Source organism: Lampris incognitus, chromosome 10, assembly GCF_029633865.1.
Source record: "Lampris incognitus isolate fLamInc1 chromosome 10, fLamInc1.hap2, whole genome shotgun sequence".
NCBI classification, from domain to species: Eukaryota; Metazoa; Chordata; class Actinopteri; order Lampriformes; family Lampridae; genus Lampris; species Lampris incognitus.
In genome coordinates, this window is record NC_079220.1 from 51554339 (window position 1) to 51662212 (window position 107874).

At 42.8% G+C, this 107874-nt stretch overlaps 5 protein-coding genes across 7 annotated transcripts in view; 1 reads left to right on the forward strand and 4 right to left on the reverse strand.

Moving 5' to 3' along the window:
• The window catches only part of LOC130119928 (RNA-binding protein with serine-rich domain 1-like), a 12834-nt gene extending 9408 nt beyond the window's left edge, over positions 1-3426 (reverse strand). The window contains exon 1 of the mRNA XM_056288526.1: positions 3371-3426. Coding sequence (XP_056144501.1) covers positions 3371-3372 — 2 coding nt within the window. The 5' untranslated portion in view covers positions 3373-3426. The remainder of the gene's footprint in view (positions 1-3370) is intronic.
• Positions 3427-3525: 99 nt separating this feature from the next.
• On the forward strand, positions 3526-11442 carry LOC130119914 (uncharacterized). 2 transcript variants are annotated; one of them, XM_056288507.1, is made up of 4 exons: positions 3526-3690; positions 8042-8747; positions 9258-9371; positions 9633-11442. In XM_056288507.1, exons 2-4 carry the CDS (start codon positions 8106-8108, stop codon positions 10596-10598), a joined length of 1722 nt encoding a protein of 573 aa, XP_056144482.1. In that variant the 5' UTR covers positions 3526-3690; positions 8042-8105; the 3' UTR covers positions 10599-11442. The 2 variants fall into 2 exon arrangements, with proteins under 2 accessions (XP_056144482.1, XP_056144483.1); XM_056288508.1 differs by having other exon boundaries at positions 8042-8681.
• Positions 11443-25776: 14334 nt separating this feature from the next.
• LOC130119519 (cytochrome P450 2K1-like) lies at positions 25777-36335 on the reverse strand. 2 transcript variants are annotated; one of them, XM_056288039.1, is made up of 11 exons: positions 36310-36335; positions 35535-35630; positions 33507-33669; positions 32864-33026; positions 32584-32733; positions 32332-32492; positions 31724-31903; positions 31488-31629; positions 26486-26670; positions 26165-26306; positions 25777-26045 (listed from the first exon to the last, which is right to left on the reverse strand). In XM_056288039.1, the coding sequence occupies exons 2-11, from the start codon at positions 35624-35626 to the stop codon at positions 25858-25860; spliced, it is 1566 nt and encodes a 521-aa protein (XP_056144014.1). In that variant the 5' UTR covers positions 35627-35630; positions 36310-36335; the 3' UTR covers positions 25777-25857. The 2 variants fall into 2 exon arrangements, with proteins under 2 accessions (XP_056144014.1, XP_056144015.1); XM_056288040.1 differs by lacking the exons at positions 33507-33669; positions 36310-36335 and having other exon boundaries at positions 35535-35735.
• A 6622-nt stretch (positions 36336-42957) lies between these two features.
• On the reverse strand, positions 42958-60284 carry LOC130119857 (cytochrome P450 2K1-like; the record flags this gene model as incomplete). The annotated part of the gene is made up of 10 exons (XM_056288448.1): positions 42958-43312; positions 43432-43573; positions 43754-43938; positions 48750-48891; positions 48986-49165; positions 49594-49754; positions 49846-49995; positions 50127-50289; positions 52621-52884; positions 60243-60284. Coding segments are annotated over 10 exons (1617 nt in total), but the record flags the coding sequence as incomplete, so codon positions are not given.
• Positions 60285-70346: 10062 nt separating this feature from the next.
• LOC130119173 (cytochrome P450 2K1-like) lies at positions 70347-83963 on the reverse strand. The gene is made up of 9 exons (XM_056287599.1): positions 83763-83963; positions 83134-83296; positions 82849-82998; positions 82598-82758; positions 82058-82237; positions 81822-81963; positions 70960-71144; positions 70632-70773; positions 70347-70534 (listed from the first exon to the last, which is right to left on the reverse strand). The coding sequence occupies exons 1-9, from the start codon at positions 83961-83963 to the stop codon at positions 70347-70349; spliced, it is 1512 nt and encodes a 503-aa protein (XP_056143574.1).
• Positions 83964-107874: the final 23911 nt, after the last annotated feature.

A 107874-nucleotide genomic window follows, 5' to 3' on the forward strand; every position in this document is an offset into this window, starting at 1 on the left:
AAAGCGGTAATTTTTGCACTGGTTCCAAACAAGAAGCATTCTTATCATTTAACACGGCGATGACAAGGCGTTCACGGCGTATCCTCGGGAGAAATTAACGCCTTCAAGAGGAAGAAACTGTTGATTTCCTCAACAAGGAATACCTTGTGTTAACCCGCTTCCCTGGGTTAACACAGTAAATGACGTGTTGGTGAAATTTCATAGATAAACTCTGACATCCCGCAAAGAGAGTCGTTGCTATGGAAACGAGACACCATCTTGTCTAGCCGCATTGGTGTATAAACTGGCAGGTTTTAGAAGGTTCCAGACCAAATTCGTTTCCAAATAATTGCAAGTTTCAACTCGTCTCATCATGAATCTTTGGTGCAAACCCGCCTTAGATAAATGTCACTTATACTAATAATAATAATCAATTTTATTTAAAGACGCCTTTCATGACACTCAATGGACTTTAGCTTTTTTTTTAACTTTAACCTTTTTAGGGAGTTGTTCCTTATCCGATGCGAGGGTCTAAGGGCAGGATGTTGTGTTGCTGTAAAGCCCCTTGAGGCAAATTTGTAATTTGTGACATTGAGCTATACAAATAAAATCGACGACTTGATTTGACTCAAGGTTGCCTTACAATAAAACAAAGCAGTAAAACGGTCCAATCAACACACAATAAGCTATAGCACATACATCATCCATCCATCCATTACCCAAACTGCTTATCCTTACCCAGGGTAACGGGGATGCTGGAGCCTATCCCAGCAGTCTTTGGCAGCAGGCGGGGAGACACCCTGGACAGGCCACCAGTCCATCACAGGGCTGACACATTCACACCTAGGGACAATTTAGTACAGCTGATTCACCTGACCTACAGGTCTTTGGACTGTGGGAGGAAACCGGCGCACCCGGAGGAAACCCATGCAGACACGGGGAGAATATGCAAACACCACACAGAGCATGACCCACACAGAGGACGACCGGTCTACCATTTGGCCATTTTGTTAGATCATCGTGTCTCATTGGTCAACGTCCCTACCAATCATAATATTTGCATGGTGGCCATTTCCTGTTGTGAGCCACAACAGTGACAATTGCATATGGCATATCGGGCACGGTAAAACAGTGGTTAGCGCGGTCACCTCAAAGCAAGAAGGTCCTGGTTTCGAGCCCCGGGGTAGTCCAACCTTGGGGGTTGTCCCAGGTCGTCCTCTGTGTGGAGTTTGCGCATACATCAGCAGGAGTTAAAAAAAGGATTAATTTGATGCTGTTAGTGCTGTTAAATAGAGTATGCTAGTTTAAAAAGGTGGGTTTTAAGAGCCGTGTTGAATTCTGTAATGGAGTCCAGTAAACGGATCTGACGGGGAATGGCATTCCAGAGTTTTGGTGCAGCGAAGGAGAAAGCCCTGCCACCCATTGTGCTGAGGTTGAAGGCTGGTAGTGTCAATAGACCTGCAGCTGAAGACACAGGGAGCGAGATGGTGTGTAAGTCTGAAGGAGGTCTGTGAGATAAGCAGGGGACAGATATGAAGAGCTTTGAATGTTAATAATTAAAATGTTTAAATTAATCCGCTGTGACACAGGAAGCCAGTTTAACTGAATCAGCAGGGGAGAGACATGGTCAGTGGACTGAACGTGTAATAATCCGTGCTGCAGAATTTGGGATGACTTGAAGTTGGTGAAAAGAACAAAAGAACACCTCAATGCCCCCCATTTCTTCAAATATTACTTCTAGCGCCCGCTAATATTCTCTGAACGCCCCCGTTGAGAAACACTATTTTAAAGTAATAATTCCCCAAATCTCAATGCAGAGTTGCAGTGAAACGACAGACATGACATACACGTGCTGTGTTTCACTCTGAAGTGCAATGATTCGTTGATTATGCAAAAAAAAAAAAGCCTCTCGCCTGGCAGCTCCATATTCAGCATCCTTCTCCTAACATATCCACCATCTCCTCAATTTTTTTTGTGAGCTTTGTTCTCCTCACTACATGTTGTATTTTTTGTATTTATTTGCCTTATGTGTTCTGTGGCGTGTTTGTGTGTTTAAATGTTGCCGCTGTTGCACAACAATTGCCCCTTTAGGGACAAAATAAACCTGCTTGACGTGATCTCTCCTCCACATATGTCCAAACCATCTCGATTTCGCCTCTCTTGCTTTGTCTCCAAAAAAATCCAACCTGAACTGTTGCTCTAATATACTCATTCCTAATCCTGTCCTTCATCACTCCCAACAAAAATCTTAGCATCTTCAACCCTACCACCTCCAGGTCTGCCTCCTGTCTTCGCATCAGTGCTACTGTCTCCAGACCATACAACATAGCTGGTCTCACTATCATCTCTTTAACTCTTCTGGTACCATCATATGCTTTCTCTAAATCCACAAAGACACAACGTAACTCCTTCTGACCGTCTCGATACTTCTCAATCAACACTGTCAAAGCAAACATCACATCTGTGTTGCTTTCATGGCATGAAACCATTCTGCTGCTTGTTAATCATCACTTCTCCTCTTAACCTAGCTTCCACTACTCTAGCCCATATCTTCATGTTGTGGCTGATTAACTGTATACCTCTGTAGTTACTACAGCTCTACACGTCACCCTTATTCTTTAAAATCGGTACCAGTATGATTCTTCTCCACTCCTCAGGCATCCTCTCACTTTCCAAGATTGTGCTAAACAATCTAGTCAAAAACTCCACTGCAATCTCGCCAAAACATCTCCATGTCTCCAGTTATGTACATTTCCCCAGGCAATAAAACTACTAAATAAATCTCTCTCTCTCACACACACACACACACACAAAGTGCAATCTAAACTCTGCAATATTCGGTGCAATATTCTCTGTGCAATATTCTACAATATTCTGAATGATTGTATGCAACCTTTTATTGCCCTTTATATTTTGGTCATCTTATTTTTATATTATCTTGGATGTTTTTGTTTTTATATTTATGTTTTTACATACACCTTTTTTTTCGTAACGGAGCCTCCCATGCCAACGTATTTCACACGACTGTACTAGTATATCCGGAGTGACAATGAACATCTTAAATGACTTCTAGCGAACAGGCTTCCAGCGCCATTGATTCACCACTTTTATTGGTGGTGGTTGAGGTGAGCTACCCGCTTCAATGTGAAGCGCTTTGGGTGCCTAGAAAAGCGCTATATAATTCCTATTATTAATTAGCTTTATTGTTATTACTTTGGGGGCTAACTTGCAAGTTCATCTGCATCGACTTGGTATATTGGCGACTGAGGGCTGCACGTATAAACTAACTGGAAAACAGGTCAGCGGTTCATTGAAACACCGAATTTACGTCACCAAACCACCACCACTTTACAAACTTAAATTAAAAAACTGAAATTAAAAAACAACTTACATCTCTCTGCACCTTCTGCGACCCGAGGCCACCGATCCGCGCCGCGGTGTGGAGTCGCGGGATGATGACGCAAAGAGTCGATGTCGCGGGATTATGACGTCTGGGGGGCGGCGTTACGGGGTGATGACGCCAGAAGGTTGTTCGACGTTCGATGATGTCGAGCGCCACTTACAACTCATTTTGTTTACGTTGTTTTGGCATTGGAATCGAAAGGTTTCTGAACTACGTTGCACACAAGTGTGAGGAATACGGACCAGGGTCCGGTTTTAAGGCCTAGCTCAACCGTTTGCCTCTTCTCCAAAGTAACTACCCCTCTAACGGTAAGTGCTATAAATGGGAAGTGTAACTACCTTCGACGTCCCTTTTGCTAGCTCCTGTCCTCACCTATACCGAGAGCTAACAGCAAGACAATGCGCACTTTACTGTAGCCCGTAATGAAGTTAGGTTGTGCATAATTAAACAGAATTAAGATGGCGTATACTACGTACACAAATAACGGCGCTAGGGACAAGTTGATTACGGGTGCTCTTCGAAAAGAACGTCCCCCTTAATCAGAGGAATGGACAGACGGGGCACTAGTATCGAACTGTCACAATGAATCTGACAAATTAAAATGGTTGCAGAACCCTTTCAAAAAGCAATAGGATAACCTATTGGTTTAACGTTCCCTTGCATTTTTGTTGAAGAAGTGCTTTGTATAGAACCCCTGTTCATGTGTGAGTTTGAAATGACTCAAATGAACTTGTTTCATTAGCTTCATTTCCTTAACAATAAAATATAGGCAACGAATTTATAAGCATAATTTACACACCGCAAATATTCCAATATTGAATAACAGATATTTTCTGAAAAAGATGAAGTTAACCATATTACGGACGACAGAGGAAATATTTTGGAATATGAAGACTTTATCAGGGAATTTAACATGCACAAAAGAAAAACAATGTGAGAGTCGTTAAAGCAATTCCTCAGGCATTTATTGAGAGGCCGGGATCCTCCTAGTGGCATTGGCAGGAAGTGGCACCACAGTGGCAGCCTGTAGCACCTCAGTGGCAGCCTGTGGCACTTGAAAAACTCGCTGTCAACTAGGGTGGGGCCATATTTGCTGGTTTCTTTACAGGTCTTTTTTAGGATGGTTTTTGAGCAACCACATTCAAATGTTTTGTTTTTCATTAATTTCATTGCGCATATATACACTTTTTACTAATCCTCGTTATTATTGCAGGAGTGAAATCGTGGTATGTAAACGTAATCCTCCGTGTTATTATTGTAAGAATGAATTTGTGTTATGTAAACATAATCACGTAAACACAGGTTTAAACATAATTGAGCAAACACAAGTTTAGTAACATGTAGGCCCCTTAATAAAAAGTAAATTGTTATAAATTGTAATAAATTACTATAAAAGTAACTATTAGTAGAGTGTGGCATCTAGTGGCACTCCTGTGACATCTAGTGCACTCTTGTGGCAGCTAGCGGCACTCCTGAGGCATCTAGTGGCATTCCAGTGGTAACTAGGGGCACTCCTGTGGCATCTAGTGATCTGACACTGACATAATTGGAGTAAATATTGCAATATTTCCAGAATTGTATGTTTATATTTTTTGGGGGCCTTTATGCCTTTATTATAGAGACAGTGTAGATATGACAGGAAAAATAAAGGGAGCGGTAGATGGAAGGGTGGTGACAATAAACAAAAGTCCTCTGCCAGATTCAGACAGCAGACATTGTGTTTATGAAGTATGCATCTTAACCAGCAGGCTACCAGAGTAAAAATTTACTTTTCCTTTAATATTTTTATATTTACACCACTTAACTATGTCCTTGTCAGTTGTCACCCTGCTGCTGCTTAGATTGCACAAAATGTTTAAAATCAAAAAGACAAAAAAGTGAAAAAATAAAAGAGTTTGTAAATAAAAATGAAAATATTTAGCCTACTTATTTCAGAAATTTTTGTTTTATTTATTAAGTGGCCTACATTTTACTAAATTTATGTTTGCTCAATTATGTTTAAACCTGGTTATGCAGTTATGTGTACTTAACACAATTTCACTCTTACAATAATGAAACGGAGGATTGTTTACATACCACAATTTCACTCTTGCACAGAGGATTAATAAAGTGTATTTTTGTTCCTTTTTATTCAAAAACGGGTGAAATCATAACCTCCTTGGTGAAAGTAATTACATAAAATGAATGAAAAACAAAAAAGTAGAACATGGTTGCTCAACAACCATCCTAAAACAGACTTACGGCTGCTGACCTGTCATGAAAACAAACAAGGAAATTTGGCCCCACTCTAGTTGTCAGTGAGTCTTTCAAATGCAGTGCTGCAGGCTGCAACTGTGGTGCCACCGGCTGCGACTGAGGTGCCACTACCTGCCAGTGCCACTAGGAGGATCCTGGCCTTACTGCATTTATTCTGTTCTATATATAGGAGAATATATATATTCTCTTATATTCGATATTGTTTGTTGAATGTTAGGCATGAATGTAAGGCAATGTCGTCCCACAACAAAAGCATCATGAACAAATCAAAGACACCTTCATCACAAATGGACACCCCCAACTGCCGTGTGAATGACTCGTGCACCCTCGAAAGAAAATGCCAGACGAAAGTGAAAAAGGTTTTGTAGAAATTTTTGCAAACTGAAATATTGCATGTACATAAGTATTCACACCCTTTGCTATGACACTCAAAATTGAGCTCGGGTTCATCCTGTTTCCACTGATCATCCTTGAGATGTTTCTACATCTTGATTGGAGTCCACCTGTAGTAAATTCAATGGATTAGACATGATTTGGAAAGGCACACATCTGTCTATATAAGGTCCCACTGTTGACAGTGCATGTCAGAGCAGAAACCAAGCCATGAAGTCAAAGGAATCGTCTGTGGACCTCCGAGACAGGATTGTATTGAGGCACAGATCTGGGGAAGGGTACAAAAAAAATTCTACAGCTTTGAAGGTCCCGAAGAGCACAGTGGTCTCCATCATTCGTAAATGGAAGAAGTTTAGATCCACCAGGACTCTTCCTAGAGCTGGCCGCCCAATCAAACTGAGTAATCGGGGGAGAAGGGCCTTGGTAAGGGAGGTGACCAAGAACCCGATGGTCACTCTGACAGAGCTCCAGCGTTCCTCTGTGGAGATGGGAGAACCTTCCAGAAGGACAACCATCTCTGCAGCACTCCACCAATCAGGCCTTTATGGTAGAGTGGACAGACGGAAGCCTCTGCTCAGTGAAAGGCACATGACAGCCCGCTTGGAGTTTGCCAGAAAGCACCTAAAGGACTCTCAGACCATGAGAAACAAGATTCTCTGGTCTGATGAAACCAAGATTGAACTCTTTGGCCTGAATGCCAAACGTCACATCTGGAGGAAACCAGGCACCTCTCATCACCTTGCTAATACCATCCCTACAGTGAAGCATGGTGGTGGCGGCATCATGCTGTGGGGATGTTTTTCAGCAGCAGGAACTGGGAGACTAGTCAGGATCGAGGGAAAGTTGAATGGCGCAAAGTACAGAGAGATCCTTGATGAAAACCTGCTCCAAAGCGCTCAGGACCTCAGACTGGGGCGAAGGTTTACCTTTCAACACGACAACGACCCTAAGCACAAAGCCAAGACAACGAAGGAGTGGCTCCGGGACAAGTCTGTGAACGTCCTTGAGTGGCCCAGCCAGAGCCCAGACTTGAACCCCATTGAACATCTCTGGAAAGACCTGAAAATAGCTGTGCAGCGATGCTCCCCATCTAACCTTACAGAGCTCGAGAGGCTCTGCAGAGAAGAATGGGAGAAAAACCCCAAATATAGGTGTGCCAAGCTTGTAGCTTCATACCCAAGAAGACTTGAGGCTGTAATCGCTGCCAAGGGTGCCTCAACCAAGTACTGAGTAAAGGGTGTGAATCCTTATATACATGCAATATTTCAGTTTTTTATTTTTTAATAAATTTGCAAAAATTTCTACAAAACCTTTTCACTTTGTCATCATGGGGTATTGTATGTAGATTGATGAGAAAAAAAAGGAATTTAATCCATTTTGGAATAAGGCTGTAACTTAACAAAATGTGGGGAAAGTGAAGGGGTGTGAATACTTTCCGGATGCACTGTATATATATAGTGGGGGGGGGGGGGTTCCAGAAACCATTAATGGTGTAGATAAAAGTGCTCAACAAATGAGGAGTGGAATATTAAGATAAATAAGATGAGTGTGACGCACGAAACAAGCTTGTACTGAAATGCATTAATGTTTTTTTTCCTACATCTATCCTATAACTTTGTTAAAAGAAACACTCAAAGATAGGAAAAGTGCTCAACAAATAAGGAGCAAATAAGTAAGTAAATTCTTTATGATACAGCACAAGCCTGTTTCATGCCATAAGCAATCATCAGCTGTTCAACAGCTGATTATATTTATATAAACTAGGAATATATAGGAGAATATGAACTACCGAATAAACTAACAGCAAATTTACCTCAGAATTGTTCCCTGCTCCTGTAAAACATGTATACATGCTAAAAGTAATTTAAGTCAGGTCAGTTTTATTTGTATAGCCCAATATCACAAATGACAAATTTGCCTCAAGTGGCATTACAGCAACACAACATCCTGTCCTTAGACCCTCGCATCGGATAAGGAACAACTTCCTAAAAAAAATGTCTCAAATTGCAGGTACCAAGAGAAAAGCCACCCAGAGAAATTTCACGCCAGGAAGTTAAGTACTGGATGAGACACCATGGGCCGTCTCGATGAAGCTGCCAAGCGCAAAGTGGTGGAGCTGCGGAAGGCTGGTTTGAGTTTCCGTAAGATTAAGGCAGTGCTGGAGCTGGAGAACATCAAGGTCTCTGCTCAAGCCATTTACTTGTTCCTGAGAGAGTTTCAGGGAAGACCGCCAGGTAGAGTCGCACCTGAGGAGGCTGGGAGCAGTACAACCCTAACACAAGTGCTTCAGAGAGCTGGGGGAAGTCACAGGGGAAGAGGAGAGGGCTGGAGTAATATTCAGCTACAGAGCCTCCTACATGAGGCATCACTTCATGCAGGCTTTTCTGCAGCAGCAGAATTAGCCAAACAAACCACCTATACTCCAGAGACTTGTGCAAAGCAATCTGGGACAGTGGAGAGAAGTATGGGTAGCAGACCAGAGCAGCAACATGAAGAAAACAAGGAAGAGAATGACATCCAGATTGTTAGTGTTACCTCTCTTGCACAGAGGACCCAACAAAGGGACCTCCAATCCTCTTTAACAGCAGCAGGGTCAACTACAATGACAATAACGGGGGCGACCATGAGGAGAAGAGTTACACCTTCTCCGGCAAGTAACCCCATCTTGGCAGCTCGTAAGAGGCTTTTGGATAAGGCCCTGTCACAGAGGACAAAGGTAGCTATATAAATAGTTTTGTCCCTCATTATGACTTGTCTGAACTGAGAAAATGTATTTGTTCATTTTGATATGTATCAGGCAGCATGGTGGCACAGTGGTTAGCACGGTGGCCTCACAGCAAGAAGGTCCTGAGTTCGAGCCCTGGGGTAGTCCAACCTTGGTGGGTCATCCCGGGTCGTCCTCTGTGTGGAGTTTGCATGTTCTCCCCGTGTCTGCGTGGGTTTCCTCCGGGTGCTCCGGTTTCCTCCCACAGTCCAAAGACATGTAGGTCAGGTGAATCGGTCATACTAAATTGTCCCTATGTGAATGTGTGTGTGTCAGCCCTGTGATGGTCTGGCAGCCTGTCCAGGGTGTCTCCCCGCCTGCTGCCCAATGACTGCTGGGATAGGCTCCAGCTTCCCCGGAGCCCTGAAAGCAGGATAAGCTGTTTGGATAATGGATGGATGATATATATCACAACCATGCTGTCGTCTTTTGGTCTTCATTTCAATGTTGTTGTTTTTCCAGTCATTCCAGCAGGTGGCATCAATGCTGCGAAGAGATCAGTCCAGTGTCCAAGGTGCTAATTTTAGAAGTGCAATTCCAAGACAGCCTGAAAGATATGACCTGACCTCTGATAAGGTGAGGAAAAAAGGACAACAAAACTGAGGTGATAAAAAAAACATTGAATGCTTGTCATTAGGGACACTCTTCATTAATTTCTTGTCAATTGCAAAGTCATCAACAGTACAACTCTGTCGGTGAACACTGTAGTATGGACCCACTAACTCCACAGTATCTATTGTGCAAGTTTGCATAATAAATATGTATACATTCTTACTTTTAGAATGTTGTATTTCATCCCCTGTATTCTTTACGAGTAATTCTAACAATGTTTTGCAGTCAGTTACGGAGGGACAAGCTGGAGCAGCCAGCACTACCAGACGTTTTCTCACCCAGAGACCGGGTCTGTCCGTCCGCTCCTATCAAGCGCCACCTCGGATTGGCATCCGTCTCCCTAACACGACACCAGCACCACTAACATCCTCTGCTCCTGTGGCTGCTGTCATCCAGACCACCGGAGCTCAGGGTGTTCCCCGGAGAGATGGGAATCCCAGCCCCCAGCAAGGAGTCCAGGACACAGGGAGGAAGGGTGTTGGTGGAGATAATAATGGGCTGCAGGATCAGATCCAGACCCTAGGTACAGAGGTGCGCAGCCTGGGCCTGTCATTGAAGATGATGGTGGAGCAGCAGTGCCGCATGGAGAGAGAGCAGGTACAGCAGACACAAGTTCAGAGGCAGATACTCAGCACCCTTCAGAGTTTAGCCTCCAGACTGGGCACCTGTAACAGCCAGCAACAGCATAATAAAGCTCCAACACCGCCATCTTTGCCGACTGCCTCTGTGTCGAACTCCTTCAACCAAGATACCTTTTCGTACAGTCAAGACACTTACACTCGCTGTACCCAAACACAGCCCAGCTACAATTCTATAGATGGTCTGGAGACAATAGAGCGCTTCAAAATGCCTGAATTAAATCCTACAAACATTAATGGGTTCCCACCATGCAGCAGTGCCGAGAGCCTCCTACTTAACCACATCACCCCACAAACACAACCTCACACAACGGTGTACACACAGCAGCACAATCAAACACAAATAGCATCCTACACACAGCCCTACGTTCCCGTGTATACCCAGTCACATTCTCAGTCATTCAGAGGGCCAGATGGCAAAGCGCCCGATTTCCCCAGCGGTTGTTCTGCAGGAGCTCTCCAGAACTGTGGGGTCTCCAACCAGCCAGTGATGAACACCAACCACTCTCCACAGGAGCATCAGCTAAATATTATTAAAGTGGAAGGACCTTAGAATGCTCATACTTCCACATACGCATAAGCTAGAGGTTAACCAATGATCAACGTCGTCCGAGGACACTCGTTCAAATGGCTTAATTATAAATCCCATAATTAAATTATATGAAAGGTAACACATGCCAAGCATTAGGGGATGGTGTGCAAAGTAAATAGACTTAAGAGTGATAGTTTTTTATTATGGGTGTGCAGCAGCATTAAGAATTTAATTTATGGAGGGTGTGTGTGTGTGTGTTTCCCCTTAGCTGAACATTGGCATATCGTGAGCGAATCTTTCAAACAAGTGTCCTACGACTGAACTTTTGTTACCACAGCTATTTTCAACTTATTTAATTTTCAACCTCAGTACTCTAATAAAACTGTCATTACTGTGCGTTCTACTCGCTACTAAAGGCTACTTCCTCTCCTCTCCTTTCTTGAACTTCAGTCAGTGAAACGAGAAGCTGAAGGAAGAGGGAGTATGTCCCTCAGCTTTGCCCAGGGTGTGGTAGAGCGTGATTTGTTTGCCTCTTGTCGTTGTTTGTTCTGTGTATATAATGTGATACTGCATAGGAGTACACAACTGTGCTGCATTGAATCGGATAAAAAAAACGTTACGTAGTCGAGGTAACAATCCATGTGGCGATGTGTGGAAGCAACTGAAAGACTCGTTTTTCTTTCATCCCTTGGCTAAACAATGTTTAATTCAAGCCTTATAATGGGGGCAGTTTTGTTAGATAGCTCTAGCAACATATTTGTCTCGTGAGAGTCCCGTGATTGGATTTTATGTAAGTAACTGCACAAGTCTGTGTCGCCCCCCCCCTTCAAGACTGTTATAAGGGAATTATAAAGATCTCTTTCATCAAAAGAAAAGGTGTTTTTGTCATATCTACATGAAAACAAACTTACTGAATTTGCAGAAAGGGAAATGACATGTTTGCATCATGTGTATATCATCTATGCATATATATATATGCACAGATGATAGATGCATATTATATATAGACAGATGCATGTTTTATATATATATATATATATATATATACCCTGCTCAAAAAAATAAAGGGAACACATAAGCAATGCGATGTAGCTCCAAGTCAATCACACTTTTGAGATATCAACCTGTCCAGTTAGGAAGCAACACTGATTTGTGACTCAATTTCACCTGTTGGTAAATTGTCTAATTTCCACCAGGTTTAAATTAGACAATTTGCAAGACAACCCCTATAAAAGGAATGGATTTGCAGGTGGTGGCCACAGACCATTTGCCTGTCCTCATCTTTTCTGGCCGATCTTTGGTTAGTTTTTCATTTTGCTAGTGCCCTCACCACTAGAGGTGGCATGAGGCGGTATCTGCAACCTACAGAAGTTGCTCAGGTAGTGCAGCTCATCCAGGATGGCACATCAATGCGTGCTGTGGCAAGAAGATTTGATGTGTCTCCCAGCACAGTGTCCAGAGCATGGAGGAGGTACCAGGAGACAGGCCAGTACACCAGGAGACGTGGAGGGGGCCGCAGGAGGACAACAACCCCGCAGCAGGACCGCTATCTGGTCCTTTGTGCAAGGAGGAACAGGAGGAGCACTGCCGGAGCCCTACAAAACGACCTTCAACAGGCCACTAATGTGCAGGTTTCTGCTCAAACAGTGAGAAACAGAATGCATGAGGATGGTATGAGGGCCCGACGTCCACAATTGGGGCCTGTGCTCACAGCCCAACACCGTGCAGCCCGATTGACCTTTGCCAGAGAACATCTTGGTTGGCGCCCTGTGCTCTTCACAGATGAGAGCAGGTTCACACTGAACACATGTGACAGACGTGAGAGAGTCTGGAGACGCTGTGGAGAACGTTCTGCTGCCTGCAACATCCTCCAGCATGACCGGTTTGGTGGTGGGTCAGTGATGGTCTGGGGAGGCATATCCTTGGAGGGCCGCACAGACCTCTACGTGCTAGCCAGAGGTACCATGACTGCCATTAGGTACCGGGATGAGATCCTCAGACCCATTGTCAGACCATATGCTGGTGCAGTGGGCCCTGGGTTCCTGCTCATGCATGACAATGCTCGTCCTCATGTGGCCAGAGTGTGTCAGCAGTTCCTGTATGTCGAGGACATTGATGCTATGGACTGGCCTGCACGTTCCCCAGACCTGAATCCAATCGAGCACCTCTGAGACATCATGTCTCGTACCATCCGCCAACGCGATGTCGCACCACAGACTGTCCAGGAGTTGACCGATGCCCTGATCCAGGTCTGGGAGGAGATCCCTCAGGAGACCATCCGTCGTCTCATCAGGAGCATGCCCAGACATTGTAGGGAGTGCATACAGGCACGTGGAGGCCACACACACTACTGAGCCTCATTTTGAATCGTATTGAAGAATTTCCACAGAAGTTGGATCAGCCTATGTTCTCATTTTCCACTTTGATTTTGAGTATGATTCTGAATCCAGACCTTAATGGGCTAAGGATTTTGATTTCCATTGATCATTCTTAGGTTATTTTGCTCTAAACACATTCCTCTGTCTAATAAATAAAGATTTTCAGCTGAAATATTTCATTCATCGAGGTCTATATTGTGTTTTTTAGGTGTTCCCTTTATTTTTTTGAGCAGTATATATATGCGTTAAATGATAAGCCAACTCATTGTATCTTTAGTATTAAACTAGATAATCTCATTTCTATGAGACTTAAAGAGGCACTCAAGAAAGAGTTGAGGGAAAGGTTTCACAACTCCGTTGAGACTTGACAAAGCACCCCGTGTGTCAGAGACCGAACTGATACCCAGATAGCGTCCGGGTGCGGGCCACTTCGGGCAATGATGCGGCGCTGGTGGCCTTCTTCTGGCCCTGACAAAACGGATGTGAGCCTGAAGTGGCTCACAAGTATAATAGCAAATATGGCCCAAATATACCAAATCAAATGTGGGCTTTTTTTGGCAAAGATGCGGCGCTCTCGGCAACATGTAATCTGGATGTGACCCTGAAGTGGCCCGTGTGGTAAATGGTGAATATGGCCCAAATATCACAAAACAAATATGGGCCACCTTTGGCAAATATGTGGCAAATATGGCATTGCTATGGCTTGGTTCTGGCAAACAGGAGCGGACCGCCCAAGTGCCATCATTCCACGCGGTATGTGGGCCGGATGAAAGTGTCGGTGTGGGACGGGTCCAGGCCACAGCAAGTTTGCTGTCTGGGTAACAAGCCCTAATGAGGGTGTGTTTTTTATTAGCCTCGTTATAATCGATATTAACCTTCATTTCTTAAAAATGGAAACTCTTCCAAAAGATTTCCTGTGTGATTTGTTTGGCAGAAAAATGAGCTGTTAAGACTTCTTCGCCATGTGGTTCCCGGAGACAGACAGGACAGAGCAAGAGCCCACTTCACATCCCTAACCAGGGAGGTCTGAGACATCAAGGAAGAGCCATTTACTGCCCTGGTATTTCCCCTTGAAAACCAGGCAATTAAGTATTTAGCACCAAACCATTCCATCCATCCCTCCATTATCTGAACCGCTTATCCTGCTGTCAGGGTCGCAGGGATGCTGGAGCCTATCCCAGCAGTCACTGGGCGGCAGGCAGGGAGACACCCTGGACAGGCCACCAGGCCATCACACAGGGCCCACACACACACACACACACACACACCCTTTCATACTTGGGGGCAATTTAGTATGGCCAAGTCACCTGACTTACATGTCTTTCGACTGTGGGAGGAAACCCACGCAAGACACGGGGAGAACATGCAAACTCCACACAGAGGACGACCCACCAAGGCTGAACCACCCCAGGGCTCGAACCCAGGACCTTCTTGCGGTGAAGCAACCGCGCTAAATACTGCGCCACCGTGCCGCCCCAACACACCATTGTGTTATTCAAAATAATTCAGTTTTTAAATATTTAAATTCCTTTTTTAAGTGTTTTATACAAATCCCCATGAAATAGGTGTTGTGATCTTACTGAAATTATTATAGCCAACGCCAAGGCCAACAATTGTTGGTCATAAGCCTGGTGTCAAATGGATTTCCCAAAGTCTGCTCTTGTGCCAACTAGAGCCTCCAGTCATTTAGAAATCGCAACGATAACCAACAACCAGTGGCGTATACAGCAGGATTTTAGGAATTTTGTGTTTGCAGTTGTAAAAAACTGAACCACAAGCGGTTATGAAGAGCAAGGCTTATGTCTTTCATACATGATCTAATTTAAAATGTAAACATTATCCTGGCCTCCTGGCCATGAAACGCATGCATACCGGATCTGATCCAACAATTCGGCAGAAAAAAAAAGCTGTAATTTAATTAATGACAGGCAATAAGTAATCATTTAAAATGCAAACAGCCATGAAACATAAAATAAATCATGACACATTGTTACATAAATCCAAACACGCCAAGGAACAGTTGTACTTGGGGTAAATCCTTTAGTGTAATCTAGTAATAGCCAGGTTATACCAGAAGGGGGAATGATTGTAACGTAACACAAAGAAATAAGATGGAGCACGTTAACGTTATTCCCTTGGGAATATAAATGGAATATTTTGACACACGTCATACAAAGGAAGGCAGGTATTTTCATTCCTGCTACATATACACATTTATTTCCAGTTTTTGTACATGTATGAGGTTACATTTTCAGCTGTGAGTGTGAGAAGTTTAATTTCCAGTTGTGAGTTTGAGAGGTTATATTTTCAGTTGTGAACGAGAGAGGTTACAGTTTCAATTATGAATGTGAGTGGTGTTCACTGTGGTATATGAGAGGTTCTTACTAATGAGTATGAGAGGTTTTCAGTTGTCTGTGTGAGGTTTCATTTTCACTAGTACGTGTGAGAGGTGTTCAGTAGTGAATGTGAGTGTATTTCTGCAGTGTTTGTGAGAGGCAAAAGGTTTTCAATGGTGTGTATGAGAGGTGAGTATGAATTCTGGCCTACACGGCTCCCCATTCCCAGCAGCCCAGAGTAATAATAATAATAATAATTACATTTATACATTGAAGGGGGTAACTCACTTCAGCCACCACCAATGCATAGCACCCACCTGGGTGATGCACGGCAGCCATTTTGCACCAGAACGCTCACCACACAACAGCTTGAGGTGGAGAGGGAGGATTCATTGAGCCAATTGCATGGGGGGATGATTAGGTGGCCAGATGGAGAGAGTCAGGCTGGGTATTTTGCCAGGCCACAGGGGGACCCCCGACTCTTTGTGCCATGGGATCTTTAATGACCACAGTGAGTCGGGGACCTCGGTTTAGCGTCTCATCCGAAGGACGGCAATTCCTACAGCACAGTGTCCCCGTCACTGCACTGGGGCATTGGGATTTGATCTTCTGGTTTATTCCCCGTTTCTTTGGGGTCACCACAGCAGATTTTACAGTTTCCATCCGTACCATGTGAAGGCACAACACCAATGGCAGCCGTTGTCCGCCTAGGCCTCGACTGATCTGGTAAGGTCTTCTCAATCCGCATACTGACTTGGCAAAATTTTACGTCAGATACCCTTCCTGACACAGCTACTAAATCTATGGATGGGGGCACAGGATGCCATCCCAGGAAGACTGCCCCCTACTGGCCCACCAACGCGTCTGGCGGCAACTCAGTTTTCCCGGGAGGTCTCCGATCCAGGTACTAGCCAAGCCCATATCTGCTTAGCTTCCGTCATTTGGCAGAGCCAGGGTACATGTTGGTATGGCTGCTGGCTACAGACGCAAGTCGGCCCTGCAGGCCCACGGGCCTGATGCAAGCTGCGAGCTGACAGCAGCACAGAGGGGAGCTTAAAGAGGGGGTTTAACGGTGTTGAGAAGTGAGGATAAGCAGCTGCAGCATGAGTGTCATATATCATTTGTATTGGTACAAGGGTAGGGTGAAAGTGCAGCAAAGTGTCACACAGGATATACAAGTTTCAATGTGTTTGACAGTGAAGCTTTCGTATTTTTAGGGGTCCAAGCAGTGAAGCTGCTGGAACCCTATTGTATTTGTTAGGATTATTATTATTTTTCTCCGCTAAAAGTGTGTGAGGCTCAGCAACCGTAAGTCCTGGACCAACCAACTTTGGTACGTGGATTCCTATGGTCCCCCACTACTCAGGTACCACAAATCACCTGTCAGCCAGATGGCGGCGCTATAACAAAGGGTCATGCGTAAAAGGCTATAATTCCCACACCATAAGTCATCTGAATGTGCTCTACAACTTTGTCATTGGGACCACATATGTCAGCCATATAGTTTGCCCGCCATTTTGACTTGTATTAGTTTGGGCGCGGTTTCTCAGCTAAAAGTGTCTGAGGCTCAGCAACCATAAGTCCTAGACCAACCAAATTTGGTAGGTGGATTCATACGGCTCCCCACTACTCTGGCACTACAAATCACCCATGTCAGCCAGATGGCGGCGCCATAACAAAGGGTCATGCTTAAAAGGCCATAACTCCCACAGCATAAGTCAGATCAACACAAAACTTAATCGACCCATGCATCTCAATGTGCTCAACAACTTTACTATGGGGACCACCTATGTCAGTCATATAGTTTGCCCGCTATTTTGACTTATTTGGTGTGGAAGCACTGCAGCTCTACATACCACACGCCAGTACACACTTTTTCTTTTTACGGCAGTCGGCTAGGACGCAAGAAATCAGACACCGTCTGGTCCAGTTTTGGAAACTCTGGCACATGTTTCTGAATCAATGGAAGTGTTACGACATTTTAAAAAATTACGGTAATCGTCTAGGACACAGGCGACCCAAGTAATCCGACATTGTCATATCTAGTTGGAAACTTGGGTAGGCTACTGTTTCTGAAGCAAGATTCTTCAATCTTTATTACATTACCAACAGCGGTTTAGTTTCACGTTGAAACGGTAGTCTATTACAGGCTAGGTGTGTAAAAGGCCCCTACGTATCATAGCGTTAATTATTTACGTTGGGGGAAGGTATATGATTATGAGGCCAAACCATTCAAATTGCTCCATAGGGGGCGCAACAGTGCCAATGCTTGGACCCCTCCCAACGCCGCTTGTGGCTTTAATTTTCTTTTTTTTGGGGTAATTGTTCTAATCTAGCAAAAATATATAAATGTCAAATAAAGCATTGCCAATGTGTAGACACCTCAAATCAAATAATGTAGATAGGCAAGTTAAAATTGTTTATATTGAACAAAAGTGTTGTTTAAAAATTAACCGTTAATTTATGGAAATAATGTTTGGTGGTTGTACAGTATTCATGTGGTTTAAGTTTGTTATAAAAGGTAAACTGGATCAGTGGAATCCAAAAAACAAAAACAAAAACGTTTGGTAAATAAGAACATAGTTGATGTAATTTCCATTACTTCCAGCCTGGGCTGGCACAATGTATCAATTTGAAGGCTTAACTTTAGACAAAGCAGTGGTGTCATTTAAAAAAAAAAAAATCTCAGCTAACAAAGAATATGCAGCCTGAAGTCGAGTGAAATCTTTAGAAAACCTTGTTATTCAAGATTTTAAAGCCACTGCCATATATTAAAAAAATATATTGAACGTTACATACAGAGAATGGAAACATATATTGAGGCACCATTAAAGAGATAAAACTCTATTCTAAAGGTTTGTTTACATGGCAGCACGGTGGCGCAGTGGTTAGCGCGGTCGCCTCACAGCAAGAAGGTCCTGGGTTCGAGCCCCAGGGTAGTCCAACCTAGGGGGTCATCCCGGGTCGTCCTCTGTGTGGTGTTTGCATGTTCTCCCCGTGTCTGCGTGGGTTTCCTCTGGGGGCTCCGGTTTCCTCCCACAGTCGAAAGACATGTAGGTCAGGTGAATCGGCCGTACTAAATTGTCCCTAGGTATGAATAAGTGTGTGTTTGTGTATGTGTGTGTGTGTGTGTGTGTGTGTCAGCCCTGTGTGATAACCTGGCGGCCTGTCCAGGGTGTCTCCCCGCCTGCCACCCAATGACTGCTGGGAAAGGCTCCAGCATCCCCGAGAGCAGGATAAGCGGTTCAGATAATGGATTGGAATGGATGGTTTGTTTACATAACATTCATGGTCCAGATGTACACATAACAGACCTAAAACTGGAAATAAAAAATGAACACCGCTTTATTTGACATTGTATTCTTACAATGAATTTGTTTTCTGCGTTTAACCCATCCTATTGTATAGGAGCAGTGGGCAGCTGCAGCGCCCAGGTGCCAACTCCTTGTCTGTGCTCCTGACCAAGGCAATGGAAAGAAGAACTGGAGTGTTAACCCTAACATTCATGTCTTTTTGATGGTGGGAGGAAACCGGAGCACCCGGAGGAAACCCACACAGACACAGGGAGAACATGCAAACTCCGCACAGAAAGGACCTACCTGGGACGGCCTGGGGTTCAAACCTACGACCTTCCTCTTGTGAGGCAACAGTGCTAACCACTGGGCCACCGTGCTGCAGTGACCACAGGATATCGGAAGCTGACAACATTTGTATTACAGAAACAGGGTTGCAACACAATGCACCAAATAATATTGCAATGCCAGGATGGACATTTCATTATAAAGCCAGGTCTCAATCATACAGTCTCAATCGCACATGGCAATTTCCTCAGGTTTACAGAAAGAACAACATGGTGGTGTAGGCTTCTATCGCAAAAACCACATCATCTGTATCATTCTAGATGTGCCATGTAGTGACTTGGAAGCTATAATATTTTATGTTCAGCTATGAACCACAATTTCATAGTGCTGTTAAGACTGCCATAATAAAAAACGGGCCGGTTAAAAAAAAAACTACTGCAGTTTGTCATTTTAATCAACTTTCAGGAGGCAACATAAGAATGGGTGATTTTAATGACAACGCACTTGTTTCGGAATCAATAGAAAACTTCAGGCAACAAGGTTATCGTCAAATTGTAACCACACCAACAACAGAAAATAGGACCTTAATTGATCACATTCACATAAAAGACATTGATCCTAAAATGTTTAATGTGAAAATAATGTCCACATCCTACCATGAATGTATTTCTATGGATTTCTTACGAGATAACTAGGGCATGTAACATTCATCGCAAAAGTAGGTTTTGTATGTTTTGCAATTGTGTGTGACAGCGCCACCTAGTGGCAAAATGGCGCAATTTTGCACAGCGCCTCGGGGAGACATGGGAAACTACTGAGCAGGATTTCGTGTTAATAGGACTGATTGTTGCGGAGATATGCTGCACTTTCTGTTTTGACTGCAACCTAGAGGAAGTTGTTCCTTTATAACTTAAACATTTTTTGGATCATCAAAAATTGTAATAACCTGATCATAAGGGTCCATAGATTCTGGTGATAAAGTTTCATGCAGCTCGGACTTAGAGCCTAGGAGAGTTCGAAAAAGTAGGTTTCACATATTTCTCAATTTTATGGGGGGGGGGGGAGAAACAACTGTCAGCTAGTTACCAATTGCTCCAAATCTTGCACAGGGCCTCGGTGGGTTATGGGAACCAAGTGAGCCGAGTTTCGTGCCAATAGGACTGACTGTTGCCGAGATATGCTGCACTTCCTGTTTTGACTGCAACATAGAGGAAGTTGCGCCTTCATAACTTGAACATTTTTTTTGGATTTAAACATTCTTTTAATAGCTTTTTATGATGAGAGTCCGTAGATTCTAGGTGCAAACTGTTGTGCAGATCGGACTTACAGCCTAGGCCCTAGGAGGAGTTCAAACAAGTAGGTTTCGAAAAATTTTGTAGACAGAAATGGGCGTGGCCTATATCTCGAGATTCAGCTCAATTCGGGGAGCGTACATTAGATTTCCAATTAATGCCAAAACTTGTAGCCAAATCATTACTAATCTTATTTTACTAATTTAGAATAATAGGGAACACGGAACGTGTGTAAAAGAAGTGACAGAACTCAGAACGCAATATAGTTTCTGTGAATCCCATTACATTATGCATGGGGCATCATACGAAATATATATACAACGTAGCCTTTAACAATATTAAGATTCATAGCAATGATTTGATTCACAGAAACTGTATTGATTTGGCGAACAGGAACCTGTCTCATGGACTAGTCTGCACTTTCCCTTACGCTCAAACTGTGAGGCTTTTGGCTTTTCCTCATGGATCTATGGCACTCAGCCCTGATGGATAGTTCTCCTGTTGAATCCTGGCTTGAAACTGAGATTGGCAACGACGTTAGGAAAACTGTAACAGCGATTGGCACAGAGAAACATAGCGTTAGCAGTAACTTATCACCACGCTAGTACAAAAACATGCTAGGTGCTAACATTACACGTCCCGATCTTACCTTCGTAAGTGTGGATGTAGCTTGAAACGTAAAGTTTGAAGCCCTTCTCCTCGTTAGTAACTGACGTATGGCACGCTTCTTGGATAATGCGACGAACGTCGTTAACCGTGACTTTAGGTAGATCTTGAAGAGACCGAGTGGAAAAACGCCATTGCTTCGCTGTTGTTGTCAGTTGTCAGCATCGCATCCGGCGCTGCCCGGAAATGATCGGCCTGTCCGAGTCGGAATGCGGAAGAGAGTGTGCTTATAGCTCTGTAGTCCATTAGCCTACTCTTCCGGGCTGTCCTGGTCGCTGCTCCACCCCCACTGCCGATACCGGGACGGCTGCGGACTACGTGCGTCTCGGAGGAGACACGTGGAGTCACCGGCCGCTTCTTTTCACCTGACAGTGAGGAGTTTCGCCAGGGTGACAATTCATCCCCCACTAATACGTCAAAAACAGCCCTGAAAGTTGTCAACCATTTTGAAGTTTACAGATTTGTGCAAGTCCTCTCAGTTTGTCTTCCATTTCTACAAATCAGAGCAATTACTCATTTACTTACACAATTTTTGTGATTATGTGGATTCACTTTTTAAAGTTGTCATATTATGTAGTTGAACTAGACGGGGATCTAACTGCACAGGAGAAGCCTTAATGATGGGATACATGCTATTTATTCTGTGTTTACCTTCTCACCATTTGTCACTTAATATGCTGATGCCACTTTTATCTTATAAGTTTGCCTCTAAATCGTTTTGGGTAAAAGCATCCCCTAAGTGACTAACTGCTATTTTCACACGTATTGCCCCAAAAATTAGTGTTTTTAATGGATCTGTAGATGACCTCAATACATAGGATCTCGGCGTTCTGTCAGCTCAATACTCAGTTTATTTGCATGAATTTACTCTCAGTTCCGCTATGTCATTTTATTATATACATCATAATACTGGAAATGAATCAATGAAATGGTAGGTAACTTATATGCATTTGTCCATCCATCCATTATCAAAGCCGCTTATCCCAATCGGGGTCGCGGGATGCTAGAGCTTGTCCCAGCAGTCATTGGGCTGCAGGCGGGGAGCCTGTTCGAGACACCTTGGACAGGCTGCCAGGCCATCACAAGGCCAAAATACACACACAGAGACAATTTCATACGGCCAATTCACCTGACCTACATGTCTTTGGGAGGAAACCGGAGCACCCGGAGGAAACCCACACAGACACGGGGAGCACATACAAACTCCACACAGGATAACCCCCAGGGTTGGACTACCCCGGGGTTCGAACCCAGGACCTTCTTGCTGTAAGGTAACCGTGCTAACCATTGTACCATCATATGTATTTGTATATTTTACATATATTAAATTACATATTTTGTGTTGTATTTGTGTTCTTCTTTTTTTTAAATCATGTATAATTTTCTTTGTACTTCACAATTGTGTGCCACTTTGTGTTGGTCTTTCACATAAAATTCCAATAAAATATATTTATGTTTGTGGTCGAAACGTGACAAAATGTGGAAAAGTTCAAGGGGTATGAATACTTTTGCAAGCCACTGTATACCAAGTCCAGCTGCACTTGATTCAACTCCTTTAGATAACCCACATCTATAACATGTCTTTTCAATCTAGTAAAGTTCCAAGCACAATGAAAATCACAAAAGCCATACCATTATATAAAACTGGAGATAGACACCAATTTACAAACTACAGACCAATTTCATTATTGTCACTTTAATTCAGCCGTTATCCACTTCCATGGTCAGTGACTGGATGTGACAGCAAGGTTGAATACAGAGATTCCTGTTCAAAAATAGACGCGGCACAACAAAAGCTGTTAATTACAGTCCTTGATAAAGGGCTAGTAAAACATGACACTGCAGGTGAAGGGACACTTCACACAGACAATCACGCATTAAAGATAACTGGCAAGAAGCCCACCTGTCGCTAAAGTATTTGGAAGGAATTGCGGAGATGTGAAACGTGACCTTATGGATCAAAATGTCTTGATACATGCTCAATAATCCAGGTAAGAAAATCAAAGAAGGTTGAATCAGTTCATCTGAACACAACGTTTATTGACAGATACGTTTCATCACTCAACAGTGGAGTGATGAAACGTATCTGTCAATAAACGTTGTATATAAACGTCAATAAACTTTGATGACCTTATGGAGTACAGAGATCAGCCCGGTTAATTTAGGAAAGCCTATTTGGGTACATGTTAGCCAGTTAAAACAATCAGAAAGTCAGGGACACTGTCAACATACAACTCGTCGGTGGCCTTTCACATAGTCACATCTCGCTACCAAGAGATTTCCCAGAGCTTTAGAGGGAAGTTCTGTAAACACACTGATAATTTAACTTTGTTTAGTGATGGTCTTACTGATCTCATTCTCCAGTCCCCCAGTTCAGTCACACTACTGGGGCTGTTCTGTTCCTGATGATCCTCTACATCGTCTCTAGTTCACAGGAACTGGGTAAAGAGCTTCCAAGACTCAGACCATTGCCCCTGTTGGGTAATCTGTTGTAGCTAAATTTCAAGAAACACAATTACTCACTGATGAGGGTAAGCAAATGGCAAAATAGCTGTCTAGCTGCACCTGTGGCTACACCCACAATTTCACTCACAATTAGTTTTTCTGTCTGATCATAGTCTTAACCATTTTAATGTAATATAGCTTCATTATTATGATATCTGTGGGGACAGCTTTCTAGGAAATACGGATCAGTTTTCAAAGTCTATCTTGGACCTGAGAAAGTGGTGTTCTGGGCAGGGTATAAGACAGTGAAGCAGGCTCTGGTCAACCATGCGAGCTGATGCCTATACTCAGTGAAACAACTGAAGGTCATGTGAAGCAAGGAAAGAAAGATATCCACTTTTTGAAGTTATATTAAATTTTTCCTGCCATTTTGGAACTATATATTTATCATTAATATATTAAATCCAGGAATTTAATTTGCCAGTGGGATTCATGGAATGAGATGAGGCATTTTTATCCCTAGCTACCCTGAGAGACTTTGGGATGGGCAAGAGGGCAGCAGAGGAGAAAATCATACTACTACTACTACTACTACTACTACTACTACTACTACTTTTGGCTGCTCCCGTTAGGGGTCGCCACAGCGGATCATCCGTTCCCATTTCTTCCTGTCTTCTGCATCTTACTCTGTCACACCAGCCACCTGCATGCAGTAGTGGATCTAGAGATTTTTTCCTGGGGTGGCAAAGGGGTGGCAAGACTGTGTCCCAGAGGTGGCAGCTGCCACCCCTTGCCACCCTGTAGATCCGCGCCTGTGAAGGGGAGGGGGATTCTAAATCGGTGACTTCTGTTTGAGATGAGTTTGGTGCGGGTCTCATTGACCTTCACCATGCATGTACATAAAATATACTTTAAAAACATATTATCTGATTCATAAATGGGGTGGCAACAGGGGTGGCAAGACTGTGTCCCAGAGGTGGCAGCTGCCACCCCTTGCCACCCTGTAGATCCGCCCCTGCCTGCATGTCTTCCCTCACCACATCCATAAACCTCCTCTTTGGCCTTCCTCTTTTCCTCTTCCCTGGCAGCTCCATATTCAGCATCCTTCTCCCAATATACCCAGCATCTCTCCTCCACACATGTCCCAACCATCTCAATCTTGCCTCTCTTGCTTTGAGAGGAGAAAATCATAGGAGATTCAAAATCTGACTTAAGTGTTCAAGAGACACAAAGAGACACAAAGTCCTTTGTGATCCATTTGGTTTAGCATACCTATTTGACAATGATTAATATACCCCTCTGGGACATGCTTTTTTCCCCCCTCCTGGATATGCTTATTGTATGCTTCTCCATATGCCTGTGTATGTACCAACAATCAGCGATCACAATTCTTTCCCATGTCACGCGGAACACGCAAAGGTTGCCTGACCCCCCCCCCCCTTTTGCCATTGTTATTGAACCTCTATCAATTACTCTTAAAGTTAATAATTTGTTTTCAGGTATTAAAAAAGGTGGAGTGAAGCACAAAGTACCCTTGTACACAGATGACCTGCTCCTTTGTTTCTGATCTGGGAGCTTGTCCCAGCAGTCATTGGGCCGCAGGCGGGGAGCCCGTTCGAGACACCTTGGACAGGCTGCCAGGCCATCACAAGGCCAAAACACACACACAGGGACAATTTCATATGGCCGATTCACCTGACCTACATGTCTTTGGGAGGAAACCGGAGCACCCGGAGGAAACCCACACAGACACGGGGAGCACATACAAACTCCACACAGGATGACCCCCAGGGTTGGACTACCCCGGGGTTCGAACCCAGGACCTTCTTGCTGTAAGGTAACCGTGCTAACCACTGTACCATCATATGTATTTGTATATTTTACATATATTAAATTACATATTTTGTGTTGTATTTGTGTTCTTCTTTTCTGGTAATGTTTCAACAATATTTACAAACAGTATCTCATAGCTGCCGTTTGTAGTGACCGCAATGAAATCCATACTGGTTTGGGAGCTCTAAGGAAAGGCAATGGCGTTACTTAGTCATTTCACAGCTATCAGAAACCATGTATAACAAGAAAAAAAGAACTTTGACAATATTTTTGTTTAGGGTTTCATTTGGAATGTAGTTCAGCCAAGGGGGGCACAATATTCTAGAATTCTGTGGCAGTTGGGAGAATGAAGACGGATCAGATTGTTATAAAACATTAGAGCGCACAAAAGGACGTAATTTGGATTTGTGAATGCCCACTGCCTACCCAGCCACTGACCTCTCCGCACGCCAGTGACTCGCACTAATTGCATTCAGAATGGCATGCATGCTTGGCTGTGGTATGACTGCTATTTAGTGCTCTATAATGCCTCCAGGTTGACTTACAAGTCTATCTGTTAATTGCTGATGCTCTTGTAAGTCACTCTAGATAAAAGTGTCTGCGAAATGACAAAAAAAATTGACATGTAAAACAATTTTCCATATTTACAGAAAACCAGACACTTCAAGTTTTTAGAATCAGCGTTCGTTCTCTGTTTATTTAATTATCTATTTATTTTTGTCTAGAAACAAATGCTCCAGCACTTTCCCCTAAAACTGTTTGACAGCGCACAGCTGGTGAGGTGCAGGGCAGAGGTTGAAGCCCTCTGCTGGAGTCAGATCCAGTTCTTCCTCTGTCACCCCAGGTGGAGGGGTGAAACGAAAGCGCTGCAGGAGGGAGGTGAAGAAGAGGAAGAGCTCCATCCTGGCCAGGCTCTCCCCTACACATACCCTGCGACCTTAGAGAGACAAGACAGGTTTTAAGAAGCTTCAGAACCATTCAAAATGCACTTGGATGGATTTAGAAAAGATTTCGTCAATGTCCCATGTCCAGCAGATAGGAACTGATATACTGTACCGGCAGAGAAGGGCATGAATCCATTATTTCTCACAAATTTTCCATTCTCATCTAAGAAATGTGCTGGGTTGAATGTGTGAGGGCTCTCCCATTCACTTTCATCGTTAAGGACAGATATCAGCAAAGGATATACAGTTGTCCCCTGCCATTACAAATAGAAGAGGTTGGTTATGTACAAAGACTAGTCAGTTTATATAAGATATTCTGGTACGGTAAAGGGATTAAAAAAAATCCCTCTAACAGAAGTGTCAATTTAATTTCATCATCAATTCTTGGGAAACATTATTCAGCATTTATTGTATTAGGGTCACAGTAGCTGACCTTCTTGATAAAGTAACCCTGGAAGGTGACATCTTGGCTGGTGATGTGAGGAATCGCGATGGGGGTGACACTGGCCAGTCTCTGGGTCTCATGGATGACGGCATCAGTAAAGGGCAGGTTCTTCCTGTCCTCTACCACAACCTGACGATTTCCTATTACCCTGCTCAGCTCCTCCTGGACCTGGTCTGGTGACACAATTCAGGTGTCTTTCGAGAACATCGTCAGTAGAGATTTTTTTTATAAATCAAAACGTGCTGTTGATATTCTGATTTGAGATAATGCTACCATATCTGTAACAATCATACAATTTAAAAATTAAATGGTAAATTGAGATTTGATTTACATAAACCTACTTCTTATCTATTGAGTAACCTGAGGGTAGCGTGTTGAGAAGTTAAAGTGCATATTGCAGGTTAATTTGTTTTTACAAAATTTAACATGAAAATGACCATTTGTAAACTTCTCCCAGCCTACAGGCAGAAACTTAAAATCTGCAAAGCCTGATGCTAAAACTGTGAGGAAATGGACCCATGAGACAAAACTGGAGGTCCAGGCCTGCCGCAAATGCACTGATTGGAGTGTTTTTGAGGCTGCATCTACAGACCTGGACGAACTCACTGACACTGTGACACCTTATATCAGCTTTTGTGAGGACATGTGTGTGCCCACCAAAACCTTCTGTACCTTTAACAACAATGAGCCCTGGTTCTCAGCTAAACTCAGGCAGCTTCGTCAGGCCAAAGAGGGAGTCCAAAGGGGTGGATATAGGATCCGGTGTAACAAAGCCAGAAATACACTCAAAGGAGATCAGAGTGGCAAAAAGGGTGCTACTCTGAAAAGTTGAAAAACAGGTTTTCTGCCAACAACGCACCATCAGTCTGGAGCAGTTTGAAAGACATTAATTACAGGAGACCATCCTCCCACACTGCAGGGAACCTCAACTGACTGATGACCTAAATGGGTTTTACTGCAGGTTTGAAAAGCAAACTCTCACACCCCTCCCCCTCTCCAGCCACAACATAAGACCAACTGCACCCCCTGCTAGCCACTCTTCCCTCCCCACCGAACCCCCACCCACACTCAGGATCTGTGTTGAGGACTTGCGCCAGCTCTTCCAGACACAGAAGACCAGGAAGACACCAGGTCCGGATGGCATGTCACCCTCCCGTCTTAAAGTCTGGGCTGACCAGCTGGCCCCCATTTTCACACTGATCTTCAACAGATCACTGGAGCTGTGTCAAGTCCCCTCCTGCTTAAAGAGCTCCACTATCATCCCGGTCCTCAACAAACCCCGTATCACAAAATTAAATAACTACAGGCCCACTGCCCTAACATCTGTGGTTATGAAATCCTTCGAGACTGGTGTTGTCCCACCTGAAGGAAATCACAGGCCCCCTTCTTGACCCCCTGCAGTTTGCCTACCGAGCAAACAGGTCAGTAGATGATGCAGTCAACATGGGATTGCACTGCATCTTCCAACACCTAGATTCCCCAGGGACACACACAAGGGTCTTGTTTGTGGACTTCAGCTTAGCGTTCAACACCATCATCCCAGATATCTCTACTCCAAACTCACCCAGCCCCCATCTGCCAGTGGATGAAAAACTTCCTGACAGAGAGGAGGCAGCTGTTGAGGCTGGGGAAAATCACATCCAGCACCTGGACAATCAGCACTGGCACCCCCCAGGGATGTGTGCTCTCCCCTCTATTCTTCTCCCTCTACACAAATGACTGCACCTGAGGTGACCTGTCTGTTAAACTCCTGAAGTTTGTGGATGACACAACCATTATTGGTCTTATGAGTCTGCTATGAGTCTGCATATAGATGGGAGGTTTATCAGCAGGCCCTCTGGTGCGGCCATAACAACCTGGAGCTGAACATGCTCAAAACAATGGAGATGACAGTGGACTTCAGGAGGAGCCCCCCCCCTCCCCAACACTGCGACCCGCCCCCCTCACCATACTCAACAGCATGGTCCCCCAGGACCTAAGGTGGGTATCCAACATAGACACAATCATCCAAAAGGCCCAGCAGTGGATGTACTTTCTCCGCCATTTCAAGAAATTCAACCTGCTTCAGGAACTGGTGATTCAGTTCTACACTGCAATAATCCATTCTGTCCTCTGCACATCCATCAGTGTCTGGTTTGGTTCAGCCATCAAACAGGACAGGGACTGACTAAAACAGATAGTTAAATTTGCAGAGAAAATCATTGGTGCCAACCTTCCCTCCATTCAGGACTTATACACCTCCAGACTCAGGAAACAGGCAAGCAACATCACTACAGACCCATCACCCCCTGGTCACAACCTGTTCCAACTTCTTTCCTCTGGCAGGTGCTAGAGAGCACTGTACCTCAAAACATCCATCCATTATCTGAACCGCTTATCCTGCTCTCGGGGATGCTGAAGCCTATTCTAGCAGTCATTGGGCGGCAGGGCGGGGAGATACCCTGGACAGGCCGTCAGGCCATCACAACCCCCCCCCCCCAGACACACACACACACACACACACACTTATTCATACCTAGGGACAATTTAGTATGGCCAATTCACCTGATTTAAATGTCTTTGGACTGTGGGAGGAAACCCACGCAGACACGGGGAGAACATGCAAACTCCACACAGAGGATGACCCGGGACAACCCCCAAAGTTGGAGTACCCCGGGGCTCGAACCCAGGACCTTCTTGCTGTGGGGCAACCGCGCTAACCACTGTGCCCCCGTGCCGCCTACCTCAAAACAACAACCACATATAAAAACACTTTCTCTGCAGGCTGTCATTCAAATGAATGCTTAACGCTGTCAATAAAGCCAACAATTTTGTATGTACTGTACTGTACATTGTACATATACTGGTATCCTTTGTCATGTCCATCTACCTCAGGTATGTACGTAACCTACTAACATCTATTTCAGCATCTCTGATATATTCTCTGCACCACTGCACCTGATCACCTCTTATTTCGCCTATATATAGTCAATCCTTTTGTATATATCAGAAAATTGTTGTGTTGTTATTCTATGTTAAGTACACTAAGAGAGCCATGAAACCAAAGTCACATTCCATGTTTGTGCAAACCTACATGGCCAATAAACATGATTCTGATTCTGATTATACTTCCAGTGTTTGTCAATAGCATGGCTGTGTGCTTGATTTTATACATCTACCAGCAATGGAAGTGGCTGAAATAGTTAAATCCACTCATTAGACTGGCTGTGTCCACATACTTTTGGCCATATAGTGTATATCTAAAACTGTCTGCTCTCAGGCAGGAGTTGTACTATAGAATGTATACTATATACTAACTATAGACCAGTGTCTGCTTTCATAATTTTCCAAGGTGCTTGAAAAACTTTGTACAAAAATTAGATGCTTTTCTTGAAAAGAACAAATTGCTGAGTGAGAGTCAGTATGGCTTTCAGACAAATTGATCTACAGCTTTAGTATTAATGAAAATAATGGAAGCGGTTACAATAGCAGTAGATTGTAAGAAATACACAATAGGTGTATTTATTGATTTAAAAAAGCACTCGACACAATAGATCATCACATATTAATTTCTAAATTACATACATATGGTGTGAGAGGAGTAGTTTTAAATTGGTTAAGCAGTTATTTAGATAACAGAAAACAAATTGTACAGTTTGCTGGCAATACATCCGAGTGCATGAAGATTGAATGTGGAGTCCCACAAGGCTCGGTGTTGGGGCCGAAACTTTTCATTTTATATATCAATGACATATGTGAAGTGTCAAAGATACTGCAGTTTGTTTTGTTTGCAGATGACACTAATTGCTTTAGTTGCAGGAAATGATTTGAAAAGTTTAGCAGAAAACATTGTAAATGAAATGGTCAAACTGAAAAGATGGTTTGATGAAAATAAGTTATCATTAAATCTGAACAAAACTACGTTTATGGTTTTTGCTAAACAGAAAAAGGATGAAAACGTTTTACTGTCTATAGATTGAGTTGATATTGAAAGCGTATCTGAGTTTAGATTTTTGGGTGTAATAATGGATGACAAACTGACATGGAAATCTCATTTAGCATATGTAAAAACAAAGGTGTCTAAGAATACTTCTGTTTTGAACAAGCAAAGTACGTGTTAAGATTACAAGGTAATGCGAATTCTGTACTGTTCACTTATTTTGCCATATTTTAATTACTGTGTGGAAGAGTGGGGCAACACGTATATGAGCAACATGAAGCCATTGGTTATATTACAGAAAAGAGCAGTAAGAATTATTCATAAAGTGGATCCAAGAGAACACACCAACGGACTGTTTATTAAGCCAGGAGTAATGAAACTTAAAGATTTAGTTGAGTTACAGACATTGTTAGTTATGTACAGGGCAAAAAGCAGAGTATTACCAGAAGAGCTACAAAAATTATTTGTTCTTAGTTCAGAGGACGAGGTCCATAGAAGGAAATTTAATTTTAAACATCAGTGTGCACGTACTACTTTAAAGCAGATGTGTATTTCAGTATGTGGCATCAAACTGTGGAATTCTTTAGAGAAAGATCTAAAGGGTTGTATATATATATCTTTCAGTTCAAGAAAATGTATAAGGAAAGAATAATTAGACAATATGGAGCAGTTAGGTAATGGGTTTTCAGTTGATGGTGAATTATTGTGTATGGCTTTTTGATGTTTTTTTTTCATATCTCATGTTGCTGTATTAGTTGTTGAGTAACTGGCTGACAGACCATCTATTCTGTTATGTATTTATGTTTGAGTAAGGGGCAGGCAAAATAAGGTTTTCTTCTCCCTGCTCCTTTTCAATCATGGAATGTGTAAACTGAGTTGTGTTTGATCAGGAATTGCTTGTTTCTTTCTGGAGCCGTGCGTTACCATGAGCAGAATAAATACTAATGAAATGAAAATGAAATTTTAGAGCATCCCTGCTCTCATCTCTGTTACAAATGGGTCCCAGGACCATTTAATGTTCTTCCATCTTAAGAAATGCACATTTTTCCAACAATATGACAAATTCCTTACCTTGTATATGTGGATATTTGGCCATCAGCAGCAGACTCCATCTCAACGTAGTTCCTGTTGTATCAGTGCCAGCAGCAAACAGGTTGTTAACTGTGACTATCAGGTTCTCCTCATGGTAGTGAGAGTCCAGGACTCCTGAATTCTAAATGGAAGTACACGCATATTGTTGTCAACAGACAAAGTATGACGCATAGTTTTACTTTTAGTATTAGAGACAATAAAGGAGGTTGTCGTACCTCCTCTTTTTGTTTACGGATCAGAAAGGAATCCACAATTCCCCTGCACATGTGGGGATTCAGTGTCTCTTTCAGATGCCTGATTACATCCCTAGTTTCTCTTACATTCATTTTGATATTCTTCATCAGCATCCTCCAGCTCTTTATCCAGCTGCCCAGCCAGGGAAACATATTGTACAGCTGTTACACAAAAGTAAAGATAACAAAAAGCTCATGATCAATAATAAAGCAAGCATAATATTATCATGATGTAAATTACTGTAATATCTACTTTTGTGATTCTTATTATCAATGGACGATCTCACAATCATATTGCAGAGTCCATGTGTTAAAATTCCTTGTATATAAAAAGCAGAAAAAAAGTACAATGCAACAGAAATGTTTCTCAGATTTCCAAACGATAGCTGTTGAGAAAGCACGCAACTCATTCAGCATTAGATAAAGTAGTCTTAAAGTAGTTATACCAATGATAATAGAAAATGTTTTGCTTGAAACACAACAAATCGTGTCAATTTCGATATCGAAACCTCCAATGGAATCTCTGTGTAAGAAGAAATTCATATTTTTCCTTTCCCTTAATCAAGTCGATATGCAAGCATTAAGCTTACCTGGATTGGTGCTGTGCCCGCTAGATGTATATTCTCATTGATCCTGTCCACCATGGCTTGGAATTGCGGGTCATTGTATTCAAATCTGATACCGTATACGATGGATGAGATCATATTGGAAGCAGCATAATTCAGCAGATGTTTGGTGTCAAATGCTTTGCCTGTTAGAAGAGGCAGTGATAATGAATAAATGTATAAAGAATTACAACATACACACAAAACAAAAGACTGTCGAATTCAAATACACCATACCCTCATATTTCTCAAATTCTTGGATCAGATATTGGCATTCTTGTATGATTTTCTCCTCAGCTGCCTTCTTGCCCATCCCAAAGTCTCTCAGGTTAGTCAGGGCAAAATGTCTCATCTCCTTCCATGAATCTCCATTGGCAAATAGAATTCCTGTTAAATTCAATGCACATGTAAAAAGAAGTATTAATTCTAATATTTTTTATTTATTGATGTTGTGATTACACATTTCTTCATCACTCCTCCTTATATGGTCTTAAATACACGCGATTTTTTTTGATACCATGTCCTTGATTGATGTCCATAAAAACCGGGGCAATTTCTCTCTCCCCAAACTCTTGTGCTTGGTTGATTAGTGCCTGCTTGACTGTCGTGTATCCTGCTAGGACCACCACTTTCTTCGGTCCAAAGTACACAGTGAATACAGATCCATATTTCTTTGAGAGCTGTTAGAGTCAGATAAGCAACAATGTACATATCAGTATAGAGTAGGGCTATATATATATTTGACAAATGATTTAAATATAAAAGTTGGAATAAAGTAATGCACATGGGTTATATGGACATTACATGTTTAAATACAACATTTTGAAGAGGTGTCCATCTTTCCATACCCAATTCAAGGGTTATTTCAACAAACATAATTTCTCCTAGGCTATGAACTACATTGTACATGACAAAAAACACTCAAAAAAAATGAAAACTTGCCAGAATAACACAAAGCACTTGATGGTAAACAATGATCCTGTATCACAGCCTTTGTAAATATCTACCAGCTTAAAACAGCATGTTGGTAATAATAATAAAAGTAATAATAATAACAATAAGTGCAACTTTTCTTAACCAAGGTCTGTTTCATGCTATATTGCAACATTTTGCATAGTCCATCAAACAGACATGCCCAGCACATCAACAATTAAACTTACCTTGCAAAGGGTGTTATGGGGCTTGTGGGGATCCAGCTGCAGGATGTTACCAAGCAGGGGCAGTGGCCTGGGTCCTGGAGGCTCCTTCCCACAGTCTTGATCGAGGGAAGAAAAGAAGTAAACAAGCAGCAGAACCAGAGCTGTCCCCAACATGGTGGTGGGACTTGGGGAGAGGAGAAAGAAAAAGTCGTTTGCAGACATTCTTCTCTTAGTTTATTCCTCTGGTTGAGTTTAATTAATGAATGGAGAATTTTGTTGGCGCCCACAGGCTCATCACCATCGCACATCACATGCCACAGTAAAGAGTTGTACACAGCCTGTGGGAATTATATGTGGGCAACAGTGCAAACACAGACTCAAAGGTGGGGCATAGTACAGCTTGTGTTGAAAGGCTTTAAAGAAAGAAGAACAACAAAAGTATATGGAATGTGTTGAATGGTATTAGAAATGGATCTAGTCGCCCAAGCTGCCCTCAATATTTTACAGATAATGATAAGACTATAAATAACATTCAATTTATTGTCATTAAAAACAATACGCAGACACATGTTAAAAATGAAATAAGAGCTGCGACTTTACGTGACAGAAAACACTAAAAAAAGAAAGAAAACTGGCTAGAACAACACAAAGTATTTGATGTTAAACACTGATCTTATATCACATTCTTTGTAAATATCTACCAGCTTAAAACAGCATGCTGGTAATAATAATAAGTGCAATCTTTCTTAACCAAGATCTGTTTCATGACATATTGCAACATTTTGAATAGTCCATCGAAGACAGACATGCCCATCCATCCATTATCCAAACTGCTTATCCTGCTCTCAGAGTCGCGGGATGCTGGAGCCTATCCCAGCAGTCATTGGACAGCACCCCGGGGCTCAAACCCAGGACCTTCTTGCTGTGAGACGACCGCGCTAACCATTGCGCCACCGTACCGCATATATATATATATAATTGTGATCTGAAGTTTTGAATTTGTATTATTTGTATAGGGCTTTGAGTGGCTGTTGCAGCTAGAAAGGCACTATATAAAATGCAACTTGATTGATTGATTGATTGATTGATTGATTGATTGATTGATTGATTTATTGATATATAAACGGTTTCAGGCCCTGGAGTGGATTAGGAATGGCGTTTCTCTCATGCGTGAGCAAGGAGAGGAGCATAGGAGACCTGGAGTGGATTCGGAGCACAGTGACCACAGAATGCTCTGAGCAAGGAGTGAAAATTGATGCCGCTCCACTCCACTCCACTGTTGTTATGTACACATAAATAGTTTTTTAATCATTCAACACTTGAACAGCACGATCTTAGAATGTTATTTATCGGCACGCACAGATAATTTCATAATGACTGGTTTATATTTGCTATGACTCATATTTGAGGCGGTTTGTGTGACAAGAAGCCTGGAATGACAAATAACCCTTGGCACAAATGGGTTTGTGCAAAGTACAAGTTTTCCTTTTTCAGTGTCACAACTGTGTTATGTACTGCTGTTGTACGGGTATGGCAATGCAGTTTTAGAAAACATGCTATTTTACCAAAACTTTTAAGCATTAAGGTGTCAAACTTTTATTATATGTTTTACAGTCATTTCACAGCGATCATAAAAAAGAAACGAAAAGTGCCCGTGCACTATACAAAGACATTTATATTACCAGTCATAAACTATCGATCCATCCATCCATTCGTTGTGCATGTCATCTAAAATCCAACTCAGTCACGGGCAAACAATAACTACTTCATATTAAGTTCTCATCCCAAGTCAAACCAATGACCCAGTAGTGCTTGCTTTAAGTCAATATATCAATTAAAGATTTTACACATTTTGAAATATTTTGATTTCTCTAACATCCTGGTATCCATTTAACTTTTTAAATAATTGATCGGTGGTACATCAGCTGCACAATTGTTTTATGTCCGATCATTTTTTCCACCTGTCTTGATATCCTGACATCTTATTATTCTATCTTATCTCATTGATGTCTTCAGAGACATGCCCAGCATATCAAAAATTAAACTTACCTTGCAAAGGGTAATATAGGGCTTGTGGGGATCCAGCTGCAGGATGTTACCAAGCAGGGGCAGTGGTCTGGGTCCTGGAGGCTCCTTCCCATGTTTCTGATTGCGGGGAAAAAAGAAGTAAACAAGCAGCAGGACCAGAGCTGTCCCCCACATGGTGGTGGGACTAGGGGAGAGGAGAAAGACAAAGTCCTTTGCAGACATTCTTCTCTTAATTTACTCCTCTGGTTGAACTTGTAATGAATGGAGAATTTTGTTGGTGCTCACAGGCTCATCGCCCCTGCACATCCCATGCCACAATAAAGAACTGTACCCACCCTGTGGGAAGTATGTTGTGGGCAACAGCACAAGCATGGACTCAAAGGTGGGGCATAGTACAGCTTGTGTTGAAAGGCTTTAAATAAAGAAAAGCTACACCAAAGGTATGTGGAATGTGCTGAATAGTATTATTAGAAATGGATCTTTGTAAATGTGGGTCCAAAACTGGCAGAAAAAAATTAATGACACGCAAACAATCACAGTGGGGACTGATAGTGATTATGATTATGGGGCCAGAGATCCAAGTTCCATTTTTTTAGAGCAGTAGAAGAGAAGGTAATAGTGGACAGTGTAAACATATGTGAGAACAACAAATCTACTGACCGGAATGATATTAATATGACAATAGTTAAGCAAGTGATCAAAGGTATTGCAAAACCAATAACCCACATCGGTCACGTACAACATTGCCAAACATATAGCCAACATCTTGGCCGCTTTAGTGGGTGAAACACCTCACCATATCCAAAACTCCATTGCCTTCATGGACAAGGTCCAAGGTGTAAAACTGGAACCGGATGAAACCATGGCATCCTATGACGTGACCTCGTTATTCACCTGCATCCCAACCATGGAGGCTTTGGAAACTGTGAGGCAACGTTTGCTACGGGATGACACCCTCCACAATAGGACCAACGTCAGCGCAGACCAGATTTGCCAACTACTGGACCTTTGCCTGAACACTACATATTTCCAATTCAGGGGCCAGTTTTACAGACAGAAACACGGCTGCGCAATGGGCTCACCAGTATCGCCCATTGTGGCCAACTTATATATGGAAGAGGTAGAACACAGGGCCCCGAACTCCTTCAGAGGAACACCTCCGAGCCACTGGTTCAGATATGTGGACGACACATGGGTCAAAATCCAAACACAAGAGGTGCAAGCGTTTACCAAACACATCAACTCAGTGGACAAGAACATTAAGTTCACAAGGGAAGACGTTAAGAACAACAGTTTGCCCTTCTTGGACTGTGACGTCCACATTGGGGAAGACAGGAGCCTCCACATTAGGGTTTACAGGAAACCTACACACACAGACCAATATCTACTTTTCAACTCACACCACCCACTGGAACACAAACTGAGCATCATCAGAATTCTGCAACACAGAGCTGACAATGTGCCCAGCAGCACTCGGGCCCAACGGTAAGAACACGAATACCTGAGGGGAGCTTTAAAAACCTACGGCTCCCCCAGTTGGACCTTTGGGAAAACTGCAACACGTTCCAAAAAGACCAACCAGGTGAGTGACGAGGAGAAAAGGAACAGAAGGAATAGTACAGTCACCCCGTATGTTTCTGGGGTCTCCGAGAAACTCAGGAGAATCTTCAACAAACACCGCATCCCGGTATACTTCAAACCCAGCAACACACTCCGACAAAGACTGGTTCTTCCCAAAGACCGTGTACCACACACCCGGAAAAGCAATCTGGTGTATGCTGTACAATGCAATGAGGATTGCACTGACCTATACATAGGAGAAACCAAACAACCACTACACAAACGGATGGCCCAACACAGAAGGCCAAACTCCTCAGGACAAGACTCAGCAGTCTATCTACACCTAAAGGAGAAGACACACTCCTTCGAGGACAGCAACGTACACATTTTGGACAGAGAAGATAGATGGTTTGAAATAGGGGTGAAGGAAGCCATCTATGCGAAACTGGAAAAACCATCCCTCAACAGAGGAGGAGGTCTGCGACACCAACTATCTCCCACTTACAATGCCGTCCTTTCATCTCTACCCAGGAGACTCAAGAAGCCTAGCCTCCAAGAACAACAGTCGGTCACTAACGGCTCCAACCACTCTCATGACCACTGAACGATGAAGTCGAAACTAACGCCCCCCAACGACCGTCGCTACTAAACAAATGCAAATCAATAGCTCTGATAACGACGGGTGCGGCCAAACATCGGTACTCAAAAGAGCCACTCATATCTATGGCTGTTAGCGACGGGCGTTGGTAAACACCGGGACACAAAGAGCCACGCATATCATTAGCTCTGACAACGACTCCAAAGAGGATAAATATCTGAGTCTCATCACCAGCCAGTTAGACTAGCTTGGTCTAGTCAAAGGCACGAACTGAGGAAGCCTCTTGGATGAGAGGCGAAACGTCTTCATGGATATACAGTGGCTTGCAAAAGTATTCATACCCCTTGAACTTTTCCGCATTTTGTCATGTTACGACCACAAACATGAATATATTTTATTGGAATTTTATGTGAAAGACCAACACAAAGTGGCACACAATTGTGAAGTACAAAGAAAATTACACATGATTTAAAAAAAATTTTACAAATAAAAAACTGAAAAGTGCAGTGTGCAAAAGTATTCAGCCCCCTTTTCTCTGAGTGCAACCAATTGCCTTCAGAAGTTGCCTGATGATTGCTGAATGATCGAATGTTGACCTAATGATTAAATAGAGTCAACCTGTGTGTAATCTAATCTCAGTACAAATACAGCTGTTCTGTGACGGCCTCAGAGGTTTGTTAAGAGAATATTGGGGAGCAAACAGCATCATGAAGTCCAAGGAACACACCAGACAGGTCAGAGATAAAGTTGTGGAGAAGTTTAAAGCAGGGTTAGGCTATAAAAAGATTTCCCAAGCTTTGAACATCTCACGGAGCACTGTTCAATCCATCATCCGGAAATGGAAAGAGTATGGCACAACTGCAAACCTACCAAGACACGGCCGTCCACCTAAATTTAGAGGCCGAACAATGAGAGCACTGATCAGAGATGCAGCCAAGAGGCTCATGGTGACTCTGGGCGAACTGCAGAGATCCACAGCTCAGGTGGGGGAATCTGTCCACAGGACAACTATTGGTCATGCACTGCACAAATCTGGCCTTTATGGAAGAGTGGCAAGAAGAAAGCCATTGTTAAAAGAAAACCATAAGAAGACCCGTTTGCAGTTTGCCAGAAGCCATGTGGGGGACACAGCAAACATGTGGAAGAAGGTGCTCTGGTCAGATGAGACCAAAATTGAACTTTTTGGCCTAAACGCAAAACGTTATGTGTGGCGGGAAAACTAACACTGCACATCACTCTGAACACACCATCATCCCCACTGTCAAACATGGTGGAGGCAGCGTCATGCTCTGGGGGTGCTTCTCTTCAGCAGGGACAGGGAAGATGGTCAGAGGTGATGGGAAGATGGATGGAGCCAAATACAGGGCAATCTTGGAAGAAAACCTGTTGGAGTCTGCAAAAGACTTGAGACTGGGGCGGAGGTTCACCTTTCAGCAGGACAACGACCCTAAACATAAAGCCAGGGCTACAATGGAATGGTTTAAAACAAAACATATTCATGTGTTCGAATGGCCCAGTCAAAGTCCAGACCTAAATCCAATTGAGAATCTGTGGCAAGATCTGAAAACGGCCATTCACAAACGCTCTCCATCTAATCTGACTGAGCTTGAGCTGTTTTGCAAAGAAGAATGGGCAAAAATTTCAGTCTCTAGATGTGCAAAGCTGGTAGAGACATACCCCAAAAGACTTGCAGCTGTAATTGCAACAAAAGGCGGTTCCACAAAGTATTGACTCAGGGGGCTGAATACTTTTGCACACCGCACTTTTCAGTTTTTTATTTGTAAAAAATTTTTTAAATCATGTATAATTTTCTTTGTACTTCACAATTGTGTGCCACTTTGTGTTGGTCTTTCACATAAAATTCCAATAAAATATATTTATGTTTGTGGTCGAAACGTGACAAAATGTGGAAAAGTTCAAGGAGTATGAATACTTTTGCAAGCCACTGTATACCAAGTCCAGCTGCACTTGATTCAACTCCTTTGGATAACCCACATCTATAACATGTCTTTTCAATCTAGTAAAGTTCCAAGCACAATGAAAATCACAAAAGCCATACCATTATATAAAACTGGAGATAGACACCAATTTACAAACTACAGACCAATTTCATTATTGTCACTTTAATTCAGCCGTTATCCACTTCCATGGTCTGTGACTGGATGTGACAGCAAGGTTGAATACAGAGATTCCTGTTCAAAAATAGACGCGGCACAACAAAAGCTGTTAATTACAGTCCTTGATAAAGGGCTAGTAAAACATGTCACTGCAGGTGAAGGGACACTTCACACAGACAATCACGCATTAAAGATAACTGGCAAGAAGCCCACCTGTCGCTTAAGTATTTGGAAGGAATTGCGGAGATGTGAAACATGACCTTATGGATCAAAATGTCTTGATGCATGCTCAATAATCCAGGTAAGAAAATCAAAGAAGGTTGAATCAGTTCATCTGGACACAACGTTTATTGACAGATACGTTTCATCACTCAACAGTGGAGTGATGAAACGTATCTGTCAATAAACGTTGTATATAAACGTCAATAAACTTTGATGACCTTATGGAGTACAGAGATCAGCCCGGTTAATTTAGGAAAGCCTATTTGGGTACATGTTAGCCAGTTAAAACAATCAGAAAGTCAGGGACACTGTCAACATACAACTCGTCGGTGGCCTTTCACATAGTCACATCTCGCTACCAAGAGATTTCCCAGAGCTTTAGAGGGAAGTTCTGTAAACACACTGATAATTTAACTTTGTTTAGTGATGGTCTTACTGATCTCATTCTCCAGTCCCCCAGTTCAGTCACACTACTGGGGCTGTTCTGTTCCTGATGATCCTCTACATCGTCTCTAGTTCACAGGAACTGGGTAAAGAGCTTCCAAGACCCAGACCATTGCCCCTGTTGGGTAATCTGTTGTAGCTAAATTTCAAGAAACACAATTACTCACTGATGAGGGTAAGCAAATGGCAAAATAGCTGTCTAGCTGCACCTGTGGCTACACCCACAATTTCACTCACAATTAGTTTTTCTGTCTGATCATAGTCTTAACCATTTTAATGTAATATAGCTTCATTATTATGATATCCGTGGGGACAGCTTTCTAGGAAATACGGATCAGTTTTCAAAGTCTATCTTGGACCTGAGAAAGTGGTGTTCTGGGCAGAGTATAAGACAGTGAAGCAGGCTCTGGTCAACTATGCGAGCTGATGCCTATACTCAGTGAAACAACTGAAGGTCATGTGAAGCAAGGAAAGAAAGATATCCACTTTTTGAAGTTATATTAATTTTTTCCTGCCATTTTGGAACTATATATTTATCATTAATATATTAAATCCAGGAATTTAATTTGCCAGTGGGATTCATGGAATGAGATGAGGCATTTTTATCCCTAGCTACCCTGAGAGACTTTGGGATGGGCAAGAGGGCAGCAGAGGAGAAAATCATACTACTACTACTACTACTACTACTACTACTACTACTACTACTACTACTACTTTTGGCTGCTCCCGTTAGGGGTCGCCACAGCGGATCATCCGTTCCCATTTCTTCCTGTCTTCTGCATCTTCCTCTGTCACACCAGCCACCTGCATGCAGTAGTGGATCTAGAGATTTTTTCCTGGGGTGGCAAGACTGTGTCCCAGAGGTGGCAGCTGCCACCCCTTGCCACCCTGTAGATGCGCGCCTGTGAAGGGGAGGGGGATTCTAAATCGGCGACTTCTGTTTGAGATGAGTTTGGTGCGGGTCTCATTGACCTTCACCATGCATGTACATAAAATATACTTTAAACACATATTATCTGATTTATAAATGGGGTGGCAACAGGGGTGGCAAGACTGTGTCCCAGAGGTGGCAGCTGCCACCCCTTGCCACCCTGTAGATCCGCCCCTGCCTGCATGTCTTCCCTCACCACATCCATAAACCTCCTCTTTGGCCTTCCTCTTTTCCTCTTCCCTGGCAGCTCCATATTCAGCATCCTTCTCCCAATATACCCAGCATCTCTCCTCCACACATGTCCCAACCATCTCAATCTTGCCTCTCTTGCTTTGAGAGGAGAAAATCATAGGAGATTCAAAATCTGACTTAAGTGTTCAAGAGACACAAAGAGACACAAAGTCCTTTGTGATCCATTTGGTTTAGCATACCTATTTGACAATGATTAATATACCCCTCTGGGACATGCTTTTTTCCCCCCTCCTGGATATGCTTATTGTATGCTTCTCCATATGCCTGTGTATGTACCAACAATCAGCGATCACAATTCTTTCCCATGTCACGCGGAACACGCAAAGGTTGCCTGACCCCCCCCCCTTTTGCCATTGTTATTGAACCTCTATCAATTACTCTTAAAGTTAATAATTTGTTTTCAGGTATTAAAAAAGGTGGAGTGAAGCACAAAGTACCCTTGTACACAGATGACCTGCTCCTTTGTTTCTGATCTGGGAGCTTGTCCCAGCAGTCATTGGGCCGCAGGCGGGGAGCCCGTTCGAGACACCTTGGACAGGCTGCCAGGCCATCACAAGGCCAAAACACACACACAGGGACAATTTCATATGGCCGATTCACCTGACCTACATGTCTTTGGGAGGAAACCGGAGCACCCGGAGGAAACCCACACAGACACGGGGAGCACATACAAACTCCACACAGGATGACCCCCAGGGTTGGACTACCCCGGGGTTCGAACCCAGGACCTTCTTGCTGTAAGGTAACCGTGCTAACCACTGTACCATCATATGTATTTGTATATTTTACATATATTAAATTACATATTTTGTGTTGTATTTGTGTTCTTCTTTTCTGGTAATGTTTCAACAATATTTACAAACAGTATCTCATAGCTGCTGTTTGTAGTGACCGCAATGAAATCCATACTGGTTTGGGAGCTCTAAGGAAAGGCAATGGCGTTACTTAGTCATTTCACAGCTATCAGAAACCATGTATAACAAGAAAAAAAGTACTTTGACAATATTTTTGTTTAGGGTTTCATTTGGAATGTAGTTCAGCCAAGGGGGGCACAATATTCTAGAATTCTGTGGCAGTTGGGAGAATGAAGACGGATCAGATTGTTATAAAACATTAGAGAGCACAAAAGGACGTAATTTGGATTTGTGAATGCCCACTGCCTACCCAGCCACTGACCTCTCCGCACGCCAGTGACTCGCACTAACTGCATTCAGAATGGCATGCACGCTTGGCTGTGGTATGACTGCTATTTAGTGCTCTATAATGCCTCCAGGTTGACTTACAAGTCTATCTGTTAATTGCTGATGCTCTTGTAAGTCACTCTAGATGAAAGGGTCTGCGAAATGACAAAAAAAATTGACATGTAAAACAATTTTCCATATTTACAGAAAACCAGACACTTCACGTTTTTAGAATCAGCGTTCGTTCTCTGTTTATTTAATTATCTATTTATCTTTGTCTAGAAACAAATGCTCCAGCACTTTCCCCTAAAACTGTTTGACAGCGCACAGCTGGTGAGGTGCAGGGCAGAGGTTGAAGCCCTCTGCTGGAGTCAGATCCAGTTCTTCCTCTGTCACCCCAGGTGGAGGGGTGAAACGAAAGCGCTGCAGGAGGGAGGTGAAGAAGAGGAAGAGCTCCATCCTGGCCAGGCTCTCCCCTACACATACCCTGCGACCTTAGAGAGACAAGAGAGGTTTTAAGAAGCTTCAGAACCATTCAAAATGCACTTGGATGGATTTAGAAAAGATTTCGTCAATGTCCCAAGTCCAGCAGATAGGAACTGATATACTGTACCGGCAGAGAAGGGCATGAATCCATTATTTCTCACAAATTTTCCATTCTCATCTAAGAAATGTGCTGGGTTGAATGTGTGAGGGCTCTCCCATTCACTTTCATCGTTAAGGACAGATATCAGCAAAGGATATGCAGTTGTCCCCTGCCATTACAAATAGAAGAGGTTGGTTATGTACAAAGACTAGTCAGTTTATATAAGATATTCTGGTACAGTAAAGGCATTAAAAAAAAATCCCTCTAACAAAAATGTCAATTTAATTTCATCATCAATTCTTGGGAAACATTATTCAGCGTTTAATGTATTAGGGTCACAGTAGCTGACCTTCTTGATAAAGTAACCCTGGAAGGTGACATCTTGGCTGGTGATGTGAGGAATCGCGATGGGGGTGACACTGGCCAGTCTCTGGGTCTCATGGATGACGGCATCAGTAAAGGGCAGGTTCTTCCTGTCCTCTACCACAACCTGACGATTTCCTATTACCCTGCTCAGCTCCTCCTGGACCTGGTCTGGTGACACAATTCAGGTGTCTTTCGAGAACATCGTCAGTAGAGATTTTTTTTATAAATCAAAACGTGCTGTTGATATTCTGATTTGAGATAATGCTACCATATCTGTAACAATCATAAAATTTAAAAATTAAATGGTAAATTGAGATTTGATTTACATAAACCTACTTCTTATCTATTGAGTAACCTGAGGGTGGCGTGTTGAGAAGTTAAAGTGCATATTGCAGGTTAATTTGTTTTTACAAAATTTAACATGAAAATGACCATTTGTAAACTTCTCCCAGCCTACAGGCAGAAACTTAAAATCTGCAAAGCCTGATGCTAAAACTGTGAGGAAATGGACCCATGAGACAAAACTGGAGGTCCAGGCCTGCCGCAAATGCACTGATTGGAGTGTTTTTGAGGCTGCATCTACAGACCTGGACGAACTCACTGACACTGTGACACCTTACATCAGCTTTTGTGAGGACATGTGTGTGCCCACCAAAACCTTCTGTACTTTTAACAACAATGAGCCCTGGTTCTCAGCTAAACTAAGGCAGCTTCGTCAGGCCAAAGAGGGAGTCCACAGGGGTGGATATAGGATCCGGTGTAACAAAGCCAGAAATACACTCAAAGGAGATCAGAGTGGCAAAAAGGGTGCTACTCTGAAAAGTTGAAAAACAGGTTTTCTGCCAACAACGCACCATCAGTCTGGAGCAGTTTGAAAGACATTAATTACAGGAGACCATCCTCCCACACTGCAGGGAACCTCAACTGACTGATGACCTAAATGGGTTTTACTGCAGGTTTGAAAAGCAAACTCTCACACCCCTCCCCCTCTCCAGCCACAACATACGACCAACTGCACCCCCTGCTAGCCACTCTTCCCTCCCCACCGAACCCCCACCCACACTCAGGATCTGTGTTGAGGACTTGCGCCAGCTCTTCCAGACACAGAAGACCAGGAAGACACCAGGTCCGGATGGCATGTCACCCTCCCGTCTTAAAGTCTGGGCTGACCAGCTGGCCCCCATTTTCACACTGATCTTCAACAGATCACTGGAGCTGTGTCAAGTCCCCTCCTGCTTAAAGAGCTCCACTATCATCCCGGTCCTCAACAAACCCCGTATCACAAAATTAAATAACTACAGGCCCACTGCCCTAACATCTGTGGTTATGAAATCCTTCGAGACTGGTGTTGTCCCACCTGAAGGAAATCACAGGCCCCCTTCTTGACCCCCTGCAGTTTGCCTACCGAGCAAACAGGTCAGTAGATGATGCAGTCAACATGGGATTGCACTGCATCTTCCAACACCTAGATTCCCCAGGGACACACACAAGGGTCTTGTTTGTGGACTTCAGCTTAGCGTTCAACACCATCGTCCCAGATATCTCTACTCCAAACTCACCCAGCCCCCATCTGCCAGTGGATGAAAAACTTCCTGACAGAGAGGAGGCAGCTGTTGAGGCTGGGGAAAATCACATCCAGCACCTGGACAATCAGCACTGGCACCCCCCAGGGATGTGTGCTCTCCCCTCTATTCTTCTCCCTCTACACAAATGACTGCACCTGAGGTGACCTGTCTGTTAAACTCCTGAAGTTTGTGGATGACACAACCATTATTGGTCTTATGAGTCTGCTATGAGATGGGAGGTTTATCAGCAGGCCCTCTGGTGCGGCCATAACAACCTGGAGCTGAACATGCTGAAAACAATGGAGATGACAGTGGACTTCAGGAGGAGCCCCCCCCCTCCCCAACACTGCACCCCGCCCCCCTCACCATACTCAACAGCATGGTCCCCCAGGACCTAAGGTGGGTATCCAACATAGACACAATCATCCAAAAGGCCCAGCAGTGGATGTACTTTCTCCACCATTTCAAGAAATTCAACCTGCTTCAGGAACTGGTGATTCAGTTCTACACTGCAATAATCCATTCTGTCCTTTGCACATCCATCAGTGTCTGGTTTGGTTCAGCCATCAAACAGGACAGGGACTGACTAAAACAGATAGTTAAATTTGCACAGAAAATCATTGGTGCCAACCTTCCCTCCATTCAGGACTTATACACCTCCAGACTCAGGAAACAGGCAAGCAACATCACTACAGACCCATCACCCCCTGGTCACAACCTGTTCCAACTTCTTTCCTCTGGCAGGTGCTACAGAGCACTGTACCTCAAAACATCCATCCATTATCTGAACCGCTTATCCTGCTCTCGGGGATGCTGAAGCCTATTCTAGCAGTCATTGGGCGGCAGGGCGGGGAGATACCCTGGACAGGCCGTCAGGCCATCACAACCCCCCCCCCCCAGACACACACACACCCACACACACACACACACACTTATTCATACCTAGGGACAATTTAGTATGGCCAATTCACATGATTTAAATGTCTTTGGACTGTGGGAGGAAACCCACGCAGACACGGGGAGAACATGCAAACTCCACACAGAGGATGACCCGGGACAACCCCCAAAGTTGGAGTACCCCGGGGCTCGAACCCAGGACCTTCTTGCTGTGGGGCAACCGCGCTAACCACTGTGCCCCCGTGCCGCCTACCTCAAAACAACAACCACATATAAAAACACTTTCTCTGCAGGCTGTCATTCAAATGAATGCTTAACGCTGTCAATAAAGCCAACAATTTTGTATGTACTGTACTGTACATTGTACATATACTGGTATCCTTTGTCCTGTCCATCTACCTCAGGTATGTATGTAACCTACTAACATCTATTTCAGCATCTCTGATATATTCTCTGCACCACTGCACCTGATCACCTCTTATTTCGCCTATATATAGTCAATCCTTTTGTATATATCAGAAAATTGTTGTGTTGTTATTCTATGTTAAGTACACTAAGAGAGCCATGAAACCAAAGTCACATTCCATGTTTGTGCAAACCTACATGGCCAATAAACATGATTCTGATTCTGATTATACTTCCAATGTTTGTCAATAGCATGGCTGTGTGCTTGATTTTATACATCTACCAGCAATGGAAGTGGCTGAAATAGTTAAATCCACTCATTAGACTGGCTGTGTCCACATACTTTTGGCCATATAGTGTATATCTAAAACTGTCTGCTCTCAGGCAGGAGTTGTACTATAGAATGTATACTATATACTAACTATAGACCAGTGTCTGCTTTCATAATTTTCCAAGGTGCTTGAAAAACTTTGTACAAAAATTAGATGCTTTTCTTGAAAAGAACAAATTGCTGAGTGAGAGTCAGTATGGCTTTCAGACAAATTGATCTACAGCTTTAGTATTAATGAAAATAATGGAAGCGGTTACAATAGCAATAGATTGTAAGAAATACACAATAGGTGTATTTATTGATTTAAAAAAGCACTCGACACAATAGATCATCACATATTAATTTCTAAATTACATACATATGGTGTGAGAGGAGTAGTTTTAAATTGGTTAAGCAGTTATTTAGATAACAGAAAACAAATTGTACAGTTTGCTGGCAATACATCCGAGTGCATGAAGATTGAATGTGGAGTCCCACAAGGCTCGGTGTTGGGGCCGAAACTTTTCATTTTATATATCAATGACATATGTGAAGTGTCAAAGATACTGCAGTTTGTTTTGTTTGCAGATGACACTAATTGCTTTAGTTGCAGGAAATGATTTGAAAAGTTTAGCAGAAAACATTGTAAATGAAATGGTCAAACTGAAAAGATGGTTTGATGAAAATAAGTTATCATTAAATCTGAACAAAACTACGTTTATGGTTTTTGCTAAACAGAAAAAGGATGAAAACGTTTTACTGTCTATAGATTGAGTTGATATTGAAAGCGTATCTGAGTTTAGATTTTTGGGTGTAATAATGGATGACAAACTGACATGGAAATCTCATTTAGCATATGTAAAAACAAAGGTGTCTAAGAATACTTCTGTTTTGAACAAGCAAAGTACGTGTTAAGATTACAAGGTAATGCGAATTCTGTACTGTTCACTTATTTTGCCATATTTTAATTACTGTGTGGAAGAGTGGGGCAACACGTATATGAGCAACATGAAGCCATTGGTTATATTACAGAAAAGAGCAGTAAGAATTATTCATAAAGTGGATCCAAGAGAACACACCAACGGACTGTTTATTAAGCCAGGAGTAATGAAACTTAAAGATTTAGTTGAGTTACAGACATTGTTAGTTATGTACAGGGCAAAAAGCAGAGTATTACCAGAAGAGCTACAAAAATTATTTGTTCTTAGTTCAGAGGACGAGGTCCATAGAAGGAAATTTAATTTTAAACATCAGTGTGCACGTACTACTTTAAAGCAGATGTGTATTTCAGTATGTGGCATCAAACTGTGGAATTCTTTAGAGAAAGATCTAAAGGGTTGTATATATATCTTTCAGTTCAAGAAAATGTATAAGGAAAGAATAATTAGACAATATGGAGCAGTTAGGTAATGGGTTTTCAGTTGATGGTGAATTATTGTGTATGGCTTTTTGATGTTTTTTTTCATATCTCATGTTGCTGTATTAGTTGTTGAGTAACTGGCTGACAGACCATCTATTCTGTTATGTATTTATGTTTGAGTAAGGGGCAGGCAAAATAAGGTTTTCTTCTCCCTGCTCCTTTTCAATCATGGAATGTGTAAACTGAGTTGTGTTTGATCAGGAATTGCTTGTTTCTTTCTGGAGCCGTGCGTTACCATGAGCAGAATAAATACTAATGAAATGAAAATGAAATTTTAGAGCATCCCTGCTCTCATCTCTGTTACAAATGGGTCCCAGGACCATTTAATGTTCTTCCATCTTAAGAAATGCACATTTTTCCAACAATATGACAAATTCCTTACCTTGTATATGTGGATATTTGGCCATCAGCAGCAGACTCCATCTCAACGTAGTTCCTGTTGTATCAGTGCCAGCAGCAAACAGGTTGTTAACTGTGACTATCAGGTTCTCCTCATGGTAGTGAGAGTCCAGGACTCCTGAATTCTAAATGGAAGTACACGCATATTGTTGTCAACAGACAAAGTATGACGCATAGTTTTACTTTTAGTATTAGAGACAATAAAGGAGGTTGTCATACCTCCTCTTTTTGTTTACGGATCAGAAAGGAATCCACAATTCCCCTGCACATGTGGGGATTCAGTGTCTCTTTCAGATGCCTGATTACATCCCTAGTTTCTCTTACATTCATTTTGATATTCTTCATCAGCATCCTCCAGCTCTTTATCCAGCTGCCCAGCCAGGGAAACATATTGTACAGCTGTTACACAAAAGTAAAGATAACAAAAAGCTCATGATCAATAATAAAGCAAGCATAATATTATCATGATGTAAATTACTGTAATATCTACTTTTGTGATTCTTATTATCAATGGACGATCTCACAATCATATTGCAGAGTCCATGTGTTAAAATTCCTTGTATATAAAAAGCAGAAAAAAAGTACAATGCAACAGAAATGTTTCTCAGATTTCCAAACGATAGCTGTTGAGAAAGCACGCAACTCATTCAGCATTAGATAAAGTAGTCTTAAAGTAGTTATACCAATGATAATAGAAAATGTTTTGCTTGAAACACAACAAATCGTGTCAATTTCGATATCGAAACCTCCAATGGAATCTCTGTGTAAGAAGAAATTCATATTTTTCCTTTCCCTTAATCAAGTCGATATACAAGCATTAAGCTTACCTGGATTGGTGCTGTGCCCGCTAGACGTATATTCTCATTGATCCTGTCCACCATGGCTTGGAATTGCGGGTCATTGTATTCAAATCTGCTACCGTATACGATGGATGAGATCATATTGGAAGCAGCATAATTCAGCAGATGTTTGGTGTCAAATGCTTTGCCTGTTAGAAGAGGCAGTGATAATGAATAAATGTATAAAGAATTACAACATACACACAAAACAAAAGACTGTCGAATTCAAATACACCATACCCTCATATTTCTCAAATTCTTGGATCAGATATTGGCATTCTTGCATGATTTTCTCCTCAGCTGCCTTCTTGCCCATTCCAAAGTCTCTCAGGTTAGTCAGGGCAAAACGTCTCATTTCTTTCCATGAATCTCCATTGGCAAATAGAATTCCTGTTAAATTCAATGCACATGTAAAAAAGAAGTATTAATTCTAATATTTTTTATTTATTGATGTTGTGATTACACATTTCTTCATCACTCCTCCTTATATGGTCTTAAATACACGCGATTTTTTTTTATACCATGTCCTTGATTGATGTCCATAAAAACCGGGGCAATTTCTCTCTCCCCAAACTCTTGTGCTTGGTTGATTAGTGCCTGCTTGACTGTCGTGTATCCTGCTGGGACCACCACTTTCTTCGGTCCAAAGTACACAGTGAATACAGATCCATATTTCTTTGAGAGCTGTTAGAGTCAGATAAGCAACAATGTACATATCAGTATAGAGTAGGGCTATATATATATTTGACAAATAATTTAAATATAAAAGTTGGAATAAAGTAATGCACATGGGTTGCGCCTTCTCTGGTCGGTCGGAGCGCCCCCCCCCCCCGGATCGGCAGAGGGGGTGGGGCAGCGATCGGGGCAGCTCAAAAGAGAGGGGTAATTGACCCTTCGCTAAGCCCCGCCCCCCTTGGTTACTGTTGCTACGCCTGGCAAGCTATCGTCCGTCCGCGAAATTTAAACATGGCGTTTACTGTCATGTCAGTGAGAGATATTCCAGGTGAATGGACATCCAATTTCTGGAAAAGCAAGGCGATATCAGAGAGAAGTAGACAGAAAGGCTTGCCATATGCATTTGAAAGCTACATCCATGATATAATTTGTCAGCGTGTGAATGAAGGGGAAATTAAAATCGAGGCTAAAGCCTACAGGTCCCAATATAAGACCCAGGCACCCCACGTCTTAACTATTCACGTTAAGGACAAGTTGATAAATGAACAACAATGCTCATGTACAGCAGGGTAAAACAATATTGGTAGTTGTATCTGAAGTTGTATTTTAAGCTGACATTTAGTTATGAGTCCATATAGCCTACTAGCTAGCGTTCAGATCTAGCTAACATTAGGCTATGTTTTAGCTAGCCAGGCTAGCCAGCTGGATCAGGGGAGCTCACATGCACTTTCCCGTTTGTTTAAAGTGCACCAGGATATTGCTCATACATCGTGGGCTTGATTCATACTCTGGATCTTATAAAGGCAAGAACAGAAGAGTCAGCTAAGTCCTGCACAAGTTTGCCACAACAATGGCACAAACAAAGAGGTGGTAAAATAAAGGCTGTGCCCGTATCATCGGTGGTGGTCGCAAAGGCTAGACAGGATGGAAAGCGGCGACCAGTTGACTGTCACTACACCGGGAGCAGTTAAGTTAACTTAATTGTCACTGACTACCTGGACTGACCTGTCATATTCCCCCCAAAATGACATACTTTACATATTCAGCAGCAGTCCATATTGATATTAATAATGTTTTGATATTATTTTCCAAGGACCCCCTCCATAACGGACGAGGACTTGGCACTACTGAGACGGCAGACGGGAGCACCCATCAGCTACTTGGCTAACAGACCGCCTATCGATATAACTATAGGGGAAAACAAGTACCCCCTTGGAAGTTGTTTGAGCCAACAGGTAAATGAAAAAGGATTTGACTGAGTCAGCATCAGTATTTATTTTGTATCCAAAAGTCACTTGTTACATAGGTAATAGTGTACAAGTAATTTCAAGTAGGTTAGTATCATACAATATTACATAGGACTAATATGACTAAAGAAACATGAAAAAGGATGTAATGGACATGTACCTGTATTATAGGACAGTAATACCTTGTAGACAGAAAGGTACGAGAGGAGGGGACCCTTAGCCACCAAGGCGCCTCCTGATCACTGGTCTTTGATGATGTGTGGTTGGAAGTTGGACAGCATGCTAACCACGTACCATATCTGATTTATGTTGGAAAGTCGGGACATTGGTGTTCTACCAGAAACAATCTTAAACTTTTTAATTTTGGCAATTGCCCTTTCCACATGAACTCTGTGTTTGTCGATTTTTTTGGTCATCTCAACATCTGCATGTGGCATCTGACGGTTAGATCTAGCAAAAGGTGGAATGTTCAGTCTGAGACCAATCTCTTCCACTTCTTTTTCAATCAGAAAACCTTTGTCGGTCATTAATCCATCTCCAACTTTAAGGTAGCCACACTGAATACAACCCTGCAGTAGCTCTATGATATTACACTGATTAAAGATCTCTTTGTCTGAAATAGATCCAGTGAATAGAGCAGACACATACTTGTACATAACTGCACCTCATGGGTCACAAGCAACTAGTGACTTCAGTGTGTTGGAGGACTTGTGGGTTGAACAGGTTTGACTCTGCAACAGTAATGAGCTGGGCATCTGTGTCTTCAGTTCTGTGCAGTCCAGAATTGCAAATGTATTTGGGAATTCCTCTTTAAAGTTAACAGGCATGTTCTGTGAAATCACATCTCTATGCGGCCAAATGGACAGTTGGCCAAGTCTGTCATACATGTAGTCTACCCAGGAGTTTATCAGTGTGCTGACACTCTGTACACGAATCTGAAATCTAAATGCTAAATCTTTGTGGTCAAAATGTTGTCTTAGTTTCATTAGTGTGAGTAAAACTGACTACGCACGGGAAGTTTTTGGATCTCGATGTCTGGCATTTTGTAAAAGAGAGGAATGTTTGTTTGTGGAGTGATGGGATCATTGGGTACTTTGAAAAATTCACATAAGCTGTTGAACTGATCATAGGTGAATTCAGTGCAGTAGTGGAAGTACTCAGGTACATGACTGTTGTTTAGACACTCTGGGGTTAATGCATCTGTAGTGTATGCATGAAGTTCCTTCCCAAGCAACTGGATTTGGCTGTCTTTGGCTTGAAGTTCCATCTTCAGGTTCAACATCTCCTGCTTCTGTTCTGCTAGTGTCTCCTTTAGAGTCTCCAATGCCTCTCCATGGTTGTCTGGGTCATGATGTGTCTCTGTAAATGACAAAATGATAAAACATTAGTTAATCATTTGTATACATTCCTTCCCTTTTACAGCTTCCTCTTGTCAGGCCAGCAAGACCAACACCACCTACAAACCAGCCTGGCGATTTCCCTGATTTCCCATTGCTGCCACAACCAACACATGTCTGTACGGTGCTCAATCGAAATGAAATGTGTAGCTACAGTAAAATGCCAGCCACTTTGGCAGAATCTGTAGCTCTAGAACGTGAGACCATACAACAGGACACAAGCAACTTTTGGCATCTTGAACGGTCTCCCCGACTCACATCAAGCTCCTTTCATAGAATATGCATAAGGAGAGCCAACCATGATATCCTTGCCGCTAGTATCAAAACCAAGGCCCCAAGACAGACCAAAGCAATGAAAAGAGGGGTAGATCTAGAACCTATAGCTACAATGCAGTACTCTGAGGTCACAGGCAATCTAGTGTTCCCATGTGGCTTTGTGGTTAATCCTCATGCTCCACACCTTCGCACTTCACCAGACAGGAAGGTGACAGAGAGGGGGGATAGTACAAGCTATAGACTTTTGGAGATCAAGTGCCCATCAAAAGACAGTTTCAAAGACTGTACCTATCTCGTGAGGCAGGCAGATGGTAGCTACAAGCTAAAGGAGAGCCACTCCTATCACTACCAAATAATGGGGCAGCTGGGACTTACGGGCGTGCCATGGTGTGACTTCTTGTAATGTGCACTGAAGATTATCACCTACAGCGTATATATTTTGATGCAGTAAAATGGGGTAACATGAAAAACAAATTAGATTTGTTTTTCTTTGACTACTTTCTCAGCAGATGCCATCAGTAGAACAAAAATAAATAGACACATAACTACATAGATGCACTTGAACACTTACCTGTATCACTGTCACAGGCTTGAGAAGCAATGTCTTCGGCAGGGTTTGGAGAAGTAGTGTCCTCAGTAGGGTTTGAGCTGCATCCTGTTCCTCACTTCTGGTTCTGTAAAAAAGTTCAGTTTGACAATCATTTGGTTAGAAACAAAAACACAAATTAATTAATAAATGCTGTATTTATCACTTTAAACAGACAGAAAGCGGGAATCCTGGGGTGGGTTTTGATACAAAATTAAATGCATTCATTCAGTGTAGCCTAGCAATCCAAATGCATTCATGTACATATTCCTCGATCAATCTATGAAATTAAAAGTTGTGTATAAACTGCGTGGTAGAAAGAAATGTCATGTCCTTTCAAACTCAATAAAATTGTTAATGTTACTTTGATTGCTCATCACCTTTTTGTTGGAGGCTTTCGGCAACCTCCATAATGTTCCTTCCTTTGGACAGTTGCAGGGATAGCAGCTATGGGATTCGGATATTCAGGTGTAGGCTGTCCATTCACAAAATGCTAAAAGATAACAGTTGATAGTTAAGAGCACGCATACCTTCGCAACCAACGTTACCAGCTAGTTTCCTTTATGTGCTAAATTTGCTATGATACTTCCCCTTTCTCTTAACTAGCTAGCTAGCAGCACTATCGGTGTCTGTATAAAAGACTAGGGTTGTCAGATGTAACGTTAGCTAGCAACTTCTCTACATTTGAAAATATGTTGCTGATTGAGATGATGGAAGCGTTTGGGGCACTGAGATGATAACATAACTCCTAACATACAAAGTTAGGTATAAGGTTTGGCGGGACCGGACTAAAATGTAACAAGCATTGTTAGTACTAGATAGCTAACCTGGCTAGCTAGGCTAGCTAATGTTAGCAAGCTTACCTTGGAGCAAACAAATGTGTTTTTGTTTATCCTCGATGGATTCAGCTGTGAGTGAGGTCTTCCACACTGTTTGATCCACATTCGACATTTTTCCTCTTGTGTTTTAGGCTTAGGAAAAGCCCAAAATACGACCCCACCCTCCAAACTTTTAGGATATCTGCTGTCTGATTTGCAGGTACCGTAAGCGCACCGCTTCGGGCATTTCCTCGATAGCTTGCCAGGCCTCCCCTGCTTAGTAACGGTTACTAACGTAGGATTGGACAGTGGCTGTTCTAGGGCGGGGCTTAGCGAAGGGTCAATTGGCCAGATACAATTGGAGAAAAAAAGAGCAGAAAATTTAAAAAAAAATCTCAACAGGAAGTGAAAGACGGATGTAGTGCCCTCTATTAGATGGACTGGCAGTGTATTTCGCTCCCCTTGGGAACAAGATGCAACTACACCTCTAGATGACATGGCTTAATAACCTTATTTTCCATATGGGTAACACCATGTAAGTAAAAAAAAGGCTGACTTGGTGATTTCTTTAATGTGCCTATCAAAGGAAAGGCTGGGATCCAACATAATGCCAAGATTTTTGGCTGCCACACTTTGTGAAATCACAGAATTTTTGATTGTTATTTTTACTTGATCAAATTGGTGTCTGTGTCTAGCAGGGCCAATGACCAGCATCTCATACGAATTTAATAGCAGGAAATTCAGTGACATCAAATTTTTCACAGCAGCCAAGCAGACCTCTAAATTAGTGTCATTTGAGTACAATCATCAGCTCTCATAGGCACATGCAGCTGAGTATCAATTGCATACAGCAGGTGAAATATGAAGAGAAAAAAGTAGACGGCCAAGAACCGAGCCCTGAGGTACGCCATATTTAACGTCAGAGAATTTCAATGTAATATTATTGTAGCACATACAATGTGTTCTTCCATATAAGTGGGACACAAGCCAAGAGAGAGCTAAGCCACAGACACCAAAACCTGTCTAATACTATACAGTGATCAATGGTGTCAAACGCTGCACTGAGGTCAAGCAGTAAAAGCACAGAGGTGGAATCAGAGTCCATAGCTAGTAGAAGAACGTTCACCACTCTGGTAAGAGCAGTTTCAGTGAAGTGACAGGCCCTGGAAACCGATTGAAAACGTTCATGTAGATAGTTTTCTTCGAGATGGGTCAAAAGTTGTTGATACACAACTCTCTCTAGTACTTTAGAAAGAATGGAGGATTACAGACTGGTCAATAGTTATCAAGAGACCGTGGATCCAGGTGTGCTTTCTGAAGTAAATGTTTGCCCAAAGCTGTCTTAAAACTACTGGGAACAGTGCCAGTAATAATTGATAAATTAACAATGTCTAGCATTGTAAGTCTTAGGAAAGGCCAGAGGTCTTTAAAAAGTTTTGCTCATAAAGGCTCAAGTAGGCAAGTAGTTGGTTTAGAAACTGACACAAGCTTAGTTAAAGATCAAGAGAGATAGTCTCAAAAGTTGTAATAACAGGGTGTATCAGTGACTCATTGTGTAAATATGAATTTGGTAAGACAGGATATGCAGGAGTAGCTGGAGTTGAATGACTAGTTTTGTTTATCATGCCATCAACCTTATTGCAGAAAAAGTCTAGAAACTCATGGGCCGTGAATGGTGAGCAGCTAATCAATGGCTACTTATTAGTAAATTTAGATACAGTGTCAAAGAGAAATCTGGGATTTTGTTTATTAATATTGATTGAACGAGAGATATGCTGCTTTTACAGCACCTAAAGCATGCTTGTATTTCAATAAACACTCGTGCCAAGATGGGAAAAAAAACTTCCTTTATTCTTCACTCTCCTGCAGGCCCGCTTAAGAGCATGTGTCACTTAGCTCTGGTAGAGAGAGGTGCAACAGAATCGAGGAGACTAGAGAGGGCCACATTTAAGTCACTAGTGACATTTTCAACAGAGTCAGTCTCTACAGTGGAAGCAGCCAAGACTTCCGGCAGCTGCTAGCCAAATACAGCTACGGTAAATGGACCACTGTGGCGAGTGGAAATTACATCTGTGCCAACATTAACAGGACAGGCTATTAGACTTAGAATAGACTTAGAATAAGAGCCTCAAAAGATTTGAATTTAGATTCAAGTTTATAAGTTAAATTGAAAATAGACTTAAATATTAAGGCAACACCCCCACCTTGTTATTTGCCCAAGCTACATGGGCATAAGTACAGTCGGGTGGGGAAGCTTCATTTAAGGCAAAGAAAACATTTGGTTTCAGCCATGTTTCACATAACCCAATCATATTGTAGCCGGGTGGTAAATCTGTTAAATATGTTAAATGATTTTCCACTTAAATTTAGTATAGTTTAACTGTTAATATATGTAATTGTTACACTGTCAAGCCATGTAAAATGTCATTTGATGTAGTTAAATTGTGAAGCAGATTGTGAGTGTATTTTTATAGTTTTGGTTGTCATTGCATGTTTTGACCAGTAAGTGGCAGTGTTGCGGACTTTTATTGTAACTCCGTGCAAGTTATCCAAGTGCATCTTGGGTATTCTTTCTTTTTTTCTTGTGTGGAGCACCTGAAGATTGCGGTGTAACGGTGCTCTGACTCCGTAGTAAGTAAAGGTAAATATCTTGTGAAATATACCTGTAACATTATTCCAAACAATATTGTATGTCGGTAATTTGACAAGATGGTTTGATTTAGACGCTACTGGAGTTGATGTTCGGTGATTTGGGCGCGAGCCGTCGACCACTGTTCGCCATTGCAGGCATGACAAGGTAATGTTGGCGTGAATAAAGCCACACCATGCCATTGTATCTGGGATGTAAAGGTTTTATATGCATTTTAATTCTGTTTAAAGGTAACTGACAGAGTGAGAAGTTGCGCGATCTTCAGGAAGTTCCACATGTCTTTGTTAAACCCTGTTTAACGTACATAGTCCACTGCCGTATTTTGCACCGTATGTTGTATGTTGTATTTATTTTCCTTTTAAAATCTTTTCTGTTAAACTTGCCACATCTGTGAACATTTATGAGCTGTTTGCTCGAAAGACACAGGAAGTTATGCACTCAGTAAAACGATCTGCATTCGAAGGTTCAAACAATAAAATTAAAGCTACAAGAACCCCGGAAGTAATTGTGTCCTGTGTTGTATCTAATTCCACGGGCTACATAATTTTGGTACCAGGAGTGGGGTGTAGCTAAAACATTTTTTTTTAAATTGGCAACAGAGTGGCTTATTTTTACTTAAAAAAAATAAAATACGGCAGTGGTGAAGATTGCTGGTGACGTCCGTTGGTGTTGAGTCTGAAGCCATCCTGCTGTGGAGGTGGTGACCAGCGAGAGACGACGTGAGGGGCTCTACGAGGTCCTGGTGCTTCCTGTGTCACACGACTCAGCCGTACCAGCGCAGAGGACTCCAGCGCTAACTTCAGCTACAAAGACCAAGATTCAGCAAGGCTCCAAGTTAAAGACTGTCCTTGTAGTATCCTTGAACCAGGTTTTGAACTAAATATCCTCATTTATACTGGACTGAGTAAAGATTAATATATCATTATGTCTAGTGATTCTGGTGATGAAGGGAGTTCACGTAATGATAATGGCCACACCTCAGGTGGCATAATGGGTATAGGTGAAGGTGCTACAAAAGAAATGCAGACCACCATGCAAGAGCTCGCCAGACTGCGAGATGAGCTCACCAGGTTAAATGGTGAAGCAAGGGCTCAGAGAGCAAGTGATAACAGTGCACCCACACGTTCATACATCTACGTTCCAAGAGAACGCCAGATCCAAGCATTTAGTGGGGAGTGTGGTACAGACAGGAGATCTGTCGAAGAGTTTATTGAAGAGGTTGAAAGGGTTTTAAGATACAGAGAGCAAACAACAGAAGAACAATGTGACTATATACTATCTCTATTGCGTGGCCCTGCATTGGAAGAGGTGCGACTATGCATGAGGGGTCAGTCAGTGGGGCCCAGTGATTTATACTCTTACCTGAGCAATGCATTTGGGGAAAAGCGCAGTTCCACACAGCTTTTGCAGACCTTTTACAACCGTAACCAAACTGATGGAGAAGACCTCCGTGACTACTCCCATGCACTATCCCAGATTTTGAGCTCTGTAGTGAAACAGTCCACAGATGTAATACCTAATGAGAAAACTGTGCTCAGAGACCGGTTTATTGGGGGTTTAAGAGAAGCAGCACTCAGGCGTGAACTCAGGAAAATGGTTAGGGACAAACCAGAGAGCAGTCTTCTAGATGTGAGGAACGAGGCCCTCCTGTGGGAGATGGAGGACAGCAGGTCTCATCGTCCCAGGGTCATAAAGAGCAACCAAGTTACATCAGAGGTTCCAGAAACCCAGTGCTCTATTATTAAAACAAACAATGACCAAGGTACTGCATTAAATGATGTTCGGAGAGCAGTAGCCCATCAGGAAAAACAGCTAGCAGAGTTAGGCAAAACACTTGCTGATCTTGCCTTTGCTGTAGGTGAACTGAGTAAGCGCAGCACTCAACAGACATTCCTAGAGCCCAAGCCACGACCTAGACCCCAGCCAAAGTTCACACCAGATGGTCAGCCTATCTGTTTCAAGTGTAGAGGCATAGGTCACATTGCAAGAAAATGCTCACAGGCCAGAGGGGGTCAAGGGGACGCAACACCTAGTTCTTATGTAGTGCAGGAAAACTCGCACCCTCAGTTGTCATGAGCCACACAACTCGAGGGGAGGAAGCTGGCTCACCAAAAGAGACTCCAGACAGAAGCAGGATCTTAGAGCGTGCAGTCGGAGAATGTAAAACTGTTGAGGTGAAACTACGAGGTGTTACAGTGTCCTGCTTACTTGACACTGGTAGCCAGGTCAGTACAATTTCTGAGAGTTTTTTCAGGGAACACCTGTCAGTGAAAGGTGAAGACATTCACCCGGCATTTGAGTGGTTAAAGATCACTGCAGCTAATGGATTAGACATACCCTATATGGGCTATGTGGAGCTTGATGTAGAAGCCATGGGTCTGACTATCCCAGAGCGAGGTTTTCTGATAGTTAAAGATTCTGAACACTCTTCCTCTGTTCCAGGTCTAATAGGGATGAACATTGTCAAAAAATGCAGAGAGCTAGTACACACTGAGTTTGACACCACACTGCAGGAGAGGTTTGACTCAAACTGGAGAGAGGCTTTTAATCATCTTCATGCAGTACATGCAACAGACAGACTCTCTTTCGCTAGGGTAGCTGGTAAGGATGTAGTCCATATACCTGCTTCATCTGCTGCTACAGTTATGGCCAGGGGACTCAGGACCGTGAGTGAGGATGGTTCTTTTTTGTTGCTGGAGTCTGTGGGTGTCCCCGTTCCTGGAGGTTTGGTTGTTGTGCCTACTTTGGTTTCATCGGGCAATTACATTTTTCCAGTCCGAGTCATGAACATGTCTGATGAAGATATCTGGCTAGGGCCACGGACTAGGCTAGGGGTTTTGACTCAGGTAGACTGTGTGAAAAGTGATGAGCTTTGTGAGGTACAGTTCCAGAGAATCTCAGCAGACACTGAACAAGTGAGTATCAGTGAACACCCCGAAACACCGACAGATGTGCAGGAAATTCTCGGCAAGCTCAATTTTTGTGGTAGCCCAGAACAGCAAGCACAGCTGACTTTGTTACTGGAGAAGTACTCTTTTGTGTTTGCAACAGAAGATGAAGATCTAGGCCACACTGACAAAGTACAACATGAGATCCATCTGACAGATGACATACCTGTAACACAGCCATACAGACGAATCCCACCCACACAGTACAGTGAAGTCAGGGAACATATTGGCAAGCTGCTTAAAAAAGGGGTCATTCAAGAAAGCTCTAGTACTTATGCTTCGCCCATAGTACTAGTGAGAAAGGCAGATGGTAGTCTGAGGCTATGTGTCGATTACAGGAAACTCAACTCAAAGACAAGACGTGATGCATTCCCGCTCCCGAGAATTGATGAGAGTTTTGATGCGCTGAGAGGGGCAAAGTTCTTTTCGACCATAGATCTGGCGAGCGGATACCACCAGGTGTAGCTATGCATGAGAGAGATCGGACTAAGACTGCATTTACTACACCGTTTGGTCTGTATGAGTACGTGAGAATGCCTTTTGGTGTTTGTAACGGTCCAGCTACATTTCAGAGACTTATGCAAGTTACTATGAATGATCTCATTTTTCAGATACTCCTGGTCTACCTAGATGACATCTTGGTTTTTTCAGAGACATTTGAGCAGCATTTGGAGAGACTTGAGACTGTGTTTAAGAGACTGGCAGAGACGGGCCTTAAGGTGAAGTTGCAGAAGTTTGCTTTTCTACAACAGTCAGTAAAGTTTTTGGGTCATCAGGTGTCAGCAGAAGGTATAGGAACTGACCCCTCCAAGGTCTCTGCTGTTAAGAACTGGAAGGTCCCAACCACTGCCAAAGAGCTGCAGTCGTTCTTGGGTTTCTGTAGTTACTACAGGAGATTCATTCGAGGCTTCTCACAGATTGCCGGGCCACTGCATGACCTAGTCAACAAATGTTCAGGTGTGAAAAAAACAGGGAAAGTAGGTCACCAGTTTTGTAATATGTGGACACCAGAGTGTGACTCTTCCTTTGAGCAGTTAAAGGAAAAACTTACCTCTGCTCCCATTTTGGGTTTTGCCGATTTCACACAACCATTTGTAGTTGAGACAGATGCTAGTCAGCATGGATTAGGCGCTGTATTGTGTCAGCAGCAAGGTGACACCAGACGTGTCCTAGCATATGCTAGCCGCAGACTACGCCAGGCTGAGAAGAATGACCGAAATTATAGTAGCATGAAGTTGGAGTTGCTTGCCTTAAAATGGGCAGTTGCTGAAAAATTCAGGGGTTACTTGCTTGGTTCAAAGTTTGTTGTCCTGACTGATAACAATCCCCTCTGCCACCTCAAGACAGCCAAGTTAGGTGCTATAGAGCAGAGGTGGGTAGCGCAACTGTCTGTTTTTGATTTCGAGGTTAAGTACCGTCCTGGTTGCAGTAATGCCGCCGCAGATGCTCTCTCTAGGCAGGAGTTTGCAGGGGAGCCTGAAACAGACCCTGACTCGGATTTTGACGACTGTATCACTGTGTGTAACCTGATTGTGCGAGGAACAGTTCTGGATCCTGGTCTTGTCTCTAGAGGTCTGGAGTGTTACAAAGTGAGACAGATCCGTGCTGGGGAGTCGAGGTCTGGTGAGACAGGTACTAAACAGGGCAACACCCCCACACTGCCAGGTTATACCAGAGAGGAGCTGGTAGGTTTTCAGGCCGGTGACCCCACCCTAAAAGAGTTTAGGGCATTTTGGGATCGGGGGAGGAGGCCATGTCCCAGAGAGAGAGCAGCCCTGTCTAGTCAAGTGAAAAGATTGTTGAAACAATGGAGATGCATACAACAACGAGAAGGGTTGTTGTACAGGGTTATCACAGACCCACGTCATGGAGAAGTGTGGCAGTTACTCGTGCCTAGTTGTTTGAGGGACCAAGTTCTAGAAAATGTACATAACAACATGGGGCATCAGGGTATAGAGCGCACTGTAAACTTGCTAAGAGGGAGGTGTTTTTGGGTAGAGCTATGCGAGGATGTTGAAAGCTGGGTTAAAAACTGCGAGCGGTGCATTTTGACCAAGATGCCTCAGCCAAAAATCCATGCTCCAGTTCAGGCATTCCTGGCCTCCCGACCTCTAGAAGTGGTGGCTGTTGATTTTACAGTGTTGGAGGCAGCTTCAGATGGCCGTGAAAATGTCCTTGTTGTGACCGATGTGTTTACAAAGTTCACACAAGCGTATGCTACCAAAGACCAGAAGGCTGACACTACAGCTAAAGTTTTGCTCAGGGAGTGGTTCATGAAATATGGGGTCCCAGAGAGACTGCACTCAGACCAAGGTCGAAATTTCGAGAGTGAAATTATAGCAGAGCTGTGCAAACTCTATGGGGTTAAAAAGACACGGACAACTCCCTACAGGCCACAGGGAAACGGTCAGTGTGAAAGATACAATCGCACACTCCATGACTTGTTAAGGACACTCCCACCAGAGAAAAAAAGCGTTGGCCAGAGCATCTGTCTGAAGTAGTATATTGTGGAGTTAGAAAACAACGAGACAGGAGACGTGAGAGTAGACGTAGTCGAGGTAGTTTACTAACTCCAACTTTGCATGTCATACGTTCGACAACGACACTGAACTGTGTACCGGAAGCGGAAGTGCATTATCTGACCCCTCACCTCTTCCCTTAAAGGTACACTGCCCTCTTAGGTGAATGTCTCTAGTTATATAGATGTGGGTCACCACAATATGCCTATAATGTCACTCCTCATTCCACCACAGGGTACTCGCCTTATTATTTGCTTTTCGGGGTACAGCCACATCTCCCAGTAGATGCTTTATTAGGGCGTGAGTGTGTGTCAGACAGGAAACAGGATTGGTTGTCTGTTCATCAGGAGAGACTCCGACAGGCACATGAGAGAGCCAGAGAGTACTCAGAGCAGAAGGCAGCTGAGAGGATCTCACTGCAAAATGAGAAGGTGTATTGTCCTCCTGTGGACATTGGTCAGTTGGTTTTCCTACGTCACAGACCCCCAGGTAGACATAAGATTCAGGACACATGGACCTCAACAGTCTACAAGGTAGTTGACATCCAGGGTACCACACACACTGTTGAACCTTTTGAGGGAGGTCCCATTAAAAGAGTTCATATGTCAGAGTTGCGACCTTGTGCGAAACCAGTTCCCAAACCAAGAACTAGAACTAGGTTACAGACCACTACACAGCCTGTAGCTGAGGATGAGCCTGAGTCACCTGAGGCTGATTTTGTTATTGTTGAGGAAGTCATCCCTCGCCGGCTTGTGCAAGTACCTAACCTGCCTCTTGCAGCAGAAAGTGTTAGTTTACCTGTGACAGCACCCACAGATGAGAGTGACGGTGAAGGACCTGAGGAAGGTTATTCAGATATGAGAAATTGTGGCACAGAAACAGAATGTGTTAATGATGTGCATCCAGACGTTAGCCACAGTGACTTGCCCATTATTGAAAACAGGGACAGGCCCGCACTAACAGAGGATGCTGGTGGAGCAGGACGTAGAACCTATGCACCTAAACCTGCCATTAGGAAAAGCAAGCGGGAAATGGCTGGATCTCATTCAAACCCATTTCATCTGCCAAAGTCAGCCTGTAATGCAGTCTCAGTCAGCACAGACATGGTCTCTAAGGTTTTGACAAGCCTGGGTGCTGCTCTCTTTGAAAAGGCCTTGCAGGGAGTATTTGAGTCAGTTCATGTTTCGTAGTCACCGAGGACGTTGACTATATTTGCAGGGGAGTATGTAGCCAGGTGGTAAATCTGTTAAATATGTTAAATGATTTTCCACTTAAATTTAGTATAGTTTAACTGTTAATATATGTAATTGTTACACTGTCAAGCCATGTAAAATGTCATTTGATGTAGTTAAATTGTGAAGCAGATTGTGAGTGTATTTTTATAGTTTTGGTTGTCATTGCATGTTTTGACCAGTAAGTGGCAGTGTTGCGGACTTTTATTGCAACTCCGTGCAAGTTATCCAAGTGCATCTTGGGTATTCTTTCTTTTTTTCTTGTGTGGAGCACCTGAAGATTGCGGTGTAACGGTGCTCTGACTCCGTAGTAAGTAAAGGTAAATATCTTGTGAAATATACCTGTAACATTATTCCAAACAATATTGTATGTCGGTAATTTGACAAGATGGTTTGATTTAGACGCTACTGGAGTTGATGTTCGGTGATTTGGGCGCGAGCCGTCGACCACTGTTCGCCATTGCAGGCATGACAAGGTAATGTTGGCGTGAATAAAGCCACACCATGCCATTGTATTTGGGATGTAAAGGTTTTATATGCATTTTAATTCTGTTTAAAGGTAACTGACAGAGTGAGAAGTTGCGCGATCTTCAGGAAGTTCCACATGTCTTTGTTAAACCCTGTTTAACGTACATAGTCCACTGCCGTATTTTGCACCGTATGTTGTATGTTGTATTTATTTTCCTTTTAAAATCTTTTCTGTTAAACTTGCCACATCTGTGAACATTTATGAGCTGTTTGCTCGAAAGACACAGGAATTTATGCACTCAGTAAAACGATCTGCATTCGAAGGTTCAAACAATAAAATTAAAGCTACAAGAACCCCGGAAGTAATTGTGTCCTGTGTGGTATCTAATTCCACGGGTTACAATATCAAAACTATGTTCAAGAATCAGATCATTTATTAGTGAGGCATTGGTAAACAGTGATGATATTTATAAAACCAAATTTAATCGTCTTGTTGAAGTGATCAGTAGTAGGCAGAACTTTAGAGCGACCAATAAATGAAATATTCGTTGGAATTAGACATTTTGTATCATTAGTTGACAATTTTGAAGACCTACGCTTTCAACCATGTCTGGTGACACTTTTGATCACATTAGATGTTTGGTTCTATGGATTATTAGGTACTTCATTACACATTTCATCACTATCAGTGGTAGGTATGATTATTAAGATTATGGTGATTCACACATTTAGGAAAGGAGAGCTTGGAAGCAATACAGCAGGGTAGGGAGATGGTCTCAATGTTATAGACCAAGCTGTAAATCTGATAATATAAAAAAATTCCATGACTAAACACATTAACTAAACTAATTCAATCCACAGCCGCACTAGGTTTAAACCTAGTATAATAGAGTTATTTATGCCGTCGTAATATGTGGTATTATAATTATACAAAATCTGTGTATAGTTACTAAACTGTTGTTAACCTGACATGCTACGCCTCCAGAGTCAGTATGCGGAACATTTGCTCAATTCCTGTTCCCCCACGGTCACTTCCGTGGGTCCCCAGCCTTCCCATGCCACCCTGCATTCCGGAAAGGTTGATGCTAGATCCAATGGGGTGTAGGCACGGAAGTAGACATGATTGGTTGTTGGTTAGGGTTAGGGTTTAAACTCTTTTTGAATTTCCATTGTTAGCAAGCGTTAACGTTAGCTATCGTTACAGTACGATCTGGCAATGTTAAGGTCAGTTGTAAGCTAGCTAGCTAAATGTTTCAGTGCGCATCGTTTGTTTCAAGTCAGTGCGCTTCGAGGTTCCGCAGTCTGTTGTCAGACGCAACAGCCAATCATGGCTACTTCTGTGCCTACACCCCGTTGGATCTAGCACCACCCAGTTAGTACAGCTTGCACTAACCCACCCTCTGCACCCTCCCTCACCTCTCCACGTCCCACCCTATCCCACCTTGCTCCCCTCTCCCCCGACGAGGTTCTAAACCTCATCACATCCAGTCGCTCCACCACATGCTCCATTGACCTGGTCCCCTCCCCTCTTCTTCAGTCTATAGCACTTGAACTCCTTCCCCATCTAACCCACCTCATCAACATCTCCCTCAAGGCAGGATGCTTTCCATCTGCCTTCAAGACTGCTAGTCACCCCCCTTCTCAAGAAACTATCACTTAACCCCTCTGACGTCAAAAGCTACAGACCGGTTTCCCTTCTACCCTTTCTATCCAAAACTTTCGAACGTGCTGTCTTTCACCAACTTTCTTTGTACCTCCACCAGAACAACCTCCATGACCCCAACCAGTCTGGGTTCAGGGTGGGTCACTCGACAGAGATGGCCCTCCTTGCAGTGACAGAATCACTGCACTCTGCGAGAGCAAACTCTCTCTCCTCTGTCCTGATACTCCTGGACCTGTCAGCTGCGTTCGACACAGTGAACCACCAGATCCTCCTCTCTACCCTCGAGGGGCTGGGTGTCAAAGGCTCTGCACTCTCAATGTTTGCATCCTACCTGACGGGTCGCTCCTACCAGGTGACATGGAGGGGATCTGTGCCGCAGCCTCGCAGACTGACTATAGGCGTTCCACAGGGTTCAGTTCTGGGTCCTCTCCTTTTCTCCCTGTACACGACATCCCTGGGTTCTGTTATTCGCTCGTATGACTTCTCTTACCATTGTTATGCCGATGACACCCAGCTGATCTTGTCCTTTCCGTCCTCTGACACACAAGTAGAGACACACATTGCTGCGTGCTTGACTGACATCTCAGAGTGGATGGCGACACACCACCTGAAGCTCAATCTGGACAAAACAGAGTTGATGTTCCTCCCGGGTAAAGGTTGCCCGTACCGAGACCTGGCCATCACTATTGACAGCACTGTGGTGACGCCAACTCGGACTGTGAGGAATCTGGGTGTGATTCTGGACGACCAACTGTCATTCGCTGCAAACGTTGCATCAGTTGCTCGCTCCTGCAGATTTCTCCTCTATAACATCAGGAGTATTTGCCCATTGCTCACTGACGAGACGGCACAGGTGCTCATCCTGGCTCTGGTCATCTCCCGGCTGGATTATGGCAACTCCCTCCTTGCTGGTGCCCCGGCATCGGCCACCAGCCCTCTGGAGCTTGTTCAGAAAGCTGCAGTTCGTCTGGTGTTCAACCGCCCTAAGTTCTCCCACACAACTCCCCTTCTCACGTCCCTACACTGGCTCCCAGTAGCTGCTCGCGTCCAGTTTAAGACTCTGGTGCTAGCCTACAGGGCAGTAAAAGGAACAGCTCCTTCCTATCTCCGGGCTATGGTCAAGCCCTACACCCCCGCCCGAGCACTTCGCTCTGCTGCCTCGGGACGCCTGGTTGCCCTGTCGCTCAGAGGTCCCTGCTGCCGTTAGACCCAGTCAAGGCTCTTTTCTGTCTTGGCCCCACAGTGGTGGAATGAACTCCCCACTGATGTCAGGACAGCGGAGTCGCTGCCCATCTTTCGGCGCAGGTTGAAAACTCACCTCTTTAAGAACTACTACCCTGTTATTTGTTCTTAGCACTTATTGTATTCACTCATTAAAAAAAATCTTTCTTGCACTTTTACTTTATCACTGGTTTTGCTCTTAGATGCTTGTTTAGATGCACTTATGACCTCTGATGACAAGTAGTTCTCCTGATTTCCTACATTAAATGCACTTATTGTAAGTCGCTTTGGATAAAAGCATGCATCGGCTAAATGACTGTAATGTAACCGGAGCGAGTTGTAACATAGGGATTCGAACCGGCGATCCCCATGTTGGTAGGCAACGGAATAGACCGGACGCCCTGGTGAGGTGGAACTTCAGGTTGGTGTGTACATTTTTCTCATTGAATTGAAGGCGGTGCACTGATAATATTGTGGCTATATTTTATTGAATTTGTTGAAGTTGTGCAAGTGACTGGTGTACACTACGTCAACTGCGGAAACTTGTGCTTGCTGCCATGCGTAGCGTTTGGTTGCATGCGTGTGTCTATCCACGGCTAATCTCGCAAAGTACTCAACCTATCAGTCTCTTTTATTGTGCATAGTTATGGCTGTATGATCAAGAACTTTTCATGGCTGCGGTGATTAAAACCCTTTGGAAAATGTTTGTCCTCGCTATCGCTGCTCCCTCTCTTAATTCACTCTCGAGCTCACTCGACGAATGCTGCGCGCTGTCGCTGCACACGTGCGCAGAGTTGGTTTAGCTCGAGCAGTGACTGCCCATTCGGGTATGAGTGTTCAAAGTAAAAGAGACCATCCATCCATCCAAAAGAGGTATCGATCGTATTTCGCAAATCAGCAAATAATTCACGGCTGATCTCAGCACAAGAGAACTGGAGAAACACTGGGTGAGCCAAAAATGATTGGCTTTATTCACCTCGACGCCATGTTTGTTTAACTAATATCTTGAGGGGGATTAGACGGGGAAGTTCCGCAGACTCCAATGTTAAAACGCCGCCATAAAAATACAAGCTCAAGAGTAGGATTAATCACAGACACAGCTGGAAATCACCTCAGTAGCTACAATAAAACATATCCCATGGCTGAGCCGTTTTCTTGCCGTTTTGATTTTTTATTGCTTTAGAATGCATGAAAGTCATTCGACTACATTCATTGTATATCATGAAAACTGTGACAGTTAAACACATATGAAATCTTTTAATAAGGGCCTTTCCTGGTAAGCAAAAAAGGGGTGGTTTGTCGCCAAGTCGGCGCACAGGAGAAGGGGAGATACGCCAGGCAAAGATCTGCACTCTACTGGGTGCTCTTCTAGTCTTTTATTTTTGTGCCATGTGGTGTGCGTGTGCAATCTGGTTGCTGAGTGATATAAAGGAAGATCTGATGGTGTTGCTGCAATAGCTGCCATAGTGCACAGTTGGTATGTGTTGTGGTTGTTGGAAGATCAGCTGTCTTGTTGGTGTTGATCCATCCATCCATTATCTGTCCATCCATCCATCCATTATCCAAACCGCTTATCCTGCTGCCAGGGTCGCGGGGATGCTGGAGCCTATCCCAGCAGTCATAGGGTGGCAGGCGGAGAGACACCGTGGACAGGCTGCCAGGCCATCACAGGGCCGACACACACATTCAGTGGTGCATAGAGTATTGATAGTGTATTTTTTATGTGGCTGTGTTGGCTGTATCTGCACCCATATCAACCGATCAATCGACCAAGTTGCATTTTTCTAGCTGCAACAGCCACTCAAAGCGCATTACAATTAATTCACACACACACACACACACACACACACACACACACACACACACACACACCATTATTGCCGCCTTGCCACAAGATGGCGATAATCGCCTTCTTGTGGCAAGACGGCAACAATGCACATGACATGATATTTTAGAATCAGCTGAAACTACACAACTCTGCCTTGCCACCTCCACAATCAAAACTAGAATTATGAAGAAAGACGTGTGTGTGTGTATGTGTGCATATGAGAAGTGTGTGTGTGTGTGTGGGGGGGGGGGGGGGATACAGCTCATTACTGAAGACCCTGACTGAAGCCACATGGTACACTACTGTGTCTAACATAATCCTAGCAGAAGGAAGCTGCTCTAACTCACGGACACGTCTCTCTAGTAGAGACAACCTATCTGTAACTGTCGAACAGTCACCACACACCGTTGCTTTAACGAACGAGGCTGCTTTGACGGCAAATGCAATAATGCTACCTGCTATGAACTGCTACGCTAAGCTCAAAGCTAGTAAACAGACTAGGAACAACAGCCTGCCCACTAACACAGGAGTTTTAAGTAATAACTCATAACAAAAGTTATGAGTGAGCTGATTAAATGTTATGTTGTTATCGTCAATCGGTTCGGACTTCTGACCTTGACTAAAAATCAGATGTGGACCTTTGAGTAATAAATTTGAGAACCTTTGTCTTACACTGATTGCACTTAACATGACACGCACTCTTCTTTTCAGCTTGTTTCCTGTTTCTCAGGGGTCGCCACAGTGGATTTCATTGTTTCCATCGGTACCATGTGAGGGCACATCACCAATGGCAGCTGTTGTTAACCTGGGCCTCGACCGATCCGGTATGGCCTTGTCTATCCACATACTGATTTTGCAAAATTTTATGTCGGACGCCTTTCCTGACACAACCACTAACCCTATGGACAGGGGCACAGGTAAAGCGCTGGATGCCATCCCAGTATTCATGGACTTGTGCCTATACTTGTCGTCATACTTAACATGAAAAGCACTATTGGCTATTATGTGATTACTCTTTAGTGTTCTATAATGCCTCTTGGCTGACACTGAAATCTATCTGCTATTGCTGACAGTGTCTGCTAAATGAGAAAATGTAAATGTGGCAATTTTACTGATTTTGAGAAAACCTCAGACATTCTAAATTACTGGATTCAGTGTTTTTTATTCGGTTGCATTATTTTGTTGTCTAGAACAATATAGTCAAACCTTTTCCCTAAAACTGTGTGACAGCACACAGCTTGTGATGTGTAGGGTTGAGGGTGAAGCCCACTGCTGGAGTCAGATCAAGTTCATCCTCTGTCATCCCAGGTGGAGGAGTGAAACGAAAGTACTGCAGGAGGGAGGTGAAGAAGAGAAAGAGCTCCATCCTGGCCAGGCTCTCCCCCAGACATGCCCTGCGACCTTAGAGAAGAAGCTTTATGAACATTTAAAATGCACTTGGATGGATTTAGAAAAGATTTTGTCAGAGTCCAGTCAAATAGGAACTAATGTACTGTACCAGCAGAGAAGGGCATGAATGCATCTCTTCTCACAAATTTTCCATTCTCATCTAAGAAATGTGCCGGGTTGAATGAGTGAGGGCTCTCCCATTCACTTTCATCATTAAGGACAGACATCAGCAAAGGATAGACAGGTGTCCCCTGCCATTACAAATAGAAGAGGTTTATTAAGTACAAAGACTAGTCAACATATGGAAGACATTCTGACATGGCAAAAAATATAAGGACATATATATTTCTAAAAGCAACGTTCATTCAATTTCAACATTATCATTTTTCTCAAATACATTATTCAGCGTTTAATGTATTAGGTTCACAATGTCTGACCTTCTTGATAAAGTAACCCTGGAAGGTGACATCTTGGCTGGTGATGTGAGGAACAGCGATGGGGAGGACATTAGCCAGTCTCTGAGTCTCATGAATGACGGCATCAGTAAAGGGCAGGTTCTTCCTGTCCTCTACCCCAACCTGACGACTTCCTATTACCCTGCTCAGCTCCTCCTGGACCTGGTCTTTTGACACAATTCAGAAATGCAATACAGAAGACTGAGAAACATCAGCTGCATTTTCCTCTACAATATAACATTTTTAAAAAAAAAGAAAGAAAAAAAGAAAGAAAATGCAGGCACTCTGATGGCCGAGCGGAATAAACCGCCGTTCTTGCAGTTTGCTCGTCATGTGGCTGGGAGGTTCGTATCCCAGACTCGCCATAACCGGTCACGGCCAGAGCGTCCACGGGATAAGGCATTCATTAGGCCACCCTTACCCGAGGGATAGTGGGTGTAGATCGGAGTAGTGTTCGGGCACTCGTCGTTCTCCAGCGACCCCTCTGGCCCATCCGGGCGCCTGCAGCCAAGCAACCGATAGCATTCTCCCTACGTCTCCTTCAAGGCCTGAAAGTAATGCAATCCATTGCAAGGCTTCAGCGTGTAAAATAGCGAGAGCAGTCGACACGAGTTTGAAGGAAGCTGGTGTTACGATCTCCTTCCTGTGGAAACGTGAGCCAGGGGAGTTATTCGACAAGAGTTCCGGCCATATGCCATTGGGTTAATCGGGTGGGATAAGAGGAAATCTAGAAATAAATTTATATAAAAATGCAAATGCAGTCCAAAATTAGCCTGAAAACAATCAGTTCCATTTACATGAAGCTACTGAGGTTAGAAGTTGAAACTATAAAGCTATAATAGGCTACTGCTGAAAATTTTAAGGTGGCGCAGTGGTTAGCGCATTTGCCTCACAGCAAGAAGGTCCTGGGTTCAAGCCCCTGGGTAGTCCAACCTTGGGGGTCATTCTGGGTCGTCCTCTTTGTGGAGTTTGCATGTTCTCCCCGTGTCTGCGTGGGTTTCCTCCGAAGACTCCGGTTTCCTCCCACAGTCGGAAGACATGTAGGTCAGGTGAATTGACCCTTCGCTAAGCCCCGCCCTAGAACAGCCACTGTCCAATCCTACCTTAGTAACCGTTACTAAGAAGCGGAGGCCTGGCAAGCTATTGAGGAAATGCTGAAGCTGTGCGCTTACGGTACCTGCAAATCAGACAGCAGATATCCTAAAATTTGGAGGGTGGGGTCGTATTTTGGGCTTTTCCTAAGCCTAAAACACAAGAGGAAAAATGTCGACTGTGGATCAAACAGTGTGGAAGACCTCACTCACAGCTGAATCCATCGAGGATAAACAAAAACACATTTGTTTGCTCCAAGGTAAGCTTGCTAACGTTAGCTAGCCTAGCTAGCTCGGTTAGCTATCTAGTACTAACAATGCTCGTTACATTTTAGTCCGGTTCCACCAAACCTTATACCTAACTTTGTATGTTATGAGTTATGTTATCATCTCAGTGCCCCAAACTCTTCCATCATCTCAATCAGCAACATCTTTTCAAATGTAGAGAAGTTGCTAGCTAAATGTCAGTTGCTAATTAAATGTCTGCTTAAAATACAACTTAAAATACAGCTACCAATATTGTCTTACCCTGCTGTAGACGAGCATTGTTGTTCATTTATCAACTTGTCCTTAACGTGAATAGTTAAGACGTGGGGTGCCTGGGTCTTATACTGGGACCTGTAGGCTTTAGCCTCGATTTTAATTTCCCCTTCATTCACACGCTGACAAATTACATCATGAATGTAGCTTTCAAATGCATATTGCAAGCCTTTCTGTCTACTTCTCTCTGATATCGCCTTGCTTTTCCAGAAATTGGATGTCAATTCACCTGGAATATCTGTCACTGACATGAGAGTAAACGCCATGTTTAAATTTCGCGGACGGACGATAGCTTGCCAGGCGTAGCAACAGTAACCAAGGGGGCGGGGCTTAGCGAAGGGTCAATTGGCCATCCTAAATTGTCCCTACGTATGAATGTGTATGTGTGTGTGTGTGTGTGTGTGTGTGTGTGTGTGTGTGTGTGTGTGTGTGTGAGCCCTATGATGGCCTGGTAGCCTGTCCAGGGTGTCTCCCCACCTGCCAACCAATGACTGCTGGAATAGGATCCAGCATCCCCACAACCCTGAGAGCAGGATAAGTGCTTCAGATAATGGATGGATGGATGGCTAAAAAATGGGCAAAGGGCTGAGAGAGGTGGATGTGTAAGGCAGGAGCATGGGCAGGAGTAGTTGTGGAGATCTGCAAGGTGGGCGAAATGGCGACTGCTCACCCAGCCGGGGCACGAGCCCAGCCCAACCTACCTAGTTGTCAAGTGCTACTTCTACAGCCGTCAAAAGCACAAGTCCGGACCATTGCGCCAAAACTGAAAGTGATGAAATAATATAACTATAGCAAACTGCAAATTGAGAGAACTTCAAAAGGTTGGTAGAAAATGTAAGAAAGGTGCAAGGTTAGTGAGTAAACCCCTGTATATATTTGAAAGTATGCAGGGTTTCACAGACTCATTCTCAAGGGTGGGGCTGAGTGAGGTTGGTTGCCCACCTCTGATTACAGGGCGTTAACATTCTTTTCTCTTTTTTTTCATTACATGGATAAGTCCCAACCAGTCGACTCTACGTCAGTATTGGCCTTGCAAGGGTCAGGGCTGGTTTAAAACAGTAGATGGCATGTTGAGCCATTTTCAAACCATGAAATACTGATTTTATAGATTTGGTAAGAAATATCAATATTAACACCAGCATTGATGTGTTTCATGACCGTACAATCATACCATTCAGTTTACAGCTCAAAAAACACGTTTAAGTGTTTAGTACCTCTTTAAACAGTGAAACTGTACATGAAGTTGTGTAATCAAACTTGACGAGTTGAACAAAATGGCCACAAGTGGCTGGATAGAAAGGGCAATGGGGGTGCCGCGCGACTTCATTGCTTGCAGTGGCCAGTGTGACTCTGCCATTACAAAAAGCGATAAATTCTCAAGGTTTCATCGCCACATCACCGTCGACCTCTTGACCACGCAATTTGTGGGTGTTTCCGTGTCTTGCTGACAGGTTAACTACCGAACACAGTGGCAAGCGAAGAATTCCCCCTACTCAACTGCCTGTGGGCGTTTCCCAGTTTTACTGACTAGTTCATTCAATCATTCATCATCAGCCGCTTCTCCGGGATCGAGTCGCAGTGGCAGCAAGCTAACTAGGGCACTCCAGATGTCCCTCTCCCCAGCAATGCCCTCCAGCTCCTCCTGGGGGATCCCAAGACGTTCCCAGGCCAAATTAGACATGTAGTCCCTACAGCAAGTTCTGAGTCTACCCTGGGGTCTCCTCCCAGTTGACTGTGCCCAGTAAACCTCCAAAGGAAGGAGCCCAGGAGGCATCCTAATCAGATGCCCAAACCACCTCAACTGGCTCCTTTCCGAGCTCCCTCCGGATGTCCGAGCTCCTCACCCTATCTCTACGGCTGAGTCTAGACACCCTACGGAGGAAACTCATTTCAGCCGCTTGTATGCGCAATCTCATCCTTTCAGTCACTACCCAAAGCTCATGACCATAGGTGGGGGTTGGAACACAAATTGACTGGTAAATTGAGAGCTTTGCCTTCCGGCTCAGCTCCTTCTTCACCACAATGGCTTCACCTTAACTGAATACTTAACTACCGAAAAAGTTATGTTGTATTTATGTTGTGTTCAGGACCAGACCATTATTCCTCCTCCACCAAACTTTACTGTTGGCACTATGCATTCGGGTAGGTTGCGTTCTCCTGGCCTCCACCAAACCCAGATTGATCTGTCAGACTGCCAGATAGTGAAGAGTGATTTATAATTCCAGAGAACACATTTCCAGTCATGGGCGGTGTGATTTACACCACTGCAACTGATGCTTGGCATTGCACATGATAATCTTAGGCTTATGTGCAGCTGTTCAACAATGGAAACCCATTTCATGAAACTCCCGACAACAGTTGTGCTGACGTTGCTTCCACAGGCAATTTGGAACTCGGTCGTGAGTTTGGCAACTGAAGTAGTTTTTACGCACTATGTTTCAACACTCGGCGGTCCCGTTCTGTGAGCTTGTGTGGTCGTCCACTATGTGGCTGAGCTGTTTTTGCTTCTTATCAACGTCACAACAACAGACTTACTGTTGACCAGGGCAGATCTAGCAGGGCAGAAATTTGACCAACTGACTTGTTGGAAAGGTGGCGTCCTATGATAGAGACATGTTATAAGTCACTGAGCGCTTCAGTATGACCCATTTCCAGCAGGTAAGAACTTTTAAGTCTTCAAATGTCCACTGGACAAACTGAACAGACTTTTTTACCGACTTTAATTGAACATTTTAACAAAAGTCTTGTCGAGCACTTGATCGGTACAGCCATGTGTGGACTACAACGTAGACGCCAAAGGGGTAAGCAAGCCGCAGCGCTAGTTAAACTGCGACAGTGGGGATGTAGACCCGCGCTCCTGTCAATCAACCTGGCGAATGTCTGCTCTCTTGCCAATAAGATGGACGAACTGCTACTCCTAAACAGAAAAAACACAAGACTTTTCCAGATTTGCTGCCCCATGCCTCACTGAAACCTGGCTTAGTGAGCATATCACAGACAGTACACTTCATCTGCCACAGTTCCAACTGCTCTTGGCGGACCGTGATACGGCGCTATGGGGGAAAAAACGAGGTGGCGGCATATGCTTCTAAATAAACGAAGGTTGGTGTACGGATGTGTTGAAAAAAATCATGCAGCCCTCACTTAGAAACCTTTTTCATACACCATGGGAATTTTCATTTATTCTGGTCGATGTCTACATCCCACCCCAGGCCTGTGTTAAAGAGGAGTTAATACGCCTGGCTGATAAATTTACAAAAAAGGAGTGCAACTATCCAGACTCTCTACCCATTATTCTTGGGGAGTTTAACAGAGCAAACCTCAGCCATGAACTGCCAAAATACAGACAGCATGTTAAATGTCCCACCAGAGACATAAATACTCTTGATCACTAATAAACAATATTAAAGCACGCCTATTGCTCTGTCCCCCGTGCAGCCCTGGGCCTCTCTGATCACTGTCTGATTCATCTTATTCCAACCTACAGGCAGAAACTAAAATCTGCAAATCCTGAAGGTGAAACTGTGAGGACATGGACCAATGAGTCAAACTGGAGCTCCAGGCCTGCCTCAAATGCACTGACTGGAGTGTTTTTGAGGCTGCATCTACAGACCTGGACGAACTAACTGACATTGTGAAATCCTACATTAGCTTTTGTGAAGACATACGTGTGCCCACCAAAACCTTCTGTACCTTTAAAAACAATAAGCCCTGGTTCTCAGCTAAACTCAGGCAGCTTCGTCAGGCCAAACAGGAAGCCTAAATGAGTGGCGATAGGATCCGGTGTAACAAAGCCAGAAATACACTCACAAATGAGATCAGAGTGGCAAAAAGGTACTACTCTGAAAAGTTGGAAAACAGGTTTTCTGCCAATGATCCCTCATCAGTCTGGAGCAGTTTGAAAGACATCACAGACTACAGGAGACCATCCTCCCACACTGCAGGGAACCATCAACTGGCTGACGACCTAAATGGGTTTTACTGCAGGTTTGAAAAGCAAACTTTCACACCCCTCCCCCTCTATGATCACAATACACAACCAACTGCAGTCCCTGCCAACCACTCCCCCCTCCCCACCAAAACTCCGCCCGCACTCAAAACCTGTGTCGAGGACATGCGCCAGCTCTTCCAGAGACAGAAGACCAGGGAGGTACCAGGCGTAGATGGCATGTCACCCTGCCGTCTTAAAGGCTGTGCTGACCAGCTGGCCCCCGTTTTCACACTGATTTTCAAAAGATCACTGGAGCTGTGTCAAGTCCCCTCCTGCTTCAAGAGCTCCACTATCATCCCGGACCCCAAGAAACCCTGTTTCACAGGATTAAATGACTACAGGCCAATTGCCCTAATGTCTGTGGACATGAAATTCTTTGAGAGAATGGTGTTGGCCCACTTGAAGGAAATCATACGCCCGCTGCTTGACCCCCTACAGTTTGCCTACCAAGCAAGCAGGTCAGTAGATGATGCAGTCAACATGAGATTGCACTACATCTTCTAACACCTCGACTCCCCAGGGACATAGGCATGGGGTTTGTGGACTTCCGCTCAGTGTTCAACACCATCGTCGCAGATATCCTCCACTCCAAATTCACTCAGTTCACTGTACCAGCCCCCATCTGCCAGGGGATTAAAAACTTCCTGACAGACAAGAGGCAGCTGGTCAGGCTGGGGAAAAATCACATCCAGCACCCAGACAATCAGCACTTGCACCCCCCCAGGGATATGTGCTCTCCCCTCTACTCTTCTCCCTCTACATAGATGACTGCGCCTCAGGTGACCTGTCTGTTAAACTCCTGAAGTTTGTGGATGACACAACCATTATTGGCCTTATCCGAGATGGTGATGAGTCTGCATATAGATGGGAGGTTGATCAGCTGGCCCTCTGGTGTGGCCATAACAACCTGGAGCTGAACACGCTCAAAACAATGGAGATGACAGTGGACTTCAGGAGGAGCCCCCCAACACTGCCCCCCCACCCACCATACTCAACAGTACGGTGTCTATGGTGAAAACCTAAAGATTTCTGGGTTCCACAATCTCCGAGGATCTAAGGTGGGCATCCAACATTGACAAAATCGTCAAAAAGGCCCAGCAGAGGATAGTATCTCCGCCAGCTCAAAAAATTCAACCTGCCTAAGGAACTGTTGATTCAGTTCTACACTGCAATAATTCAGTTTTTCCTCTGCACATCCATCACTGTCTGGTTCGGATCGGCCACCAAACAGGACAAAGACAGACTACAATGGACAGTTAGGTCTTCAGAGAAAATCACTGGTGCCAACCTGCCCTCCATTCAGGACATATACACCTCCAGACTCAGGAAATGGGCAGGAAACATCACTGCAGATCCATCACACTCTGGTCAAAACCTGTTCCAGCTTCTCCCATCTGGCAGGTGCATAAAGCCAAAACAACCAGATATTAAAAAAGTTTCTTTCCGCGGGCTGTCATTCAAATTAACGCTTAACACTGTCAATAAATCCAACCATTTTGTATATACTGGACTGTACATTGTTCATACTGGTACACTCGGTCATGTCCATCTACCTCAGGCATATATGCAAGTAACCTGCTAACATTTATTTCAGCATCTCTGATATATTCTCTGCACCATTGTACCTTATCACCTCTTATTTCCCCTGTCTCTAGTCAATCCTTGCGTATATATCTGAAGTAGGGGTGGGAATCAGAGTAACTCACGATACGATACTCTCATGATACGTTGCCCATGATAACGATAGTATCATGATACAGCGATACTCGATACATTGCAAGACAATCATCAACAATACATCACGATATCTGTGTAACTGAAGAAGAAAGAATACCCCTAAAAAGGCAAAAAGCAGGAATTGTGTATTCACTGCATTGTGGTGTCAGTTTCACAGAATCTGACAAATGAGATGAAACAATTTACAACAAAGTGCATAGAATATTAGCTTAGTGCCTCTTTAACACACACACACACACACACACACACACACACACACACACACTCTGACTGCGACTTGTCCATGTCCATGTGTGCCATCAGTAAAATAGTCATAAACTGGTAAAAGGCCTGACTGCCTTTTACCAGCACAAAAGAATGTAATTTGGATTTGTGAATGCCCACTGTCTACCAGTCACTGACCTCTCCGCATGTCACTGGCTGTATGGCCGCAGGTCCTTGCAAATAAACCCAGTGATAGACTTAGTAATACTGGTAGCCCTCGGGGATGTAAAAGGAAGCTTTGCTTTAAACATCGTATTTATTGCAGGCTGACTTCCAGTTGTGGTCACGTTAGCCGTTTTCTCCACGACGAGATCAGGATGATGACAAATAAGGTAGCTATGCATGTTCGTGGTGTTGCCCGTGTACTTAACTTTCATGAGACAGTTCTGGCATATCGTGTAGTCTGTATCAATTTTGTTTGTTCCATCAGTATTGTAAAAGCTGAAGTGGGCCCAGACTTGCTAGCCTGCTGTCCACGCTGTCGGCCATTTTCCACCTGTCCGTTTCTTCTTCTTCTTCACCACAAGTTTATCCTCATTCATTTGATAAGTGCCACCACAAGGAGTCATAGTGACTCAACCATAGTAACTCTGGTAAGTCATATTGGCGGGGGAATCTGTTTAGAGTGCCTGCATATTTTAATAAGAAATATCGATATTTGACGCCAGCGTATCGATAATGTGTCACAAGAGTAAGTAATACAATATATTCCCGTATCGATATTTTGTCCCACCCCTAATCTGAAGATTGTTGTGTTGCTGTGTTGTTATTCTATGTTAAGTACACTGAGAGAGCCATGAAACCAGAGTCAAATTCCATGTTTGTGCAAACCTACATGGCCAATAAACATGATTCTGATTCTGATTATACTTCCAATGTTTGTCAATAGCATGGCTGTGTGCTTGATTTTATACATCTACCAGCAATGGATGTGGCTGAAATAATCAATTCCACTCATTAGACGGGCTGCATCCACATACTTTTGGCCATATAGTGTATATCTAAAACTGTCTGCTCTCAGGCAGGAGTTGTACAATATAATGTATCTCAGTTAAGTGTTATTTACTTTGGTAGTTACTTTTCTCTGCCTCTCCATTTCAGGCTCTCATTGTGACAATAGCAAGTACAAAAAAAATGTTAAGCCTCAGGTGAATGTTCTAGCTTTCAGTTTTTGAAATCTTTTTTTTTTACAATCTGTTTATTGAGTTTTGCAATTTTTTTTAAACAATACAACCAAACAATCAAACATATGCATTCCCTCCCTCTTCCCTTATCTCCCGCCATTCCATCTCCAGGGCAGAGAAACAGCAAAAAAATAAAAATGAAAAATTGTCGTACTGGTGACAATCATAACAAAGACAGAAAATCATACAAAGTCATGCCATTACAGTAACAACAGGGTTCCTGCAGTACATGCATGGACACCTAAAGAAAAAAAAAAAGAAAAAAAAACAACACAAAAAAAACAACAACACAAAACAAACAACAACACTGTGTGTGCATGTGTGTGTATGTATGCAGAACACTCTATCTAACCTTCTGTGGCTTTAGCTATCCTCATCCTCTGGATCAACTACTAAGGTCTTTATATATAGTCCAGAAAAGGTGACCATGTTTTTTCAAAGTTTCTCATTGAATTTTTCAGGGAAAATATAATCTTCTCTAATTTGATATGGATCAAAGATGATACACATCTTTGATCCATCTATTGTGGGTAGGTGGCAATACATGTTTCCATTTCAACAGTATTAGACGTCTAGCTAAAAGAGAGGCGAAAGACATAATTTTATTGAGATACAGCGGAGTGTTAGTCCTAGGGGGAATGCCAAACAGGGCCGTAAGAGGATCAGGTGGAACGTCCACACCAGATATATCTCCAAAGGATTTAAAAATGTCTGTCCAAAATTCAAATAAGCGAGGGCCGGTCGAAAACATGTGAAGCAGGTCTGCAGGTGATTGTCCACAACGGTATATGCATCACTTAAACCAGGAAATATCCTTGCTAGTCTAACATTAGTACAATGAATGCGATGCAAGATCTTACATTGTATTAGACTATGTCTAGCACATATTGAGGCGGTGTGAACTAGCCCCAGCACAGTGTCCCAAGTCCCATCCGTCAGCTCCACACCCAAATCCTGCTCCCAAGCAACTTTAAGAAGGTTATGCGTCTCGGACTTAATGGGATCTATTTCAGTATATATAGTTGTAATTAGGCTCTTTACATTGGGGTTCAACGAGAGAATGGAATCAATTTCAGAATGAGTAGGATGGTTTGGAAATTCTGGCAATTGCTTTTGTAAGAAATGTCTAACCTGGAAATAGTGAAATAGATGAGACCTACGCAAGTTGAATCTTTCAGACGGGTCTGAAAATTATGAGAAAGTCCCTTTGCTGTACAGATCTTTGACAGTTTTGATTCCCTTGTCAACCCAGGTTTGGAAGGTGAGATCAATACACGATGGTTTAAACAAGTTGTTATGACATATTGGGGAATGAGAGGATGGTCTGTTAAAACCAAAGTGCCTCCTGAATTGCGTCCAAATCTTGACAGTGTGCATAACGGTGGGCATAGAGCTGACAACAGAGACAAGCAGTAAGCCTGAACATATTAAAGAATAAAGAGACTGCTGGGAAGAGAACACCTCCATTTTTGCCCAAAGAGGAGTGTTCTCTAGGTTGGGCCAGTAGAGAAGTTTCTGAATATTACATGCCCAATAGTAATTAAGAAAATTCAGAACTTGGTGTATGAGTTATGTCAAGCAATCGCCCTGTGTTGAAGAACGTTTTCGAAATTTTTAAACCAGAAAATCAGTTTTGTTTGCTTATTGATGTGTATTCAAATAAGCAGCTGATTGATGAACAATTGACTGTTTATGTCAAGGAATCGCCCTGTGCTGAAGAACGTTTTCGAAATTTTTAAACCAGAAAATCAGTTTTGTTTGCTTATTGATGTGTATTCAAATAAGCAGCTGATTGATGAACAATTGACTGTGATTACAGTTACTCCTTGTAAATATAATAGTAAATATATAATATAAACCTTTCTTGCAAACAATGTTTGATTTTTTTTTTACTCATACATGGAGAGAAATTGTATTCAGACACATTTTAGAGCATCTCTCCTCCCTTCTCTGTTACAAATGGGTTCCAGGACCATTTCATGTTCTTCCATCTTTTGAAATGTACATCTTTCTAATGACATGACTTAAATTCCTTACCCTGTATATGTGGATATTTGGCCATTAGCAGCAGACCCCATCTCAATGTAGTTCCTGTTGTATCAGTGCCAGCAGCAAAAAGGTTGTTAACTGTGAATATGAGGTTCTCCTCATGGTAGTGAGAGTCCAGGACTCCTGAATTCTAAATGGAAGTAAACACATATTGTTGTCAACAGACAAAGTATGACCCATTGTTTTACTTTTAGTATTAGAGACAATAAAGGAAGTTGTCATACCTCCTCTTTTTGTTTACGGATCAGAAAGGAATCCACAATTCCCCTGCACATGTAGGGATTCAGTGTCTCTTTCAGATGCCTGATTAAACCCCTAATTTCTCTTGTATTCATTTTGATATTTTTCATCATCATCCTCCAGCTCTTTACCCAATTGCCCAGCCAGGGAAAAACATTGTACAGCTGTTGCACAAAAGTAAAGATAACAAAAGCTCATGATCAATAATAAAACAAACACAACACTATCATGATGTAAATTACTGTAATATCTACTTTTGAGATTCTTATTATCAACATATTATATCACAATCATACTGCAGAGTCCATGTGTTAAAATTCCTTGAATAAAAAAAGCAGATAAAAGTACAGTGCAACAGAAATGTTTCTCTTCAAGTAGTTATACCAATGATAATAGAAAAGTTTTTGCTCGAAATAATAAATTATGTCAATTTCAATATCAATCCTCCAATGGAATCTCAGTGTAAGAAGAAATTCATATTTTTCTTTCACTTAATCAAGTCAGTTTGCAAGCATTAAGCTTACCTGGATTGCTGGTGTGCCCGTTATACGAATTGTCTCACTGGCCCTGTCCACCATGGCTTGGAATTGCGGGTCATTGTACTCAAATCTGCTACCATATACGATGGATGAAATAATATTGGAAGAAGCATAATTCACTGGACGTTTTGTGTCAAATGCTTTGCCTGTTAAAAGAAGCAATGATGATGAATAAATGCATAAAGAATTACAGCATGCACAAACAAAAGACTGTGTTGAATTCCAACACCCCATACCCTCATATTTCTCAAATTCTTGGATCAGATATTGGCATTCTTGTATGATTTTCTCCTCAGCTGCCTTCTTGCCCATCCCAAAGTCTCTCAGGTTAGTCAGGGCAAAACGTCTCATTTCTTTCCATGAATCTCCATTGGCAAATAGAATTCCTGTTAAATTCAATGCCCATGTAAAAATAATTATTAATGTTAATATTTTTTTATTTATTGATGTTGTGTTTACACATTTCTTCATCACTCCTCCTTATATGGTCTTGAATACAAGTGATTTTTTTTTTTTTATACCATGTCCTTGACTGATGTCCATAGCAGCTGGGGTCAATTGTCTCTCCCCAAATTCTTCTGCTTGGTTGATTAGTGCCTGCTTGACTGTTGTGTATCCTGCTAGGACCACCACTTTCTTCGGTCCAAAGTACACAGTGAATACAGATCCATATTTCTTTGAGAACTGTTAGAATCAGATAAGCAACAATGTACACAATCAGTATAGAGTAGGGCTATATATATTTCACAAATGATTTAAATATAAAAGTTAGAATAAAACAATGCACATGGGTTCTATGAACATTACATGTTAAATACAACATTTTGAAGAGATGTCCATCTTGCCATACACAATTAAAGGGTTAATCTAACAAATGTAATTTCTCCTAGGCTATGAACTATATTATACATGACAGAAAACCCTCAAAAAATGAAAACTGGCTAGAACAACACAAAGCATATGATGGTAAACAATAATCTTTTATCACATCCTTTGTAAATATCTACCAGCTTAAAACAGCATGCTGGTAATAATAGTATAATAGTAAGTGTAATCTTTTCTCAACAAAGGTCTGTTTCATGATATAGTGCAACATTTTGCATTGTCCATCGAACACAGACATGCCCAGCACATCAAAAATTAAACTTACCTTGCAAAGGGTATTATAGGGCTTGTGGAGATCCAGCTGCAGGATGTTACCAAGCAGGGGCAGTGGCCTGGGTCCTGGAGGCTCTTTCCCACATTCTTGATTGTGGGAAGAAAAGAAGTAAACAAGCAGCAGGACCAGAGCTGTCCCCAACATGGTGGTGGGACTAGGGGAGAAGAAAAAGACAAAATCCTTTGCAGACATTCTTCTCTTACTTTATTCCTCTGGTTGAACTTAAGTAATGACTGGAGAATTTTGTTGGTGCTCACAGGCTCATCACCATGGCACATCACATGCCACAATAAAGACCTGTACACATCCTGTGGGAATTATGCTGTGAGCAACAGTGCAAACACAGACTCAAAGGTGGGGCATAGTACAGCTTGTCTTGAAAGGCTTTAAAGAAAGAAAAACAACATCAAATGTATATGGAATGTGTTGAATAGTATTAGAAACGGATCTAGAAGCCCAAGCTGCCCTCAATATGTTACAGATTATAATAAGACTATAAATAACATTCAATTCAATGTATTGTCATTAAGAACAATATGTAGATACATTATGTTACATTATACATTTTACCATTGCACCTGTATTTGTATTCAGCAGACCGTAAATATCTGAAGAAAAATACAGACAACCCTATAATATTGAACATGATTGATGTTTGGTTCGATGCTTGTAAGTATTTGAATATAAATATGTCCCGGTCACGCTTCAGTCCTATTTGGGATAATGCCAATTTCAAACCAGGGCAAAATGATAGCAGATTTAAATTATGGGCTGAAAAGGGGTTAAGGAAAGTGCAAGACATGTACAGGGAGGAGGATGAAGTATTCATGTCCTTTGAGGAAATATCTACCAAGTATGACATTCCAAGGAATCATTTTTTCAAATATCTTCAGCTAAGGAGTTTTATATCATCCTGTCAAAGCCATTCATTACACATTCCTACCACTTCTATATTAGAAGTTGCAGTCACAAAACACTGTTATGATAAAGGTTTAATTTCAACTATGTATGACTTATTTGTATCTGGATCTGATGAATCATCAGAGACAAAACTGAGATTATGGGAGGGAGATATAGAGGGGGAAATATCTTTAGAAGAATGGAGTGAGGCATGTAAAGAGGCCCAGAGACAGACAGTTAGCAGCAACCTAAAGCTTCTACAGTATAAATGGCTGATGCGTACATATATAACTCCTGTTAAATTGCACAAGTTTAATGACAATATTCCTGATACCTGTATGAAGTGTAGTGAGGCAAGGGGGATGCTGTTTCACTGTATATGGGAATGTGTGGAAGTCAAAACCTTCTGGCAAGATCTTCTTGATATGATTGATCAAATTTTGTCAAAGAAATTACCATTGAGTCCAAAGCTTTTTATTCTTGGTTTATATCCTACCATCCCACATTTACATGAGTTCAGAATTATAGATACGTATATATTACAAGCAAAATGTGTAATTGCTCTTAATTGGAAAAGTGTTGATGGACCAAGAATTGGTATGTGGGTTAAAGAAAAGGCTTCAAACACGTCAATGGAAAAGATAATGTATATTGTTAGATGTAAACAAAGTGTTTTTGATAAAATCTGGGGATTGTTTCTGTACTTCTTAAGACATAATACTAATGTTGGTAACTTGCTTCAGCAAGAACAACTTCTGGGGGAGTAGAACAACTCTATCTGATTGTTTATATGCGTAAAAGCAACTGAAAAAAAACCCACACCCTCTAATCAGTCTGTGAAAGAATTTTTTTTTACTTTAATTTGTATTTTTATTATCTTCTTTAACCCTGCTTTGAATTGTATTACTTGTTATAGGGACGGGGTTATGGGGGGGGGGTAGGGTGAAAATGTTTGCTGTACTGTGCTATTACTTGTTTTGATGTAATTTGCAAACAAAATTCCATAAATATATTGCTTGAAAAAAACAAGTCTTTTATGGCTGGGAGCTGGGTACCAGTGATTTGCTGGGGCGCCCTGACGACCCGCTGCAGAGCTTTCTGGTCTACTGATGTGCAGTTGCTGTATCACACTGAGATGCAGCTGGTCAGGATGCTCTCTATGGTGCAGTGGTAAAAGTTGGTGAGAATTTTGGGGGATAGACGGGTGCTCCTCAGCCACCTCAGGAAATGCAGGCGTTGTTGGGCCTTTTTCACAAGGGCCTGGGTGTTTGATGTCCAGGAAAGGCCCTCGCTGATGTGGACTCTAAGGAATTTAAAGCTGGAGACACGCTCCACTTCCACCCCATTGACGTGTATAGGGGAGTGGCTTCAGCTTCTAGACCCCCTGAAGTCCATAATCAGCTCCTTCGTCTTCTGCACATTGAGAACAAGATTGTTGGTAGTACACTATGATGTAAGGTGCTGAATCTCGTCCCTGTAGGCCGTCTTGTCATTGTTGATGATATGGCCAATGACTGTGGTGTCATCTGCAAACTATTACATTTGAAGGGTGAGTTGGCAGGCAGTCATGGGTAAAGAGGAAGAAAAGGGGGGGGCTCAGAACACAGCCTTGAGGAGCAGCTGTGCTGAGGTTCAGGATGGAGGAGGTGTGGTCACTGGCAAAAAAAAATCAATGACACACAAACAATCACAGAGGGGAGTGATCGTGATTATGGGGACAGAAATCCAAGTTCCATTTTTCTTAGAGCGGTAGAAGAGAAGGAAATCGTGGATATTGTAAACATGTGCAAGAACAAAAAAAAACTACTGACCGGAATGATATTAATATGACAATAGCTAAGAAAGTCATCGAAAGTATTGCAAAACAACTAACCCACATCTATAACATGTCCTTTCGGTCTGGTAAAGTTCCAAGCAAAATGACTGTCACAATTCACCAAAATATTGGAAAAACCCATTTGCTGCTAGACTAGACAAATTCGTTGAGAAGCACCATCTGCTGACTGATAGCCAGTATGGGTTTTGACCAAACAGATCGACATCTCTGGCGCTCATTGAATTAATTGAAGAAATACGTAACTAATTGCATTGACCAAAATCATGTTTTCTCCGAGAATATTTATAGATCTAAAAAAAAAAACCTTTTGACACTATTGCTCACAAAAGGTTAATAGACAAAGTGGAAGATATGGTATCAGAGGGGTAGTACAGACTTGGCTAGTATGTAAGTAACAGGCAGCAGTTTGTAAAGACAGGCGAACATAAATTATGCATGGATATGATTTATGTTCGAGTTGACTGATCACTGCCAGCTGTTTTCAGCTTCTGCCTTCGTGAAATCGACTTTTATTTTCTTACTATTTCTTCTCTCTATTCTGCCCTAACCTCTTCATTGTGTTCTGATTTAGCTATTTTATGTGCTTAGTTTACTTATCGCTAGATTCTCTAGTTTTTTTCTTATATGAATCTTGTGTTTAGTAGGCAGCTTATCATTCCTAGTTTGTTACTAGCTTTGAGCTCATCCTAGCTTAGCAATTAGCTCTATTACATTTGCCGTCAAAGCAGCCTCATTAAAACGATGGTTTGTGGTGACTGTTCCGTAGTTACAGATGGTTTGTCTCTACTAGAGAGACGTGTCCGTGAGTTAGAGCAGTTGCTTTCGGCTAGGATTATGTTAGATGTGACGGGCACTCCAAATAGACTTAGCCCCGGGCCTGACAGCAGACCTGCTATTGTTAGCACTAGCTCAGCTTTGTCGGCAGATGCGGCGGAGTTTGTCTCTGTTTACCGGCGTGGGAAGGCTCGCAAGAGCAAGCCATTGGTCGTGTAGCCTGGTCTGCAGTCACCTCTCCCGACTGCAAACCAGTTTTCACCACTCACCAGCCCTGTTGGTAGTAGTACAGGCCAACGTGCTTCTCCCCCTCCTGTCGACAGACTAAAGCAACGCACGCTAGTAATAGGAGACTCCATGACCCGCAATGTTAGATTAGCTTCACCAGCCTTGATTCACCGTTTACCCGGGGCCAGAGTCTCTGACATAGAGGATAATCTTAGGGTGCTGCATCACGGAGGGTGAGTCAGGGAACCCAGGCACACAGCACCACCAATTTCAGCAGCATTGTTATTGAACTGCTGGCTGGCTCGTTGTTGTAATGAGCAGGGATTCGGCTTTGTTGGTAACTGGCCTTCTTTCTGGGGCCGCCCTTACCTGCTGAAAGCGGACGGCATTCACCCTACTGGGGACGGCGCCGCTCTTTTGTCTAGCAATATAGATAGCTGTTTACGTTTAGTTTGACACTAAGGACTTATCATTCAGCAGGTTGCAGGTGATTAGAGAGCCTGCTAGGTTTAAATCTAGTGCAGATGTGGAGTCAAGTAGTTTAATTAATATGATTAGTCAGGGAATTTCCCATAGTGTAGATTAGTCTTATAGCTTGGTCTATAACACTGAGACTGTCTCCATACCCTGCTGTATTGTGCCCAAGCTCTCCTCTCCTAAATGTGTGAATCACAATAATCTAGTAATTATTCCTACCACTGGTAGTGGTGAAATGTGCAACAAAGTACCTAATAATCTACAGACCCAAACAGCTAATGGTATCAAGAATGTGACCACATATCGTCCAAAGTGTTGGTTGCCAAAACTGTCAACAAGGTGTCTAAATCCAATTAATCTTTCACCGATTGGTAGCTCTAAAGTGCTGCCTACTACTGATCACTTCTTCAAGATGCTTAAATTTGGTTTCATAAATATCTGATCACTGTCTACCAAAGCCTTACTAATAAAAGATCTGATTCTTGAACATAGTTTCGATATGATTGGGTTATGTGAAACATGGCTGAAACCAAATGTTTTCCTTCCCTTAAATGAAGCTTCCCCACCTGACTAAACTTGTGCCCATGTACCTCGGGCAAATAAACAAGGTGGGGATGTTGCCTTAATATATAAATCTATTTTCAATTTGACTTCTCGACTTGAATCTAAATTCCAGTCTTTTGAGGCTGTTGTTCTTGGTCCATCTCCCTCAGCCATGAATAGACTCGGCTCAGTCCAAATTGTGATACTATATCGGCCTCCTGGCTGTTACTCTATTTGTTGAAGAATTTGGAGAATTTGTCTCAGGCCTTGTTACTCACTCTGATGAGATTCTAATTCTTGGTGATTTCAATATCCATCTGAATAAGGCTGCTGATCCTGTAAGTAAAGTCTTTCTCGCGCTAGCTGATACTTTTAGGTTCACTCAGTTTGTTCATGAGTCGACTCATTGCAGTGGTAACACCCTTGATTTGGTTTTATGTAAAGGGATAGCTGTTTCTGATCTGAATGTCTTGCTGCCAACCACATCTGCTGTGTCAGATCATTTTCTCATCAAATTTGAAGCATTATTGGCCTGTCCAGTTAATGTCAGCACAGATGTAATTGCCACTCGCCACATTGGTCCCTCCACTGTAACTGCATTTGGCCAGCAGCTGCCTGAAGTCTTGGCTCCTTTCACTTTGGTAACTGAGACTGACTTTCTTGAAAATTCCACTAGTGACTTAAATGTGGCCCTCTCCAGTCTCCTCGATTCAGCTGCACCTCTCAATACCAGAGCTAGGTGACTAAATAGGCCTACACCCTGGTTTAATGATGAGACATGTGCTCTTAAGCAGACCTGCAGGAGACTGGAACGTAAATGGCCAAAATCAAAATTGGAAGTTTTATACCTATCATGGCATGAGTGTTTATTGAAATACAAGCGTGCTTTATCTGCCGCAAAACAGCATATCTCTCTCACTTAATCAATATAAATGAACATAACCCCAGATTTCTCTTTGACACTGTATCTAAACTTACTAAAAAGCAGCCGTCTATTAGCTGCTCACCATTCACAGCCCATTAATTTCTAGATTTTTTTCTGCAATAAGGTTGATGAGATCTTAAACAAAATTAGTTCTTCAACTCCAGCTACTCCTGCAGATCCTGTCTTACCAAATTCATATCTATACAATGAGTCACCGACAGTCACAGTTATTACAGCTTTTGAGAGTATCTCTCTTGATACTTTGACTAAGTTCGTGTCAGCTTCTAAACCAACTACTTGCCCACTTGACCCCTTACCAGCAAAACTTTTTAAAGACCTCTGGCCTTTTCTGGGACCTACAATGCTAGACATTGTTAATGTATCACTTGCTACTGGCATTGTTCCCAGCATTGTTCCCAGCTTTGGTTAAACCTCTACTTAAAGAAACGCTCCTTGATCCAGGGTCTTTTAATAACTATCGACCAGTCTCTAATCTTCCATTCTTTTCTAAAGTACTAGAGAGAGTTGTGTATCAACAACTTTCGACCCATATAAAAGAAAACCATCTATATGAACCTTTTCAGTCGGGTTTCAGGCCCTGTCACTCCACTGAAACTGCTCTGACCAGAGTGGTGACGATCTTTTACTAGCTATGGACTCTAATTCCACTTCTGTGCTCCTACTACTGGACCTCAGTGCAGCCTTTCACAAAATTGATGACTGTATACTATTAGATAAATTAAATTGTAATGTTGGTGTCTCTGGCTTAGCTCTCTCTTGGCTTAAGTCCTACTTATCTGGAAGAACACGGTGTCTGCTATGGTAATGTTATATCAAAAATTTCTGCCGTTAAGTATGGTGTGCCTCAGGGTTTAGTTCTTGTCCCTCTACTTTTCTCTCTTTACATTACACCTCTTGGCCAAATTATACGCAGTTATGGAATAAATTTCCATTGCTATGCTGATGATACTCAGCTGTATGTGCCTATAAGGGCTGATGATCATACTCAAATGACTAACTTAGAGGCCTGCTTGGCTACTGTGAAAAACTGGATGTCACTTCACTTTCTGCTTTTAAATTCTGATAAAACCGAGATGCTTAACACAGCACAAATTATGTTCAAAGCAAGAAACAATCTACTACCAAGTAATATCAAAAATATTCTCAGAGAAGGGGAATATAATTTCAGAGGGAAATTAAACTTCAAGAAATTATGTGTTCATACAACTTTGAAGAGCATGGACATTTGAATCTGTGAAGTAAAATTGTAGAACAGTCTGAACATGAAATTCAAAGTACAAACATTACGCAATTCAAGAAGTACAAAGGACTGATTATCAAGCGATACAGGGATGAGGAAGAGTTGTTAACGGTTTAAGTTTTATTTATCTCTAAACATTTCTTATTACGCATTTTTCATTTTTCTTTCTATAACACTGAGTGGATATTTGGGTTGTACGTAGCACTGAGATGTTTATTCTTGGTACATGACATTAGGATGTGTTTTTCTTTTTTTCTCTTTCTCTCATGTTTTGATGTGTTTTTCTTTTTTCTCCTGTTGTTCACAGTAGATGAGTTTGTATTGTGCAGCACAACTTACAGTAGAGTGGGAATTGAGTTTGAAATGTGATAAAACAACAAATAAAAAACACTGTCAATAAATACTACATTGCCTCGTGTCATGCCCCTAGTTATGGTGGACAGCAACCAATGAGAGGATAGAAAACATTTGAAAATTTTTGAAAAATTACAACCAATGGGGTAGATAGTTACGATGCACAACAACCTTAGTAATAAACCCGAGCAATTAATGACTTACATAACATGGGCAGCACTACAGTTTCTATCAGATAAACAAAATAAAAACACAGCTCTTAAATATAAAAAATAAAATGACAATATGCCCCCCCCCCTCCCCTGAGTGGAACCTTCCACTTGGATGCTCCTGCAGCAAAGTTGGAGTTCCAAGAGTTCAGTTCAGTGTTTTCTTATGTGTGATGTGTGTGTTGACTACTACTACCCGGGTAGAACTAACAGTGTGTATGTAGTCTTATCTGGTGTCTGAGTGAATGAAGGAGCTAGTCAGACATCTTCTGTGGACAGATCCAACGGTAGGCCACACTGCTTCCACGACCATCCACAGTCTCACTGGGCTGGGCTCGCCATCACTGATCCAGATTCTATCTGGTAGCTCAAAAACCAATCTACACAAATAGTGCAAAATAGTAAGTTATTCTGTTCTTTCTTTTTCTAACATTGAGATCTCATTAACTTCTTTCCTTCAATTACAATACCTTAATGTATAGCCAATAACTAAGGATATACAATGAATTTACAACGAAATTAATTACAATATATCACAATTTTAACATTATTGATGATTACGTCCCACTTTAAATATGAAGTGAATTAAAAATACTAATTTATTAAACGTGTACATTTTAATAACCAAAGTCAGTTCAAGCACAATGTAACTGAACTACAAACCATTAATGTGTTAACCCCACTAACGTCACCGAAATAAGTGCAATGCGCCTTTAACGGTTCACCGCGCTAGCGTGTTTCAACTAACCTGGGATACCACTTAGTTTAGCGATTAGCTTTTAGCTAGTGATTAGCTTTAACTAGCGATTGGCGGCAGCTAGCAATTAGCTAGCGATATTTTTCAAACATTAACACAATGGTACGATTTGCACTAAAGCATGTTGGAAACATTAGACAACATTCTCATAACCCCGATTGGTTTTTATGAAAAATATCTGAGCTTTCACAGCAAGTATGGCGTATTCTCGTCTCACAGTGGCTAGCACAGACTAGCAATGAAACAGCGCTTCAACCCACCGGAGTTCCAACATTAGCAGCTCGACAGAAGTTGTTTTCCTCACGTTCACAGTTGGGAATTGGAGAGTTGTTTCGTCGTTCACAGCACGTTTCAGTAAGGGATCTCAACAGGGTGCCGGGTCGAATCCCCGCGCTACCTCCGCCTTGGTCGGGAGTCCCTAAAGACACAGCTGGATGTGTCGGCGGGTAGGAAGCCGGATGTGGGTATTTGTCCTGGTCGCTGCACTGGCCACTAGCGCCTTCTCTGGTCGGTCGGAGCGCCCCCCCCCCCCCGGATCGGCAGAGGGGGTGGGGCAGCGATCGGGGCAGCTCAAAAGAGAGGGGTAATTGACCCTTTGCTAAGCCCCGCCCCCCTTGGTTACTGTTGCTACGCCTGGCAAGCTATCGTCCGTCCGCGAAATTTAAACATGGCATTTACTGTCATGTCAGTGAGAGATATTCCAGGTGAATTGACATCCAATTTCTGGAAAAGCAAGGCGATATCAGAGAGAAGTAGACAGAAAGGCTTGCCATATGCATTTGAAAGCTACATCCATGATATAATTTGTCAGCGTGTGAATGAAGGGGAAATTAAAATCGAGGCTAAAGCCTACAGGTCCCAATATAAGACCCAGGCACCCCACGTCTTAACTATTCACGTTAAGGACAAGGAGATAAATGAACAACAATGCTCGTGTACAGCAGGGTAAGACAATATAGATAGTTGTATTTTAAGTTGTATTTTAAGCTGACATTTAGTTATGAGTCCATATAGCCTACTAGCTAGCGTTCAGATCTAGCTAACATTAGGCTATGTTTTAGTTAGTCAGGCTAGCCAGCTGGATCAGGGGAGCTCACATGCACTTTCCCGTTTGTTTAAAGTGCACCAGGATATTGCTCATACATCGTGGGCTTGATCCATACACTGGATCTTATAAAGGCAAGAACAGAAGAGTCAGCTAAGTCCTGCACAAGTTTGCCGCAACAATGGCACAAACCAAGAGGTGGTAAAATAAAGGCTGTGCCCGTATCATCGGTGGTGGTCGCAAAGGCTAGACAGGATGGAAAGCGGCGACCAGTTGACTGTCACTACACCGGGAGCAGTTAAGTTAACTGAATTGTCACTGACTACCTGGAATGACCTGTCATATTCCCCCCAAAATGACATACTTTACATATTCAGCAGCAGTCCATATTGATATTAATAATGTTTTGATATTATTTTCCAAGGACCCCCTCAATAACGGACGAGGACTTGGCACTACTGAGACGGCAGACGGGAGCACTCATCAGCTACTTGGCTAACAGACCGCCTATCGATATAACTATAGGGGAAAACAAGTACCCCCTTGGAAGTTGTTTGAGCCAACAGGTAAATGAAAAAGGATTTGACTGAGTCAGCATCAGTATTTATTTTGTATCCAAAAGTCACTTGTTACATAGGCAATAGTGTACAAGTAATTTCAAGTAGGTTAGTATCATACAATATTACATAGGACTAATATGACTAAAGAAACATGAAAAAGGATGTAATGGACATGTACCTGTATTATAGGACAGTAATACCTTGTAGACAGAAAGGTACGAGAGGAGGGGACCCTTAGCCACCAAGGCGCCTCCTGATCACCGGTCTTTGATGATGTGTGGTTGGAAGTTGGACAGCATGCTAACCACGTACCATATCTGATTTATGTTGGAAAGTCGGGACATTGGTGTTCTACCAGAAACAATCTTAAACTTTTTAATTTTGGCAATTGCCCTTTCCACATGAACTCTGTGTTTGTCGATTTTTTTGGTCATCTCAACATCTGCATGTGGCATCTGACGGTTAGATCTAGCAAAAGGTGGAATGTTCAGTCTGAGACCAATCTCTTCCACTTCTTTTTCAATCAGAAAACCTTTGTCGGTCATTAATCCATCTCCAACTTTAAGGTAGCCACACTGAATACAACCCTGCAGTAGCTCTATGATATTACACTGATTAAAGATCTCTTTGTCTGAAATAGATCCAGTGAATAGAGCAGACACATACTTGTACATAACTGCACCTCATGGGTCACAAGCAACTAGTGACTTCAGTGTGTTGGAGGACTTGTAGGTTGAATAGGTTTGACTCTGCAACAGTAATGAGCTGGTCTTCTGTGTCTTCAGTTCTGTGCAGTCCAGAATTGCAAATGTATTTGGGAATTCCTCTTTAAAGTTAACAGGCATGTTCTGTGAAATCACATCTCTATGCGGCCAAATGGACAGTTGGCCAAGTCTGTCATACATGTAGTCTACCCAGGAGTTTATCAGTGTGCTGACACTCTGTACACGAATCTGAAATCTAAATGCTAAATCTTTGTGGTCAAAATGTTGTCTTAGTTTCATTAGTGTGAGTAAAACTGACTACGCACGGGAAGTTTTTGGATCTCGATATCTGGCATTTTGTAAAAGAGAGGAATGTTTGTTTGTGGAGTGATGGGATCATTGGGTACTTTGAAAAATTCACATAAGCTGTTGAACTGATCATAGGTGAATTCAGTGCAGTAGTGGAAGTACTCAGGTACATGACTGTTGTTTAGACACTCTGGGGTTAATGCATCTGTAGTGTATGCATGAAGTTCCTTCCCAAGCAACTGGATTTGGCTGTCTTTGCCTTGAAGTTCCATCTTCAGGTTCAACATCTCCTGCTTCTGTTCTGCTAGTGTCTCCTTTAGAGTCTCCAATGCCTCTCCATGGTTGTCTGGGTCATGATGTGTCTCTGTAAATGACAAAATGATAAAACATTAGTTAATAATTTGTACACATGCCTTCCCTTTTACAGCTTCCTCTTGTCAGGCCAGCAAGACCAACACCACCTACAAACCAGCCTGGCGATTTCCCTGATTTCCCATTGCTGCCACAACCAACACATGTCTGTACGGTGCTCAATCGAAATGAAATGTGTAGCTACAGTAAAATGCCAGCCACTTTGGCAGAATCTGTAGCTCTAGAACGTGAGACCATACAACAGGACACAAGTAACTTTTGGCATCTTGAACGGTCTCCCCGACTCACATCAAGCTCCTTTCATAGAATATGCATAAGGAGAGCCAACCATGATATCCTTGCCCTTAGTATCAAAACCAAGGCCCCAAGACAGACCAAAGCAATGAAAAGAGGGGTAGATCTAGAACCTATAGCTACAATGCAGTACTCTGAGGTCACAGGCAATCTAGTGTTCCCATGTGGCTTTGTGGTTAATCCTCATGCTCCACACCTTGGCACTTCACCAGACAGGAAGGTGACAGAGAGGGGGGATAGTACAAGCTATAGACTTTTGGAGATCAAGTGCCCATCAAAAGACAGTTTCAAAGACTACCTATCTCGTGAGGCAGGCAGATGGTAGCTACAAGCTAAAGGAGAGCCACACCTATCACTACCAAATAACGGGGCAGCTGGGACTTACGGGCGTGCCATGGTGTGACTTCTTTGTAATGTGCACTGAAGATTATCACCTACAGCGTATATATTTTGATGCAGTAAAATGGGGTAACATGAAAAACAAATTAGATTTGTTTTTCTTTGACTACTTTCTCAGCAGATGCCATCAGTAGAACAAAAATAAATAGACACATAACTACATAGATGCACTTGAACACTTACCTGTATCACTGTCACAGGCTTGAGAAGCAATGTCTTCGGCAGGGTTTGGAGAAGCAGTGTCCTCAGTAAGGTTTGAGCTGCAGGCTTGCGGAGCATCCTGTTCCTCACTTCTGGTTCTGTAAAAAAGTTCAGTTTGACAATCATTTGGTTAGAAACAAAAACACAAATTAATTAATAAATGCTGTATTTATCATTTTAAACAGACAGAAAGCGGGAGTCCTGGGGTGGGTTTTGATACAAAATTAAATGCATTCATTCAGTGTAGCCTAGCAATCCAAATGCATTCATGTACATATTCCTCGATCAATCTATGAAATTAAAAGTTGTGTGTAAACTGCGTGGTAGAAAAAAATGTCATGTCCTTTCAAACTCAATACAGTTGTTAATGTTACTTTGATTGCTCATCACCTTTTTGTTGGAGGCTTTCGGCAACCTCCATAATGTTCCTTCCTTTGGACAGTTGCAGGGATAGCAACTACGGGATTCGGATATTCAGGTGTAGGCTGTCCATTCACAAAATGCTAAAAGATAACAGTTGATAGTTAAGAGCATGCATACCTTCGCAACCAACGTTACCAGCTAGTTTCCTTTATGTGCTAAATTTGCTATGATACTTCCCCTTTCTCTGAACTAGCTAGCTAGCAGCACTATCGGTGTCTGTATAAAAGACTAGGGTTGTCAGATGTAACGTTAGCTAGCAACTTCTCTACATTTGAAAATATGTTGCTGATTGAGATGCTGGAAGAGTTTGGGGCACTGAGATGATAACATAACTCATAACACACAAAGTTAGGTATAAGGTTTGGCGGGACCGGACTAAAATGTAACAAGCATTGTTAGTACTAGATAGCTAACCTAGCTAGCTAGGCTAGCTAATGTTAGCAAGCTTACCTTAGAGCAAACAAATGTGTTTTTGTTTATCCTCGATGGATTCAGCTGTGAGTGAGGTCGTCCACACTGTTTGATCCACATTCGACATTTTTCCTCTTGTGTTTTAGGCTTAGGAAAAGCCCAAAATACGACCCCACCCTCCAAACTTTTAGGATATCTGCTGTCTGATTTGCAGGTACCGTAAGCGCACCGCTTCGGGCATTTCCTCGATAGCTTGCCAGGCCTCCCCTGCATAGTAACGGTTACTAACGTAGGATTGGACAGTGGCTGTTCTAGGGCGGGGCTTAGCGAAGGGTCAATTGGCCAGATACAATTGGAGAAAAAAAAGAGCAGAAAATTTAAAAAAAATCTCAACAGGAAGTGAAAGACGGATGTAGTGCCCTCTATTAGATGGACTGGCAGTGTATTTCGCTCCCCTTGGGAACAAGATGCAACTACACCTCTATATGACATGGCTTAATAACCTTATTTTCCATATGGGTAACACCATGTAAGTAAAAAAAAGGCTGACTTGGTGATTTCTTTAATGTGCCTATCAAAGGAAAGGCTGGGATCCAACATAATGCCAATATTTTTGGCTGCCACACTTTGTGAAATCAGAGTTTTTGATTGTTATTTTTACTTGATCAAATTGGTGTCTGTGTCTAGCAGGGCCAATGACCAGCATCTCATACGAATTTAATAGCAGGAAATTTAGTGACATCCAATTTTTCACAGCAGCCAAGCAGACCTCTAAATTAGTGTCATTTGAGTACAATCATCAGCTCTCATAGGCACATGCAGCTGAGTATCAATTGCATAGCACTGGAAATTCATTTCATAACTGTGTATAATTTGGCCAACAGGTGAAATATGAAGAGAAAAAATTAGACGGCCAAGAACCGAGCCCTGAGGTACGCCATATTTAACGGCAGATAATTTCAATGTAATATTATTGTAGCAGACACAATGTGTTCTTCCATATAAACGGGACACAAGCCAAGAGAGAGCTAAGCCAGAGACACCAAAACCTGTCTAATACTATACAGTGATCAATGGTGTCAAACGCTGCACTGAGGTCAAGCAGTAAAAGCACAGAGGTGGAATCAGAGTCCATAGCTAGTAGAAGAACGTTCACCACTCTGGTCAGAGCAGTTTCAGTGAAGTGACAGGCCCTGAAAACCGATTGAAAACGTTCATGTAGATAGTTTTCTTCGAGATGGGTCAAAAGTTGTTGATACACAACTCTCTCTAGTACTTTAGAAAGAATGGAGGATTACAGACAGGTCAATAGTTATCAAGAGACCGTGGATCCAGGTGGGCTTTCTGAAGTAAAGGTTTGCCCAAAGCTGTCTTAAAACTACTGGGAACAGTGCCAGTAATAATTGATAAATTAACAATGTCTAGCATTGTAAGTCTTAGGAAAGGCCAGAGGTCTTTAAAAAGTTTTGCTCATAAAGGCTCAAGTAGGCAAGTAGTTGGTTTAGAAGCTGACACAAGCTTAGTTAAAGATCAAGAGAGATAGTCTCAAAAGTTGTAATAACAGGGTGTGTCAGTGACTCCTTGTGTAAATATGAATTTGGTAAGACAGGATATGCAGGAGTAGCTGGAGTTGAATGACTAGTTTTGTTTATGATGTCATCAAACTTATTGCAGAAAAAGTCTAGAAACTCATGGGCCGTGAATGGTGAGCAGGTAATCGATGGCTACTTATTAGTAAATTTAGATACAGTGTCAAAGAGAAATCTGGGATTTTGTTTATTAATATTGATTGAACGAGAGAGATATGCTGCTTTTGCAGCACCTAAAGCATGCTTGTATTTCAATAAACACTCGTGCCAAGATGGGGAAAAAAACTTCCTTTATTCTTCACTCTCCTGCAGGCTCGCTTAAGAGCATGTGTCACTTAGCTCTGGTAGAGAGAGGTGCAACAGAATCGAGGAGACTAGAGAGGGCCACATTTAAGTCACTAGTGACATTTTCAACAGAGTCAGTCTCTACAGTGAAAGCAGCCAAGACTTCCGGCAGCTGCTAGCCAAATACAGCTACAGTAAATGGACCACTGTGCCGAGTGGAAATTACATCTGTGCCAAAATTAACAGGACAGGCTATTAGACTTAGAATAGACTTAGAATAAGAGCCTCAAAAGATTTGAATTTAGATTCAAGTTTATAAGTTAAATTGAAAATAGACTTAAATATTAAGGCAACACCCCCACCTTGTTATTTGCCCAAGCTACATGGGCATAAGTACAGTCGGGTGGGGAAGCTTCATTTAAGGCAAAGAAAACATTTGGTTTCAGCCATGTTTCACATAACCCAATCATATTGTAGCCGGGTGGTAAATCTGTTAAATATGTTAAATGATTTTCCACTTAAATTTAGTATAGTTTAACTGTTAATATATGTAATTGTTACACTGTCAAGCCATGTAAAATGTCATTTGATGTAGTTAAATTGTGAAGCAGATTGTGAGTGTATTTTTATAGTTTTGGCTGTCATTGCATGTTTTGACCAGTAAGTGGCAGTGTTGCGGACTTTTATTGTAACTCCGTGCAAGTTATCCAAGTGCATCTTGGGTATTCTTTCTTTTTTTCTTGTGTGGAGCACCTGAAGATTGCGGTGTGACGGTGCTCTGACTCCGTAGTAAGTAAGGGTAAATATCTTGTGAAATATACCTGTAACATTATTCCAAACAATATTGTATGTCGGTAATTTGACAAGATGGTTTGATTTAGACGCTACTGGAGTTGATGTTCGGTGATTTTGGGCGCGAGCCGTCGACCACTGTTCGCCATTGCAGGCATGACAAGGTAATGTTGGCGTGAATAAAGCCACACCATGCCATTGTATTTGGGATGTAAAGGTTTTATATGCATTTTAATTCTGTTTAAAGGTAACTGACAGAGTGAGAAGTTGCGCGATCTTCAGGAAGTTCCACATGTCTTTGTTAAACCCTGTTTAACGTACATAGTCCACTGCCGTATTTTGCACCGTATGTTGTATGTTGTATTTATTTTCCTTTTAAAATCTTTTCTGTTAAACTTGCCACATCTGTGAACATTTATGAGCTGTTTGCTCGAAAGACACAGGAATTTATGCACTCAGTAAAACGATCTGCATTCGAAGGTTCAAACAATAAAATTAAAGCTACAAGAACCCCGGAAGTAATTGTGTCCTGTGTTGTATCTAATTCCACGGGCTACATAATTTTGGTACCAGGAGTGGGGTGTAGCTAAAACATTTTTTTTTAAATTGGCAACAGAGTGGCTTATTTTTACTTAAAAAAAATAAAATACGGCAGTGGTGAAGATTGCTGGTGACGTCCGTTGGTGTTGAGTCTGAAGCCATCCTGCTGTGGAGGTGGTGACCAGCGAGAGACGACGTGAGGGGCTCTACGAGGTCCTGGTGCTTCCTGTGTCACACGACTCAGCCGTACCAGCGCAGAGGACTCCAGCGCTAACTTCAGCTACAAAGACCAAGATTCAGCAAGGCTCCAAGTTAAAGACTGTCCTTGTAGTATCCTTGAACCAGGTTTTGAACTAAATATCCTCATTTATACTGGACTGAGTAAAGATTAATATATCATTATGTCTAGTGATTCTGGTGATGAAGGGAGTTCACGTAATGATAATGGCCACACCTCAGGTGGCATAATGGGTATAGGTGAAGGTGCTACAAAAGAAATGCAGACCACCATGCAAGAGCTCGCCAGACTGCGAGATGAGCTCACCAGGTTAAATGGTGAAGCAAGGGCTCAGAGAGCAAGTGATAACAGTGCACCCACACGTTCATACATCTACGTTCCAAGAGAACGCCAGATCCAAGCATTTAGTGGGGAGTGTGGTACAGACAGGAGATCTGTCGAAGAGTTTATTGAAGAGGTTGAAAGGGTTTTAAGATACAGAGAGCAAACAACAGAAGAACAATGTGACTATATACTATCTCTATTGCGTGGCCCTGCATTGGAAGAGGTGCGACTATGCATGAGGGGTCAGTCAGTGGGGCCCAGTGATTTATACTCTTACCTGAGCAATGCATTTGGGGAAAAGCGCAGTTCCACACAGCTTTTGCAGACCTTTTACAACCGTAACCAAACTGATGGAGAAGACCTCCGTGACTACTCCCATGCACTATCCCAGATTTTGAGCTCTGTAGTGAAACAGTCCACAGATGTAATACCTAATGAGAAAACTGTGCTCAGAGACCGGTTTATTGGGGGTTTAAGAGAAGCAGCACTCAGGCGTGAACTCAGGAAAATGGTTAGGGACAAACCAGAGAGCAGTCTTCTAGATGTGAGGAACGAGGCCCTCCTGTGGGAGATGGAGGACAGCAGGTCTCATCGTCCCAGGGTCATAAAGAGCAACCAAGTTACATCAGAGGTTCCAGAAACCCAGTGCTCTATTATTAAAACAAACAATGACCAAGGTACTGCATTAAATGATGTTCGGAGAGCAGTAGCCCATCAGGAAAAACAGCTAGCAGAGTTAGGCAAAACACTTGCTGATCTTGCCTTTGCTGTAGGTGAACTGAGTAAGCGCAGCACTCAACAGACATTCCTAGAGCCCAAGCCACGACCTAGACCCCAGCCAAAGTTCACACCAGATGGTCAGCCTATCTGTTTCAAGTGTAGAGGCATAGGTCACATTGCAAGAAAATGCTCACAGGCCAGAGGGGGTCAAGGGGACGCAACACCTAGTTCTTATGTAGTGCAGGAAAACTCGCACCCTCAGTTGTCATGAGCCACACAACTCGAGGGGAGGAAGCTGGCTCACCAAAAGAGACTCCAGACAGAAGCAGGATCTTAGAGCGTGCAGTCGGAGAATGTAAAACTGTTGAGGTGAAACTACGAGGTGTTACAGTGTCCTGCTTACTTGACACTGGTAGCCAGGTCAGTACAATTTCTGAGAGTTTTTTCAGGGAACACCTGTCAGTGAAAGGTGAAGACATTCACCCGGCATTTGAGTGGTTAAAGATCACTGCAGCTAATGGATTAGACATACCCTATATGGGCTATGTGGAGCTTGATGTAGAAGCCATGGGTCTGACTATCCCAGAGCGAGGTTTTCTGATAGTTAAAGATTCTGAACACTCTTCCTCTGTTCCAGGTCTAATAGGGATGAACATTGTCAAAAAATGCAGAGAGCTAGTACACACTGAGTTTGACACCACACTGCAGGAGAGGTTTGACTCAAACTGGAGAGAGGCTTTTAATCATCTTCATGCAGTACATGCAACAGACAGACTCTCTTTCGCTAGGGTAGCTGGTAAGGATGTAGTCCATATACCTGCTTCATCTGCTGCTACAGTTATGGCCAGGGGACTCAGGACCGTGAGTGAGGATGGTTCTTTTTTGTTGCTGGAGTCTGTGGGTGTCCCCGTTCCTGGAGGTTTGGTTGTTGTGCCTACTTTGGTTTCATCGGGCAATTACATTTTTCCAGTCCGAGTCATGAACATGTCTGATGAAGATATCTGGCTAGGGCCACGGACTAGGCTAGGGGTTTTGACTCAGGTAGACTGTGTGAAAAGTGATGAGCTTTGTGAGGTACAGTTCCAGAGAATCTCAGCAGACACTGAACAAGTGAGTATCAGTGAACACCCCGAAACACCGACAGATGTGCAGGAAATTCTCGGCAAGCTCAATTTTTGTGGTAGCCCAGAACAGCAAGCACAGCTGACTTTGTTACTGGAGAAGTACTCTTTTGTGTTTGCAACAGAAGATGAAGATCTAGGCCACACTGACAAAGTACAACATGAGATCCATCTGACAGATGACATACCTGTAACACAGCCATACAGACGAATCCCACCCACACAGTACAGTGAAGTCAGGGAACATATTGGCAAGCTGCTTAAAAAAGGGGTCATTCAAGAAAGCTCTAGTGCTTATGCTTCGCCCATAGTACTAGTGAGAAAGGCAGATGGTAGTCTGAGGCTATGTGTCGATTACAGGAAACTCAACTCAAAGACAAGACGTGATGCATTCCCGCTCCCGAGAATTGATGAGAGTTTTGATGCGCTGAGAGGGGCAAAGTTCTTTTCGACCATAGATCTGGCGAGCGGATACCACCAGGTGTAGCTATGCATGAGAGAGATCGGACTAAGACTGCATTTACTACACCGTTTGGTCTGTATGAGTACGTGAGAATGCCTTTTGGTGTTTGTAACGGTCCAGCTACATTTCAGAGACTTATGCAAGTTACTATGAATGATCTCATTTTTCAGATACTCCTGGTCTACCTAGATGACATCTTGGTTTTTTCAGAGACATTTGAGCAGCATTTGGAGAGACTTGAGACTGTGTTTAAGAGACTGGCAGAGACGGGCCTTAAGGTGAAGTTGCAGAAGTTTGCTTTTCTACAACAGTCAGTAAAGTTTTTGGGTCATCAGGTGTCAGCAGAAGGTATAGGAACTGACCCCTCCAAGGTCTCTGCTGTTAAGAACTGGAAGGTCCCAACCACTGCCAAAGAGCTGCAGTCGTTCTTGGGTTTCTGTAGTTACTACAGGAGATTCATTCGAGGCTTCTCACAGATTGCCGGGCCACTGCATGACCTAGTCAACAAATGTTCAGGTGTGAAAAAAACAGGGAAAGTAGGTCACCAGTTTTGTAATATGTGGACACCAGAGTGTGACTCTTCCTTTGAGCAGTTAAAGGAAAAACTTACCTCTGCTCCCATTTTGGGTTTTGCCGATTTCACACAACCATTTGTAGTTGAGACAGATGCTAGTCAGCATGGATTAGGCGCTGTATTGTGTCAGCAGCAAGGTGACACCAGACGTGTACTAGCATATGCTAGCCGCAGACTACGCCAGGCTGAGAAGAATGACCGAAATTATAGTAGCATGAAGTTGGAGTTGCTTGCCTTAAAATGGGCAGTTGCTGAAAAATTCAGGGGTTACTTGCTTGGTTCAAAGTTTGTTGTCCTGACTGATAACAATCCCCTCTGCCACCTCAAGACAGCCAAGTTAGGTGCTATAGAGCAGAGGTGGGTAGCGCAACTGTCTGTTTTTGATTTCGAGGTTAAGTACCGTCCTGGTTGCAGTAATGCCGCCGCAGATGCTCTCTCTAGGCAGGAGTTTGCAGGGGAGCCTGAAACAGACCCTGACTCGGATTTTGACGACTGTATCACTGTGTGTAACCTGATTGTGCGAGGAACAGTTCTGGATCCTGGTCTTGTCTCTAGAGGTCTGGAGTGTTACAAAGTGAGACAGATCCGTGCTGGGGAGTCGAGGTCTGGTGAGACAGGTACTAAACAGGGCAACACCCCCACACTGCCAGGTTATACCAGAGAGGAGCTGGTAGGTTTTCAGGCCGGTGACCCCACCCTAAAAGAGTTTAGGGCATTTTGGGATCGGGGGAGGAGGCCATGTCCCAGAGAGAGAGCAGCCCTGTCTAGTCAAGTGAAAAGATTGTTGAAACAATGGAGATGCATACAACAACGAGAAGGGTTGTTGTACAGGGTTATCACAGACCCACGTCATGGAGAAGTGTGGCAGTTACTCGTGCCTAGTTGTTTGAGGGACCAAGTTCTAGAAAATGTACATAACAACATGGGGCATCAGGGTATAGAGCGCACTGTAAACTTGCTAAGAGGGAGGTGTTTTTGGGTAGAGCTATGCGAGGATGTTGAAAGCTGGGTTAAAAACTGCGAGCGGTGCATTTTGACCAAGATGCCTCAGCCAAAAATCCATGCTCCAGTTCAGGCATTCCTGGCCTCCCGACCTCTAGAAGTGGTGGCTGTTGATTTTACAGTGTTGGAGGCAGCTTCAGATGGCCGTGAAAATGTCCTTGTTGTGACCGATGTGTTTACAAAGTTCACACAAGCGTATGCTACCAAAGACCAGAAGGCTGACACTACAGCTAAAGTTTTGCTCAGGGAGTGGTTCATGAAATATGGGGTCCCAGAGAGACTGCACTCAGACCAAGGTCGAAATTTCGAGAGTGAAATTATAGCAGAGCTGTGCAAACTCTATGGGGTTAAAAAGACACGGACAACTCCCTACAGGCCACAGGGAAACGGTCAGTGTGAAAGATACAATCGCACACTCCATGACTTGTTAAGGACACTCCCACCAGAGAAAAAAAGCGTTGGCCAGAGCATCTGTCTGAAGTAGTATATTGTGGAGTTAGAAAACAACGAGACAGGAGACGTGAGAGTAGACGTAGTCGAGGTAGTTTACTAACTCCAACTTTGCATGTCATACGTTCGACAACGACACTGAACTGTGTACCGGAAGCGGAAGTGCATTATCTGACCCCTCACCTCTTCCCTTAAAGGTACACTGCCCTCTTAGGTGAATGTCTCTAGTTATATAGATGTGGGTCACCACAATATGCCTATAATGTCACTCCTCATTCCACCACAGGGTACTCGCCTTATTATTTGCTTTTCGGGGTACAGCCACATCTCCCAGTAGATGCTTTATTAGGGCGTGAGTGTGTGTCAGACAGGAAACAGGATTGGTTGTCTGTTCATCAGGAGAGACTCCGACAGGCACATGAGAGAGCCAGAGAGTACTCAGAGCAGAAGGCAGCTGAGAGGATCTCACTGCAAAATGAGAAGGTGTATTGTCCTCCTGTGGACATTGGTCAGTTGGTTTTCCTACGTCACAGACCCCCAGGTAGACATAAGATTCAGGACACATGGACCTCAACAGTCTACAAGGTAGTTGACATCCAGGGTACCACACACACTGTTGAACCTTTTGAGGGAGGTCCCATTAAAAGAGTTCATATGTCAGAGTTGCGACCTTGTGCGAAACCAGTTCCCAACCAAGAACTAGAACTAGGTTACAGACCACTACACAGCCTGTAGCTGAGGATGAGCCTGAGTCACCTGAGGCTGATTTTGTTATTGTTGAGGAAGTCATCCCTCGCCGGCTTGTGCAAGTACCTAACCTGCCTCTTGCAGCAGAAAGTGTTAGTTTACCTGTGACAGCACCCACAGATGAGAGTGACGGTGAAGGACCTGAGGAAGGTTATTCAGATATGAGAAATTGTGGCACAGAAACAGAATGTGTTAATGATGTGCATCCAGACGTTAGCCACAGTGACTTGCCCATTATTGAAAACAGGGACAGGCCCGCACTAACAGAGGATGCTGGTGGAGCAGGACGTAGAACCTATGCACCTAAACCTGCCATTAGGAAAAGCAAGTGGGAAATGGCTGGATCTCATTCAAACCCATTTCATCTGCCAAAGTCAGCCTGTAATGCAGTCTCAGTCAGCACAGACATGGTCTCTAAGGTTTTGACAAGCCTGGGTGCTGCTCTCTTTGAAAAGGCCTTGCAGGGAGTATTTGAGTCAGTTCATGTTTCGTAGTCACCGAGGACGTTGACTATATTTGCAGGGGAGTATGTAGCCAGGTGGTAAATCTGTTAAATATGTTAAATGATTTTCCACTTAAATTTAGTATAGTTTAACTGTTAATATATGTAATTGTTACACTGTCAAGCCATGTAAAATGTCATTTGATGTAGTTAAATTGTGAAGCAGATTGTGAGTGTATTTTTATAGTTTTGGTTGTCATTGCATGTTTTGACCAGTAAGTGGCAGTGTTGCGGACTTTTATTGCAACTCCGTGCAAGTTATCCAAGTGCATCTTGGGTATTCTTTCTTTTTTTCTTGTGTGGAGCACCTGAAGATTGCGGTGTAACGGTGCTCTGACTCCGTAGTAAGTAAAGGTAAATATCTTGTGAAATATACCTGTAACATTATTCCAAACAATATTGTATGTCGGTAATTTGACAAGATGGTTTGATTTAGACGCTACTGGAGTTGATGTTCGGTGATTTGGGCGCGAGCCGTCGACCACTGTTCGCCATTGCAGGCATGACAAGGTAATGTTGGCGTGAATAAAGCCACACCATGCCATTGTATTTGGGATGTAAAGGTTTTATATGCATTTTAATTCTGTTTAAAGGTAACTGACAGAGTGAGAAGTTGCGCGATCTTCAGGAAGTTCCACATGTCTTTGTTAAACCCTGTTTAACGTACATAGTCCACTGCCGTATTTTGCACCGTATGTTGTATGTTGTATTTATTTTCCTTTTAAAATCTTTTCTGTTAAACTTGCCACATCTGTGAACATTTATGAGCTGTTTGCTCGAAAGACACAGGAATTTATGCACTCAGTAAAACGATCTGCATTCGAAGGTTCAAACAATAAAATTAAAGCTACAAGAACCCCGGAAGTAATTGTGTCCTGTGTGGTATCTAATTCCACGGGTTACAATATCAAAACTATGTTCAAGAATTAGATCATTTATTAGTGAGGCATTGGTAAACAGTGATGATATTTATAAAACCAAATTTAATCGTCTTGTTGAAGTGATCAGTAGTAGGCAGAACTTTAGAGCGACCAATAAATGAAATATTCGTTGGAATTAGACATTTTGTATCATTAGTTGACAATTTTGAAGACCTACGCTTTCAACCATGTCTGGTGACACTTTTGATCACATTAGATGTTTGGTTCTATGGATTATTAGGTACTTCATTACACATTTCATCACTATCAGTGGTAGGTATGATTATTAAGATTATGGTGATTCACACATTTAGGAAAGGAGAGCTTGGAAGCAATACAGCAGGGTAGGGAGATGGTCTCAATGTTATAGACCAAGCTGTAAATCTGATAATATAAAAAAATTCCATGACTAAACACATTAACTAAACTAATTCAATCCACAGCCGCACTAGGTTTAAACCTAGTATAATAGAGTTATTTATGCCGTCGTAATATGTGGTATTATAATTATACAAAATCTGTGTATAGTTACTAAACTGTTGTTAACCTGACATGCTACGCCTCCAGAGTCAGTATGCGGAACATTTGCTCAATTCCTGTTCCCCCACGGTCACTTCCGTGGGTCCCCAGCCTTCCCATGCCACCCTGCATTCCGGAAAGGTTGATGCTAGATCCAATGGGGTGTAGGCACGGAAGTAGACATGATTGGTTGTTGGTTAGGGTTAGGGTTTAAACTCTTTTTGAATTTCCATTGTTAGCAAGCGTTAACGTTAGCTATCGTTACAGTACGATCTGGCAATGTTAAGGTCAGTTGTAAGCTAGCTAGCTAAATGTTTCAGTGCGCATCGTTTGT

Excerpts from the sequence above, each read along its gene's own strand:
- LOC130119519 (XM_056288039.1), bottom strand. The coding sequence starts at position 35,626 with ATGGGAAGGAGCCTCCAGGACCCAGACCACTGCCCCTGCTTGGTAACA. Across the intron at positions 26,671-31,487 it reads CAAATATCCACATATACAAG|ACCAGGTCCAGGAGGAGCTG; the intron begins GTAAGGAATTTG and ends TTGTGTCACCAG. Across the intron at positions 26,046-26,164 it reads ATTCATGCCCTTCTCTGCCG|GTCGCAGGGTATGTGTAGGG; the intron begins GTACAGTATATC and ends TGTCTCTCTAAG.
- LOC130119914 (XM_056288507.1), top strand. The coding sequence starts at position 8,106 with ATGGGCCGTCTCGATGAAGCTGCCAAGCGCAAAGTGGTGGAGCTGCGG. Across the intron at positions 8,748-9,257 it reads CCCTGTCACAGAGGACAAAG|TCATTCCAGCAGGTGGCATC; the intron begins GTAGCTATATAA and ends TTGTTTTTCCAG. Across the intron at positions 9,372-9,632 it reads ATGACCTGACCTCTGATAAG|TCAGTTACGGAGGGACAAGC; the intron begins GTGAGGAAAAAA and ends AATGTTTTGCAG.
- LOC130119173 (XM_056287599.1), bottom strand. The coding sequence starts at position 83,963 with ATGTCTGCAAAGGATTTTGTCTTTTTCTTCTCCCCTAGTCCCACCACC. Across the intron at positions 82,999-83,133 it reads GGACATCAGTCAAGGACATG|GAATTCTATTTGCCAATGGA; the intron begins GTATAAAAAAAA and ends TGAATTTAACAG. Across the intron at positions 82,759-82,848 it reads AGAATTTGAGAAATATGAGG|GCAAAGCATTTGACACAAAA; the intron begins GTATGGGGTGTT and ends TTCTTTTAACAG.